This window comes from Daldinia loculata (assembly GCF_022478755.1).
Source record: "Daldinia loculata strain CBS 113971 unplaced genomic scaffold F4817scaffold_15, whole genome shotgun sequence".
NCBI classification, from domain to species: Eukaryota; Fungi; Ascomycota; class Sordariomycetes; order Xylariales; family Hypoxylaceae; genus Daldinia; species Daldinia loculata.
Window position 1 is genome coordinate 111,539 of NW_026054869.1, and position 128,943 is coordinate 240,481.

The 128,943-nt window shown below is 44.2% G+C and overlaps 43 protein-coding genes across 43 annotated transcripts in view; 17 read left to right on the top strand and 26 right to left on the bottom strand.

Annotated features, from left to right (window-relative positions):
• The first annotated feature begins 1,059 nt into the window (after positions 1-1,059).
• Positions 1,060-2,355, top strand: F4817DRAFT_332862 (V-type ATPase). The gene is made up of 6 exons (XM_049302699.1): positions 1,060-1,316; positions 1,396-1,426; positions 1,491-1,573; positions 1,657-1,769; positions 1,834-2,004; positions 2,057-2,355. The coding sequence occupies exons 1-6, from the start codon at positions 1,269-1,271 to the stop codon at positions 2,097-2,099; spliced, it is 489 nt and encodes a 162-aa protein (XP_049160493.1). The 5' UTR covers positions 1,060-1,268; the 3' UTR covers positions 2,100-2,355.
• Positions 2,356-2,644: 289 nt separating this feature from the next.
• Positions 2,645-3,937, bottom strand: F4817DRAFT_54088 (uncharacterized protein). Its single transcript, XM_049307608.1, has 3 exons — positions 3,592-3,937; positions 2,913-3,524; positions 2,645-2,852 (listed from the first exon to the last, which is right to left on the bottom strand). The coding sequence occupies exons 1-3, from the start codon at positions 3,692-3,694 to the stop codon at positions 2,755-2,757; spliced, it is 813 nt and encodes a 270-aa protein (XP_049160494.1). The 5' UTR covers positions 3,695-3,937; the 3' UTR covers positions 2,645-2,754.
• Positions 3,938-5,755: 1,818 nt separating this feature from the next.
• On the bottom strand, positions 5,756-7,098 carry F4817DRAFT_332868 (uncharacterized protein). The gene is made up of 2 exons (XM_049302700.1): positions 6,899-7,098; positions 5,756-6,810 (listed from the first exon to the last, which is right to left on the bottom strand). Exons 1-2 carry the CDS (start codon positions 6,945-6,947, stop codon positions 6,338-6,340), a joined length of 522 nt encoding a protein of 173 aa, XP_049160495.1. The 5' UTR covers positions 6,948-7,098; the 3' UTR covers positions 5,756-6,337.
• A 545-nt stretch (positions 7,099-7,643) lies between these two features.
• On the bottom strand, positions 7,644-8,339 carry F4817DRAFT_332869 (uncharacterized protein). Its single transcript, XM_049302701.1, has 2 exons — positions 8,157-8,339; positions 7,644-8,081 (listed from the first exon to the last, which is right to left on the bottom strand). The coding sequence occupies exons 1-2, from the start codon at positions 8,218-8,220 to the stop codon at positions 7,873-7,875; spliced, it is 273 nt and encodes a 90-aa protein (XP_049160496.1). The 5' UTR covers positions 8,221-8,339; the 3' UTR covers positions 7,644-7,872.
• A 174-nt stretch (positions 8,340-8,513) lies between these two features.
• Positions 8,514-9,504, bottom strand: F4817DRAFT_332870 (uncharacterized protein). The gene is made up of 2 exons (XM_049302702.1): positions 9,307-9,504; positions 8,514-9,218 (listed from the first exon to the last, which is right to left on the bottom strand). The coding sequence occupies exon 2, from the start codon at positions 8,888-8,890 to the stop codon at positions 8,702-8,704; it is 189 nt and encodes a 62-aa protein (XP_049160497.1). The 5' UTR covers positions 8,891-9,218; positions 9,307-9,504; the 3' UTR covers positions 8,514-8,701.
• Positions 9,505-14,266: 4,762 nt separating this feature from the next.
• F4817DRAFT_54111 (PRP38-domain-containing protein) lies at positions 14,267-15,404 on the top strand. The gene has a single exon (XM_049307610.1). The coding sequence runs from the start codon at positions 14,427-14,429 to the stop codon at positions 15,267-15,269; it is 843 nt and encodes a 280-aa protein (XP_049160498.1). The 5' UTR covers positions 14,267-14,426; the 3' UTR covers positions 15,270-15,404.
• On the bottom strand, positions 15,405-17,187 carry F4817DRAFT_54110 (amidase signature enzyme). The gene has a single exon (XM_049307609.1). The coding sequence runs from the start codon at positions 17,100-17,102 to the stop codon at positions 15,540-15,542; it is 1,563 nt and encodes a 520-aa protein (XP_049160499.1). The 5' UTR covers positions 17,103-17,187; the 3' UTR covers positions 15,405-15,539.
• Positions 17,188-17,425: 238 nt separating this feature from the next.
• Positions 17,426-19,808, top strand: F4817DRAFT_54114 (ser/Thr protein phosphatase family). Its single transcript, XM_049307611.1, has 2 exons — positions 17,426-17,732; positions 17,791-19,808. The coding sequence occupies exons 1-2, from the start codon at positions 17,566-17,568 to the stop codon at positions 19,520-19,522; spliced, it is 1,899 nt and encodes a 632-aa protein (XP_049160500.1). The 5' UTR covers positions 17,426-17,565; the 3' UTR covers positions 19,523-19,808.
• Positions 19,809-20,425: 617 nt separating this feature from the next.
• On the bottom strand, positions 20,426-22,127 carry F4817DRAFT_54121 (uncharacterized protein). The gene is made up of 2 exons (XM_049307613.1): positions 21,605-22,127; positions 20,426-21,534 (listed from the first exon to the last, which is right to left on the bottom strand). Exons 1-2 carry the CDS (start codon positions 21,994-21,996, stop codon positions 20,475-20,477), a joined length of 1,452 nt encoding a protein of 483 aa, XP_049160501.1. The 5' UTR covers positions 21,997-22,127; the 3' UTR covers positions 20,426-20,474.
• F4817DRAFT_54120 (Isy1-like splicing factor) lies at positions 22,128-23,195 on the bottom strand. The gene is made up of 2 exons (XM_049307612.1): positions 23,065-23,195; positions 22,128-23,000 (listed from the first exon to the last, which is right to left on the bottom strand). Exons 1-2 carry the CDS (start codon positions 23,065-23,067, stop codon positions 22,260-22,262), a joined length of 744 nt encoding a protein of 247 aa, XP_049160502.1. The 5' UTR covers positions 23,068-23,195; the 3' UTR covers positions 22,128-22,259.
• Positions 23,196-25,991: 2,796 nt separating this feature from the next.
• On the bottom strand, positions 25,992-28,142 carry F4817DRAFT_332877 (Dolichyl-diphosphooligosaccharide-protein glycosyltransferase 48kDa subunit). Its single transcript, XM_049302703.1, has 4 exons — positions 27,786-28,142; positions 27,607-27,717; positions 26,831-27,543; positions 25,992-26,777 (listed from the first exon to the last, which is right to left on the bottom strand). Exons 1-4 carry the CDS (start codon positions 27,925-27,927, stop codon positions 26,358-26,360), a joined length of 1,386 nt encoding a protein of 461 aa, XP_049160503.1. The 5' UTR covers positions 27,928-28,142; the 3' UTR covers positions 25,992-26,357.
• A 174-nt stretch (positions 28,143-28,316) lies between these two features.
• F4817DRAFT_54189 (uncharacterized protein) lies at positions 28,317-30,737 on the top strand. Its single transcript, XM_049307615.1, has 3 exons — positions 28,317-28,512; positions 28,577-28,854; positions 28,909-30,737. The coding sequence occupies exons 1-3, from the start codon at positions 28,455-28,457 to the stop codon at positions 30,526-30,528; spliced, it is 1,956 nt and encodes a 651-aa protein (XP_049160504.1). The 5' UTR covers positions 28,317-28,454; the 3' UTR covers positions 30,529-30,737.
• F4817DRAFT_54179 (uncharacterized protein) lies at positions 30,599-31,880 on the bottom strand. The gene is made up of 3 exons (XM_049307614.1): positions 31,263-31,880; positions 31,012-31,204; positions 30,599-30,962 (listed from the first exon to the last, which is right to left on the bottom strand). The coding sequence occupies exons 1-3, from the start codon at positions 31,481-31,483 to the stop codon at positions 30,669-30,671; spliced, it is 708 nt and encodes a 235-aa protein (XP_049160505.1). The 5' UTR covers positions 31,484-31,880; the 3' UTR covers positions 30,599-30,668.
• A 232-nt stretch (positions 31,881-32,112) lies between these two features.
• F4817DRAFT_332882 (NADH-ubiquinone oxidoreductase 9.5 kDa subunit) lies at positions 32,113-33,010 on the top strand. Its single transcript, XM_049302704.1, has 3 exons — positions 32,113-32,224; positions 32,340-32,541; positions 32,683-33,010. Exons 2-3 carry the CDS (start codon positions 32,352-32,354, stop codon positions 32,724-32,726), a joined length of 234 nt encoding a protein of 77 aa, XP_049160506.1. The 5' UTR covers positions 32,113-32,224; positions 32,340-32,351; the 3' UTR covers positions 32,727-33,010.
• On the bottom strand, positions 33,011-41,657 carry F4817DRAFT_332885 (beach-domain-containing protein). Its single transcript, XM_049302705.1, has 4 exons — positions 38,658-41,657; positions 37,693-38,598; positions 33,339-37,645; positions 33,011-33,283 (listed from the first exon to the last, which is right to left on the bottom strand). The coding sequence occupies exons 1-4, from the start codon at positions 41,260-41,262 to the stop codon at positions 33,251-33,253; spliced, it is 7,851 nt and encodes a 2,616-aa protein (XP_049160507.1). The 5' UTR covers positions 41,263-41,657; the 3' UTR covers positions 33,011-33,250.
• Positions 41,658-41,902: 245 nt separating this feature from the next.
• Positions 41,903-43,285, bottom strand: F4817DRAFT_332886 (uncharacterized protein). The gene is made up of 2 exons (XM_049302706.1): positions 42,602-43,285; positions 41,903-42,552 (listed from the first exon to the last, which is right to left on the bottom strand). Exons 1-2 carry the CDS (start codon positions 43,115-43,117, stop codon positions 42,100-42,102), a joined length of 969 nt encoding a protein of 322 aa, XP_049160508.1. The 5' UTR covers positions 43,118-43,285; the 3' UTR covers positions 41,903-42,099.
• A 661-nt stretch (positions 43,286-43,946) lies between these two features.
• F4817DRAFT_54252 (uncharacterized protein) lies at positions 43,947-44,837 on the top strand. Its single transcript, XM_049307617.1, has 2 exons — positions 43,947-44,562; positions 44,624-44,837. Exons 1-2 carry the CDS (start codon positions 44,092-44,094, stop codon positions 44,789-44,791), a joined length of 639 nt encoding a protein of 212 aa, XP_049160509.1. The 5' UTR covers positions 43,947-44,091; the 3' UTR covers positions 44,792-44,837.
• On the bottom strand, positions 44,740-45,748 carry F4817DRAFT_54242 (uncharacterized protein). Its single transcript, XM_049307616.1, has one exon. The coding sequence runs from the start codon at positions 45,433-45,435 to the stop codon at positions 44,884-44,886; it is 552 nt and encodes a 183-aa protein (XP_049160510.1). The 5' UTR covers positions 45,436-45,748; the 3' UTR covers positions 44,740-44,883.
• Positions 45,749-47,523: 1,775 nt separating this feature from the next.
• Positions 47,524-49,769, top strand: F4817DRAFT_332897 (serine protease 2). The gene is made up of 2 exons (XM_049302707.1): positions 47,524-48,222; positions 48,291-49,769. Exons 1-2 carry the CDS (start codon positions 47,842-47,844, stop codon positions 49,494-49,496), a joined length of 1,587 nt encoding a protein of 528 aa, XP_049160511.1. The 5' UTR covers positions 47,524-47,841; the 3' UTR covers positions 49,497-49,769.
• A 242-nt stretch (positions 49,770-50,011) lies between these two features.
• F4817DRAFT_332898 (uncharacterized protein) lies at positions 50,012-53,901 on the top strand. Its single transcript, XM_049302708.1, has one exon. It carries the CDS (start codon positions 50,460-50,462, stop codon positions 53,649-53,651), a length of 3,192 nt encoding a protein of 1,063 aa, XP_049160512.1. The 5' UTR covers positions 50,012-50,459; the 3' UTR covers positions 53,652-53,901.
• Positions 53,902-55,173: 1,272 nt separating this feature from the next.
• Positions 55,174-56,505, top strand: F4817DRAFT_332900 (uncharacterized protein). Its single transcript, XM_049302709.1, has 3 exons — positions 55,174-55,676; positions 55,728-56,025; positions 56,185-56,505. Exons 1-3 carry the CDS (start codon positions 55,303-55,305, stop codon positions 56,389-56,391), a joined length of 879 nt encoding a protein of 292 aa, XP_049160513.1. The 5' UTR covers positions 55,174-55,302; the 3' UTR covers positions 56,392-56,505.
• A 191-nt stretch (positions 56,506-56,696) lies between these two features.
• Positions 56,697-57,470, bottom strand: F4817DRAFT_364170 (uncharacterized protein; the record flags this gene model as incomplete). The annotated part of the gene is made up of 2 exons (XM_049306720.1): positions 56,697-57,159; positions 57,228-57,470. The coding sequence occupies 2 exons, from the start codon at positions 57,468-57,470 to the stop codon at positions 56,893-56,895; spliced, it is 510 nt and encodes a 169-aa protein (XP_049160514.1). The 3' UTR covers positions 56,697-56,892.
• Positions 57,471-58,372: 902 nt separating this feature from the next.
• On the bottom strand, positions 58,373-60,524 carry F4817DRAFT_54355 (FAD-binding domain-containing protein). The gene is made up of 5 exons (XM_049307618.1): positions 60,013-60,524; positions 59,527-59,948; positions 58,862-59,471; positions 58,678-58,799; positions 58,373-58,622 (listed from the first exon to the last, which is right to left on the bottom strand). Exons 1-5 carry the CDS (start codon positions 60,449-60,451, stop codon positions 58,455-58,457), a joined length of 1,761 nt encoding a protein of 586 aa, XP_049160515.1. The 5' UTR covers positions 60,452-60,524; the 3' UTR covers positions 58,373-58,454.
• Positions 60,525-60,829: 305 nt separating this feature from the next.
• On the bottom strand, positions 60,830-62,828 carry F4817DRAFT_364174 (MFS general substrate transporter). Its single transcript, XM_049306721.1, has 3 exons — positions 62,539-62,828; positions 62,145-62,466; positions 60,830-62,078 (listed from the first exon to the last, which is right to left on the bottom strand). Exons 1-3 carry the CDS (start codon positions 62,808-62,810, stop codon positions 60,963-60,965), a joined length of 1,710 nt encoding a protein of 569 aa, XP_049160516.1. The 5' UTR covers positions 62,811-62,828; the 3' UTR covers positions 60,830-60,962.
• A 657-nt stretch (positions 62,829-63,485) lies between these two features.
• F4817DRAFT_54362 (uncharacterized protein) lies at positions 63,486-64,682 on the bottom strand. Its single transcript, XM_049307619.1, has one exon. The coding sequence runs from the start codon at positions 64,647-64,649 to the stop codon at positions 63,576-63,578; it is 1,074 nt and encodes a 357-aa protein (XP_049160517.1). The 5' UTR covers positions 64,650-64,682; the 3' UTR covers positions 63,486-63,575.
• A 277-nt stretch (positions 64,683-64,959) lies between these two features.
• F4817DRAFT_54363 (uncharacterized protein) lies at positions 64,960-66,088 on the bottom strand. Its single transcript, XM_049307620.1, has 3 exons — positions 65,582-66,088; positions 65,470-65,525; positions 64,960-65,406 (listed from the first exon to the last, which is right to left on the bottom strand). The coding sequence occupies exons 1-3, from the start codon at positions 66,022-66,024 to the stop codon at positions 65,096-65,098; spliced, it is 810 nt and encodes a 269-aa protein (XP_049160518.1). The 5' UTR covers positions 66,025-66,088; the 3' UTR covers positions 64,960-65,095.
• Positions 66,089-66,408: 320 nt separating this feature from the next.
• On the bottom strand, positions 66,409-66,931 carry F4817DRAFT_314418 (uncharacterized protein; the record flags this gene model as incomplete). The annotated part of the gene is made up of 2 exons (XM_049300396.1): positions 66,409-66,631; positions 66,702-66,931. 2 exons carry the CDS (start codon positions 66,929-66,931, stop codon positions 66,409-66,411), a joined length of 453 nt encoding a protein of 150 aa, XP_049160519.1.
• A 773-nt stretch (positions 66,932-67,704) lies between these two features.
• On the bottom strand, positions 67,705-69,750 carry F4817DRAFT_364177 (FAD/NAD(P)-binding domain-containing protein; the record flags this gene model as incomplete). Its single annotated transcript, XM_049306722.1, has 4 exons — positions 68,861-69,750; positions 68,564-68,813; positions 68,229-68,507; positions 67,705-68,181 (listed from the first exon to the last, which is right to left on the bottom strand). Exons 1-4 carry the CDS (start codon positions 69,106-69,108, stop codon positions 67,705-67,707), a joined length of 1,254 nt encoding a protein of 417 aa, XP_049160520.1. The 5' UTR covers positions 69,109-69,750.
• Positions 69,751-81,897: 12,147 nt separating this feature from the next.
• Positions 81,898-84,820, top strand: F4817DRAFT_332907 (Phosphodiest-domain-containing protein). The gene is made up of 3 exons (XM_049302710.1): positions 81,898-82,914; positions 82,970-83,939; positions 83,992-84,820. The coding sequence occupies exons 1-3, from the start codon at positions 82,021-82,023 to the stop codon at positions 84,411-84,413; spliced, it is 2,286 nt and encodes a 761-aa protein (XP_049160521.1). The 5' UTR covers positions 81,898-82,020; the 3' UTR covers positions 84,414-84,820.
• A 248-nt stretch (positions 84,821-85,068) lies between these two features.
• Positions 85,069-85,938, bottom strand: F4817DRAFT_314422 (uncharacterized protein; the record flags this gene model as incomplete). Its single annotated transcript, XM_049300397.1, has 2 exons — positions 85,069-85,648; positions 85,838-85,938. 2 exons carry the CDS (start codon positions 85,936-85,938, stop codon positions 85,069-85,071), a joined length of 681 nt encoding a protein of 226 aa, XP_049160522.1.
• An 819-nt stretch (positions 85,939-86,757) lies between these two features.
• F4817DRAFT_54553 (P-loop containing nucleoside triphosphate hydrolase protein) lies at positions 86,758-88,494 on the top strand. The gene has a single exon (XM_049307622.1). The coding sequence runs from the start codon at positions 87,110-87,112 to the stop codon at positions 88,232-88,234; it is 1,125 nt and encodes a 374-aa protein (XP_049160523.1). The 5' UTR covers positions 86,758-87,109; the 3' UTR covers positions 88,235-88,494.
• On the bottom strand, positions 88,495-91,020 carry F4817DRAFT_54398 (uncharacterized protein). Its single transcript, XM_049307621.1, has 5 exons — positions 90,286-91,020; positions 90,020-90,096; positions 89,803-89,968; positions 89,493-89,749; positions 88,495-89,441 (listed from the first exon to the last, which is right to left on the bottom strand). The coding sequence occupies exons 1-5, from the start codon at positions 90,885-90,887 to the stop codon at positions 88,756-88,758; spliced, it is 1,788 nt and encodes a 595-aa protein (XP_049160524.1). The 5' UTR covers positions 90,888-91,020; the 3' UTR covers positions 88,495-88,755.
• A 1,669-nt stretch (positions 91,021-92,689) lies between these two features.
• On the top strand, positions 92,690-95,942 carry F4817DRAFT_332923 (uncharacterized protein). Its single transcript, XM_049302711.1, has 3 exons — positions 92,690-93,055; positions 93,386-94,189; positions 94,352-95,942. The coding sequence occupies exons 1-3, from the start codon at positions 93,052-93,054 to the stop codon at positions 95,281-95,283; spliced, it is 1,740 nt and encodes a 579-aa protein (XP_049160525.1). The 5' UTR covers positions 92,690-93,051; the 3' UTR covers positions 95,284-95,942.
• Positions 95,943-97,289: 1,347 nt separating this feature from the next.
• Positions 97,290-102,395, top strand: F4817DRAFT_54671 (uncharacterized protein). The gene is made up of 2 exons (XM_049307623.1): position 97,290; positions 97,472-102,395. Exon 2 carries the CDS (start codon positions 97,633-97,635, stop codon positions 102,241-102,243), a length of 4,611 nt encoding a protein of 1,536 aa, XP_049160526.1. The 5' UTR covers position 97,290; positions 97,472-97,632; the 3' UTR covers positions 102,244-102,395.
• Positions 102,396-104,993: 2,598 nt separating this feature from the next.
• F4817DRAFT_314427 (NAD(P)-binding protein) lies at positions 104,994-106,447 on the top strand (the record flags this gene model as incomplete). Its single annotated transcript, XM_049300398.1, has 4 exons — positions 104,994-105,396; positions 105,626-106,004; positions 106,078-106,194; positions 106,267-106,447. 4 exons carry the CDS (start codon positions 104,994-104,996, stop codon positions 106,445-106,447), a joined length of 1,080 nt encoding a protein of 359 aa, XP_049160527.1.
• A 1,663-nt stretch (positions 106,448-108,110) lies between these two features.
• Positions 108,111-109,248, bottom strand: F4817DRAFT_54691 (uncharacterized protein). The gene has a single exon (XM_049307625.1). It carries the CDS (start codon positions 109,011-109,013, stop codon positions 108,123-108,125), a length of 891 nt encoding a protein of 296 aa, XP_049160528.1. The 5' UTR covers positions 109,014-109,248; the 3' UTR covers positions 108,111-108,122.
• Positions 109,248-110,470, bottom strand: F4817DRAFT_54681 (uncharacterized protein). Its single transcript, XM_049307624.1, has 2 exons — positions 110,048-110,470; positions 109,248-109,988 (listed from the first exon to the last, which is right to left on the bottom strand). Exons 1-2 carry the CDS (start codon positions 110,103-110,105, stop codon positions 109,483-109,485), a joined length of 564 nt encoding a protein of 187 aa, XP_049160529.1. The 5' UTR covers positions 110,106-110,470; the 3' UTR covers positions 109,248-109,482.
• Positions 110,471-113,622: 3,152 nt separating this feature from the next.
• Positions 113,623-117,997, top strand: F4817DRAFT_54749 (plasma-membrane proton-e). The gene is made up of 7 exons (XM_049307627.1): positions 113,623-114,394; positions 114,466-114,689; positions 114,828-115,505; positions 115,571-116,342; positions 116,398-116,543; positions 116,589-117,309; positions 117,362-117,997. The coding sequence occupies exons 1-7, from the start codon at positions 113,869-113,871 to the stop codon at positions 117,442-117,444; spliced, it is 3,150 nt and encodes a 1,049-aa protein (XP_049160530.1). The 5' UTR covers positions 113,623-113,868; the 3' UTR covers positions 117,445-117,997.
• F4817DRAFT_54727 (alpha/beta-hydrolase) lies at positions 117,687-120,665 on the bottom strand. The gene is made up of 6 exons (XM_049307626.1): positions 120,182-120,665; positions 120,038-120,117; positions 119,887-119,982; positions 119,535-119,830; positions 118,555-119,474; positions 117,687-118,477 (listed from the first exon to the last, which is right to left on the bottom strand). Exons 1-6 carry the CDS (start codon positions 120,211-120,213, stop codon positions 118,009-118,011), a joined length of 1,893 nt encoding a protein of 630 aa, XP_049160531.1. The 5' UTR covers positions 120,214-120,665; the 3' UTR covers positions 117,687-118,008.
• A 6-nt stretch (positions 120,666-120,671) lies between these two features.
• On the top strand, positions 120,672-122,049 carry F4817DRAFT_332941 (cytochrome c oxidase assembly protein PET191-domain-containing protein). The gene is made up of 2 exons (XM_049302712.1): positions 120,672-121,046; positions 121,124-122,049. Exons 1-2 carry the CDS (start codon positions 121,022-121,024, stop codon positions 121,489-121,491), a joined length of 393 nt encoding a protein of 130 aa, XP_049160532.1. The 5' UTR covers positions 120,672-121,021; the 3' UTR covers positions 121,492-122,049.
• A 4-nt stretch (positions 122,050-122,053) lies between these two features.
• On the top strand, positions 122,054-124,378 carry F4817DRAFT_332942 (Metallo-dependent phosphatase). Its single transcript, XM_049302713.1, has one exon. It carries the CDS (start codon positions 122,391-122,393, stop codon positions 123,651-123,653), a length of 1,263 nt encoding a protein of 420 aa, XP_049160533.1. The 5' UTR covers positions 122,054-122,390; the 3' UTR covers positions 123,654-124,378.
• On the bottom strand, positions 124,352-125,783 carry F4817DRAFT_314435 (transaldolase-like protein; the record flags this gene model as incomplete). The annotated part of the gene is made up of 6 exons (XM_049300399.1): positions 124,352-124,588; positions 124,646-125,029; positions 125,096-125,379; positions 125,483-125,494; positions 125,554-125,572; positions 125,745-125,783. 6 exons carry the CDS (start codon positions 125,781-125,783, stop codon positions 124,352-124,354), a joined length of 975 nt encoding a protein of 324 aa, XP_049160534.1.
• Positions 125,784-127,400: 1,617 nt separating this feature from the next.
• F4817DRAFT_314436 (uncharacterized protein) overlaps positions 127,401-128,943 on the bottom strand; it is a gene marked incomplete at both ends in the record, with an annotated part of 2,649 nt that continues 1,106 nt past the window's right edge. The window contains one exon of the mRNA XM_049300400.1: positions 127,401-128,943. This exon is cut by the window's right edge and continues 1,106 nt beyond it. Coding sequence (XP_049160535.1) covers positions 127,401-128,943 — 1,543 coding nt within the window.

Here is a 128,943-nt window from a genome sequence, read left to right on the forward strand (position 1 = left end):
GGTTCCCGCTAAGTTAATAATTGGATGCAAATCGCTAGTGGAACGGGATAACAAGTGATTTGGAGGGGAGCGATGAGCAAGACGTCGGCATCGAATCGAATAGGTGGGTTTTAGGGACAGGAAGGGAGAGGTCGGGTTAGGTAGGTAGGTAGGTAGGTAGGATTTGAATGGGCGCTGTACGGTAATCTGTACAATCTGTACACTGATTGATATGATCAAGGATCAGAAGAGCAAGGACAATTGGTGTCTGCTTCAAACTGCTAAGAACTGGACCCCGGCATCTGGGCAGGACTAACAATAGGCCCGGGTTATCATCGGCTCGGAATTTGTTAGGTAAGGAGTTACAAACTACCTAGGTACATATCATCTTACCTCATAAGGTCGGTCGGTCGGTCACAAGCGTTACTTGCAGCCGTCAATTAAGATAGGTGGGTAGGTAGCAATTACCTTTTCTATAGGAGCGTTGAACATCGCCATATAAAAAATATCTTACGTGTTCGCGACTATAGAAGGTGCGATAGCGTGTACGTCTTTAGGTTTGATCGAATTATAGTTCAACGGGAATAGAAAAATCAAATCAATTGGCTACGAACTGTATTACAGTATGTACTAGCGGAAAGTGAATCTACCAGCCTGCATATCAACATATGCACTGGTGCAGCCAGATGACGACTTCAACATTTTGCTGCAACAGAAGGGACGCCACGGACCATCTTCAGACTTCCCCTGCGCATTCGAATGAACAAATACGACAGCCCCGTAAACCCGTCTAATATATTGACTCGAATCAAATCCTATTGTTAGCTAATTTGAGCCATTGAATCTGTTTCGGGACTCATCCATCAAAAACGAAAATTTAGGACCGTGATTACAGGTATCGTTAGTAGGTATCAAAGCTTATTTCTGGGCTGGAACATAAGATGGCTCATGCATAATTCACTGGATGATGCGTAACAAATCCGCGTATATAAATATTTGTGGGGTAGTCATCAGCGTGTGAGCATTCATTGGTTCATTTGGGTAACATATATAGAACCGTTAGCAGTACTGAACCGTTAGGTACCTAAATTAAACAATCACGTGGTCCCCGGTCAGTAAGGTTATTCGAAAGCCGCGTTTGGTTCAAAGGCAGTTCAGCCGGTTTAGCTTCATAATTCTATCGAGGCTCGACAGGTTCGGCAACGGCAACGACAACTCTCTATATCCCCCGAGCCCAATTATTTCTCTTCCCTCAAACAGTTTGTAGACATTTAAGAATCATATCCATCATGGCCGAATCAGAGATCGCGCCTAAGTTTGCCCCCTTCTTCGGCATGGTAAGCTCGAGATTCCATCAGTTCCGTCGACATTGAAGCTCCCTTAACTACCATACTAACAGCATCCTCGACAATGTAGGCCGGTATTGCGTCTGCCATGATCTTCGGATGTACGATCCCCGAATAGCGCTTCGTCCCCTAATTATACCGCGTGCTAAGACAATAATAATATAGGCATTGGGGCAGCATACGGAACAGCAAAGTCAGGAATCGGTATCGCAGGCGTGGGTACCTTCAGGCCAGACTTGATCATGAAGGTTTGTCAAAGCCTAGTCCAGCTCATTTCGCGCTGGTTTCCTTTGCCGTAGCAACCAGCCTTCTAATATGATGACTGTTGTAGTGTCTGATTCCCGTTGTCATGTCCGGAATTATCGCAGTTTACTCGCTTGTCATCGCCGTCCTAATCGCCGGAGATATGGACCCACCGTCACGACAGAGCTACAGCTTATTTACGTATGTCCCGAATACCGTGTTTGAACGAATAGGAAAGCTCGGATGAAACTGATGTCTAAAATAGGGGCTTCATGCATCTAGGATGTGGACTCTCGGTCGGATTCACGGGCGTGGCTGCTGGATACTGCATCGGGATTGTTGGTGACATGGGGGTCCGCGCGTACATGGAGCAGTCGAGAATATTTGTTGGCATGGTTCTGATCCTCATTTTCGGTGAAGTCCTGGGACTCTATGGGTAAGTCCAGACCTCTACGGTATGACAAAATATCCCTACTCACCGCACATAGTCTCATCGTGGCCCTTATTCTCAACACCAAGAGCAAGGGCTAAGTTATTCGAACTCGAGCGGTACCATATCTCATAATGGTCACTAAGTGTTCACATAAAGAAGCATCAACAGTCTGTAAGGACAAAGTGTAATCAGTAGCTACATGGTCGATGGCGTTTTACGGGTATGTAAAACTAAGGGTAACCATTAGAATCGTTGACGGCTGGCAGGTTAATATTCGGTCAGATGTACGACCAAGGCCTCCATTGATGAATATGACATTTTGAACTACAAGCTAGAGATTCATCATAAACAAGGTTCTTCGAATTCGTGTTAAATTGATGCTAAATAGGAGTTGGCTAGCTACTGCAAAGCCCAAAGGAATGCGGAAAGAAATAGACAATCAATCTCCTCGCGACATATCTCATGGCCTCATCCATTCATCCGCATGGACATCCCGAATCTTGAAACCCAACCAGAAAAAGGATGTCCCCTGAACCTGTCTAGCATGCCTAATCGACGCCAAAACAGTAGCGCCGCCCAAATGCGTGTGATAAGAGACGAAACATAATAAAGCGCCAAAAGGAACGGAAAGAAGTGTAACGCGGCCATTACCAGTCCTAGCCACAGTTTCCTCTCTACGGGAGATGGAAAGCCCAAGATCGCAATAGAGATTGCGACGGAAATAATTCCCACGTGATAGGTCCAACAGGTTGTTCATCGACCGAAGCGGCGAGCGAGTCTCCCACGGCTCTCGATGTTAGTGCGGAAGCTGTTCCAACCTCGCTCACGTTCCTCTACATCTCTCGTCTGACCTAATAGTTTCAAAACGTTAGCACTCAGCCTCAATATCATGCTAACCAAGATATCCATACGCCTCGTCAGTCGAGGTTTCCAATATGTACGAAAATATATCATCACAAAGCTGAAAGTTTCGATAAACCTACCCAGAAACCAATCCCAGTGTCTGTCCTCGCGAATCAGAACATCATCTCCATTCTGTCTTGCTAGTCTCTCGCTTCTCGCCTTCGCAGCCGCTTCCTCTCCAACCAGGTACGGATCTTCGAGAGGTCGCACTTTATAGGGGTCAGCATCGTCGGCCGCAGCCACAGCGTTCATGCGTTGAACCGCCGACCGCAGGGCGCTTTCGACTCCTCCCCAGTGAGATCCATTAGCAGCGGATACGCGACGGTGGGCAACCCTCTGATAGTGGCGAGCTGTCGGGTTGCTGCTCATCGAGGACCAGCTCGGGACTTGGAAATGACCGAGGTGTGGTACCTCGCTACGGCGGCGCGGAGAGGGTATCCGTGGTAAGCCCGCTCCCGGCGCAAATGTTGAGGTCATGGGAGTTGGCGTTGGGGATGGGTTCAGCATGGACGTGTACCGCGGCGGCGATGCCAGCGGCGAGCCTCGCGGCTCCGGCGGTGTGTACTCGGGTACATTTTCGTTGGTAGGTATCGTTGAGTGATATGAAGGCGCTTCGGACACTAGAAAAAATCTCTTTGTTAGCTCTTCCTACCATAGCGTCTAATATCGGTGAAAGAAGTGCCTCACTATAAGAGGGGGCGGCTGAACGAATAGAGGCCGTCTCAAAATCCTCGGCGCTGAGAATTTCCAAACGGGATAGCCCGTTATGGATAACTGTTTCGGTTGCCATCGTATAGACTAGGAATTTAAGTCTCGCAAGTAAAGGTGGCGGAGTGGTGAGTGTTAAGGAGGTAGGTTCGGTGAGAGCACTTCGCACATCTGGTCGAAGAGCTCCCTTATTATTCAGGCCTAACACTCAGTGTGAGAGCCAAAATATTAAAATTAAATGAATCAGAAAATCGCAACCATGAAATTAAGCCAGATAACAACTTGAGACAAGATAGCTTTCTCTGGAGGGTTAGGTTAGGAATGACAGCTTGACTTAAACAAAATACCAATATAGGTAAGGGTTCACAATGACGAAGACTAGTCACGACGAAAGCGAGCACACCACCACTCAGGTTCCTTCTCCAGGTACGTATGTAGGCAGGTAGGATTCAAGCTAGAGAAAGCTTGAAGAGATAGATGAAGCGTGGTGTGAGGTGTGCTATGAGATGTGAGATGTATGTTGTGTATGCACACGTGAGAGTTGCAGAGAAGAACTGCTAAGATAGGGATGGTATGGAGGGACAAGAACGGGAACGGAGTAAGGCACACAGCCATCCACCACCCATCCCCCACCACGATGGATGGGGTTTACATATGCAAGATTCTACTGGCCCCGTTCCGTCTCACTCTTGGTCTCGCTGTCGTGCTACCTTCTATCCAGGGCCGAGCTGCGTCACGAATAGGCAACCCGTGGAACCTGCGAGCCCCGACTATGTTTCTCCGTACAGTAGTACTAAAAGAGGTAGTTCGTGGACTTTGTGGAGTTCGTGGAGAAGAGGATACGATCAATGGAGATATTTACCTAGGTAATTTGCCGATACCCGGGTGCTATCGAGGGAGAGGGGAATAAGTTAGGTGGGCTAGGTATGTACATGCCGCTGGGTACATGTATGGTGGAAGTTGGACAACGGAGAGGAGCAAGAGCCCGATATTACGACTACAGTACATAGGAATTACGACAGTTCAGCAGTCCCCACTAGTTATACCTATTTAAGTAGGCCACTATCCATCTGATTGGCTATACCTTATCTTATCATACCCATGCTACCCCGGTCACAAGTAATGATTGGGTGAGGGGTATCGTGACTGAAGCTAAACGGTCTTAATATCTTGACCGCAACGAGAGAAGTCTCCTTCCTGCCTTCCCAGGGCGAGACCAGCGGGGTCTATCCGGCGCAGATTGTCGCAATGTAGCGGGGTATTTGCCTAGGTAAGTACGGATTAGGGTTCTAAGACAGGGGTATAAACATTACTGTCACTTGGACAATAATACCGCATTTCTATTCAGGGCTGAGAATGGCCATATCGTACGGGTCTGTAAGAATAATAATATTATTTACTGAACGGTTACATCAATTGATCACCAATAAATTTTGTTATTTATTTATAACCGTACAGTATGTAGTATAAGGCTATGTATAATATTATCCACTTCTGAGGATTGACGACTCGGAGCTTTGGTGTTCCTGGCTAGATCTTCGCCTGCATGTTCTAGCAATGCACAACGGCCCGCCTAGAAAAAAACCTGCTCGGCCATGATTGGGAAGAGAACCGAGACAGCTCAGCAATTCGGGATTATCATTCTATACGAGATATCAGTACAAATCAACAGCAAAAGATTAAATAAGACACATATCTCTTCAGCTGTCTAATATTAAAACACGAGCCTTATTATACTTGGTTATATAACCTAGCCGTTTCATTATAGGCAAACCCGGGTTTATAGCCTACCGATGCAAAAGAAACAAGAAAGTAACCGGAATATATGGGCTTTGTGGCGAACCACGTCTTATAGCTATTACATCACTTAAAGCTAAAGTATCATCATTCTTATTATAAAATTACGTCGTTGTTATTCTTAGAATTGACACGACCCATAATGGATTTCCCATGTCTCCGGCAAAAGATTCTGTTGTCTTCGTTGCGAAGCCGAGTATGCCGTGGTAGTTTACTGTTTAACTATTTACTGTTTAACTAGCTATAGCATAGCCTCATAAGGTTAGTATTGCCATTAGGTTGGCGGGTCTAGACTGTTAGATCAAGACGAACCATACATCGTATGTCAGTTACATGGCGAGATTCCGTTTTTTCCACGTTCCTGAATACACGTACTTTAACAACTCCCTCGGCTCGGCAGTAACCTTAAGACCACCTACATGCATCTATCGGTGGTCGCCAATCTGCCCTAGATCCTACCCGGAGTCGATGTCCTTATCTGGCAATCAATCATCTGCAGCCCTCGCGTGAGACTTAATTCGCAACCCTTAGAGATTCGGGGTTCTTAATCGGGTGCAGATGACACTGCTTCACTGCAACCCTGAAAGACACGATTTATCAGACGAGTCGAAATAACACCAGCCTCAACACAATGTTTCTGTTATGTTATACCACTCAAGACTTTGCTTGTTCACAAGGCAAAAAGATCCGCCTGCGTTCTAACCCAGTAACCGTTAACCCTAACCGTTGTCCCATAAACTATTCGTACAGATCCCACGTCACCGCCCCTTTGTCATTATATGTCGTGCCTGAAATCCACCATATCTTATCCGAAAACCAGCCCCCAGGTTCCCTAAAAGCCCCGTTTCCACCAATCCCAATGCGTGCCTATATGAACAGTACCAAGTAGATAATAGCTTTTAGAGAATAGCAGAATAGTAAAGTAAAACTACCATAGTCGTCGTTGATAATATACTCGCTCTTGGCCTTCCGACAACCGTCGTATCTCCTCTTTGATCTTCTGCCTCCTCTCAGCTCTGCTGACTGGCTTCTCCTCCAGCTTCTTCTTGGGTGTAGGTTCCTCCACAGCGTTCGGCGTTCCCACAAATGCCCCAGCAGCGTCGTCTTCCTCCGGCGCAGCAGACTCTTCCCACTCTGGTTTCTCTAGCTCCTCCTCCGGTATACTAGGCCGCACAATGACAATATCTTCCTCCTCTGCGCCATGTTTCTTACGGCGGTGCCGCAGTCGCGATTCGTTTATCGTATCCTCGAGCTGGCCAGGCGAGTTATGGTGTTCTGGGAAGTAGACTTTGGGACTCGGTCGAGGTATTCGGTTGGGTTTGATGGCTGCTCGTAGGTCGCGTAGTGTTCGCTGCTGGATTGTATAGCCGCTGAGAAATAATGCTGCCGTGAACAAGACAACTAGAAGAAGAAAAAACGCAGATCATTGTCAGTTTGACCGTTGCACTATTTTAGGCTGTTTACCCGTTTTGGAGGGGCTCATCCATACCAATTCCTGACGAAATTATAACCGAGACCTGCGACGATGTCAAAAGCATTCTTGTTCGAAATTGTAAAAATCGATATATATAGGTAAATATGGAAATTCGGAAATACAGAGCTGGATGAAGATAGTAGCTTATGAAGCGATATACAATAAGTTGAACGCTTCCAAAGTGTTGACTAAGAACCACCTTTTGAGAACCGGTTTCCTGTTTTGTCTCGAATCTCGTGTTTCCCCGGCAACGCACATCAACCCTCTCGGCCGGGGTGCCGGCTTGGCGATCTGATCCCGATCCCGATCGCAGATCATACGGTAACACCCTTGCGACGAACTTTTTAAATACGCCGGGTATGTTAACGATTAGGTATTATTTATCAGGTAGGGTTTTGATAAATTGTATCTTATGACTATTTCATACCTCTTAATGCACCCTAGATACTACCATGCCAGCCCCTTTTTTCGCATACGAGTTTGACAACTACTCAACCGTAAGCATATGTACAGTCAGTCTCCTAAGAATTAAAATAAATCTATTCTGAATGGGGTACACCGATCCAAGTCAAGTCTTTACACCTCTTATTTTCCTTCGTATTGATTTTTGTACAAGAGGTCGTACCTAATACCGTCTGTCAAACTTCATCAAGACATTGGATTCGCCGAACTCATACTCTTCGCGTACTCCGTTAGACAACAACTCAGCCATGGCTGACCTACTACTTAGTATAGTGTCAAGTATAACTTTACATATGCCGACTATCCGATGTCCGGTATCATTCTATCATTAGACAGCCATCATTGGTAGGTACGCGGGAGAGATATGTGTGAATTGATGCTATCTAATCGGAACTGACAAGTCGCATCAGAGCCTCCTGAAGCCAGGACCCTTCGTTGCATAACTACATCTTCGGCTTTTATACTTTTCTTACTTGAGTGAATAGACTAGATTCTCCATGCTGATCGGCCGCATGTAATCTTCAGTCCTAGTACTCCCTACCCGATCGCTTACCACTGACCAGCAGTGAGCCAATCAGTTGAAATCTATCCGGAACAATTCTCTCGATACCGCCTAACATTATCCATATGGGATTCGGCTCGAGCATGACTTCACCCTTCTCAACGCTCGATCCTAAGTACTGGAAGAACTTGTCTGCTACCTTCCGCGCTCCCGGGCTTGCTGGTATTTTGAATCCTATATAATAGCATTGCTTAGCAAGGCAGCTCTGTGTAGGACAAGAACGGGGACGGGGGGGACGGGAATAATTACCAAAGAATTCAATATCAGCACCGAGACACTCCCATGAGGCACTGTAGAGTGTCTTAGCACGCATATTGCTCAAGTCTAAACTTCCTGTCTCTTCTGAGCGGAATATAGCAAGTCTACTACCCGTAGCGGCACGCAATTTCTCAGGCCAATTCGCATCCCGATAGTCAACAAGTAAGTCATATTTATATGGCTTTTGCTTCAGGAGAGCGTGTCTAGAGGCGCTAGCAGCACCGATTAGGCAGATAGGCTGCCTAGTCGTCCGCTCAACCAGATGAATCACCTGTGCCAGATATAAGCCAAGGGAAGTGCTCGAGCCATATATGAGGACGTTGACCGGGCCATCTTCTGGCTTGCGGCCGTCGACCGAAAATAGTCTGAGCTGCAGTTAGACCGTTTACAGTAATTGAAGAAGCCTGTTCAAGGCTTAGTTGGTCTGGTATCCTCCAGACTAGGTCGTATTCGTACTCGGCAAAAGCGCCAGGGCGGTCATTCGTAGAGCATGCTGTATATTACATAGCTCTCGTGTCAGTTTGGTCATTACCAAGTTAGCCTTTGAGAGCCTCTTGACACTCGCCTCCCTGGACGCATCCAGCAACACGGGTTCCAACCTTGGCTCTCTTATTCGTACTATTCTTCAGGGTCTCTCCGACGTCAACCGCTGTTCCTGCGAAATCCGAGCCTAGAACACGCCTCTCTTGCACTGCTGTGATTCGTTGGACGAATATGTAGTCCATTGGATTGAGCGCTGCTGCACCCACGCGAACCAGGACCTCCGTTGGGCTAGGGGCAGGCGTAGGAATATATTCGACTTTGACAGACCCATCTCGAGGATAGAGCACAAGAGCTTTCGTATTTCTTCTCAAGCAAAATTTCTTATAAGAATGGCACTATGGTTTCGTACTTAAGAACAGCAGCGAGATATATGGTAAGGAACAACAAAACATGGCAAACGATAGCCTTAAATGAGCGTGGTTTCGGAAAACCTGACAAATAATGGCCGAACTTGCCGTCTTCGTTATACCAGACAACGAATGCGTTAAAGATCTTAACGGCGATAATTTAGTGAGTTTACGCTTTGAAGGTATTGAACGTCCTTGGCGTTTCAGGGGGGCTACGCTTTATAGTATCGTGGCTTATACAAGACTAGCAGGGACCTTATACAGCATCATAAAGGTATTGCATGCTGATTAATGGACCATCGTAGGGAGTCTCATTCATGGGTAAACAGAAAGCTTCGAATGTAGGTGTCTATTGGACATTGGTAACAATCTTATAAAGGAGGAACCAACATCTTCCCAATCAAGGGCTCTTCCGGCGCTCTGATTGGTTCGGAAATATAAGAGTTCATGTACACAGAGTCCCTTGCATCGTCAACCTAGAGTAGTAAGCTATATGAGATCTCTGGAGCCAGACTTCATGTTTGCCAGTGCTCGGCAGCTCCGAAGCAGATGATTAATTGTAAGGATTGTTATCTTATTTGAGTCAATGTAGGTACATAGAAATTCGGAGATTGGCGTACTCCCAACGCCCCTGTGCAGATTCCAATTTATGACATTGCCAACACGCTGGATACAACCCCCTTTTAAATCCGACCAAAACCCAGTCAAACGGGGATACCTATTCCCACAATTATAATACATTTGAGATACATTCTAGTTTCCTTTTAGCTTCAGCCCCCAGTCATACAGCATCGTACTCGACATCTATTCGCGTATCCTTCACGATTATTAGTTTGCGGCTCGAGGAGTCATCAGAGTCGCTATTGTCGTCCCGCCACCCCGGGCGCGACTGGGGTCCCGCTTGGCAAGTTGTTACCAGCGAACCATCTCGATCTGCCCGCCTTGTGCTTCCGAGCCGTATGGGGTGGGCTGCGGCATCGGGGACTGCGGGAAGTGCTTGCTTGCCATTGAAAGCGTCGAAAGTAGAACCTCTATTAGCTTGAAGCTCGTAGGTCGGATTCTTGCTGTTTGAGCTGAGCCCGAAGCCGTATTTTGTGAGAAGCGGTCGTAGCGGCGGGAGAGAGCCCGCGATAATGCCAATGCCGCACTCAACAACGGACCAAACCATTATGAGGCACCCCCTATCTACACAGTTGTTAGTTGTTAATGTATAGGTATTGGGCGCGTAAAGATATTAGATGTAGCATACAGAGACCATCGAGAGGGCTTGCGCCAACGTGTACATACATGCGTACATATGGTACTCGAATGCAGGTGCATATACTGGCCCTGTAGTGTAAACCATGAGTTAGTCTGATTCTATGATGATGTAAGATAGCTCTCAGAGGATAGGACGACATACAAAGCCCCAAGAGATAGAACAAATATAAGCGATGCCTTGACTCTTGGCTTCATCTTCAAGTTCCACAGAATAAGTGCAGGAAAAATCGCACATAGCCAGTCAGTTACGACGGTGATCGCCGACATAGCGAGAGACATCTTGCCGACTATGTCAAGCCCGCTGCAGTCGCCAGATCCTCCCTCCCAGCTGACGCTAATGGGTTTGCATTGGCCTAACACGGCCCCAAAACCTATGGCCGACCCTATGACGCCAACAACTATAGTAAGCCATAAAGGGATAACGTAGCGCTTGTCTGAGGTGATTCGTAGGAGAGCGACGCAAATACTGGTCTTGATAAATGGAAGACACACCATATAGGCTGCCTCAGAGACAAATATCCCTAGAAGGTAGAATACTGGTCAGTTCCCAACAGCGAGGTTATGTTGTAATATAGCTGAAAGTATTAGGGACATACATCTCAGCCCGTTCTGCTTTATTTGACCCGTTAGGTCTACTTTAGAAATGACATCGTCTTTCGCGCCCCAACCTGACAAGCAGCCCATAATGGCCACAACGCAGGAGAAAATATAGATAATCTGTAGCAAAACAATTACACCGTTAGTCAGCGTTGAGAAAGGTTAATATCCCTAGCATTATACTTAGAGACGAGTTAGAAACTTACGAGACTTATCACCGTCAAGTAGTCGTCGCAGCCGATAGCCCCTTTCTTAGCTCTGGCCCAGATTCGCAGGGAGACGGTGATGCAAGAGACGACACCTAGGATTATGGTAGCGGCTAGCGTTCCAGCACCGAGTCCTTCCGATATATAGATCGAAACAGAGTTTTCCATGATGTCTTTAATTCCAAATCTAAGGCGTTGAAACTGGCGAAATCCACAACCCTAAGAGGCGGATTGGAAATACTCTATATAGAAATATTTCAATGCCTCAATCCCAACCAGATATTGTGAATGGACCTGTTATTACGCATATTTTTAGTTGATACAATTGTTCTTCTCTTGGAACATAGCAACCACGAATAGGTCGCCATGATAACCCTGCTTACATTCGGTTATGAATTTTTTTGCTTGCCGAAAAAGACCACACTTCAGTAGTCTTCTCGGCCTATAAGAAGCGAGGACAACGGTATCCAGAACCAGTTCTGCGGAAACGAGTGTAGTTCGTCACGTAAGCATAAAGGGTTTTTTTATCAAAAAATAGCGTTGAAGAAAACGCAATGACTTCAGAGACCCTCAAGTTTAAGCATGAGGTGGTAGACATATGTTACCATTGTAACAGCCGCATGGACTCGGATCTTAGTCCCCGGGCTTGGATATGCCAGTTTGTACAAATTGTCGTCGATACTGATTAGGGTTAACCGGCATGGGGCATGTTGGTTCGAGGATGCTCTACTATGGCCCTAGTGTCTATCTCTTGTTTGCGTATCCTAATGGGACACCGGACGGGGCATCCGGTCCCGGGACAGAGGATACGACAAGGTTCAGGTTGTTACCTGTGGTTAGCTCCCTCCGACGCGGAATCAAAGCACCGGTCTGCTGTCTACTATTTAGATATTAACCCCGCGATCAGATTCCAACGCGCTCAGGGGTATTACATGTCTAAGCCGGGGCAAGAATGATTCCCTAAGTTAGGTCGACAATACCTATATGATACGCACTGACCCGGATGCAAGGGAAGCGAGAGGAATGTGGAATATTGATTAAGCGAATTTAGTTTGGAAGATTAACTGTCATCTGAAATCTAAGTAGTCCTAGTTGGTACTGAATCTTATCCGATAAAGTGGTGAGTGGACGACGGATGTCGACCCGGATGAGGGTTATAGCCCTGTAGTTGGACTCTACTATATGAAGAACGACTAGATTAGCCCCGATGATTTCCTCTAGATATCATGGTAATCGCCAAGCGACAATAGCCGCTCTAATCGAAGTTGTTATGGAACGCTAGATACTCTATCCCATTCGCTTATATCTCGCGAGAGCGACATTCTTTAGAGTACAGGGATAGTACTAATATTTAGCCGCGATCAAGTCTAGGACCTATGTAACTTTGTTCCTTGTTGATATATGAAGGGGCCTTGACCAATGTTATCCTCCACAAATCAAGACGTTGATTTTATACAGATAACTAGACATAGAAGATATTAAAAATTCCAACGACCTATGTAACATCTAGAGGAGTTCGTAAGTACTTTCTTACATAAAAGTTTCTTTCTCTAAACAGACTATAGTCTACGCCACGGGTATGCAAAAACTCAAATGACCCTACTATGGAAGCAAGGCACAAGTCGATTTGCCATCCTGTGAAACCTCGAGCAATATAACGTGATCCGGTTCCCATTCTCGAAGCCTCTCCCGTGCCCCAACGACGAATTCTCATGCTGCCCTATTAGCGGAGCCCCTTGGCACGGGAATGAAAAAGATTTTTTTTTTTTTGAACATCGGTTCTGTGGATAAAGAGGGCTAGGATTGTTTGTGAGAGTTCCACACAGATGTTGTAACACAATGTTAAAGAGTATACGATAAACCTAGGCCCGAGCGCTCAACATGCCCATCTATGTAAAATACTAATCTGAGAGGCCATCAGACCTCGATCGATGAATACGTAATATTAGTCAAAGCGTTCGGTGGAGGGACTTTATATACTATGGGGTTATATTATGGATAATCTCCTTACCGGTACGTAGAGGATTTGGTAGGGAAAACTTGGAAATAGCTTGTGATAGAACTGAGCTAATTGGTTTCTAATACTTATTACCATATTAATATTAAAATGTATGATTCTATGACGACGTAAACAAGGTGGCGATGTAGGAGAGAAAAAGAATGAAACCAGGCTACGCCTAGCTGACCTGTCCTTGAAGTTTTCAAGTAGCACGATCCTTGCTACCTCAAAATTTCATATGAAGGTTGTATTTCAACTTTAATTATAAACAGTTATCTACCTAAATTATATTGTAAGCCTCTTGCCTAGCAAACTACGTGTTTGAGCTCGATAGAATGGTGAAATAGAGGAAATAATCTCTGGTATTGGACAGGTGATGATATGGGCCATTGAACTTCTTAAATCTGGCATAGGATAGGGAGAGATGATTTCGTGTTGCTGTCCCTTGACAAGTTTTAGTTTTCCTCTTTAAAATAGTCCCCTTCCCCCTTAACCCCCTTTTTATGAGAAAATACTCTTAGATAATACTACTTCGTCTTTGCGTTTTATAATATAGTATGAAAATTTTTATTAGCAAGACGCTTTAAGAAGCCTAGGTCCTACGAAGATTCGTGCAAGAAGGCTGACGTTGCCGTATAATGCCTACAAATTCAACTTGTCTGCTTGGTTGTCTATCATTTCTAAAGGCCAACAAGCTTACAAGAGTACCTACCTCCTAAAGTAGTAGGGATATCTAGAACCACAAAATTACGTTCATTAGGTGACCCAGTATCAGAAATCTCCTCGATATACTCATTAGTTACTCGCTGAATTGTTTCTCTGATCATCTAGGAGAGTATGAAGAACACTAGGAGGAGTCCTAGTTTCCTGTATTTGGTGAGAGGTGACTAATGTATACTAATATTCCCTAAGAGCGGCCAATCTTTTTTCTCGGATCACTACCTTACCATGTAAGTTTATTAAACCCGAGACCAGAGAGACATCAATTAGTAATTTTAGTAAAGTATTCGTAGGGCTGAAAGCCGAGGTCCCTAAGGTTAGAAGTCTGGAAGTTTTATACTAGCCCCGTATTCCGTACATTAGGTATCTTATCGATAAAAGCTATAAGGTGTCTACCGTAGGTAACCGATAAGAGAATATTATCGATCAGAACAACAACAATTCAGCTTGTCCACCCAATTCTCGACTCTGGACCTACATTAGGTACCTACATCAATATTTTGCGAGCAGCCTTCCACCGATAAAACTAGATCATCCAACTCTACAACCTGCTCCCCTACCCCCTAGCCATCCCCTCCCGATAACAACCATGGGCTCCAACACCCACCGCGCCGACGAGCGGCGCTTCCTCGACGAGCGCGGCTCAAACGCCGCCCTCGCGCCCAACGGCCTCAATCCCGCCACCATCATGGAAAAAGCCGTGCGCGAGCGCATAGTCGATAGCTACTTCTGGAAAGAGCAATGCTTCGGCGTCAACGAAGCCGACATCATCGACCGCGTCGTCGACCACGTGTCCTTCATCGGCGGTACCTACGGCGGGAACCAGAAGCCGAGCCCCTTTCTATGCCTAGCCTTCAAACTACTACAATTGGCGCCCGACGATGCCGTTCTCGGAGAGTATTTACAGTACGGCGGGGACCGCTTTAAGTACCTGCGCGCTCTGGCTTGTTTCTACGTGCGGCTGACGCGACGCGCCGAGGCCGTGTATACGATTCTGGAGCCGTTCCTCGAGGACAAGCGGAAGTTACGGCGGAAGGGGCGCGCGGGCACGAGTTTGACGTATGTGGATCAGTTCGTCGACGACTTATTAACAAAGGACCGCGTCTGCGCTACGAGTTTGTGGCAGATGCCTAAGCGCGAGGTCCTCGAGGACTTGGAGTTACTGGAGCCGAGAACTAGCCCGCTTGGTGATATTGAGGATTTATTGGAGGACGAGGATGTGGATATGAACGGGGATACTAATGGAGACGCGAGGGCAGATAGTGATGAAGAGGGGTTAATCGAGGAGGGAGAGCAGCTTTCGGATAGGGGGCGTAGGAGATCGACTTCTGGGTCAAGCGGGAGAGGAGACTCGAGGTCCCGTGGTAGAGACCGATCGCGAAGTGGCATGGATGTTGATTCGAGTGGTGAATCTGGCAGGGATAACCGATGAGAGAATACGACTACGAGGAGTTACGCGATTTGCCCTAGAGACAGGGCCGTACAAATTACTGCGAAATTTCACGGTCACTTGGAATGCAAATTTGCTCTATATTCATAGTATGAGCAGATGGTAAGAGTTAGAAGAGATCTTGTTTCAAAGCCTATGGGGTATTATATCATATAAATCCTCTCTAACTCTATGCTCATCGGCACTCTCCAGGACTCCAAATCAGGGAGATGAGAGATATTATCCAGTCTCCAGCATTGGGCTGGTCGGAACTCAAAAGAGGGGTTGCTGCAATATACGGGGTGCTAGAACGTCGGCCACGGAGAGCAGTCGCGCATCATCCCAATACTGCCCAACGAGCTGCATGCCCCCGAAGTTTAGCAGTTTTTGCTCCTCCTTTGTTGGATCAACGGGGATATCCATGGGAATACTGATGGCGGGTAATCCTGCAAGACTAGCTGGAACCGTGAAAACATCGTTCATATAGGAATCCAGGGGCGTTTGCCTCATGACGTCCTCGAGTAAGGGTGGAGTCGTCGGCGCGGTGGGACACAGAAGAAAATCGACTTGGGCGGGGCCGAACTTGTTTTCTAGCTGTATTGTATCTTCCATTTCACTGAGGTCGAAAGGTTGTTGGTCCTCGAGCGGGTTTGATAGTTTGAAGATCCGATCGAAATCTCTTCTGACGAGCCGACGGACTTTCTGGGCTTGTATGAAATAGTTGTCTATAGCCTCTGAGCTGAGCGTGTATGACCCCAGCAGAATGCGACGCTTTACTTCGCTTCCAAAGCCGGTTTCTCTCGTTTTTGCATATAAGATGCCTTCGAAAGAGTCGCTAGCTTGTTTACTATTCCGTTGACCGTAGCGAATGCCATCGTACTTGGCAAGGTTAGATGCTGCCTCGGCTGGTGCTATCACGTAATAGGCAGAGAGTGCATTTTTCGTAGAGGGTAATGATACCGGAACGACACGGCCTCCTAATTCTTCGATCTTTTGGGCTGCCATCAACCAGCCTTGTCGTATGCGTGGGTCGAGCTCCTCAATGTTGTATTCTATCGGAATACCGAAGGTCAAGCCCTGTATTGTGCCATCTCGGGCTGGATTCCACGAGTCGTAGCCTCTTCGCTCTGCGGTGCATCTTTGGCGCACGTGAGAAGGCAGAGACGTTGGGTCATTAGGATCATGTTCTAGGTAGAGCTTTTGCTCTACGATGGCCGCGCCTATAGGGCCCACGGTTCTAGCAAGTAGTCCAACCGTATCTAGGGAGTTTGCGTAGGGCACGACGCCCCAACGGGACAACATGCCATACGACGGTTTGAACCCCACGGTGCCGGTATATGCGGCCGGCATGCGAACAGATCCTCCCGTGTCGGTGCCGAGAGCTAATTCGGCTTCTCCTTTCCTTATGGCGACAGCACTTCCTCCAGAGCTGCCTCCAGCTGAGTACTTTTCTAGGCCGCAAACATTGTGGATATCCTCAAATGCGGATGTCGTAGAGTGTGTGCCCATGCCAAATTCATCCATACCGGCTTTGGCCGTCACAGCTGCGCCTCTCTGCCTTAATTGTCTAACTATGGTGGCGTCGAAGGGAATCTTGTTCCCAGAAAGAATGTTGGACGCACATGTTGTCGAGAAACCTAGTGCAGAAATATTATCCTTGACTGCGAGGCGGACTGTCTGCCCGTTGCCTTCAATGGGTGGTTCGTTCCTAATCGAGGGGTCCGTATTTGCAGCGGCTTGCTGGAGGCAGCGGCGCTGTATAATGCCGGCTCTCCATTGCGAAGAGATCACCCTACGGGCGGCTCTGATTTGGGAATGCCTGACATATGTAGACATGTGGTCCCAGCGATATTCGGCATTCTAAGCTGGTGTTAGTTTATATCGTTTGGCGGGTTTGAATTGCGTTTCTTGTACGGTGTTTGTTATCGATAAGGCAGTATACAATGCGGGCAGACAGGCGGGTTACAGGTACCGAATCCGCTATCTTCAACGCTAAAGCAGTGGATCCGCATCTGTAGCTCTAGCTGTTACCAGTGACGCATCTTAAAGCTTGGCAGGTACCCGGACGGTCAACAGTCTCTTGACCTATCAGCTTGGGAGCTCTTCCGTCCCATGTAGGCTGCGTTCCTAGGCTGACAACTCACATGTACTACCACTAAACACATCCATCTTCATACATCAATATATGTACACGGGCACCTACATAAGCTAAGGTTGTCTTTTGCCTTTTACATATGTCTATATCATATCCCTGAGTCTTGACGGCTATGGGCATAAGTTGTATCACTAAATAATCAAAATGATCCCAAGGATTATCCTCGCCGCGTCCCTGGCGACAGTCGCTAGATCCTCTCAGCCTGGAGCTCCTGCGCCGGTCGCTGCTCCGATGAGAGATCTCGAATGGGGACAAATCAATTTCATCCATACTACAGATATACACGGCTGGCTTGGTGGTCATTTACAAGAGTGAGATACATACGTAAATATTAGTTGGCTGACTATTGCTAACATTGTTTACCGTCAGACCGCAATACTCAGCCGACTGGGGTGACTACATCTCATTTACGAGCCATATGAAAAAGAAGGCCGATGAGAAGGGCGTAGATTTACTAGTCATCGATACGGGTGATAGGATCGAAGGGAATGGCTTATACGATGCCTCCAGTCCGAAAGGCAAATACTCGTACGACATCTTCGGCGAGCAAACTGTCGATGTCCTCTGCACTGGGAACCATGAGCTATACCAAGAAGATTCGGTCGCACGAGAGCACAACACAACCGTTCCGAAATTCAAGCACTCCTACATTGCCTCTAACCTCGATTACATCGAGCCCGAGACCGGCAACCAGATCCCCCAGGCCCAGCGTTACATCAAGTTCACCACCAAGAACCTCGGCTACAATGTCGTCGCTTTGGGGTTCCTGTTCAACTTCGATCGTAATGCGAACAACAGCGTCGTGCAACCCGTCGAAGAGACTATGAAGGAGGAATGGTTCCAGAGCGCTATAAGAGAAAAGCCCGATCTATTCCTCGTTGTCGGCCACGTCGGTCTTCGCATGAAGGAATTCGAGCAGATCTTCAAGGTCATTAGAGACCAGAACTGGTACACTCCCATCGCATTCCTTGGTGGTCACGCACACGTACGGGATGCGAGGAAGTTTGATGACAAGGCATACGCACTCGCCAGCGGTCGATATTTCGAAACCATCGGATTCTTGTCTATCGACGGCATCAAGAAGAAGAGCGGAAGCGGACCTTCGACCGAAGCAGCAACCGTCACCTTCAAGAGGCGCTACATCGACAACAACCTGTTCGGTCTGCACTACCACACTGGCCTAAACGAAACCACCTTCCCCACCGAACACGGCCGCAACGTCTCCAGACTCATCGCTGAAGGTCGCAAAACCCTCAATCTCGACGACCCATTCGGTTGCGCACCGCAAGACCTCTGGATGAGCCGCTCCCCTTACCCCAGCGACTCCAGCATATTTAGCTGGCTCGAGACACAAGTCATCCCCGACACAATCATCAACGAAGAGAGGAAGGACGTCCCACGCCTGGCTATTTTGAACACGGGGGCTATTCGCTTCGACATCTTCAAGGGCGCGTTCACCAAGGATTCAACGTACCTTATCTCGCCCTTCATCAGCAGGTTCAACTACATCCCCGACGTGCCCTACGCCATCGCCAGCAAGGTCCTCGAGCTACTTAATAGCGGCGGCCAGGTATTCAGCGGCGCCCTCGACACCCGGTACCTAACGATCCCCGAGCAAGCGGCTCCGCACAGTCCGTTCTTCGAGATGGCGTCCGCAGCGGCCGACAACGAAAACAAACTCCCGTTATTCATAGAGGAAGACGCCCCGCAGAAACCGCTATCAGGTGTCAACCGCTTGTCTAAGCAGGATGAGGGCAAAGGCGAAGGCGATGACCCCGAGTTGGTAGGCGGCTACACAACGCGTGACGACCTAGGCGACGATGGCGACGACGCTGTACACTCGCCCATCAAGTTCTACGCCGTGCCCAACTGCATCCAATCCAAGATCTCGTTCCCCACCCCCGGCAACGACACAACACCCGCCCCGGACCCCGAAACCGTAGACCTGGTCTTCATCGACTACGTCCAGCCGTGGGTCATCACCGCGCTTAAATTCAGCGGCGGCGATTATAGCACCGGCGACGTCAAGGTGTACTCCAATAACACGCTTACGGACCTTATTGCGGGCTGGGTGAAGGAACATTGGAAGAAGAATTGTTAGAGTGATGTTAGAATGATATGATACGATACAATATGGTTTTGGTTTTCACTTTGGATTTCAGATTGCGTAGAAGGTACTTGCTACTTATTTACTTATTTAGCTAGACAGGGCTGGGTTTCGGTTCTGGGTTTGGATAGTTCGCTACATAGCTGCGACTTTTAACGGAAGTAAATACAATAAATGAATAATAAATATCAAAGGACTCAAGAACGAACCTGGATTGCTCGTATGGCAGAACACAAGTAGAGTAATTGGTTTAATCTACCCTAAATAGTAGTCTTACACGACAAGTACCTAGGTAGGTAATTCACTACTAAACAAGGTACTGTATAACGACCTTAAAGTCTACTCTAACGCTGGCCATGACATGATATTCCTCTAAAAACAAAAACCGCTTTTTGCAAAATCTAGTAATCCCCAAACCCAATAGCACATGACTCTAGAGGTATCTCACCACCATTACAATTCCTCCACCGTCCCGCAGCAGTCCATACAAGGCAACCAGCCTGAGGAAGGAAGTAGAGCTATGGCTGTTTAGTTGGTTAAGAAAAAATCATGATCAAACGCTGCGGATGACAAGCCAGAGAAGTATGGGCACAGTCACGATAAGCGTAGGGATGGCGAGGAGTCCAATCCTCTCGCTGAGGGACATGGCGAAGAACCATCTCCTGCAACCTCTCCTCTGCATTTCCAACCACGCCCGGGTGGATAGCCTACGGGGCGCTATTACTGCGCCCTGCTCGACATCAGGGAGCGCTGGTATACCACCTTGCTCGACATTAGGGGGCTGGTTTACATTAGGGGCCGGCGGCTGGTCTGCGGCACCTCCCTGTATCGGCAGGAGTTCTATCTAGGGCCCCGGCTGGTACACTGGCGGGAGGTCAGGCCCAGGTCGTGGTTGCAGTCCCGGCGGCTGGTTTGCGGTACCTCCCTGTATCGGCAGGAGTTCTATCTAGGGCCCCGGCTGGTACTCCGGCGGTGCCTCCAGCTGGTACGCCGGCGGTAGCTCAGGCCCAGGTCGTGGTTGCAGTCCCGGCACCATAGCAAGATCTAATTCCCGCTCGAAAGGAGTCATCTCATGGAAAACATGTGTCCAGTCCGCAGGTAGTACTCTGTTATCAGTTACGCCCTCGCTTTGCGGTTGCTGTTCAAGCGTAGATGTATCGGTACCAGTTGAGGATTCTTCCTCGTGCAAACTAGAGGTGTGAGCTTCGCCGCAGCGGTCGGCAGATGCCTCGTTAACTAAAGTCTCGGCAGACCCTAGTGAGGGGCCGTTGGGTGGTCGATGTTGATTATTCGTAACCGGATTTGGAGAGGATGCATAAGCCCCCAATGCAGGGTTAGTAGCGGATTCTCCAGTAGGACTAGAGACTCTAGTATGAACTGGGGTTCTCGTAGGACTTGTATCAACTGCGTCATTAAGGGATGCCGGAGGTGATGACGCTTCCGTAACGACCACATTCGGTGTCGATACATGTCCATTCACCGTGCCCAAATGATTGGGGACGCTCAAGGCAAGGCATGCAACAGGAATGTTTCCCTTTCCGTTATTGTTACTGCCTTGACGAACGGCGGTGGGGTTTTCAGTCATAGAACGTGTGGTTTCGATATCAGACCATCGGATATGACCACTAGGTGCTTGAGTAGAAATACCAACACTTTCTCCCACGCCCTCTCCAACAGCTAAAACAGTACCGCTAGTGCGGCCATTTATATTAGCTTGAATACCATCAATAGACACATTGGGGTCACTGATGATATAGGTGCCATTGCTATTGGATGGGGTGGTCTGAGTCGCAGCGTCAGTGGTGGTGATAAAGAGTGCATAAGCTTTACGAATAACCGTCTTCATCAATTCGTAGAACGAGATATCCCTTGATTGCCCGCGCGCATTATTTATCCACCGACCCAGACTGTTTACAGGCCTATTATCTTCCGCATGAATAGTATATATTGACGCTCCGTCGGTAAACACGACCGTCTCTACAGACGAAAGCGAGTCTGATCTATCACTGCCGTGGCGCGATTCACTGTTAGCTTAGGGGACGACTACGATGACTTTGGGGACGGGACAGGACGAACAGCGAGGGTGAGGGCGAATCGATAAATTCAAAGCGGTTTCGCCGTTCGCTGTATCGGTATGGAGATGCCTCTGGCCCATGATATTCGCTTGGTTCGTGTTCTCTTGCATACTTGCTCAAAAATCCCATCACCCCAAGGGGAATTTGTCCAGCTAGCAGCTTACGAAGTTGTGACCAAACCAGCGCTGGGCTTAGTGGGTGTCGTGTAGTAGTCGATTGACCCCAGAGTTGTTCATGATGCCAATTCTGCTGCTCAACCGTAGCTGAAGTTCCGACCCCTGAGATCATATTTTGACGGTTGCGAAGATGCCGAGCCCATCGCTCTTCCATAGATAGACCATTGAAAGCATTGTGGGGAGGGGGTGGAGGAGTGGGTGGCGGCGAGAAAGACATCGTGCGTCCAATTTGCCCTCGAGTACGCTAATGGCTATGCTATTTTACTTGCGATATAATACCTTGACTGATTGGGTGTATAAAAGGGTATTTGATATATTAACGAATGAAATGCTGGAAGCCGTAACGAAAGACCCAAGAAAGATGCCAAAATGTGGTTGAGGATGCTCTCACCGATGCCTCTTCAATCTGAAGAGGGAGAAGTTGTTCGAACAAATATAGCAAGAAGAAATGGGTAAGAGGTGCCTAGGTAGGTACCTAACCTATTGGATCTGGTCGAGCAGCTTTCGCCTTCTCCTTTCTATGAGCTCTTGTTGCACCTCCTCTAGCGTGGGCAACTCCCACCCTTTACCATCTCCCACATCACCAGGTAGCGGCTCCCATCCTGGAGGAGGTTCTGCCTTCCCTCGCTTCAATAGCTCCTCAAACGCCTCACGTTCCTTCTCGGCCTCATATTCGAGTAATGCATCGTCTTCCTCGTCGGGTGCATACCCGTAATATTTGGCGTCGACTGCTTTCCTTAGATCCTCGCGAGACTCTAATGGTTTCTCCGAGTCTTGTAACTTCTTCTGCGCAGCAGCCTCGAGCAGTTCTTTCACACCAGGTAATTCCTTCGCTCGCCCGAAATACCTATACCCTTTGCCCCCCCCCGGTATCTCCCTACCCATTTCATCGTAGACTTTGCCGCCGCCACGCATATAATTAGGGCCTCCTAAGTTCCGTATTTGTACCTCCCACATGTGTTTCTCTCGCATGAGCTTATTTATTTCGTCGTTGAGATCTCGGATCTGGTAGTCGCTAAGAGATGTCTCCTGGATTCGGGACATTTTCCGGCTGATTTCCTTGAGTGTTTGGCCTCTCCATTTCTCGCACGCGGGAATCGAATCTACTTCTGTAATCACCTTGGGTCGCCGTGCTCGTCCCGCATCGATGATACCTAAATCCGCAGCTTGCGCCTCGCGGAAGCGAAAGAGCATCGACTGGGCTTTCTCTGAATTACGCGCCTGTTTAAGGGTTAAATTCTGGACTTCATCAACGAGTAAGATATACAAAATCGCGTTTACTTACCATTTTGACTATTATATCCTATGCAATTAGATCTTGGTATAGTCGGCCTGTAGAAAAATTGCTGGCTGCTGAGAAAAGGTTGGATATACTGATGTATTTATTGGGCACAGATGACGGGAGTACAGTGAAATTTCTCAGCCTCGTTTCCATTGAGGCTGAGGATCCACAACTAAGTGGGGATATCACAGCTAGTGCTAGTCCGATTAGCCAATCATAGGGCTATAAAACGCGACGCGACCTTTAACAGCTCGGACAGTGCACTCTTTCTATTAATTAAAAGTACCTAGGTATCACTGCGTATATGTATCTTTTCGCTTTCAGCGTGAACGCTCTTACTTTTAACCATTTCATCTTTTTCCTGATTGACATAAAAATATTCTTATTTCTGTCGCCTGAATCTATCGCTACATCCAAGTTGTTGATGGATATAGTTGCATTATCGGATCTTTAACTATTATCTTACTAAGGCAATCATTTACATGCAGACTTAGAACAGCCTCTCGCAAGTTGAGCGTGCAGATGGTCAGCCGTACTTCATAACGGCAATCCAGTCTCGCACATTTCATATTTACCACTTCATCGATCTCATATTTGATATTTTCGCCATTTTCTCTTTCGAAAGCGCGTGGTTTTCTCAGTCCTCTTAATGACTTGATTCTTCTACGAAGTTTACAGGTCGACTTAAGCGGACAAGTGTCCAGCTTCGACCTACAAACAATTCCCAACGATATCTTTACATGAATTTAGTTCATAGCCTAGCAGTGAAGAAACTCGTCACGAAGACTGTTGGAGCCGTAGGACCTTCTCTTAGGCCTACGGCGAATGACAATACTCAAGAACAGAAATCTGAGCTAGGAGATACACGCCTTTAGCACGGCATCGGCTTCCCATCTCTAGGACCACTCGGTATTTTCAGACATTCAAGCGCGGGGGCAATGACGACAAATAGCACATGGTGAGAATGACGTACATTCGATGAAGTCCCTCATAGTTTTCAATCGGAGCCTTGCTGGGTGTCTGCAGGACTGCTTAATCTGACGATGATGGGTTAGTCTATGATCGTCGATGTTAATAGGTTCTCCTTTTTCTTTTTCTTAGCTGCAATTAGCAGCGATACAACTTAAGAATGCCCGGTGATGACCAATTCCAAAAAGCCAAATTTGCAGGCAGCCTGAACAAACCCTGCTTTCGTCATCGTGCGGAAACAGGGCGAGGGAATGGTTGTCTATGAGAACTTGAGAGCTAATCTGAGGGTATATATATGTTGAACACTATCATTTCACCGCGCGTCTCAGCATACTCGATTATTCCAATATATTCCAAACGCTGAAACTAGGAAGTCCTAGTTACCCATGGGAGGAGACGGTGGTGTTGAGCACAGGATATAGGCGAAGGATCGTTGTTGGGAATTAACAAGAAAAAGGATATGGAATAACTACCAGAAGGCCCATTTCTCTCCAACCTTGATATCCGCTACGAGGCAAAGTACCTAAGTAGGGGAGCACGCCTAACAAAGTGTATACTAGCGGATATTTCTCCAAGTTTTCTCTATGATCATCGTTGATTATTATTCCGGACCACTCATCCGTTAACCCCCGGCAGAGGTTGCTAGATGTTTAACTTAATACATGACGCTTTTACCATAGAGTTGGCCTACCACGTTAACGCCCACCTCGGTATACGATTTACCTCCTCTTGTGCAGACGAATAAACTGCCCCATGAAGACTTCGATCCATCTGTCTGGTTTCTGCATTTCTTTTACTTTCACTCTGCCTCGACCTGTTCGGTCTGCTGTACCATGTCATACCCCTAGTATAAGGGACCCAGTGCTAGGTATCTATGACGACGAATAGGGCACACCCAGAAACGGTACTCCGGGGGGCTATATAAGAAGTCTTCTCCATTCCTGCCGGTGGGACTAAAGATTCTTAGTATGGCCGTGTTAGCAATGTTGGTTCTAAGAAGTCTTGAGAAATTGGAGGCTTCACGCAAGGCTGGACAATCCATAGGGGCAATAGATTGACTATTCGGACTTTGCCCGAGATAACGCGTCGGGCAGAGCCATCCTTCGTGGTTGTAGCCCCCACGTACCGGGTCCTCGGCGCCAGGTTCAACTACTACGCAAGCTTCTGCGGATCGACCGGTTACTATGCAGTCCCAACAGGTATAGATGAGGGTATACGACCAGCACATTGTCTCGTTTGTTCGGCTCTCGTTGGCCTAGTCCAAAGATGATGGTTATTACAGTTGAAGGGAGCAAAATGGATGGCTGCTTGGTCGAGGAGTTGGTTTATAAATTGCCGATTATTGATGCTTAGGGCTGTGCCACTATGTGACTTTGCAGGTCGGCTAAGGTGAATTGTCATGGTATGACTTGGGACTGCCAAGGGTACAATATTAATATACTTATGATTCAAGTAACGGTCCCATCTTACGGTCTAGTAACTACATTAATAGGCACTATTCAGATATCATGTCCAAAAGAGATGAGGAAGGTGTTGTCTCTTTCCTCACCTCACAATGAATATATGATAGCCAATGTAAGTTGTAGCCTTGACTCTCCCATATTGCCTGTACCGTAACTATTTACTTGCCTACTACGAGTTAGATTTGGTCATTACAAAAAGCAAACCAGATAGTGCCATATCCCTGGATAGTGACATCGGCAATGATGCCAGCTAATAGAACTGGTGACACAGGATTACCTCTGTAGCGCTGTGTCTACGTCAAGACACGGCTTGGGGAAGATAAATAATCCAATGGGTTTATAATACCCAGACAATAGGTGATTCATATTATGTATGTATATGACAGCTTGAAATTAACTATCTGGTAGTTCATATGATAATGAATTCGATACCGTCTTCTGGATTATATTGCTTACCTTTGATACTCGCCATATATCTCACCAGTAAAGTTCCATATACGTTGGAAAATCAATATTGTATATCTTTCATGAATGAATTTTTATTAGCCGTTCATTACTGACAGCTTCTGACTAGCTAGATCAACCCATCCTCTCTCAGACGAAGAGGAGTCGCTCTATATGAGAACCCCTTTTATTGTGTCATGGTCATACATCCACCATCTCCCTCCTCATAACTCCTCCACGCCCCTGGGTAATCATATGGCCCAAAGCGCCATCACATATCGTTCCGTGCCACTCATTCCACAAGTACATAATTACATATGTAGTCAGTCACAAGCCCCGTAATCACATCAATTGGTTTCATTCGTATCTGCCTTAGTGCCTATATATTTAAGACACTTACATCCCATCACATCGTAACATTTACTGCCTCTTCTTCTCCGAGGTAGCCGCAGGTTTGCTATACAGCCAGAGAGCGCAGAAGCCCAGCCATCCAGTAACAGTGACACCGATACCCGCGATCCAGGGCCAGGCGCCGCTGATGACGTAACTGCGGGGCCACTCATCGTGAGCAAAGTGCCGGACCGAGACCGTGTTCTTCTCCTCGACGTTGCTATAGAACGGGCGCTTGTAGTTGACCATGAAGTTGAAGATGCCGTGCTGGTCCGGCAGCTTGAATGATACTGAATATGTTGTGCTGTCCTCGGATGAGATAGTGGGGTTTAGCTGGAGACGGTGGAAGGGGGACAGCATGCTGAATTCCAGCTGCAGGTCGTCGTTATCCGGGACGGTGAAGGGGGTGTATTTGTCCCAGGAGTACTCGGAGAGGGAGATAGAGTATGTCTTGTTAATGTTAGTAAGGGGAAGCCACCTTGGAGGTCTAGAAGGAAACGTACCACGTCGTTCTTAATACGGTAGATTTTAGGGTTGCTGGCGTTGCTCTGGCCAACCTCGTTCAGGTGGTGCTCAATCCAGTTCACTCTCAGGACGCCAATCTCCTTGAAGGTCCAGCCCGCTACTCGCTTAGCGAATTCGCGGTTAACAGTGCTGACCTCCTTCTCCTCGCCCACCTTCTTCACCTTAGCATCGAACCACTTGTCGCTCAACATCTCGGCGGAACCAATGACTGTGAACCGAGCCGAGTTGCGAGCTTGGAAGGTGCTCACAAGGGAGAGCTGGGAGCCGCTTGCGAAGAGCTCGTCGATGACTTCGGCTTGCTCTTTCGGATTGTAACTGTAAGATGTGGAGGGAGCGCGCAGGATCGGCGTAAGGAGGGCACCTGAGCCGAGGGTCTGGGCTGTGCCTCTTGGGAAGGCGATAACCCCTCCGTCTGCAGAGACTGGGCTGAAGAAATCCTTAATATCTGGACGAAGAGGTCCCGTGGGCGGAAGCAAGAGCACGTCGTGCTTCTCTGGGGCAGACAACACATCGTAGTTGAAATGGTCGACAACGAGACCCTGTCGATCGGAAGGTAGGTGAATATCTAATTCGAGAAGTAGAGAGACGATGGATGTCGGGGCTGGTTGAGAAGCTGAGAGAGCTAGGAGGATGTTGCCATTTGCATTGATGAAATCGAGGAGGATCTTAGGTGTTAAGTTTGGGCCGAGTCCTTTCGCTCTGTCAGTCATATTACTTAAAACTCCATAGCGTGGTTGCTATGCGACAAGTATACCTTTTGACTTGGTTGGGAGGAATAGAACATGGTCGTAAGACCTCTCGCCCAGGTGGAATAAGCTTAGACCTTCGCTCTTGGGAGTTTCGTAGTTGATCTGAAATCCTCGACCTGTTATAATATTGTGTTAGTATGAACGATGCGATGAAGTATTCGTTTTAGGTATTAGCTTTGCTCACCCTCTAAATCACCTAGGAACGTAGAGTAGCCCTCCTTCTCAGCAACATCCTCGAGGAGGACCAGCAACCTATTCCCGCTAGAGCTGATCGCATGGGCGAGGGCGACAAAGAAGAGGACGACGAAGGATATTAACGACTTCATCTCGGCGGTATCTCAGTGATCAATTGGCTTCAAGGAGAACAGGAGAGGAAGAAAAGGAGTGCGACAGCAGAAATATCGCCGCGCATGGGACCTATATCCGTTAAATGTCTGGTTTTACGTTTAGAAGTTTTGGATCGGACCAGCTGTCTCCAAATCTTTGTACTTCGCTGCTGCCGGGATTTTTGGAGGTCTGGTATACGTAGCCCGTACCTGCCAAGCTCCAAACATAGTGTACCTACCTAAACATGGGTGCACGATTACGTCGTCCTATGTCGTCCTATCAGTGCACTCCATAGCACCGGCAGAGCACACTCCGATTTTCCGAGTCACGTCTTTATTAAATCTAGTAGGTACCGATGTATATGTACATATGTACCTCATAGGTAAGCGTCTAAGGTAATGTTCTTATTGCTCTTGCCCAGGTTCGCGTTATTGGCAATTCCCAAAATCCTAACAATCAACTTCACTTCGTGACTAAATTTCTATTCTAAAAATAATATGTAGAAGTGTAGATACGTTTTCTTAAAATGGAGGCCGGCCCCTCCCGCAAACGCTTACGGCGGAGTACACGAAGTTGCTATCAATGTACGCATAACCGCCTTTGAATTATATCTGACCCTCATAATAATAAGTTGACATATCATACCAGGTAGAAAGCGTAAAGTAAAGTGTCAGCTCATTGATGAGAAGGTTGACAAATGTGCCGAATGCGTCAAGAGCGGGACGCAGTGTACTATTCAACCGCCTGAGGCAGAGTTGAGCAGCGAAGGCTCTCCTATTTACGTTGATAAGGAGGGACAAGAAGCAAGACTAGAACGCATCGAATCTCTCTTGAAAAGTTTGGTCGAGGCGCAAGAACAATCTCGGCCAGCTGAATCTTCATTCGAATGCGAATCTATAGTTCCAGCCTCTCTTTGGAACGATTTTGTAAGTTCTATCTGGCACTTTCAGTTGAAAGACCAAATCCTTAGACAATATTAGTTGCTTCAATCAACGACCGACGGAACTTTCCCTCTCGTCAACGACAATAGCCATCCTATCCATCAGTCAGAAAACACGTCAGATGAGAAACAGCTACTTGTAGCCCTTCTACCATCTGCACAGGATGCAGTTACTATAGCTACAAACAGTACTGCTTGGCTGTGGGGAGCAGAAACGCCCCTCGGGAGTGTGCTCAGACCAAACGATACACTTCAGCTCTTAGACATAGCTGCTATTTCGAGCGGTAGCGCTATGCATGTTGCTAAAATATTGCTCTTATTCGCACTATATATGCAACAACTCCCGTCACGTTTCGACGTGCAGTTCTTAGGATCCGAAAATATCGAAAAGACTATTGGATTGATTACAGACCGGGTCAAGCTATTCGTCGTATCTCACGAAGACGAAGCTTCTTCGTTGGACGGTATAGAATGTCTCACTCTACTAAGCTCAATTTATCTTAACGATGGCGCAATTCGAAAAGCGTGGATGATCTTTAGAAGAGTTCTCGATATTGCCAGATTAAAGGGGTTTCAAAATAGCTTCTCCCTTTCTGCTCGCAGCTCATCTTGTAGCGATATAGCCCTTCGACGGCGCCTATGGCTCTCGACCGTCTGCGGCGATTGCTACTGCAGTCTTCTCCTCGGGCTTGAGCCTGGACTTGGTATTGCACCCTTTGGTCCTGACGACGATACCTGGGTAGATCCGCTTGCTGATGAAGACGCTAATGTCCAACGCCGTATTTGCCTAATTGTGTCGCGTATTGCGCAGAGGAATGCCGTTGGTCTTGGTGGAGACCGTAGTATCCTTCGGGAAATAGACGAGGCACTGAACAGATTACAAGACTCGATGCCTGCTTCTTGGTGGAGAGCCCCGTCGTTCCGTCAAGATCGATCTCTTGACTCAGCCAAGGAGCCAAACCGCCTTATATGTCAGCTGTGGTTTTATCAAGCGCGAATATTTGCGCACTTACCCATCGCGTTTGGAAAAGCTATAAATGACTCACTGGATAGCCTCGAAAGCTGTATAGAGGCATCTAGGTTTACAATTCATCGATACCTTGGATTGCAGCACGTCAAAGATCAATTGTCTCGTTGTAGAACCGTCGAGCAGTCTGCCTTTTTTGCCGCCGTGGTTCTTCTCCTCGCTAAAGTACAGCTCCAATATCTTGAAAAGCGTTCGACAACTTCTAGATACGATTCAGATCGGGCTCTGATTGAGCAAGTCATTGGCTCTTTCGAAGTCTCTGGAGAAACGAGAAGTAGAGAGTACGTAGCAAGGCAAAGCTACGAGATCCTCTCCACCATGCTAGATATCATTACTAGCTCAGAGAATACCTTCTTCATGACGAGTCACTCCGGTCCCAACACTCCCTCGACACTTGGATCGTCTTTCGATCCTAACATCGTTGGGAATACTGAGGATACTTCCAATGCGACTAAGTCTGGAATGGAAGATATAATTGCGTCTTCGATCCAACCAGCGCTTGACGTAGAAAGCCCAGCTTCGCACCTAATGAAACTATTATTTACAAAGTCTGACATGGCAAAACCCCCTCAACAATCACCACATGTAGCGCTTACCGTTGGTGGTTTAATAGATCCGACTATCCTTCAATGAGACACTTCATAGAAATTACAGCATTGACAGTCATTTTTCCATAGAGCAGGTAAACTTACTCTTTGTTTATGGCGCCATCATAAAGGTATAAGACTAAAGATACAACAAGCATACAGGCCTTTAAATGCCATCTACATCTATTAATGTGTGGTGTTATTTTTCCGCAATTCCAAAACTTCTAATAACTCCCTCCCTTTTCTCGCTATACGCATATTTTCAATGCTGGAGTCTTCCCCCTGACCATCGATAGCAAGATACGTCATAAATGCAGCCAACACTTCAACTCGGACACTCAAATTCTCGCCTAACACCGCAGCTATCACGCCAGGAACCATCATTCCTTTAGTTACAACTGCGCCTGGCCTAACCATGAAAGTTTTCCATATGGTAGTGTGGTTCTCTGCGAATGCGAGGGTTTTAGTCTCGAGCCGGCCCTAAAAAAGTCAGACATGGAAAAGGCTTGATAGGTTGGACTATGCATACTTTCATTTTGCGCGCTTCTTCCAGGAAGCATAATTGCTCTTCTTGGTTCTGACGGACGAATTTACCGCTTAGATGGACGTATTTAAAAGGGGGTCTATCGGGTTTCGTTTCCAGCATTCGTCCCATGCTTTCTACGAAGGCCAGGGGATACTCCAAGTCAGGGAGTATGTTCCCAGTATTGGTTCCCATGTTCCTGTATGAATCGTATAAGTAAATAACTCCTGCGTTCTCACTCTTTACGCCAAACTTACCAAAGCATACCTACAGCATCCGAGTGCGCCTGTAATATGTCTTCTGGCCATTTCGAGAAGTCTTTGATTATAACAGATTCAAGCTTTGGATGGCTTGATACGTCGGCAGGTAGATCCCGACGTACGAATGCGATCACGCTTGAGATGTCTGGGTGAGCGAGGCAGTGAAGGAGGACTTCACCTCCAATGGACCCGCTCGCGCCGACAATGAGGATCTTCATAATAGCGAAATGGCTAAAGTTGATAATGGAGAGTAGGGAAACTAGAAGGTGGAAGTATGTGTCTGAATAGTGAGACTTGGAGATTTACGAATACATATTGCGAGGATATATATGATGATAGCTGTCGCCCGAGTCGCCCGAGTCGGCCGAGAAGGATGAGACCATCGTCATTTACCAACACTGGAGCTAGCGAAACTTGAAAATGAACTAGAATGACTTGCTATGGTTTTATAATAGAAAACAACAATAGGCTGCTCTCGATTCGTCTTATTACGACATTCAGTAGGTTATGTTGGCTGTACATCGAATCGAGTTGGACACTACATGTACTTAAACATCTTATTTACGAAGTATAGGTATACGGCTTTAGATCGTTAGGGATTTATATGACGATAACACTAATTTATGATACAAAAGTTGAAGTTAAAATGAATTAAGAGATTTATATTTTAGAAATATTTAATAATGGCAATAAATACTGAGATTTATGATGCTACCTGTGTAGACAGTCTTATACTTGAATGTACGAAGTACGTCTGTACATGTATCTGACTTAAAGAGGTACTTAAATACTTACATATGCACAGACCACCCGTATCATCCCGCAGGTCCAATTGCATCGGAGCTCACAACCTCACGTACCTAAGGTAACCTTCAAAACCAGCATCGCCGGCCACTCTCAAGATCCTCCGTCCCTCTTCACCCGAAACTAGAGGTCAATTGAACCACCACCCACACCACGTACGTTCACCTGCCCACCTACCCACCAAATACCTCCCACTCCCAATTCCCAACTCCACTGCCGATATAATATACCCTTCAAACCCTCTCCCTCGCTAACACTAGTTACCACTAGACCAAAAGAACCATGTCGGCCTCAACACCAGCCTTCTTCGCCAGCCCCCTCCGGTACTGCCGCTGGGCCGCCCGCGAGCGCCCCGCATACTTCTGGTCCGTCGTCATCGGCGCCACCGGCCCCCTAATGCTAGCCACCGTCCCGCCCGCCATGAGGCGCCTGGGTTACGAGCGCACCCCGCCGATTCCGTTGACGTATCCTGGTACGTACTACCTGCCACTCACTCGAATACCTTAGGTACCTACCTATGAGAACAGAGATGGAGAAGGGTAGAAGGGGAAGGGGGGGGGGGGGGGGGGTATAGATATCGAAGAAGAAAAAAATGCTAACGAACACTTCGTAGTTCCTACCGGCCCGCGAAAGACGTTAACCGGCTACGACGACTGAGCGCTATACGTATCAAGTATCTCTGGAACATACCTAGGAATAGGGCATAGGAGCAGGACCGTGGATCGATAGGCGGATCTACATGTATATATCAAAATTAAAACCACTCCAAGCGCCTCAAGTCGTCAGACCTCGGAGCAAAGTATGAAGACGGGGCTAGGCGGAATACCCTCAAGGGGAACGTATCAAATGCTACCGCATGCAAGAAGAGTGTCCCTTCAAGCCTCACTAGGATCAATCAAGTCAAAAACTATCATCCAGTTCAATTCATTTCATTTTCGCACCACCAGCGCCATGTAGTCATCTATTCGTTAACTCATTGGTTATCTGTGTCTAACACCCGTCTGATCTAAGCGAGCTATCCATATCATCTATCCTGGAGTCCGGGCTAACTAACAGAACGACCCTCCGCGCGCCGTATATCAAGAGTGCTAAAATCTCAAGCAAACGCCCGTCTATGCACCAATGCTTTGCGACCGCATCTTCCAGCGCACCACGGATGACCGTTTTCTTTGGGTCAGACTCTATCTTTCCCTTTGGATGAGATTCCATTCGTACTAGGTCATGTGTCAGCTCTGATTGTGTTTCTATGCGGGATATATATCGACTTACAACTCGTCCATCGTCGTCTCCAGTATACACCAGCTGCGGCATCGGGGTGATGCAAGTGATCGCCGCCTCCGTATTTGTCCCCGTCTCGCTGCGCGTATCTATGTGGTCCAGCCGTCTTACCAACTCCAACCCCCACTTGCCACCCTTGATGATCCGTTTCCAGATATTTACCCTGCCTCTCCTGTGTCCCGTAAAGATGAGGTAATTCTCTAGCCACTCGTTCCCTGACCCTTCGTAGAAGGAGCAAGAGTATACGTAGTCATCGGGCTCGGAACATACGTTCTGGTCGAGTATCAAGTCGCCATTGATCGTGTATAATGTCACGTTCGGACCTGAGCATAGCATTATTTCTCCAGATACGTCGTTGATGCGAGCACACTCGACAGCTCGAGCGCTCGACAGCTTTCGCACAAACTCGAGACGATTCATATCCCAGAGGAATGCGTGTCCGTCTCCGGAAACCGTGACCAGCGTGCTAAAAGCCTTTGATACCGCAATCGTCGTGACCGGAGTCTTGTGCCCGAATAGTGAAGAACGATGCATGAGCTCCACGGGCTTACCTGTGGTGGTCTGCATAGTGAACACAGACACGACGCAATCCTCACCGGCAGTGATCAACGTCTTCGAATCGGCGACGACGATGCATGATATTTGGCCTGTGTGCAAGTTTTCGCTGACGCCCGCACTCTTCCGATTCTCAGTGTGATAGAAACGCACACTATTATCCGCAAATCCCCACTCGAGGTATTTGTCAAAGAAAGGGGGAAGATTGAGGCGGAAGGGGGACGAGCATAGGAGCCGATCTAGTTTGGGCGAATATACTAGGGAGGCAACCCGCTCGCGACTTTCGAGAAGCGGGTGAGGTATCCTGGCAAGAGAATGGCTGGCCGTATCCAGTCTCTTCACTGGAAATGAGACGTTCTCCCGCGGCGGATGGGGCTTGGTGAAGACTTGATGTGGTGTTTGTCCGAAATTGTGGATGATACTTGTTGTAGCATGTCGTTCGTTTGAGTCCGTAATGTTATCAAGATCTTTGGCACCGTAATACGAAAGATAATGGAACACGTTCAAGTTTTCTACAGCTGCTTCGCCACGTTGCTTATGACCGAATACCAGGTCGATCCACAGATGAAGGTTTTGGCTCACGTAAGGACTCTCTAATGCCTCACGATGTTTCGCAACGAATATCTTCGGATCACCTTTGGCCCATGGAGGTAACTCAACGTGGTTGACTCGGCCACCAGAACCTTGACGGTCGCCAAAGTTATATCCATTCACGTTCGTTAAAAAGTCTGGGAGGTAGAAGAACTCTGGTATTAGCTCTCGGACGTCGGATCCGTTATCCTGCGATGCGGATTTCCACGACCCTTCGATCGAGAAGAAAAGTCGATCTGCGTGGTCAAACGAGCCACCTTGAAGAAGGATGAAGGATTGCACAAACGGAGGCAAACGAATTAAATACGATGCAACAATCATGGCGGACGAGTAGTGCGTGCCGTAGTGAAAAGGCGTCTCGCCAATCTCAGCCAGGCTGGTGTATCTGGTCTGATAGTCAAGCTGACGTCGTGCGGTCTGCGCACCCATAGGCTTCGACAGATCTCGGAACGTGGCGGGATTGTTCAAGTCTAATTCTTCGCTCGTGTAGTCTGCTAGGACCCAGGGGAAAACCGGATATTGGGTTAAGTCATTAAATGTCCGGCCTGCCATTGTATTCACGAGCATTAGGTAATGGAAGTTAGATATTTCGCCTCGTTGCCATCGTCGCATAAGAGGATTCCAGGGGGAAGAGTTGAAGATGCTGCCGAATTTTGATCCAAACGATTGAGGGGACTCTTCGAAGACTTTGAGCGACTCTAGACGCCAGGCATCCTCTGGGTTGGGCAATGAGTTCGCTCCTGCGGTGTGCGGAGTTTTGTTAGCGAGCTTAGAAAATATCTCGTCTCTCATGGCCGGATTCATCGCAGTCAAAAGATAACTACGGCCGTCGGTAAAGAAGACTTCAATGGCCACATCTCGGAACAAGAACCGGCGCTTCGATATACTTATAACATCGTGCCACTTCCAACTGCGGGAGTCTTGAGAGGCGCGGCTTATGGCCTGACGGTTTTCGTTAGACTTCGCACCAGTTATAATCTGAGAGAAAGGGTCACGCTCTTCTACGGGTGCTTCCCAAACGTTTACTATCTCTCCATCCGCACACTGGAAGAAACTGTCCATCAAATAAAGGGCGTTCTTTCCAACTAAAAGAATACCCTCAAATGCTTCAAGACCAATGACACGGGAGACATTGTAAACTTGTTGAACCGTGTCGCCCTGTTGCAGACGTCTCATCACTCTCCTATTCTTGTCTTCGAACCCGTCATCAGCATCGTTAGGATCGTTCGGGTCGTCAATCATCTCGAAGTCATCCTCGGGGATAGCTGTCTGCCCAGGTTTTGCTCCAGCCTGAGTACCAGCCGGGGCGTCATCAGCGTCATCTTCAGCGACCTCATCCTGGCTGCTTATCTGCCCTTGGGGTATGGATGGAGGTGCAGGCTTTCTTGACACAGGAGTCGCGGCAGGAGGATCAACCGACTCTCCTTTGGAAGTGGAAGTTGCCGGTTGATCTATCGTTTTACGTTTGGGTTGGTACTGGTCGTGGTCGGTAGAAAGGTCTGGTAGAAGCCGGAGGCGCATACGATTCCGGCCTTCTGTCCTATCAAGTTTCCACTTAATAGGCTTAGGATCGTATAATACAGCTCCTGGTCGGTTAAGGTCCTTTTGCATACGGGAAAACGAGGACGAAAAGAAAATGACATCATCCTGTTGGTCCTGCATAAGACGTTGATGCTTGAAATGCTCAGACGCGTAGATAGACTTCATCCAGGCGGAATTGGCCATGTCATGGCGTAGTAGGATATTTTCCCGTTCGACCATCTCCGAATGCCATCGTTTCAGAGTCTCTTTCCGTTTTGTCAATCGTGATTTAGCTGTCTCTGCCGTGCGCTGGTTTTCCGTATTGACGAATTCTTCCCAGGCCCGCGAGAGACCCCCCAGAAATAACGCATCGAGTGAAGGCCGATGTTCATCAACCCAGTCGATGAATGCGTCCGTATCAAGTTCGGTAAGTTTCTGGAAATCTGCTGCAAGCTGGGACTGGTCTGAGGCGGATGTCATGGATAATCGAAACAGCGACGTGCATTCGTTGGGTTTCTGTACAAGCATGATGCGCCAGAGATTGACAGCAGCAAGTCGTACGGCTCGCCTCGTATCCACTAACTTAGTATAGAGCTGATACCAGAAGAACTTCATATAGTCATCATCGGGCGATAAAGACTCCAATACAACCATTTGCCAGTAAAGTATCTTTTCCATTGAAAAATTTGCCTCCATCTCGGTGGTTTGTGGATCGTCCATTTCCGAGAGTCTAAGTAAGACTAGTTTAAGAAACGAGCCTCGAATAGTCGTCACTGCTTGACTGCATAGTCTTACGGTTTTCATTTTTGCGACGTCTGGCTTCTGGAGATATTCCAATAAGAGTCCCGCGAAGTTCAACATCGATTCGGTACCGTTCATAAACCACCCTTCGAATATTGCTTCAACCATGTGAAGACTGAACCTAGCCATGTTGGTGAGCACTTTCGGTTCGCTTAAAGCTTTCCAATTAAGCTTAATCGCTGTTGATATATGAACGATTGTGCTTTTCAATACGTAGGACTCGAAGTACGCTTGGTGCTCTTGGAATCCAGGGGGTACCTTAAGGAATAAGCCGAATCCCGGAAATTCCTTTCGTACTAATAGTTGGTCTACGAAGACGTTGATAACAAGCTCGAGGAGGCCCTCGACTAAGCCATGGCCGATGTTTTGATCGGCAACTTTCTTCTTCGGGGACATGACATGAACGAGGCGAGCTGGACTGGATTGGGTGGACTTCTGGGATGTGAGAAGTATGAAAGATGAGGCCTTCCGTAATTGACTTCCCCGATGAGTATGAGTTATTCTACTAGCAGGTAGCGACGTATCGGTCGCGCTAGACGTTCTAATTACGGGTGCAGCACTTGTTGTCCCACCGATCGGACGAATGATGACATCGCCGCCCTCGAAAGTGAGTGTTGAGTCTCTGGAGTTAAGTTCTGTCTCGGGATTTACCGGATCCGTGCTTACGATAGCCGGGTAGAGGGCAGACAGGAGCAGCCTCACGTAGTCCGAGGATAGTGCAAAATCTCGGAAATCTGCCGATCGAGTATGTAGGTCTGCCATGAACCGAATGACAGTCTGGAGTACCGCAGCGTTCCCGGCGTTACGTTCGGCTCGCGGTTCAATTGTTTCTTAAAGGGCACTTAGTTTACATCTACAGCAATGGAAAGACACTCACCTCGTGATTCCAGCTCCTTTTGAAGTGACATCGATCGTGCTCGTAGTCTTGTCCCCAAACTTTCATGCTTAGTTACGGCCATGTTTAAATCAGGTGGAGGCGAAGCTGGATCCTCCTGGGCTTTAAGAATATCTTTCAGTGCATGCTGGATCATGGCCGTGATGATTGACAACGCATCTGGATTGGCGATTTTGCATTTCCCAAACGTTTCTAATAAACTGAAAAAATCGAAATTCTTCTCGAAGTCTATTTCTGCGACGTCGTATCCAAAGAGGATGCTGAAGCAAATGGGCCAGAGAGTTGCAATATCCCACCACCGCTTAAGACGGTGAGCCATAATGCAGAAGCCCCCAGTCTTCCCCGAAAACTTGTTAATATAGGCCGTCCCATGGGTGACTAAAAGCCTAGCAAGTATCTTGCAGCCGTACGTTACGATTTCCGGGTCGTTTTCTGTGAGAAGATACAAAAGCCACTGGACCATCATCAGCTTGGAATTTTTTCGCAGTGGCCGTGCGTCAAGTACCTTGTTTGTCACTGTCTTAGCGAACTTCCGAATAATTGCTAAGTTCCCCTTTTCGCATAGCAATTGGCTATACATATCTAGGAGACGTATGCCGACCTCTCTCTTCGTGAGCAACCGTACGTCATTCCCGCCCGCTCCGTTTACATGGACCAGTGGTCGTAATGGAATATTATGAGAGGGTCGACGATTTGCTGTTTTTGGAGTACGCGGAAGAGATCTCGACGTGGGATGAAAAGCATAAGTAATGAATAGAGCGAGTGATTGATGGACCTCAGTGTTATAGTTGCATTTGACGAGGCTTTTGATAGCGCTTATGAAATAGGGGAGTACAGCCTCCAGCAGAGGCTCCGATTTAATGGCATCGAGGAGCCTTTTCACAATTCCTAAAGCACGATAATGTTAGTGTAAATTGGGGCGCTTACTTAGATCCCAAGTAACTCACGCATTCGAAGTAGCCTGCGGTTGTTGTATTGATGATACTTGCTCATCACGGCGAAACTCACGAACTGTTTATAATACAGCTCTTGAACGAGAGGTCCGCATTTTCTCCAACCATCAAAATCGACTAGGAGAATGCGATAGGCTAAGGGATTTATGATCACCGATTCAAGAGGATCTCGGTGTTTATAACCGACAAATTCCAGCACAAGGCTGAGGATCTGGACGCATAATTTGTCCTTTTCGATATTCGAAATCGCAAGCTTCTCAGTCAGCCCCTCGCTTCCAGGTCCGCTAAAACCGAGCTTGGCTTTTAATAGTATTCCTAAGATCGCATATCCCCCGTCCTTCTCCATAGCTTCGCTATTTCGCCAACTCGAATTGATACACAAGAAGACCATCTCAATAGCACGTACGAGCGTTTCGGCTGAAGAAGCCCGCTCGATTAACTTTAACGCAAGTGGCGTGAAGCCCGCCAGTTGCCAGAGGGCATCGTCAAAGAACTGGGGAGTTGCAACAATGGGATTTCCAGTTAATACTGCTACGCCATTCGAGCGAAGAAGCGCATCGTTAATCGAAGGCAACGCCGTGTTAATAGCTATACCCGTGCCATTTTTAAGTACCATTTGTACTAGAGTATGGGCAGGTCCGCGAGACAAAGAACGATATAGCTGTGACTCGCCAAAGTGTTCCTTTTCCCGAAAGATCGAAGAGGGCAGTACGCTGAGAACAATTTTATGCTCTGGGACCACATGGCTAGCTTTATCCCTAATAACTTTCATGATATCAGAGTCATCTTTCCCTGTACTAACAAGATCATTACGGAGGCCCAGGGCAGCGGATGCCGTGTAAGTTTGGAATCCGCCAAGGCAGTCCTGGAAGTTCCCCTGGTAATGAACTCCTAGCCGACTGGGAACCGATAGAAAATCATCACTCAATACGTCATCGAAAAGATGGGCTGTACCAAGAGACCATCTTGAATGTATTAATCCTGTACCCAGGTGAGAAGAAAGCTCACGCGGGGTCCCTAAAAATGCCTGGACTGGCATGACCTTGTTACTCGAAGAAGTAAACGATGCAAAACTCTCCGTGCTGCCGTTCGATAACGGCGGCTGAGCAGGATAAGAGGCTCGTATCTGCTCGACAAATTCACCATTCACATATAAGGAAGCCTTGCTAGGTGTCATTGTTTTAGGTCGTCGGTGGGCCACCACGATATGATACCATCTCCCTTGCTTGAACGTGAAGGTTCTAAACCTGACACTCGGCCGCTGTGAAGTAACTGAAGTTTGTAAAATGAAGTTATGGGTATCTTTTTCGAGATATGCGAGAACAAAACAGGTCTGGGTTGAGTCAAATGCTCCAAAAAGTGTGGTATGTGATTTCGGATCAAACTGATCGATCCGCACCCACGCAGCAAATGTATATCCAGCAGAAGACTGAGGGGGGAATGGACGCCCTAAACTTGGCAGTTCAATGGAAGAGTGCCCATTTTGGGACAAGTCGAATTGTATGTATGGAGGGCCACCATATTTATGCATTACCTCTAAGCAGAAATCTGATGAGTCTAGAGAGGGATTGAGTAGAAGTTCCTGTGCATCCACCAGCCGGTTCACACCGAAAGGCATCAGAGATCGACAAATAGATAGAACTGTCTCACGCTCGATATTGTTAAGAGGAGAATTTCCGTCGAAAGCAAATTTTAAGAATCGAGACAAAACGCCTGTCTCGTGAACTAGGCACAAGTTGATGTTGGAAACGTCTAAAATCGAGGATAAGACCTTAAGTACCAGCAAGGATGCTGTGTTTTCTGGGACTTGCTTATCGCGTGGTAGAGATTCCCAGAAGTCCACGATAGTACGAATGACCTCGGGGTTTTGTAGAGTTGACTTGGGGCCAACAGTCTTTTGGATCGCCGCCTCAATCGATGCCATATGGTCACCTAAGCGAGCAACATCGTGAACCTCGCTCCTTGTGCCATCTTCTCCAGTACCGAGCTCATCCGGCGCCACCAGCACCCAGGGCGCAGCATCATCTAACGTGGCAGAGCAACATAGTTGATCCAGCGCCGCATCATTTACAGCCAAGGAAAAGAGCTTCCCAAATAACTGGCAGCTTGTCCACAGATCTGAATCGCTACCTCCAAGGCCAATGCTCGCTATAATTTGCTCCAAAGCATCCCAGCCGCCACCCTCGACCCGCGTACGGAAATACCGTCGGTTACCAGGATGCGCACGGAAGGCGGCAGCGAGAGCACTAAATACAACATCGAGGAGCTTAAAGAAGCTTCTCTTCTCATCATCATCTCGTTTTTGGAGGTTATAGAAGCCGGAGAAGGACCGCAGTACGTCGAGTAGGTGGTGAAAGCCACGAAGATGTCTAAAGTCGTCTTGGATGGAGCTTGGTGGGGCAGTTGCGGATAGATATTGTTGAATTTGTCGTATCTGGGCTATTAAGGGCTCGAATTTCGGGTAGCCGTTGTTTAAAGAAGCGGATATGATAGAGGATACGGCATCGAGGAGAGACTGGAGGACTTCGGAAGCTTTGGATGTAGCTAGCGGTGTCGATGCGGAGGTGGACGATCGATAACGACCCGGGCGTGTGGACATGATAACGGTAACAGAACGACTAAAGTTTGGTGAGGGATGATGATTATTTGTTTCTTCATATTATAGAAACTGAACCTGCTACTGCTAGTACCCTATTGGGGTCTAGGCTGCCGTTTACGCCAGAGAGCATCGAAGAATTGGAGGGGAAGTTCTCGCGACGAGGTTTTGAATACGCAATGCGGCAGGTTTGACTTTGTGTAAGAATTTAGGTCTACTTGATCAGTTGTCGGCGTTGAGTAAAGGATCTGGGGTCGCTTTGATAAACCCCAAAGATCCGCGCCAGTGTGTTGAAGTTAATTTGTTCTATGAATTCAAAGCTCTACAGCTAAGTTCAACTGTAGTTAGAAGTCGCTAGGCTGTCAGACGTCTACTATGTACCTCATTCAGAAAGCAGGGAGCCTTAGAGGTACATGTAGCTTAGATACAAGGTACGTGAGGCAGTATGTGTGTCAATATGTGTGGCGCTCGTACAATTGAATGCTTGGCTGAATGCTTGGCATTAAACAGCTTGAATGCTGACATAATCATTTAGGTACAAAGGTACAAAGATACCTGCTAGTATTGAATGGGCACTGACGAAATAGGGGTAATGTCACGGTTTGAATTGAATGCACGAGTAGGGACAAATGAGGCAGCAAAGTTGAAAACACTTAAGCGTTAGTTTTTATATAAGTGACTATGATAAAAAGCTAAGATAGAGAAGTTACTTAGTAGGAGAGCCGATCCCCTAAGCGCTGAGCCTTGAAGTGGCACAATATCTACCTCCTCTCTGAATTGTAGGTTAATCATTGATATAAGCAACGATTTTTGTATTAATGTATTCTTACTTGAGTAGATCTAGAAGCCCAAAGAGCCAGTAATGAATTCCCAAGCTGCTTGGTAGTTTTTGTCTGCCGGCGTCATGATCCGCAATAGCCAGGCCGTATCCCGACCCCCTTCCCAAAAAGGCTCGCACCTCGATTCCGCTTTGAGCCATTCCCAATCGCTCGGGTACCATCCTGATTGGTGCCAGTCAATAATGGCGGCGACGCGAGGTGGAGATTCTCCATCCCTCGGAAAGATGAGTATGTTACTCTTATCTAGATCGCTATGCGTAAATACCACCGGTCTGTCATCCGTCAAGCCGGCCAACTCGGGAAAGTCACGCCGCGGATTCCAGTCCGGGTGCTGGCGGCAAGAGTAACGCGCAAAGAAATCATGAAATTGCGTTATGCCTTCGAACGGGCCGGCCTGCGGGTCACCTGCATCACTGAAGATAATGTCGCCTACTCCTTGACGTCCGATATGGCCTTAAGCTGTCAGTATCCTAGATTATTTACGATATATCCATGAGCTTACCGACATAGTATGGTTCCGTCTCCTGACGGAGACTGCGCCATGCCTCCACGGACGTATGGAGCTGATCGCAAATTATGTTTTGATCTTCTTGATTAAGTGATGGCCACACGTCTTCTAGTGTGTCGGCATTGACAAACTCCATATAGATGAATGTCTCGCCGTCATCATGGCACCACCCGTACAATTCCGGCGTAGGCACTGCATCTTTCATGTATTTGTTGAAATACCACAGGCACTGTGCTTCGGCTATTGTGATCTCCGAGCCATATTTGACGACAAGTCCCAGTTCTTCGAACAGGATCGGTGGAGGCCTTGGTGATCGTGCGCGAAAGCTATTGATTTCGATATCCTTTTCTCGAATCTCCTTCGGCGACGGAAGGTCATGCCCATTTTTCTTAAAAAATAAAGAATCGCGAAATACCATATTTTCTGCGCTGGGTAGTTCTGCCACGTGTATTGTCCTGGGCGCTGCAGTCATGTTTGAGGAGCTGAGTAGCAGGTATCCAGAATCAACCATTACCGCTCATCCCTCCCGTGTTTTGCAAGAGCGCATCAGCCTGATGTTAATCTTGACTACCAGTAGTATGGAATCATGCCTACGATGCTTTTTACACTTGTATGATGGAATGGATACCCGCTAACAGATGAAACTTATGTTGGTGAATACATAGTAACTGTGCTCATGGATACGCGCGCATCGACAATTCATGACTTGCCTAAAAGGCATTAGCCACATCACTTCGCCACAAACACTCACACTACCTACCTAACAAAGCAAGGGATCAATGGAGATACATCGACAAGGCTACGCGTAAAAACCAACAAAATTAGGTGCGATAGGTAGTTAGGTAAAATCTAATTAGTGCTATGTATGTTGGACGCTGTAATTTGGTGGCTGACCGTAGCGGCTAACATCATGATGTAAAGGCGTATCTAGCCAACACCACAGCAGTAGAATGGCAAAAGCTTCCATCGGCCAAGTTATAAAAGAGAAATAATAGCCACGGCGCTAAACAATCGTAAATCTATTTGAGTGACGAATCCCATGAAGCCGGTTCGGGTCTGTCATAAAACGGCCTTAGGACCGGGCTCATGGGAGCTTATATCCTGGCTAACACGAAGCCTCTTGGATGACAGTCCTCCCAGAGTATCTGATCTTGTTTTATTATTAGAATAAAACCAACATCTTCTTGAATCAACCAATCGAAATGGCAGCGTCTCGCTGTCATCGCCAGACATTCCCAACACCTTGTTTAGAGCGAAGGTCTGCCTTTTGGATTTCAAAGCATTGTAACCAACAACGATGGTACTATAGCTCGATGACGGATACTTAAGTAGCTCTTCGAATATCTCTTTAGGTGTTAAGGAACCAGTCTGATCTCATACTCAATTCATCTTATCAACGCCGCTTTTAAAATATATACATATTTATTTTCGCTTGTGTCATAAATCTTCCACCAATCCACCAAATTCGCCTTTCTTTCTCTTGCCATGGGTCTTTTCAGTAAGAAAGGAGGAGAGAAGGCAAATGCATCTGAGGGGTCTTCAGGGAAAGCGGTTATCCAGCAGACTCAATCTACGGTGCCGGCAGTAGTAGCACCGGGAGAACAGTATCGACCCGTCTTCCTCCTGTGTTATCCAAGCGCAACGTTCAAGTCACATTGGGCCCTCTTTGCTCCTCAGGTCCACGATAAAAAATGCAGAGCAGGGCGTAAGATTCATGTCACTGGGAATGTCCAACAGGGGTTCAAGCATGAAATCATACGAAACTACGACTTAACCCAAACGCGTACTAAACCACTCACACCCCTCGAGATTGGTCTGGTTTCTACGCAACATTTGGTTGAAATTGCCGAGGACTTGCGCTTTGCTGAAGACACTGCGGCTCGAGATGCATTTGAGCAGCTGGTTCTGTCGATCCCGGCGCCTAGTCAGAGTCTTAATAGGGTTTCTGACGATCCAGTGAGTACTGATGCACATACCAAATTCAACTGACTTGAGCCCAATTTCTGATATTTTTAAGGCGACACGATCTGGCCCACCACGTAGAGTCACTCTATCAGATTGCCAATGGTGGATTATGCGTGTTGTTGAGAAGCTGGTAGAGCAGGGTTATATATTGCCCCCAGCTCGTGGTCTCAACAAGGGCAAAAGCCCGCTTGAAATATTAGCGAGCGCTCCAAGACATTAAGTTATGAGCTGGTATTGTAATCGATCCCAGCATTGTATGTATATGTAGTTATTAGGAGTAATCATGGTCGTGTATGTGTATGTTCAGTTTTATCAGTGTCGTGGCAGATTGTCCACCCTTAAGATCGGAGCCTCTCCCTCATGTCCTTCGTTTAGTGGCAGTAGAATTCCCATTTGGAATAAGTGCGAAGTAGCTTCTTTAATCCACCACTGGCAATCTTTAACTTCCGTCCTCTTAAGAGGGATTCCAGCAGTCCTACTAGCATCTCTGTTCACTTTATTGAGGCTAGGTCCCGGTGCTGGCACCTCCCTGCAAGCCGCGTCAAATGCATTGAAAACGATATTCTCTGCGTCTCTCTGATCCTCCTCTTCGCTTGAGGTAACAGTTCCGTCCTTGTTTGCTAGACTCAAATGTGTCTCCGACACCAACCCGAGAGGGAAGGCATTAGGGTTCCTGTCGTCTTCGCAAACATTATAGTTGCGGATATATTCATACTGAAACCCGTTGAGACGGTCGCCTGTTACATGAATGCGGTCACCAATGTTTGATTGCTGATTGTCAGTGTCGACATAAGGTAGCCAGAATGACCAATGCGCAGCGAATAAACGAGAAGGGTATACTAAAACGTAAATAGTTCGGGGCATGGCGTTTGTATCGTAGCAGACGCTATATAATAGTAGGTGATTGAGATGAGTTTAAGAGGATAATGATCATTGAAGTTATGAGAGAAACGGCAGTACCAGCCACTTGTAATTTTGATTGGTTGAAATATGGTAACTGCATGCCAGCCCCTTGAAAGAGCTATACCATTACATAATCTTCGAGTAACTGACAGATCCTAGAATCAGTTGAAATGATGACATTTCGAATAAAAGAGTGTCATGTTAACGTGCAGCCATCTTATTGTATTTCCAGTTCTTGATTTACTTACACGGTTATGATAAAGGCATACTTCTAAGCTCTAATCTCTCGCCTGAGATATTGATGAAGCTGCTATGACTGAGATAAGCCTTTTTCTTATTGTCATATTTAAACCATACTTAAGATATATATCTATACCAATGTAAGCCTAATAGATAGTTTGGTGAATACCTATTTATACTATGATTTCTAGCTTAGAGTAAACTCTAACTAGTATCTTTAAACTCTAAGTCATTACACTTTGGAAGCATCAATAGACTTTTGCTACTTCAAACTCATTGGCGTTGGGCTTTGCTAATAGATATCTGCACGTACCTAGGTCACGGCTAGCAGATACATGTGCACTGTGCTATGCCATCATACTGAATTTGTCTAGTAAATTTGCATTGATAATCATGGTGTCCCGATAGATAATACGGTGGGTGCGATAACAAGCGGTATCCGAGTCATTCGAGTCAAGTGAGCGTAGATGATGGAGGGAACGGATAGTTAGTATGCATGTAACTTGGGTCATTTTCGCGAGTCGGTAGGGGAGAATGTTCCCCGGATGGGTAACACTAGGTGGATAAGGTTTCACATGTAAGAAGCTCGGGATACCTTCTACATAATGTGGCATATCCTAATTTCTAATAATGCGGTCTGCACTTCAATAAATCCAACTTCAGCATGATGTGTAGTCTTAATGCTCCAGTCCCTAGAAAGGGGAAAAGGTTGTTGAGTAGAGCAGGAGAGCACGTGTCGCTTCGCCAAGAATCTGTTTTGAGTCAAGTACACCGCAGCTGATCCAGGGTGGCAGGCTGGTAAATTGAAGCTGCAGGGCTGGTGGGTTGAGTGGTCAGTAAGAGCCAGTAGAGCTCGGACGCTGAAAACAGATTCCAAGCCAATCAAGCTTGTACCTTACTACCCCTAGCTCGATTGTGTCATACCATCGTTATCTGAGGTGAATCTTACGAGTCAAGTCCCCAAGCTATGTACATGTAACAGATGCAACTAACTAACTGTTACAAACAAAGTGCGTTCCAGGAGTCCGTCGTAAAATCGATTGGATGATATAGCTAAAGAAGAAGATAAATTGATCGCTTTTGCCTGGTATCGCCGTCCTCGTGAGCCTTTGCACCTGTGGCAAATCTGTAGCACTTTCAGGGTCCAAAAGCTGCATAAAGGTAGGGAATCCACGTATGCATGCTGATACCTACATGTATCCTACCTAGCTCGGTCGATAAGATACATAGGGGAGAGAGCATTGAAGATGGTCATTCCTTATCACTGACCAATTGCCACGGGAACTCAACAGATTCAATTTGCCTATACCTGTTTAGGTACTCATCGGCAACCGCGTGAGCCGGAACCGATTGGGAATGGATCCTCTCCATTGCTGAATTGTATGTACATATGTACCTATGTACGTAGGTACTTCTTAATTCCGATTCCGGCAGTTACCTATTTTCTCTATGGCTAGGTACCAGGGACTCGAAGTGTTCCCAATGAGAGTGTTTGATAGAAATCACTTGCATCTTGAGCAAGTCGGAATTCAGCATCGAAGCAGGGGAAACACAAACTCTCGGTAGATGACGATTGAAGGATTGCTAGTATCCTCTAAGGTACGATGTACCCAAGACTCGGGGATTTCCACCAACAAGGGGGCCTAAACTGATTTAGGGTTAGTGTTAAGGTCAGCCTGCGCCGCTAGCCCCAGTGCGAGCTAGCATTTCCGCTCTTATCTGGTTGGCCCGGCGGCTGTGTGCGTCACCTGCACCACTCCAGGCTGGGGAAAGCAGCCATAGTGTAGGTTGGTACACGGTCGCAAGGTCGGTACCTTGTCACCGTAAGCTCGTGCTTTGGCTTGTGGCAGCCACCTTTATCTTTCCCGCTTTCGCTCGTCAAGAGCTTTCTTCTTCTCTTCCTTCTTTTCCTCCATCTCCTAATCATCTCATCTTCCTATCATCAACACAAAGTCGTCTTATCTTTGTGTGAATACTACACCTACCGAGCACCATTGGCTTGGCCTCTCGGATTTCTCCTGGTATTTCTTTTACCCTTCAAGTCGCAGGCAGACTTATCATTCACTGGTGCATTGTTATCGGTCCGCAAATATCCATCATCCATCATCCATCAATAAATCAATCAATATGAGGGGCTTCATCGCTCTCTCTCTTGCCTGCGCTGCAGCTGCAGCGCCCTCGTTCAGCTACGAGACTATCCACGATGGAGCAGCTCCCATCCTGTCTTCCGCTACCTCCGAAGAGGTTCCCAACTCATACATCATCAAGTTCAAGAGTCACGTTTCCGATTCATCGGCCGCTGATCACCACTCGTGGGTTCAGAAGATCCACAGTGACAAAGAGGATGAGCGATTAGAGCTCCGCAAGCGTGGTCAAATCCCGCTAGTCGGTGATGTCGTTGATAGCTTCAAGGGTTTGAAGCACACCTTGAAGATTGGCTCCGAGTTCCTTGGATACTCTGGCCACTTTGATGACTCAACTATCGAAGAGGTCCGAAGGCATCCCGATGTAAGTATCAATCTAGCATTCCAATGTATGAGTCATTCCGAGTAGTTGTGCTAACTTAGGAATCATAGGTCGAATTTATCGAGAAAGACTCGGTCGTCTATGCTCTCGTGGACGACGAGCCGGTCCTAGAGAAGAACGCGCCATGGGGTTTGGCACGAATCTCGCACCGTAAACAACTTTCCTTCGGTACATACAACAAGTACCTCTATGCTGCTGATGGCGGTGAGGGTGTGGACGTCTATGTTATTGACACCGGTATCAACACTGAGCACGTTGACTTTGAAGGTCGTGCCTCTTGGGGCAAGACTATTCCTAGCGGTGATGAAGATGTTGATGGCAACGGTCACGGTACCCACTGCTCCGGCACTGTCGCTGGTAAGAAGTATGGTGTTGCTAAGAAGGCCAATGTGTACGCCGTCAAGGTCCTCCGATCTAACGGATCTGGTACTATGTCTGATGTCATGAAGGGCGTTGAGTGGGCTGCTGAAGCACACTTAGAGCAAGTTGCTAAGGCTAAGAAGGGCTCTCGCAAGGGCTTCAAGGGATCCACCGCCAACATGTCTCTGGGTGGAGGTAAATCTCCATCCTTGGACCAGGCTGTAAATGCTGCTGTTTCCGCTGGTCTCCACTTCGCCGTCGCTGCAGGCAATGACAACGCCGACGCTTGCAAGTACTCCCCTGCTGCTGCTGATAAGGCCGTTACTGTCGGTGCCAGCGCTCTCGATGACAGCCGTGCGTACTTCTCCAACTGGGGCAAGTGTGTCGACATCTTCGGACCTGGTCTCAGCATTCAGTCGACTTGGATTGGTAGCAAGACTGCTATCAACACTATCTCTGGCACGTCCATGGCTTCTCCTCACATTGCTGGTCTCCTTGCCTACTTCCTCTCTCTGCAGCCTGCCAAGGACTCCGAGTACGGCCTCGCCGACATTACTCCTGAGAAGTTGAAGTCCAACATTGTCACCATCGCCACTAAGGATGTTCTCTCCGATATCCCCAGTGACACTCCTAACCTACTCGCCTGGAACGGTGGTGGCTACTCCAACTACAGCGATATCGTCAAGCAGGGTGGCTACACTGCCGAGACCCCCGCTGACAAGGCCATCAGCATTGAGGATCTCGAGAAGGCTATCGAGCACGACTTCAACGTTGTTTCCGGCACCGTTGTCAAGGGTGTCTCCTCTTTCTCCGGTAAGGCCGAGGAACTTTCTCACAAGATCCATCAGGTCGTTGAGGAGGAGCTTAAGGAGTTTTTCCAGGAGCTCCGTGTATAAAGTAATGTAGCATCGTTGTCCTTAGCTAGTAGAGCTTGCACGTGCTGAATATTGGGCATCGGCAAGTATGGCATAGATCATTGAGGAGTAGTGTTTTTTTGGGCATTCGGTCAAATCGGCCTATTTATATTTGTACACGCAGAAATGGTCTCGGTAGTATGGGTTTACGTCTTATTAGGCTTGTCTCGTTATGGCCGGAATAGCAAATTTGTCATTGCCATTCGCAATTTGACTAGCATATGTTTTCGTAGTTAATGTGATGAAGTAATCCAGGTTTCCTCGACATTCGTAGAATATCTATCTCATATCTGGTAGGTACCTAAGGTATGCGTCCAAAATGGTCCCTTACAGCTTTGTACTTATTTAATATTCGGCTGTCTTGTCTAGATGCATGTGAGCTACATACCTATGTACCTACCTACCTAGGTATATTGGTAGCAATCTACTCGTGATACAGGCCAACAGGTACCTACTTACATTTAGTACCTTAGGTAAATACCTAGGATGTAGTAACCAAAGAGTAGAAGGTATAAGGCACTTGCATGTATGCATGTAGGTACACTGCCGTACATATAAGTGCGGCTCCTATGTTGAAGCAACATCCATCGTATAGGGAAGGGTGGACTTTCCTCGATGTCCTCGAGGTTATTGCCCTCCTCCTTTGTAGAGTCGAATGCGAAATGACCTTTACCGATTCTACCACATTTTATCTTCACATATTCCCATCTTAGCACATACATTCATCGAACTTCAGCACTATCATCTCCAATCGAGATCTTCCATGTTGAAAACGGTGACTTTTTGGTTAGTTTACATTTCAAACGGGCTTCTAAATTAGTCCAACTTCGCTGTTGGATTGACCGATTTTTTTTGGTTTCTGCATGTGGACGCCATTAACTACCGTCTTTGGATCCTGTCCTCTGCCCTTATTATATCTAGATACTTTATTCTACCCGGGCCAGAATGCACCGTCGGAATAGCACAAAGTTCCATCACCTTGACCGTCGAAAATCGGCTTCCTCTGCGAAAAGCGTTCATCTAGAGCATATCCATCCTGAGACGGCTAAGCGCGATGCTCAGGCTGCTGCTTCTCAAGCATTTGCGAGGGCTAGAGAACGCTCTACTACGGACACAACTTTATGGCCACCACCACGGAACAGCGATCCGACCAGGGCCTCTGGCTCTAGCAGTATACACGATAGACGCAACAGTGACTCTCCCATCAAGCGCCAACAAAGTGTCCGTTTTGTACGAGAGAACACCACACGTGGTACACGAAGTAATACCGTAGTCGAAAGTATGACGCCAACCTTCACAACCAATACATCCCAAGGTAGGACTGATGGAAACAATATTGAACCTCGACTGGCAAGCAGTGCCTCGGCGGCGGGAATGGTCTCTGCAGCCAAAGGCGCAGCAGGTGACTACATTAATGCACTCCTTACAGGCGAGGAGTATTATACGCCTGAAGACGACATTGCCTCCGTTCCTTCATCCTATCGGAAAATCCGAAAATCTAGGTCGATGTTCACCTGCTCTGAAGCCAGTATAGCTTCACGAGGCGACGATCAAAGCCCATCCTCTATAACAATAAATCAGCTCCCAACGATGTCTGCAGGTTCCTTGAATAGGGGTATTGGCGAAAGTACGCCTGGGACAAAACTTAAAGCACCCAAGTCCATGTCTTTCTTAAGGGGTCGCTATGATCAGTCGATGTTGTTCTCCAAGCGCCGTGGAAGTGTTCCTATGGGGCTATCTAGTAATGAAAGCTCTAAAACTCGGACCAATACGGAGGTTCCCACAAAGTCACAACCATCAGTCTTCTCTCGTTCAAAGTCTATCAACGCCGACAAGGTTCTCAGGAAGAGCATGAGAGATGGGAGTAATGATACCCTACTAATAGATGGGAAAATTCCCAAAGATGGCAGTCTAAGAAACCGCGCTCGGAAGGTCTCGAACAGCTTTAAGCATAAATTAAAAAGCTTCTTTAATTTGGTCAAAGGAGATACCGATGAAGCCGAGTTTCCCCCTCAACAAATTGAAGCTTCAAAATCCCATATCATGGACCCTAGCTCTTTGGGTTATACAGGATATGACGAATTTCAGTTCGAGCCGACAAGTGACGAAGCGGCTATATCACGCGTTCCTTCAGGAGTTCCGTCATTACATGCCGTCCCGTCATACCAGCAACTTCGTTCACGGCAAGGCAGCGTCGAGAGCCTAAGAAGCGAAAGAAGAGCCTCGGATGAAAGGTCTCGAGTAACAAGTTGGTCGAACTCAGACACCAACACACTTAACACGTTAAGCAGCCAGAAAAATGAATGGGACCGACAGCGTCTGTCAGTTATAAAAGAAAATGGGATGCATGTCTCTTCATCATCAGCAAGACCTTATGCCAATGCCTACGGCGTCAGTCCAGACACTAGTGTTCGTTCTGTTCAACCACCAATGCCACCACAGCCAGCGAGCATTGACAGTCAAAGAATCTACTCCGCGCTTATGAAAAGGCTTAACGATACGAATAAGCATTCGCGAAGAAGCGAACCTCAAAGGCAAGAAAGTGCCGATGGCTTCATTGATACGGATGCTATACCTTTGAGAGGTAGCTCTCGGGACCATGACAAACGATTGTCTATCTCGCGAGCAACCATTCGCCACGTTATTTCTGACGAGTTCTCCGACCTATCTTCGGCGAGAGCAACCGGAGAGAACCCAATTTCAAGTGGTCTCGGGCTTGACGCGAAACTGGACGAATCCCCTTTGCATTCCACCAGTGAATTAAACACCAAGAGACAGGAGCTTTCATCCTTTACATCAATAACCAGGGCAAATGAAGCCAGCGGGCTCACCAATGGAGATCTTCCACCAACCTCTGTCCCACACGTCGATAAACTCTCACCTCAGGCGAGAACATTGTCGACTCGTAGCTCGGCTTTCTTTGCCAGCCCTACGTGTCATCTATTCCGCACTCGAAGCCCATACAGACGTGCACTCCAAGATTATATGAAAGCCGAACCCCAGAATACACGAACCAGGTCCCCAGAGTTTAATCCTTGGATGCGTTCACTGACGAACCTACCCATCAGATGCCCGAGCACATGCGAGTCTGAAGTGGATAAGAAAATGTATTACGCGGAAAGTGTGTACTCTTGTACAACAGAGGAGCCATCTACTGGACCATTGAACAACAATGTATCTCATACTGTAGATGATTTGCCAAGGCATTCAACTACGCATGGAGATGCCACAATATTTGTTAGTCCTCCTGTCTACCGGCCTACTCCGCCGCCGCCACCTAAACAGAGAGTCACATCTTCAGCAAGTTCTGTGGAATGGAAAACGTGGCTATCTGCTAATGTTTCAAAACTCGAGGGCACGTCTGGTCGTGCGGACACAAATGTCATGGAATATGCCGTACCATCGACTCGTCCATCAGGTCATATTCGCGAAGAAGCCCAGATAAACGACGAGGACGAACATCTTCCATTAGAAGTATATAAGCCTACAAGACCGGACAGTGCTCTCGCAGCAATCGAGAACAATGCGAGAGCCTCCCCGCAGACCCCACGACATGTTCCAAAGGGTTCATCGCCAGTTTATGACTGCGGAAAAGAAAATGAGGTTCCGGAGCGACCTGCGGTTCTTTCTAAAAGTATATTACGTACTACACCATCATTAGCAAGCATGAAATCGGGTACCCAAGAAGCAAATACGTCTACAAAGAAAGGTGTGTTCGATTCCAACCGCCGGAAGTCTCTCGCACACACGCCCTCGCTCAACACCCTTGCGGGTAATTCTACTCCAACTTCAACTAGGAAGTTGGTAAGAAGACAGCTAGGACATAAGATTCATGCTACGCCCGCGGCGAGCCCAGGACTTGGATTAATAGTGGATAAAAGCTCGGGAAAGAACAGTGGCTCGACTAATTCAATGCGCATATTTGGCACAACGGTATTAAAGAAAACGGAAAACGTTAGCCCAAAAAGCATCGTCGATGCTGATGTTGACCCATACGGTGTCCAAGGGTCCGGTATCCTTGGCCCAGGGGCTGACCTGAATCCAGAGTCGATAGGAAGCAAGAAGATAGTTGATCTCTTCCTTAGTAGCAGGCGTAAGCGCATAGCGAGCGGCGAAGATGGTGGTGTATTTTCATAATAGACGTGTATAAGAGTTATCAGTTGGGTAATCTTGAGTTGGTTGTGAAAGGCGGACAGGAAACTAGCTTGAAGCACAGCACTTACGTAGCTGCGGCTTTTTCGAGCACCTCAGGTATTAGGAAAAGGAACTCACAGCATTATACGATACGGCTATAAAGACGGACGTATCGATAGAAGGAGTGTATAAAACGCTATACGACCATCGCTTAGTATGAATGAAGAAATGGCTACTTACGTCAAGACTTCCCGCTAGAGTAGCCATACGATTGTAATAGAAGCAAATTGATTCTGGACACTGTTCTGGGCAAGCTTAGTTATGCTGAATTATTTGAAATTGGAAATATTTACATGTTCGTATAAAGGTGTTTTCACGTCCTCATAATCCCTCGGGGAGCGCGTAGAGATGTTACATCAGCAGCCCCTGACCATTCGACTTGAACACAACCAATATGTACATATTTTCAAAGCTTCTTACCGGACAGGCCCTGATTCGAATAAGCAACTAATAATGTTAATAAGTGGTTGCTACAAATATGTGATTACTTCGATTAAGAAAAGACTTCTAGGCGGTGCCTAGTTCCGGAGTTGAGAATCAATCTCCTTAAAAGAAGTACTGGGCTCAAACATCAAAACCATGACAATTTCTTGGCCATAAGTAAAACCCCTAGACTGTACAATAACTGCCAAGAGTAGTGGGATCGCCTTCGAACGAAGATTGTTCCAGCGTTATATTCTACATCGATCGCTATTGACTTGGCGAAACCGCTCCTCTACCTTGACGCCAGAAGAAGAATAATTGCACACAATGGCTGGGTACCTAGGTTGGTGCGGTCTTATAGGTAACGTCGAAGGAGCGTGTGCGCCGATACGTTGCATTGCGGCTCCTTTGCGCAGCACCGCCGGCCAATCACAACCGTTCTCGGGCTCTGACGTGCGTTGCGCACTTACCGCGGGTTTCAGAAGCTGCTGGAGGCCAGTGTAGTTGTGTATCACGGGAGGGGCTGTGATCCTCCGACGTGAGGCATGTTATGGCTTGTGGCGTCGCTTGGGAAAGCTTGTTAGGTTGCATTGGTAGCGAGCTTATTCCCGTCTGAAGAAAGGGGGATGGATCGCCGAGATCTTCGGTCTGGATCAAGATTTCGTGATGAAACAAAAGATATGCCCTGTCATGGAAGGTGTACATATATATAGAACTAGGCATCCAATTGATGTATATCACTCTGAACATTATTTATCACATAGACATGGACGTATATAGTATACATATCTGTATGGCCTCGGCTGCAGCTTGTCAACGTCGTGTTGCCGTTTCTGTGGCGGCTTACCAGATAGGAGTTATAATAGCTATTTTCGGCCCCCTGTCTCAAACTAGAACAATATATTGAGTTGAGAAACAAGTGGCGGCCGTATAAGCCAAGGATACTTTCCGCGACGGGGGATACCGTGTCTCTCTTTTATGAAGGAGGTGTGACTTAGATACATAGCAAGTAAGCATATAATAAGTATACATACAGTCTGATCCTAGTTCTCTACGAGATGAATTTTAAAAGTTTACTTGAATTTCGTCTGTCTTCCCACGTGGGACCATGGATGTTGTCGACATAATTCTAGTATCATATGATTACGAAGTACCCCAGTCGTGAGCCTCCATGGAGGATAATCATCGTTACCGCGTCGACTATAGCGAGAATGTCGCGCCGAAGTATCCAGCGGGGAACCACGACGGAATTGAGGTAGTTCCTAGCGACTCTCCTTTCTATCCTCATCCTATATATACCGCCCCTCCGGCGAACAGAGGCGAAGAGTGGCCCTCGGTGCCGAAGAGTTGGGCCGATGCGCCGGTGTCAGCGGTAACAGCACCGGAGGAACATAATAAAGAAGAAAAGCGGCGGGTGTTGGGACTCACTATCCCGCTATTCTGGACAGTCGTCGTCATTATAGTTGTCGTTCTTGCAGCGGCTATTGGAGGGGGGATAGGCGGAGGCTTAACGGCGCAACAGAAATCCAACACCAGTGCATCAAGGTTCGTAACACCCGAATTATATCGTACTCCCTTGCTAAATGAGTTTAAAAGTGATACGGAAAACGCGCCCCAAGCATCCTCAACATCGGCCTCGCCGGCTTCTGCAACAACGACAGCACCGGCCAACGGCCCTCTTCCCTCAGACGGCGGGTGCCCCCTAATCAACGGACAAAGGTATACGCCGTATGCTGTAGATGGTAAACCCATCCCACTCGCGCAAGGCCTTGAGGGGCAACAGTTCCGACAACAATGTTACACGAACTATGTCTCGTCGGGAACATCACAGACGCACGATATCCTGCGCATATTCATGCCGACTCTCGAGAACTGTATGATGGCCTGTGCTGAGGCAAGTTACCCTTTTCCTCTCTGGCGACCGACACGGGCGTGTCTCGGGGTTCAAGGAAAAAAAAGAAATTCTAGCTAAGTCTCACTAAGTTAGAATATTCCCCGAGACATTCCGCGCCCCTTTAATTTTCTCGATTTGGTGCTGACTGATTCATTGTAGTACAACTCGGCGTACTACGCCAACTTGGGGAACGGGACCGGTGTCGGAGGCGGTTTCTGCGTTGCTGTGACGATAGTTAAAGTCGATGCTGGATTTTGCTACTTGAAAAATGGTACTAGTACGAATGATACTCTGGGCCATCCGGATACTTATTCGAGTGCTGTGTTGCTTACCAAGATCGATATACCGGATTCTCAAGGGGTTTAGGGGGTATCGCGACGGCTGTCTTATGAAGTGATATCAATTATAGAGAAAGGCAGATTAATTTACAGCTCTGCATTAAAATAACTATGTAGGTAAATATAATGTACTTATAAGATATGGATGCGTGCATGAGGTCTTTGGTTCCCTAGGTATCACACTGTAATTAGACAGTGGTACTTCGCCGCGAATTAGCCCATAAGCTGACTACCTAGAGGCTCAATAAAGGGGGAATTCGCGTACAATAGATAGTTAACGCAGTGTATTACCTATTATTTAAGTTTTGTTTATATTGTCTAGTAGAAGATGTGCCGCGAAGCTGGTGATATAGGTCATAAGTTCATAGCGCGTACTTTCGACCTGCCCTTTTCCAAGCCAGTCGTCCAAACATTCAGAATCCGTAAATTCCGACCACGTACCATTCCAAACACGCCCTATCTTACATCCCACAAGCCGTAACAGATTAACTGCTAGGCTACCACATCCATATCTTACATATTCCTAAGCTTAAGATCTACTCTTACCCAGTTCGCTCTGCGCCGTAGCAGTAGGGCCGCCTTTAACCCGCTGGCCCCCAGTGACCTGCTTTTCTCCCTCGGTAATGTCGTGGAGATTCTGGCTGTTGATGGGTTCATTGGCGTGACTCTGGGCCTGCGCCGTGGGTCCCCCCTTTACGGGCTGGTCTTGGCCCGTCAGTTCTTTCTCCGCGCTGTGGATTGTGGATATTGTGTGTGAGTCTAGCTTTCCGGTGTGTTGCGGGACGGGGTTGGCTGTCTATAACAGGGAAAGTTAGTTACGGGCGAGTTGTACTTATACGGTTTGAGGTTCGGGCAAGAACTTACGGAGGAGGCGATGCTCTGTGCTAGGGCTGCGGGGCCGCTTGATACAGGAACATCGCGACCTGTTACTTTCTTCTCTCCTTGCGCGACATCGGAAACTACGTCGGAGGAGACGGGCTGGTTGGCGTGTTTTTGCGCTTGGGCTGTTGGACCACCCGCTACAGGTCGGTCTTGACCTGTGAGTTCCTTCTCTTTGGCTGTGATTTCGGAGATGGACTGCGAGTTGAGAGTTCTGTTACTGGCCATGATGAATGTCTTCGGGACAGCTGGTCTAGGACTCGCGATGAGTGAGCTGATATTAGGTAGTCTAAAGAAGTTGGTAAGTACGGATCGAGACATGATTTCGAGATGAGTTTGTATAAGTAATTGTTGTGTAAGCGGGGGAAACGTTTCCTGGTAAAGGTTTAATATCTCTCTTTAACAATTGTTATAGCGACGTCTTTAATAATCTATTAGAAGGCTAAATTAGAGCTATATATATTTTCTTTTACATCTATGATGATTTGAACGTCATATAATACCAAATAACCCCGTATCTGACCTCATGGGTTGATCCTGTCCGTTTGTACCTACAGTAGCGCCATCGAGCAAGCCGGACACATCTCCGGTTCTGCTTTGACAACTACAAGCACCTTTAGTTATTCAACGGCATAGATTTTCCATGTATGTGCAATTTAATATCAGAGAAAATTTCTCTTGTAGTTGATTGTATGTTGCTCTACTACATAAATGGGGAGTTAGAAATATTAGCTCTAATAGATGACGTCAAACGCTGTAGGACTTATCGCCGAGACATTCTGGTGTAATCATTGCCTCCCGTCAATATCCACCCTGACGACATCAAGCCCGGCGAGACGGGGACAGGGACGCTAGACCTTGAACTTGGTGCTATATCGCGTAGTGATAAAGACGGTAGCTTGACGCTCTGGCCAGCGAAGTATAAGCTAGTGCTTGATATTGACGACCGCACGGCGTGGGACTTTGAGATCACAGGGGACCAAGTGGTGTTGGAGAAATTACCGCCGAAGAGGTTGTGAAGAAGAAAAAGGGGGAAAAGGGATGGGGTAGGAGGAGCGGAGAATGCCACCTGTGAAATATATAGTAAATAAGATCGCAATTTAGGTAAATATTTGCGAAAAAGTTGCACATGTGTTGCACATATGTATTAATATTAGTGATAAATCGAGCTAAGTATACAATCTACGAAACGAATGAATCTAATTCTCCGAGTTAATCGACACGGCACAGTTGGTATCCGACCTCCTCCCAGCGATCGTTGCCTACGCAAGGGTGGCACCAGAAGACATCATCTGGGTCTACGGCGCGCTTGATCTGGAGTAGGCGGTCGTAGTTGTCTCCCCAAAAACTTTGTTGCCAGTTTGGCTCTCCGGGGTTGTTCTATAACTCTTATTAGCCACTAGTTATGTTACTCATAAGGAGGTAAGTGAAATACCTCGTTCAAGTAAGATCCCATTTCAGGTGCTAATTTTCTGAGTGGTTCTACTTTAGCATTGATTTCGGCAAGGGCCTCCTCCTTGGCGGTCTGATTTAATGGTTGGAATTCCACACCGGTGACTTGAGGTGAGATAGAGTGTTAGTCTTTGGCCAAGAAGGATTGGGATATGAGTTTAGCTCACCAGCATGGATGATAGTCTTCCTCCACGACGGATTCACAGAGTCGCTGCCTCCCCTCGGCTTGGCATTCTTGGTACCCTGACCGGCTACAAGGAAAACTTCGCCGTTAAAGGCCTTAAAGGCCTCGCCTACAGCGGTTGCGTTCTTCGTCAAAGCTTCAGCGTCTAAGAGGTGAGAGCCGAGCCAGAGATCGGTACCCGCGCTGCCTTGATCATAATGGGTATTAAACCAGTCCTGTAGCTGGGCATAAGTCTGGGGTATTACTACCGGGGTTATTCCTGGCCAGGTCTTGTTCACATGCTCTATGATCGGTTTCCATACGTCAAGCATGTCATTTACATCTTGCGTATCCAGTAAGAGGAAGAAGCCGCCCATACCGGCCCCAGTTGTTGGGACGCCGGGGTACGAGAAGTTGCTCGAAACAATGCTGTAACCCGATATACCCTTGGAGTCTAGGTAAGGGTATTGCGAGAGTAAATACCCCGCCATCTCCGCAAAGTACGGCGCATCGACCTCAGGACTCAAGATGCTTACTGTGGCTGCCACAACTTTTGGCGAGGGATATGTGATAAGTGTAACCGAAGTCATAACTCCGAAGGTTGAACCACCTCCCTAAATTAGGCGATATTAATTAGTAGGCTTCATATGATCGGTAGGGGTAACATACACCTCGCATAGCCCAGAACAAGTCCTGGTTCTGGCACTCGTTCGCCACAACGATGTCTCCCGCGGATGTCACGACTTCCATTTCCAGGATTTGGTCCGCACCAAGTCCATATCGGGGAGCGAGGATAGAGTGTCCACCGCCGGTCAGATATCCACCAACGCTGACAGATTTGGCGTTACCACCAACTATGATCTGGCCTATCTTGCCGAGCTCCTCGTAAATACTTGAAAGTTGAGACCCGGGTCCTACCGTTGCAGCCGTGCTATTGAGAATGAAGTCGCACCCTTGTGGCTGGAATGACGTGTGCGTCTCCAGGGCTTGCATATGGTGCGTCCAGATCGAGAGGGCTCCCGGAGCTTGTGATCTGCCCTGGTAATCATGACCAGTACTTTTCACTACGATTCTAATGTTATATGTGCGTGCTATAATGCGTTATTAGACGGTCGAGTTCGTAACTGTGGCTCGCTTGGCTTGCGGGGAACTTACCAAAATCTATACTCAACTTGATATCCTGAGCGGTTGTCGCGTTCACGACGTATGCAGGGTATCCGTCAGGACTACACGGGGAATTTGCGTCGGGAAGGCAGGTGTCATTGTTGTACTGATTCCACATGCTTGAGATTGGATCATTCTGGGAGAAGTCGTAGGTAAGCCATTCTTGAGCGATAGCTGTGCACTGTTCGGCATCGTAGGTGGGTTGTTTAGGATGGCAGACAGCTCCTGGGGGGACCGCTCGAAGAAGCTTTCCTCCGGTAGATTGGTTGAACTGGGCCCATGTATCGGCGGACGGCCACTCGGGAGAACCGGGGGCGGCCTTGCAAGCTACTGCCGGGTGTTGTCCGCCGGTTGTTCTTGGCTGTCCTGAGAAGGCATCGCTATAAGCGAAGACGGAGGTGAGAGCAAGAAGTCTCAGCGAAGCTGCCATAGCGCTGTTAGTGAAACCTACGACTAATTGAGAGGTGATAGCCTATAGGTAGTAAACTCACACAGCAGTTAATATGAACGGATGTGACGAGCTTCATATATCAATTTGCAACTCCATTTTCAGCTCACCAACTCCGGCTTCAGCTTACGTATGTTGTGGATAGGTGACCAATAGCTACGCTGCGCCGCATACCCGATGATCACTGGTAGATGTTATAATGCGATAATAATACGTCGTTGACTAATCCTATTCTGCAATGAGGGTTGTTATTGGAGCTATGATATTTTTATGAGTTGTGGCTATGTAGACCCCTTGTATGTTGTATTGGAAAAAGCCGAGGCGCTGACCCCTTATACCACCTACACACTATATTATCTCCATCGTAATTAAACCCAGCTAACTCCGCGTCATAAATCTATCTCGATTTAAGTAAACAGTTTGGAATATATCTCAGCACCGTTTTCCCGTTTCAATTTCGGAGTTAGCAATCATCTATAACGAGTCGTTATTCTCACGCAGGCCGATTCACGACGGTAGTATCAGAACTGCCTTCTAAGCCGTTGCCCTTTTTCTTTTCCTCCAGGCCAAATTCTGTTTCTAGGTGTGTCCGTAACATTATCTCCTTCTCGAGAAAGCAGAGCAGGAATCCCACTAGCGCGAAAGCCAGAGAGACCTGCCATATCAACTGCAAGCTACGCGTGTAAACATCAATGACATGACCTCTCTGAGGTTCTGGGAAGCTTTGTATGAAGTCAGCATTAGCATATTCGTATGCATTCCCACTAGATAGCCGGGCCTCTATCTGTGAGTCGTCAATGCGCCAGGACTCGGTTACGAACTTGGCATTGAAGATGGCCGCGGGGATCGAAACACCCCAGATCGAACCATAAGCGCGCACGAACGCAAACGCGGCAGTAGCGGCAGCTGTATCGGACTCTGGAAGATCAGCTTGCACAGCCGGGAGGTTGGTAGACATCATAATACCAAGGCCGAAAGCCGCAATGATTTGAATAATAACCCATTCGGCGGTAGAAGTGTTTCGACTGAACCGTGAGAAGAGGCCAAAGCCTAAGGTTATCAGCACAAAGGCGATGATGTGCAGCGGTCGGTATCTCCCGGTTTTAGTCAAGACAACACCAGAGATAGCCCCAGTAACCACTGACAGAAGAGCAGTAGGCAGTAGTGCGAGACCAGATATAGTTGGCGACATCCTGAGGACGGCTTGGAAGTAGATAGGTAAAAAGTACAAGACCCAAAACAAACAGATGAAGTTAATGAAGGCGATTATCAAAGCCGCAGCGGGTGTGCGACGTTTGAAGACTCGTTCCGGTAGTGTTGGATAATCCCTGACCCACGGTGCCCCTTCATATATGTGGAAAAGAACTAAGCCAAAGACACCCAGGAAAAGAGGCACGAGTATTTGGTAAGATTTCCATTCGTATCGTGTTCCTCCCCACGACAGAGCAATTAGGACAGAGACGACGCTCCCGATGAGGATAGCATTTCCCACGTAATCAATTTTCTTGAGCCTTTCGACGATAGAAGTCTCTTTATCGTAATTTACTCGGAGGAAAAGCAGGTGTAATATTAAGGCCGTTCCGGAGACTGGGAGGTTGATGTAAAACACCTGAATATTGAAGACCGGTTAGTAATGCTAGTTGGACTACCAAAGAGACTCAAGATTAACACTCACCCATCGCCACGTGGTGCCATCAACAATGGCACCACCCACCAGAGGTCCAACGGCGGTTCCTAGGGAGAAGACACCAAACACGATACCCATATATGCACCGCGCTGGCGCAGAGGAATAAGGTCGGACACAATCAATTCGATGAGGAGATTAACACCACCGCCCCCTATTCCCTGTACCGCGCGCCCAGCGATCATCATAGCAGCATTATTCGCTCCGCCAGCGATGCCGCTACCGAGGGCAAAGAGGCTAACGACTGCTATCATCATCCATCGGCGGCCGAAGAGATCGCACATTTGGCCGATAAGGGGTAAGAACGCAGTACTGTAAGATAAAGGAGGTCTAAGTTAGTAAAAGACTGTAAAATTCTCGAGGATATGAATAGGGGTGACTTACCTTGTCAGGAAATACGCATTGACAAACCAAACGTATAGGTCTCCGGCGTCGAGTTCACGGGCGATAAATGGGAGAGCCGTTGAGACCACGGTAGACTCGACGGCTGCTAGTAGGGTAGTGAAGCAGATAGCTGAGAACACTGCCCAGAACCGCCAACCTTTCGGCAGAGTAGTCGATGGGGTACCATTATCATGGTTAACCGAAAGTTGACCTTCAGGTGAAGAATCCGGTTGGCCCTGCAAGGGCCTGTCTCCTAGGCTTTCGCTTGCCATATTCTAAAATAACTCGATATATACAGAATCCCGTATATGAAAGTTTGTAGATAGGGTTAGTGGGAGTAGGAGGTTCTCTAGAGTCCGAAGCAGACTTTGTATGATATTATCAACACCAGCTAGGGGCAGTCTTTGAAGCCCCATAAGAAGATTTCTAAGAATTCTAACTTCCCCATGGCATTACTTGCCAATATTTTCCCTGCAATAGGGGAAATAAGTTCTAAGATGTTATGAAGGTTACTAATACAGCCGTTTTGAGGCTTGCCAGGGACTTCCTAATAAGGCAAGTCGCCGACTGTGGGACTTTCGGTGCGCCGGCCGGCGATCCACACCCAACATACTGTCACACAGCAAGTAGGTATGTTAGGAAAGGAGAACATTGACTATTTTGAGAAACGCTGTGTAACTAGAGATATCACTATCATCTAAGTCGAAACGATGCCAGGAACATTGTATTCGATATTAAAGTATCTTAAAATAAAAAAGGTGCAGTCCAAATGATAATGTCCAACATATGACTATACCCTGGACTCAAATTGTAAGTATATTGCAGATAGTACGAAGGCGAGGAGTCATAATTTAACCGGAGCAATAGGCGACGAATTTACGCTCAGAGCTATGATATAATTACATGTATTCTATAAAAGTACCACTCGTAATCTAAGATGGATTTAAGTGTCCTTATTTTATGCCAAAAGTGCTTATCCCTAAAAGGGTAAATTCGCATTATGTCGTACCTTACGTTCCTGTAAATCATTATTATCATCAATTAAGGTGCACAATAAGCTTCTTGAGATCATCAAGCAAGTCAAACAACGCGTTCTCTCGAGTTCGAATTACATTCCGCGCTAGATCCGGCACAATAACCAAGGACGTGCCACCAAATGACTGAAAATCGCCCCTATACCCAGGAGTCTGCTTAGGGAACGTTACTTCTGCGACTAGTTCCTTCGCCCGCGCCATCATCGCGTCCATAGAATTGATGAGGAAAATAGATTGGGTCTCCGGTTTCGAGGGTAAGGAGAACGAGCCCACGGTAAAGTCAGGCATCTGAAACGGATATTGGATAGTACGGTTAGGCGCTCTGTGCGTGATAGAAGCTTTTATGAGTCGGAGGATCCTGTCGTAAGTTTCGATCAAGCGGAGGTAGCATGAGTACATGAGCAATTCCGAGGAGGCGTCTAAAGAAAATGATGGGAGCTTATTTTCGGTCGTGCTCTCGGTGACGCTGTTCTGAGGAGGTGGTAATCTTGAACAAATATGACTTATAACATCTATGAATAATTGCGATATGTGGAAAGTTTCCTCTATACTAAATTGTTTGGCCCCTGGTTGCGACGGGGCATTAGTAGTATTGGCTTCCGGGACCGTGTTTAAGTGGCGCATTAAGCGAATATTGAGGTTCGATAACCTTTCAAGTAAAGATATAAGATCTGAATTAGGCCCTCTTGTATTTGATAGACCCTCTATCAAGTCTAGTCGGCCGAGATCCAGCCTCACGGCTGCCGACGACGACGATTCAGGGGTATGATTTGGCAAGGTTAAAGAGTTTATAGTGAGATGTTGATTATTAACCACGCCATTCGAATCAGATACATCTATATCCATCTGAGATGGTTCAGTGTCAATTGATAATGTTTGATCGCTGGCCTGAGTAGGCGAAATCTGAGTCCGACGTCGTGATGTTGCCGGAGGGCTAGAAATACATTCGGCGTTAGCGCGGATACAGCGCTGACACGGCTCATCGTCGTTATCCCTTAGGCATTTTGATTTAGATCGGTGGCATCGGTCACAAGCCCGTCGTAGCTGGTTCTGGCGTATAGGTTGAAAATGAATCATAGTGCCGCCTGCTAAATATTAATTAATGTCTTTAAAATAGTGAGTTAATTATTGATGCATCCTTCATATTATGGCGTTGGTCTGGATTTATTTAACAGTATAGTATTATGCATATATCAAGATTAGTTATGCAGTTATCAATCATAATTATTTATAACAACAACGCCAGGGGTCTTCCTCAGAGTGTCGTATACCAATTCTTAACTAAATCTTCAACGGTTAGAAGATTGCTATGTAGTTGATTAATATTTCATAAGATATAATCCGTGAATTTTCATGATTATCAACACATCATTCAGAGTCTTGATAGTTAGTGTTTCTTCAACCCTTATTCGTTACACCTATACAATAACATTTTAAGGTACGGATATAATATACTCCTATTCCCAACAACCATTAGACACTAAACTAACTTCAGATAGAGTTGAATGCATGTCCAAGTCACTTTAATCTTTAAACTCTTTCTCTTTCCCATCCAACCTCAGCTTTGTCAATGCGACAGCGAGTCTGCACATTTGTTCCGGGTCCTCGGACACTTTTGTCCACAAGGTGTGCACGTCATCCCCAATTCCAATCGCCTTCGCCGTCTTCAAGCTTCGTGGGTCTATAAAAGGCGCCAGGCAGGTCCAGATATGCTGTGCTGTATCAAAGAATATATTGATACCGACATCGCCTAAACCCTTGATGTTCTTGAGTTCTGCCCTGATCTTTGTCGGGTCCTCGGAAGTGAGTTTGAGGATCGTGTTCAGATCGCCCTCTAAAGATGCGCATTGTTAATTATGATATGATAACCTCTAAATCTAACTTCTATGTAACTTACCGTACTTATCTTCGACGAGTTGAGCAAGGTCTCCCATCATAGTTGCTGTCTTTTCTCTGTGTAATTATTAGTTAGCGATTGCCTTCATCGCGCAATAGAATTAAAACCCTACCTATAGTGTGTATAACCGCCTTCAGTCAGGACCTCAGTTCTTTCCTCCCAACTACTTTTCTTCAAGACATCAAGCTTGTGATATCCAACCTTGATCACTAGATCGACAGTCTTAGCAGCTAATGCATGAGAGATTCTCGACGAGGACAGAATTGCATTTAGTAGCAATGCGAGGACAGTATCTGGGGTCGGTTTATCCGGATCAGATAAATCCGTCTGGCTAAGTGGTAGCTCTCCATACTGAGAGATCAACTGGCGAATCTTGGAATTTGACACACTCTCGTCGCCTTCATTTCCATTTGCCTCGGTGCTATTATGAGATTCGGTTTTCTTCTGCTTTGTCTCTGGCTCTTGTGCTTGCGTAGTTGTTGTGGCTTCGCTATGGGACCGCTTTTCGCCAGAGTTTGGCTCGTGGGTCTTGTTCTGCGAGCGAGTTGTCACCATTGTCACTTGGACTCTACCTAATTATAAGGCTATTTTACTATATAAAATGCTGGATATTGAAATATATAAGTTTATATTTAACTTCAATAATGATGTCATAAATTACTACATACATTAAGCACGTGGAGGGATTCAAGGATTTGGTAATTTATATCACATCACTATGATGGTATCAAATCCAAAGAGGACAAGTGGGGCGGAGGCTACCCCTATTATCACATTATATAAATATATAAATGTTTACAATATTTTCATCATGTCCAATAGTGGCAGCATAAAGCAGCTTTCAGGATTGGCTATCATCTGTGCAGTATTACTATAAAAGTGTCGACAAATAAGGTCTTATACTTAAAGCTACGCATCCTGTAGAATATATCAATCGGTTTAATGAACCTTTCCGCATTCGGGGTAATAGTCGATCGTCGTAGCACATCCGTCACCCCAGTACTTTTTTCCGCAGTGGTGGCAGCCGCTCTTTCGAATATCCTGGTAATCCCACCACATATCGTTGCCAGACCTAACACAACCCGGGTTTCCTGTGATGAGGATTCCGCAACCGAAGTCGGTACCTATACCGTGACAAACTCCCAGATGTGGCATTCCGCTTCTGCAGGAACGGGTTAGCTAACGTTGTTTTGAATGTTGGAAAACTTGGTCATGGGTAAAAGGTAACTTACCCAACAGCTCCATAGTTGATATCGTCATTCCTGATAAGTTTGTAATTGACAGCTTCATCGCAGTCTTGTACCTTTAGAGTAGCGCACATGATACTTCCCCAGCAATCGCATTTCGGCTTATCCGTCTTTTCCAGGGTCCGGTTCTCGTAAGCGAAGCTAAAGCCGTTGGGGATTGCAGAGGCATTGAGCGCGGCTACAAAGGCCGTCGAAACTAAGATGCTAAAACGCATATTTGTGGTGATAAGACTTGATCTCTTTTCATGTGGTTTCTGGTTTGAAAATATTCGTCGGGATTGAATACGCTGCCGAGAAGATGTAGGAATCAGAGGATGGGAGCTTCGAGGCCTATTTATATGTCCTTTCCTTCATTGGTACCTATAGGGTTAAAGTTATGACATACCCTCACTAGATATACCTACCTAGGCATTTATAAGGTTCTTAGAGATGCTATCCCTACGGAAGTTTGATACTGGGTCTTAAAGTAGATAGGTGTGTAGGTGTTATCTAAGATTCGCGGGCTCCTCCTGATGGCTTGGTCCCTTTCCACCACCAAGGAACTCAGAAGGGGGCTGGCACTGACTTCAATATAATATTGAAGCTAAAATTTAACTCGTAAGGAACTCTTCCCAAATCTTAAACGAGGAGATAGTATGTATACCTACGCATAGACCTCGACATGTTTGTGATCTTTGTCAATGTAGGCTTCTAATAGGTACTTCGAATTAGGATAAACTCGAACGACTTCTAAATAATCCAACTACGATCATTTTCTTGGCCCCAACCACAGTAGCATAAAACAAGTATCTGATGGGACTTTTTATTTCAATTTAGGGGAGATGATTTTATGTTCTTCTATACATATCTATAGTTTAGGTGCCTACGTGCATATAAGCCCCTTCCTGTATACCTTGGACACATACCTAGGTATATTCAAAAGTAGACAACGGTGATTAAGGTTCCTTTGGATGTATTATATTGATTCTGCAGCTAGGTCACAGTCAGGTTACGAAGCTTCTTCAAGTTTATTAACCCACTCCTTCCAGACCGCACCGATGTCATTCTTATAAATCCATGACATGTCCTTCCCACCATCCGTAATAATCTTGTTCTTAACGCGCTCATCAAACGCCGGGTTCCCTAGCACCTTCAATTTTGCAGCACGTTTGTCGGCCTCGGAAGAAAGGTGCGCGTACATCCGTGAGTAGTATGGCAACCTAATAGCGTCGAAGAGCGGTAGAGCTTTACTAGTATCATTCTTCCAGTATGCCAGAGCCTGCGCTAAAATCCAACCATCCTCCATCGCAAACCCTGCCCCAGATCCGAACGCGCCGGACAAAGCGTGCGACGAGTCCCCAACAAGTACGACTTTGTTGCCCCACGCTGTGAGTTGAGCAAGCTCGGGACCAGCGAAAGCAGCAAACTCTCGCCAGCCGCCAGGAGGAACGCGCGCGAGCGCTTCTCTTATTTCGGGCAGATACTCCTGCATTGTGTTAGCGAGATTAGGCATAGTTAGAGGACGGATAATACCGTAAAATGCGACTCAACATGAGCATTCTCAACTGGAACACCCCAGCTTTTCTTATTTGCGCTATGGATTGCTGGATCTTGCCATGCCCTAGAAGCTATCTCCCATAGGCCTTCCCCAACAGGAGAAAAATAGACATGTGTAGTCGGCGTATGCCACCACCCGGTAATCTCGAAGCGAGGGTCTAAGTCTTTCACGTCGTCCCAGGGTAGAAGAGTCCTCCATATTGTCGTTCCTGTGAACTTGATTTCGTAATTCGGCCAAGCCGTATCTCGCACCACCTATTTGTCTCCTATAAGAGACTCTCTTTTAGACTGGATAGTGAAGAATGTCTTACAGATCTAATGCCGTCGGCACCGACTACTAGATCGGCTGTTACAACACTGCCGTCTTCGAAATGTAGCTCAACACCCTCGTGACCTTTATCAATTATACGTGTCAATCTCTTGGAGAGATGTATTACGCCAGGTTTCACGTGCGCTAAGAGAGCTGATTGAAGCTTCGTCCGCTGGGTTCGAACCGGAGGTCTCTGATCAAAATTCCTCGGCTTCTCACGGCGGTCAAGCTCCTCCCCAGAGCGTCCATTCCTTCCAAGAGTTTAGTAATGAGTTTTAACGAGTATATCAGCACTTACATATTCAAAATTACCCATGTCGGGTGGCCGCTGGTTAATGTATCGGCGACGCCAAGGAGCTCCAGCACGTTCCACGTATTCGAACCAATACTTATACCAGCGCCTACTTCCCGCAATACTGTAGCCTGCTCATAGAGATTTACCGAGACATTTGGAATCTTAGAGAGGGCGATAGCAGTTGCGAGGCCACCGGGACCGCCACCGATAATGGCCACACGTAAGTGGCGACTAGAAGAGTTCACAGTCATCTTAAAAATAGACAACCAGGTATGTAGGTGAACGAACACCTATTACCAGAGTCTTGGATATTGGTATAGTCCTTTTACTATACAACTCCGCCTCTATAAGCGACTTATAGAGAATAATTACAAACTCTTACAAAGCAGTATAACGTCAATCATCACGTGAATGACGTGCGAACGACTTACTCCTCTCCTGGAAGTTACTGATAAGACCGAGTTCATCAAGTGGCCTTATGGACGTAGGACTCAGTGCATACCTAGCTAGTTGAGTTAAGAGCGAATGTTATACTGAGGTCTATCAAGGCCATTCGGTTTTCGCCGGTTTGTGTGGTAATCGCAATTACCCCTGTCTCAATATAAGCAACTCAGGCCGACCTTCAAATCCAATCCGAGCTGTACGAAGCTAAGATGATTGGTCTCGGAAAATATCGAAGTTTTCTTGGCTTATGTTAAATACAGTTACCTTGGCAAACCTCCAGAATAGTTTTGTCAACCACTGATAAATATCAAGTCCATTACATCGACATATATCATGTTAGTACAAAATCCTAGGAATACGCCTTGACTTACTTAATGTACGCAACACTACCTATATAATATAGACTAAATCTACCGGACCGGAAATATGCTGTTTTAACCTCTCACTATAATCTTAAAAGACATACCTAGGTCAATGATTACATGTATGTTAATGTTTTGTATAACCGTTTAGTCCTTTATATGGCATAAACCCATTTTGTGGGATAGGAATTAATATAATTTAAATAATAGGAATAATTTTAATAAATCATTATAATTGCAATATTAATTTAATTAATTTAAATTTATTTTTAATCGATTGCGTTAATTACGGGCATTTTTACGTGTTTTATTTTTTAAATTTTTTTCTTTTTTTAATGTAATATTATTTTTTATTAACGTTAGTTTTAATTTTTATTTAACTTACGTTAATTTAATCTTTAAAAAATTAATAAATATTTTATTTAATTTAAATAATATAAATTAACGTTTATTAAACATTAAATTATTTAATTGTAATTATAATTAATTAATATTAATTTATTAATGTTATATTTTAATTATTATTAAAAAAAATGCTTTATTATTTTTATTTATTAAATCGTAAATGTTATAATTAATAAACCTGTCGTTTTTTTTTAACTGTTTAAATTACGTAATAAAAATATATATATTTTTAAACGTTTTTTAAAAAGTTTTTAATGATTTATAAAATGGTATATAAATTTATATTAACGTTATTAATTAAATAAATAAAAGTTATATATTACCGATTATTTTATTAACATTTAACGGTTATAACTTTAAATTAAATTAATTTAAATAAATGTTACGTAATAAAAAGGTTTTTTTATTAACGTTTATGTATAATTATAATATTTGTTATTTGTAAATAAACGCAGTAATTTAATAACCACCGTAAGTTATATTTTTATAATAAAAGTATATTTTTAAAAACGAATAAACGTTTATATTAAAAAGTTGTATTTTATCGTTTAAATGCGTTAACAAATAAATAAAAATTAATTTAATTTTATATATTTTTAATATAAAATAAACGTTAATGTAAATTATATAATTATTTAATATTAATAATTTATAATTGTTATAATAACGTGGTTTTATTTTAAATAAAAATATGTTTTTTAATTATTTATAAACATATCATTACGTAAGGATTAATCACGTGTTAACACGTGATTAATTTTTACATAAAAAGTAATTTTTTTTAAATAATATTTATACATATAATTTATAATTAATATAATATTAATTAATTAATATAATAACAATTATCGCGATAATTTTATTTTATATTATTTTTTTTTTTTTTATTTGTTACGTTATTTTATTCGTTACATTATTTCTTTTTATTATTTAATCCATACGAATACTTTATTTTATTTATATTAATTAATGGTTAATTAAAAAACAAAACCATAAATTAATAAGGTTAAAAAAAATCATAAAAAACGTTAAACGTTTTTTTTTATTTTTTTTTAACAAAAAAAAATAATGGTATTAACGGTTATTATATTATTTTAAAATTTTAAAACTTTTAAATAAATTAAAAAATTTACATTTATCACGCATTTTTACATAACTTTATTATATTTACAATTATAACCATTTAACATAATTTTTTTACAATTTAATATAATTTTAATATAAAATAAATATATCGATAATAATCTTTTAAATATAAAATTTAACATCGGTTAATTAAACATATTTTAATTAAATAATGTTTTTAATTAAATAAAATAATAACGGAATAAATTAATACGTATTATATTAAAAGTTTTATATATTTTAAATATTATAATAATAAATATAACGAAAATACATAAAATAATTTTAAAAATTTTTTTATAAAATAATAAATAAAATACTTTTAAAAGGTAAACCGTTTATTATAATCATTAATAATAAATTATTTTTTATATTATAAAATATATTTTAACAAAAAAAAAACTTTTTTAAAAAAATTAAAAATAATAATTAATGTTAAAAAATTCACAAAATTTTTATTTAATAAAAATACATATTTATTAAAACATTACTTTAATGGTTTTATTTTAATAATTAACCCATATTACGTTAATAAATTTAACAAAAACATTATAACAATAATATAATTTAAACTGTAAAAAACACATGCCCGTGTAAAAATAACATCCGAACCACTTTAAATACAAACAATACAGTTAAATAAAAAATAACCAACGGTACCGGAAATAATACAATCAATCACAACTACACCAAAACCAACCTTATAAAACATACAATTGATTTTATAAACAATCACGTTAAAGTTTAATAAACTTATTACGTATATTTAACCGATAAAATTACCACAAAGTATTATTAACCATATTAAAATATATAATAATAACAAATATAAATATAAAAATAAAAAGTATAATTTAACAAATAACATATTAAATAAAAAAATTAAAATTGTTAAAAATTTTTATTATAAAATTAAAATTAAATAATTATATTAAATTTATTATAATATATAATTATTTTTAATTAATTTAAATTAATAATTTTTATAATTTAACCGAAAATAATTTTATTTTTAATTAAATAACTTTTATTTTAACTGTTTTAATTAATTAACTTTAATTAACTTTAATTAATTTTAATTAATATAATAAAAGATTTTACTATAAATTTATTTAAATTTATTATATATTATTATATTAAATTTAAAATTTATTAATAATTACGTTATAATATAAAAAAAACGGATTAAAAAAAAAAAATTTATTAATGTTAAATTAATTAAATTATATATAATTATATTTTAATAAATATATATGTATGGTAAAATAATAAATAAAGTAATTAAAATAATAATAATATTAAAATTAATATATTAATAATGTTTAAAAAAAAGAAATTATTTATGAAATTATACCGGAAATATAACTTATTTATATATGTATACCTTTTTTTTATTATAAAAAAAAAGCTTTTTTTTTAATTATTATATAACCATTATTTATTTTATTTTATTTTTATAATTAATTAATTATAAATTTTCTTATTGGTTAATTTACTTTATTACTTTATAATTTTTTTTTTTATTTATTTTTCCAGTTTTAAGTTAATTTAATTATTTTTTATTAATATTTGTATAATTTTATTTAATAAAGTTTTTATTATTATATTAATTAAATTATATTTGTTATAAATTTAACAAATATTATTAATTTTCCAATTTTTATATAATTATTATAAAGTTATAAAATTAATTATTAATCTTTTTTTATTAATATTATTTATTTAAACAAAATATTGGTATAATAAGAAAAAGTTGGTATATAAAATAAAAGAAATTTTAAGAAAATTTATTCGGTTAAAAATTATATTAATTATGTTATAAATAATGTAATTTACGTTAAACCTTTATATTATGCCATAAATTTTATTTATAAATACGTTATAAATAATTTGTTTATATTTAATAAATAATTAATAAATAATATTGTTTATAATATATATTTTATTATTATAATTTATAAGTTTTTTATTGTTAAATATAATAATATAATTAATTTAAAAATTTATATTTTAGTTATTAATAAATAATTTGTTTATAAAAACGTATAAGTGTAAATTTTATAAATTTAATTTAATAAAATTAAAGTTTTAATTTTTATATTTTATTTATTATTTAATTTATGTATTTAATATTTTTACTTTTTTTAAATCAAGTTTTATATATTATATTATTATAAAATAATTAAAGGTGATTTTAAATTAATAAATAAATATAATATAAACGTTTTTTATTTGTTATTTTATGTAATATTTTATTATGTTAAATATTTTTAAATTTAATGGTTTTAATTTTTTAACTTATTTTTTTTAAGTAATAATAATTATCTTTTTATAAATTATAATGTGTAATTTATTAAAATCTTTAATTATTTTTAATTTTAATATTTTTTATAATTTTATTTTAATATTTATTTTTATAAAAACCATATTTTTTTCGGTTAAAAATTTTATAATATTAACGTTTAATATATTATTTATTTAAAAGTTTATAATGTTAAATGGTTAATTAAAATTTATAATTAATAAATATAAGTTAAAGGTTAATAAAATTATATTTAACTTTTTTTAATAATATTTAAAATAAATTTTAAACTAATATATATTTAATTTTATTAATTTATATAAAAATTTAATTATTTATAATAATATTTTTTTAAAATATTTTTTTTTTAATTTTAAAAGGAAATATATGTATATTATTTTTTATATAAAGGTTTTAAATTATATATATATTATAATAATATTTTAAATTATTATTTTTATATTTTATTATTTTAAAGTAAATATTAATGTAAATATTAAATATTAATTAATGTATTAAATTATAAAAATATATATTATAATAAATTTTTTATTAAGATTTTTATATTTTTATATTATAAATTGGAATTTTTTGTATAGTATTAGCATATTTTTATTTTTAATTTTTTAAATTATATAAGATTTAAAAATGGTTATATTTTTATAAATCGTTTTATTATATATTTTAAACCGTAAAATATTATTGGTAAATAAAACATTTAATTTTTTTATATCGAAAGTTTTATACAATTTTTTTAAAATAATTATTTTTTTATTTAATTTTAGTTTTAAAGTAAAGATATAATTATTTTCTTTTTTTATATTAATATATATTACGTTTATAAAAAATATGTTTAAATTTTTATTAAAAATAATTTTATAATTGGTTAAATTAAATTATAATAGTGGTAATAATAATTTGACTTTAAAGTTTATTTTTAATTATATGTATAATTTAACGTGTATGTTATAAAATATAAAAGTATTTTTTAATGTATTTAAAGTAATTATTATATTTTTATTTATAATTATAATAATTTTATATAGTTTTTTTTATTCATTTTCTTTATAATAAATTAATATGTTGTTATTAATTGGTAATAATATAAATAATATCTTTAACGCGTTAAATTTGTTTTATATATTTAAAACGTTACGAATGGTTTTTTACGTTTTAATTTTTTTTATTTTAATTATAGTTTTTTATATTGTTTAAGTTTTTTATAATTGTAACGGCGTAAAAGGTAAATTTATATTAATTTTAAAATAAACGTTAAATATTAATAATGTAGGTACAAAATTATTAAAATTTATTATGTTATTAATAATTTTAATTGTTATTTAAAAATAAGTTTTTTTTAATTTTTATATTTTTTTGGAAATGATTTTATATATTTTTCGAATTAAATTATAATATTTTTTAATTTTATTAATGGATTAATATGTTTTAATTGAGATTTAATTATAAATAATGTTTATAAAATAAGTTTTATTATAAAATTTAATATTATTAAAATTAATACTTGTATAATAATTAACAATATTAAATAAATTAAAGTAAATATTAATTTAATATTATTTTAATATTTTTTAAATTTTTTTTATAAAAATATTACGTATAAATCGGGTTGTTTAGAATTTTATTATTGCATTAATTATATAAAAGATTGGTTTTTTATTTAAGTATATAATATTAATAATTATTTTATAATTAAAGTTTATATTAAGGTTTTTTAAGTTAAATTTAAAACGTTATAATATTTTATTTTTAATTTAATAATAATAATAAAATTTGTTAATTTTTTTAAGGTCTTTAAGATTTATTTTATATTTTATTTTATTAAGAAAATTATAAAGTTTATTAATGGATAAGTAATTAAAACGCATATATAAATGGTATAGTTTTATCTTTATAAAATAAATAATATTATCGAGTTAAAATTATAAATGTTTTTATTTTTGTATAATTTAAATTATTATACTATTTTTGTTAATTAATTAATTGCTAATATTGTTAAAATATATTTTTAAACGGTTTATATTTTTAATAAAAAGAAAAAATAAAATATTAATTTTTATTATATAAAAATTTATTTTATTAAATAAAGTATTAATAGTTATAGTTTTTAATAATTTAATAGGTAAATTATTTTTAAAATATATATTTATTTTGTTAATACAATTTATATTTAAATTATTATAATATTTTAAATTTTTATTAATAAAAATTTAATATTATTTTTTATTTATTATTAATATATAAATTATTTTTATATTTAATATAATTTTTTAAAATATATTTTTTATATATTAATTAAAAATAAAAATAATATTAATGTTAAATTTTTTACTATATTTTTTATTAAATAATAATTATAAATTAAATTAATATTAAAATAATTAATTATAAAAATAAATTACAATTATATATTATTTATTTAATTTTTTTTTTCCAATAAGTTTTTTAAATTTTTTTAAATTAAATTTATTAATACTTTTATAACCAATTAAAAATGTTAAATAATTTTCTTTTATTTAATTTTTTTTAATTTTTTATTATATTTTAATTTTTTTACGTTTTTTTTTTAAATATTTAATAAATTAATATTCTTTTTTTTTATATATTTAATAATAACGTTTTTAATATTTAATTAATTTTTAATAAAAAATATATTTATTTCTTTTATTATTATAATAATATTTATAATTAATATAATATTAATTAATATTATATTTATTATTATTATTATTTTTATTATTAATATTAATTATATATTAATACGTTTTTTTAAAATTTTTAAAAATATTAATTAATATTTAAAATTTATTTGTTAAATTTTTTAATTAATACAATAAAATAAATAAAATATATTACAATTATAAGATATTACAGTATATTTTATAAACGGTTATAATAAATTATTATTTTTTTTAAAAATTTAGTTTAAAAACGCATTAATATAACAATAATTTATTAAACATAATTTTTAATATTTTTAAATTTAATTTACTTTTATTTTTTTCTTCGGTTTTAATACCAAAAAAAGTAATAATTATTTAATTTTAATAATATTATATTTTATTTTATTTTATATTAAAATATTATTTTATAATTAAATATATATCCGTAAAATATTAATATTAAAATATATTATAAAAAAAATAAATTACTACTTTTTTTTTAAAAATAGTAAAAAATATGGCATAAAATTAAATTTATTAAATTTTTATTATATAATATATATTTAAAAAAAATCGGAATTTATTTTTTAAAATATTATATACTTTACCCGTATAATTATTTTTATTATTTTAAACTTTTTTAAAATAATTTACAATAATTAAAAAATATATTTTATTAAAAATTTATATTAAAAAAACGTTATAATAAATTTAATTACTTTAATTAATAATAAATATAAAAATTTATCTTAATAAATTATTTATTAATAAAAATAATAAAATTGTTTAAAAAAAAAAATTATAACTTTTTATTAATTAATTTTCTCCACTTAATTTAATATTTAATAAAACCATTAATATTATATATAAATTATCCAATAACGGTTTAAAAAGTTTATATATATTTTTTAAAATTGATTAATTAAATTATTTTTTTTGTATTAAACTATTATTATACTTAAAATTATATTTTAAATTATATCTTTATTAACTTACATTTAAAAAAATATAAAAATAAACGTTATTTAAAATAGTTTAAAAAAGTATAATTATTTTTTATAAAGTTAAAAAAAAAAAAAATTAATTAACATTTAAAAATTACTTTAATTATTTTATTAAAAAGAAAAAAAAAAAGTTTAATAAAATTCAAACATTTATTAAAAAAAAGGTTATATAACAAATCTTTATAATTAAATAAATAATAAAATATAAAATATTAATAATAAATTATTAAAAATAAAAAAAAAAAGTGGTATTATTTATAAAGTAAATAACGTATATTGTAAATAAAATGGTAATATTTCGGTAAAAGTAATAAATAAAAACGGGTTTTATTTTACGTATATTATTGTATACATTAACGTTTATAAGTTAAAAATTACCAATTATTATTGTTATAACGTAATATACGTATACGTAAATACTTATACATTAAAATAAATTAATTCCTTTTTAATATTATATATTAATATTTTCCATATTAACATATTAAACCATTTTTTTATAACAACTTTTAATTTATTAAAATTTTATATTAATAATTTATTTAATATTATAAAATTAACAAATATTTTTAAATAATTAACGTTATATTTTCCCATATAAATACCTTTTTACATTAACGTACTTTATAATATTAATTATAATTATTTTAACATAATTTTAAAATTATTTATTATAAAACTTTTAAAACGTTTTTAATACTTATCCATTACTTTTTTAATTATACAAATATGTAATTTATTTTTATTAATAATTTTAAAATTTATTAATATTATTAATACTTAAATTATTTTTTATTTAAAAATAATTATTTAAAAATTAATTAATTTTTATTTTATAACCATATAATTAAATTATTATATAAAAAACATATATTAATTAAAAATAAAAAATAATAAATCTTTTAATTTATTTATATTTTTTATTTTAATTAAATTAATTATTATAACATAAACTTATATTTACATTAAATTTTTTAATTATAATATTATAAAATATATAAATTATATAAAAAATAAAAATATAAAAAATAATAAATTTAAATTATAATATAATAATAAAAATTTAAAAAAGTTATATAATTATATAAAATAATAATTTATTATAAACAAAATAAAATATTTTAATAAAAAATTAAATATTATTATTATGTATATTATTACAATAAAGTTTTTTAAATTATTATAACAATGACTTTTTTAATTTTATTAATTTATATTATTATTATTTAACAATATTAATTAATATTAATAAATATATACATATAGTAAAATAATAAATAAAATAATTAAAATAATAATAATATTAAAATTAATATATTAATAATATTTAAAAAAGAAAAATTATTTATAAAGCTATATTAAAGATATAGTTTACTTATATACGTATGCTTTTTTTTTATTATAAAAAAAAGGTTTTTTTTTTAATTATTATATAACCATTATTACATTATATAAAAAAAAAAAAAAAAAAAAAGTTATTAATATAAATATATTATTACGTAAAAATTAATCACGTATTAACATATGATTAATCTTTATGTAAAAGGTAATTTTTTTTAAATAACATTTACACATATAATTTGTAATTAATATAACATTAATCAATTAATATAATAATAATTATTGTAATAACTTTATTTCGTATTATTTTTTTTTCTTTTTTTTATTTATTACGTTATTTTATTTATTACATTATTCCTTTTTATTATTTAATCCGTACGGATATTTTATTTTACTTATATTATTTATTTATTATTATTATATTAATTTAATTTTTATTAATAATTATATATTTTTATTTAAAAATAATACGGTTAAACCATTAAATTTAAAGTTATTATTTATTATATATAACCATTAACATGTTATGTTAACTTTATATGTTAATATATAACCATTAATATGTTATATTAATTTTATATGTTAATATATTTAATTATAATTATTTAAAACGTGGTTATTATTTTTATTAAACTTATATAATGTTTTTTTAAAATTGTAAATATTATAACTTTTTAAAATTTATTTTTTTAAAAGTTTATTTTATTTATATTATATTTGTTTTTAAATTTAATTTTATAATAATTTTATACATTAATAAAAAAAAATAAAAAATTTATATAATTTTATTATTTTTTTTATATATATAATTAACATTTATAAAATATTTTATAATTGTTATAATAATTAAATTATAAATTATAAAACGTTTAATTTAATGTACGTTAATTAATTTAATAATATTTTTAACTTGTAATATATTTTTCGTAAATAAAATTATAAAAGTTTTTATTAACGATTTTTTATAATAATTTTTAAAATTTATTTAATTAATAATTTTTTATTTTTATTTTAAACGTAATAATTAAAAATTTATAACGTTTATATAATAATTTTTTGTTTTTTTAAATCGTTAAAATAACGTAAACGAAAAAATATTATATAAAATTATTATATAACGTAATATAACGTTATTATATACTTTAATTATAATTTAATAAATGTAATTTTTTTAATTTTTAATATAAATAATTATTTTTATTAATTAAATACGATTTAATGTTATAATTGTTAAAAGTTTAAAAAAAGTATGTTAATGATTAATTTAATTTAATATTTTATAAAATGGGTTTATGCCATATAAAAAATTAAACGGTTAAATGATAAATTATAATTAATTACGTTATTTGTTTGCGTATTATTTTAATGAATTTAAACCAATGACGCGAATTTTATTATACCTTTTTTACCACACTTTTTTTTAACCAATCACATTTTTAACTTATTTTTCCCACAAATTTCGCATTTTTGGTTTAAAGTAATTCGGGCGATTTTTACCATAATTAATTGTTTAATATTAAAAATAATATTAAAAATAATATTAAAAATAATAATATTAATATATTTAAAATAAGTTTTAATTAATTTAAAACATTTATTAATTTTATTATTAATAAATATACGCGTTTTAAACATTTAAATATACGCGTTTTAAACGTTTTAAAGCCGTAATACCGGTTGTAATACCAGTTATAACACTAGTTATAACGTTTTTAAAAATATATTACGTTAAAGTTTATAATATTATAACGTAATGTTATATAAATATGTAAAATAATTAAAAGGTTTAAATAATTAAATTAAAAGTTTTAAATTATAAAAATAAAAGGTATTTTAAACGTGGTTATAAGTGTAAACACGTGGTTATAAATGTAAACGCGTAAATGTAAATGTTAATATAACATTTTTAATGTTATTACGTGTTTTTAAACGTTAAAATTTGCAATATTATAACGTAATGTCATATAAATATATAAAAAAAATAAAAAAGTAAAAAAAGCAAAATATTAACTTTAAGTTATAAAAATAAAAGTTATTTTATACGTTATTATTAAATATTAAATTATCGTAAATATAAAGTTTAATTTTTAAAAAAACTTTTTAAATTATAATTAAATACGTTAAATATGTTTTAAATTAAAATTCGTTAAAATTTAAACTTATAATTTATAAATATAATAACACGGGTTAAACGTTTATGTGGCGTTTATGGCGTAATTAAACGTAAATTTAATTTTTTAACAAATTTTAATTTAAATTTATTAAAATAATTTACGTAAACGTTTATAAAAAATGTTTAATTTTAAAAATGTTTTTTTACGTTATATATAAATTTAGCTTTTTTAATTGGTTAATTACACTTTAACACATGTTCGATAAATTTTTTATAAAATTAATTAATTTATTTTATTATTATATAAAAAATTTAATAATTAATATCGTTAAATAAAACTTGTTTTACATGATTTTTTTATTTTATTTACATGTGTTTTAAACTTTATACGATAAAATGGCAAAAAAAAAAGTCGTTAATTACGGGGCGATTTTAAAGATCTGATTGGCTGGAAAAATTGTGGCAATATTAATAAAATATAAAAAAGTTGATAAAAGTTAATGAATAAAAAAGCAAAGTAAAAATAAAACCCTGATGGTCATCATGATTGATGGCTTGGCTGTCGCATGTACGGAATACAAGCCAGCTGATATCTCCGAATTGTGGATACACTATCACGCTCTTGTAACAAGAGGCAACCCCGCTGGATTGCACAATAGCCCTGAGTTTACGACCATTACGCCACATAACTAGCCACATAGCCACATAGCCACATAGCCACATATTACACCACACATTAATCGCCAGGTCTACGATTCGATTCCTCGACCTCGCATCCCATCCCTTTTTTAACGCATTACTCCGCAGGCAAAAGTGCGGCGCTTCGCGCCGCACTTTTGCCTGCTACGTAAGCGGGTCGGTCTCCGCGTTTCGGCTTCGCCGAAACGCTTCGCCGACCCGGTGTTCCATGGGCGGCCTTCGGCCGCACAAGCCACACACATTCCAGGACCCTCATCCAGGACCCTCGTGGCTGTGGCCGTGGCTTGGCTCAAAAATCGACCAAAACCCCACTTTCTCCAAAATGCACCCAATCAACATCTACCAAATCGACCAGGATCCTTCCTATTCCGGTAATTTTCAAATCCCAAATAGGCAATTTCCATTTCCTAATCCGGACGAGCTTCCATAGAAAAAAAATTCGACACAATAACCCTTCGTAAACTCAGGGCATTTGATTGGCCCGATCTAATTACCGGACCAAATCGATAGTGACTTGATCCCCTGTAACCGCTGTACGTAAGTTGCTGCTGCGGCTGCTGCAACCTCAGATTCTGTATTCTGTATTCTGTAATCATCCTTAGAATAATTCGGCAGCTTCGCAACAACTTGTCCACTGGCCATGAACGCGTTGAAACAGTTTTATATGCGCGCAAGTATTCGCCCAAAATGACTCTCAAACCTTTAAACGTTACCGATGTTGAGAGGGATGGATCTTTCCTTTCCCCCAGCCGCTACGACGATGATGCCTCATCGCTACACAGTCGAAGCGACCAGGATACTGATAGCGAGGATGACGAAATACTAGCTGCTGCACGAAATAGCAAGGAGTTACGCGCACGCGATCGCATGGTATTGATGGAGGAGGAAGAATTAGATAAGCTAATAATCGATTCGAGGGCCCGAAAGGAACGGGAAAGGAGAGGGAGCAGTCTTCAGAGACGGGGCAGTAATATTGCGCTACCGAACCCAATACGCTTACTGAGAAGTTATAACAATACGCGATCGGCGAGTGCGATAGATGATAACGAGAGTTCGGTTGAAGATTTACACGACGAGAAAAGGAAGAACAGACGAACACGAAGGAAGGAAAAGAAGCATCGCTTGCTCAAGGAAGCGCGCAATGGCGAGGATGGACAACTCATGTATGAGATGGAGCAAGGGGGACTTAAGGATGGGAGCTCTACCGGCGATAGTAGTGAGCGAGAGGATAGCGACGAACTCGATCGCAAGCGCTTAATAGGAGGATCTGACGCCAAGGCTGCAAAGACGAGGAAGTGGAAGAAATGGCTACTCATACATGCTACTATCATAGTTGGTGTCGCGTTTCTGACCCTCGTTATTTGGAAGCTTTCTATGGGCAAGAAAGGAGCTACTCCTCCTCCTCCTCAGTTGGTCAGCAATGGTACAGCTTTGTTCTTACCGACTACCCTCATTATCAGCTTGGATGGGTTTAGGGCAGATTTTCTAACTCGGGGTCTGACGCCAAGGTTGAATGCTTTTATCAAAGAAGGCGTGTCGCCACTCTATATGACCCCGTCGTTCCCGTCTGTGACATTCCCTGTAAGTCGCCCTAGTCAAGCCTTGGTCATTGACTAATCGACTAATACGCTCACAGAATCATTACACCCTTGCGACTGGCTTATACCCAGAATCCCATGGTGTAGTCGGCAACACATTCTGGGATCCGGCCTTGGAATCCGAGTTCTATTATACAGACCCTGATAGGAGTCTTGACGCCAAATGGTGGGGCGGCGAACCCTTTTGGGTGACTGCTGAGGAACAGGGTGTTCGCACCGCCGTGCATATGTGGCCGGGAAGTGAAGCTCACGTCCTAGGCAAGGATCCGAGCTTTTTGGACAAGTACAATGGTAAAGAGAAACTACCTAAAAAGGTCGACCGAATCCTCGAGTTTCTCGATAAGCCGGGCGTGGAGAATCCAGATGCGGATCCCACGGACATAAGGCCGCAAATCATAGCCGCGTATGTTCCTAACGTTGATGCCGATGGTCATCGCTTTGGCCCGAACAGTACTGAGATACGGTCGACTATCAACGAAGTTGATACAATGCTTGATCAGCTCTTCCATGGGCTGGAGGCAAGAAATCTTACTGACATCGTGAATGTCATTATCGTCTCCGACCATGGTATGGCTACCACGGATATTAGCCGGATGATACAAATTGAGGATCTAGTGGACCTAGATAAAGTCGAGCACCTCGACGGATGGCCCCTAGTTGGCATTAGGCCCAAGAATCTAGACGACCTGCAGCTGCTGTACGAACAAGCTGCCGAAAAGGCCAAATCCAACCCTAACTTCGATGTGTACCTGAGAGATAAGAACATGCCGGAGCGGTATCACTTTAGCAACAACGACCGCATTGCACCGCTGTGGATCGTCCCAAAGACCGGGTGGGCGATCGTTAAGCGGGAGGAATTTGACATTAAGGAAGCAAAAGCGAAGAATCTTGTTTACCACCCCAAAGGTCTACACGGTTACGACCATGAGCATCCTCTGATGAGAGCCATTTTCGTCGCCCGTGGGCCTGCTTTCCCACATCAACCCCACAGCAAGGTGGAGGTGTTCCGTACGTCACCCCTTTCCTTATTTTAGTTTAATTGGATACTAATTACGTGCAGAAAATATTAACGTGTACAATATCCTCTGCGACTCCATCGGTATGCAGGCCATGCCGAATAACGGGACACTGCATCTACCCCTGAAGATCGTCGGTCTTCATGACCCGGAGACGGTCCTCGAGGAGCCAGCTGATCCTGTTAAGCCCGAGACGGCTTCTACTGCCGAGACAACTTCTACCGTAGATGTCGCGACGGAGGCAATGTCTATTCTCCCTGTAGAAACTAGCTCCGAGGTTGCTCAGCCCTCTGCGACGGTCGGTGTGGATCCCATACCCGAACCCGTTGGTGATAAACCGCAGGAGCAAAATCCTCCAGATAACAAGGACGAGGGTGACGACTCCGCCTGGTGGGAGAATGCCTGGGACTGGGTGAAGGATAAGTTTGACGGACTAGTCGATGCGGTTAAGGGAATCGGTGAATAGTTCTGATCTTTCTCGAAGCTGTATACAAGTTTTGGGCCTTCTTAGTCTTTTGTTTGAGCGCGTCTGCAATTTAGCGATGGACACATCCTATGCGCATGGGAGGTATTCACTTGGAAGGGCATTGGCGCTGGTGGCGTTTTATACCTGGTTTAACACAGTGCGGGAGGATCTCCTCGGCTTGGATTTTTGTTGGGTTTCTTGATAGAAGTGTTGTCTAGAACTGTATTCACACAGAAACACTGTTATTGATTTTTAATTCGAAATAGAAAAATGTGTGAGATGATGTAATATGTAGTAATGTTGTCTGTAGTTGGCTGATAGGGGGCACACATTAATTCCGCTGATTTGGGCATTAAGATCAAACTATGCTTTATTTAATCCCGATGATCTATATTTCAAGCTTGAGCATACATATAATATTGGCCTAGTTATTAGATTCCGATTGAAATAGAGGTAGTTATCATCGATATTTATCAAACTAATGGCATTTACTAGTCTCATTGGGGATTCAGGGGCACTTCCTTGGACCTTGATATACCTAATGCCCAGTCCCCGCGCCTGACCACTTCTATGGCACTGGTTAATGTCAATTAATAGTCTAAGCAGGTTAGTTTCTTAGCTATAGCTGATGTAGATGTTAGATAGAGTGCCACTATCAATCCTCAGGACTCTCTAACTTCCCAACAGACGCACAAAAGCTACACACTGCAAAAAGCCTCTTCCATCTGATTATGGTCCTTGTCCAATAGATTTCCTGATCATCTGAATCCAACCGTGTGCAGAAGTAGCAATCCGTAGGTGGTTGAGCAGACCAGAAAGGCTGAGTCGCAACCTCGACGAACCGATCAGCAAGAGTGTAGTAGAACTCCGGTGTTTCCATGCACATGGATCTGAAGGTGTCGTCGCAGAAGATCCAAAATCGCGTCTTGGCTACGAAGTCGACGAAGACGGATTTAGCCCAGGCGTTGTCTAAGTCATACGCTATTGCGACGCCTTTCATGAAGTGGCTGAACTGCATGCGGGTTATATTAGGACTTCTAGTGTGCTCCTTGCCTAAGATTAGGTACCGGATTGTGTATTCGAGTTTCTCTTGCAGGGCTTGCTGGATACGGTTCTTGATTTGTGCTTGTAGGTCGTCCGGGCAGAAGTAATTGGCTACGCGGAAGAGGTTCGTGGCGTCGTTGATTACAGCTGGGATATAGAGGACTGCCTTGATATCTGGTGGTGATAGTTGGCTTTTACGTTAATGTTATGTTTATGGCAATTAGCCATACCTTGCCTATAGATCCAGGTAATGACCCCATTCACATAGGAAGGAATTTGTTCGTGAGTAGTTACTACGTTACTCTTTGCTTCCTATCCATGAAAACAAGTATATTATATACCGATCTAATAGGGGCTATAGCCTGTATGAAATCACTTACGGAAAATTTGCCATAGAAGGCTTTCTTGAAGCATTCAGAGCGACTAGCGAAGATTTGCTTCTAGACCTTCCAGGTACGGTCGCCGCATATAATAGTAGCATCTTTCGTAGAGTCGTCTTCGAGATGCCTGCTTACGAATCTATATTAATGGAGAAGTATATCTCTTTTCTTATGAGTCTTACTTCTCATGCTCCGTGGTCGTTACTGAAACTATTATATTTGTTGTAGTAAACGAGGAGAGTCGTGAAATGTGTAAGTTCTCTTCGTGTTAACAATAGATTTTTGAATAAAATAAAAATTCCAAGCTTCTATAAACTTCATATCAGCTTGTAAGCTAGATTTGGCAGATGTCTGCCGGTAATTCAACGTCCTGGTTTAGTTCGGATCCTAGTTACTTACTTGTTAGACTAAACTGGCAAGACTTGTCAACAGCACGGATAGAAATCCGTATAGGCTCCAATATTATAGACTGGGGCGACCACAGGCACTTACGAAAAATAACTTAGCCTATGTATATACTAAGAAGGATTTTTATTGGTTGATCATCAATACATCTATGTCTTATTATAGGAAGAGGGGCTGCTTACCCAGGGAGAGAGAAGATGGAGACCGTTCTCTGGATTGACCAATGTAGGAACGTCTACTGCCTTTAAGCTACGATGTGGGTTAGATAGACCCATCATAGCTATTCTGGCTTACTGTATTCTACTCGTTTCTGCTGGAAGGAGGTCTCGTGACCGCTGGGTTTCAAAGTCTCTTGGATGATATAAAATTGGTATTAAATATACCTCGAGGAGTGAGTTCGTAAGAGCCGATAACTACCTCCTATGTATTGTACTTTAGTAGAAAGGTGTTGTTGCGGTCAGGAGGTGATGCACTTATGCAATCCATGGTGCAGATCAAGTGGGCCTTCAGCCGCAAAGCGCCACAGCTCTGCATCATTGGTCGTCTCCACCTCCTCCGAGGACCCTCAATTCAACCTAGGTACCTTATTTACGTCATGGCCCCTCCGGTCCCTGGACCTCGTAGCCCCACTACGAGGCTGACAGAGTTTTTCCCATATCATATCGCGATAAAACTTAATCGGCTTAATTCATCTCTAAACCCAAATTTCTCCAATATTCAACCGTCGCGGACGGCAAACTCAATGGCGCATAACTACTCCGCATAATCCTGGCACACGCCGATAGGCGCGATCGCACGATGAGAATTGGGTTTGGGGTATATTCATCTCTTAAGCCGCCGTAAATTACCTAGGTACATACCTCCATAATGGCAGCGCCCCTGAAAGCCGTCGGTGGATTCGTCCCGCGCGCCGTTTTCGAGGTCTCGCCCTCTATTACGCGCTCGTATTTCCTAGGCCACCACGCCGGCGCGCTTACCTCCATGCGCAAGGTTCTCTCCAACATCAACCTGATCCTAGAGTGCCGCGACAGCCGCGTGCCCCTCACCTCGACGAACCCGCTCCTCGAGTCCGCGCTCGCCGGCCGCGACCGCATTGTCGTGTACACCAAGGCTGATTTGTGCGCGCCTGCTTCCGCGAACCGCTGGATCGACAAGCAGAAAGAATTACTGACGAAATTCCACTCCGGCTCGCTTGGGATCGTCGCGGAAGAAGGAGAGGGCGGATATGGAGGGACGGAGGTAGTGTTCACAGATGCGGGCAGCCCGCGATCGATTAAAAAGTTGATAGACGCGGTTAAAGAGCGCGCCGTGGCGTCAGACTCCCTGACGGGCTTGCGCGCGCTCGTCGTCGGCATGCCGAACGCGGGCAAGTCTTCGCTGCTCAACGCGCTGCGCGCTGAAGGTATGCAGCTCCCGAAAGCGGCGCGAACAGGCGCGCAACCCGGCATCACGCGCAAGCTCAGCACACCCGTCCGTGTGATTGCCGAGGACACCGCCGCGGGGCTAGAAGGCGGCGTCTTTGTGGTCGATACCCCGGGTGTCTTTGTCCCCTACGTCACCGACGTCGAGGCCATGCTCAAGCTATCGCTAGTCGGCTGCGTCAAGGACGGCCTAGTCCCTGCCGAGACTGTCGCCGATTACCTGCTGTTCCGGCTGAACCTGCGGGACCCGGAAATGTACGGCGAGCTCAGCGCGCCGACTAACGATATCCGCGAGTTTCTTGACAATATCGCCGTGCGCACGGGTAAGCTGCTGAAGGGCGGCGTGCCGAGTCAAGAACAAGCTGCGGACTGGATCGTACAGCAGTGGCGCAAGGGTAATCTGGGCCGCTTTGGGCTCGACGACGTTAGCGAGGAGACCTTGGCTGCTTTGAGGGCGAAGGCGCTGGCTGGTGGTGAGCAGCATTTGAGTATGAACCAGGCTAGGAAGAGGGAAAAGGAGGCGCGGAAGGTGAGGAATACCGCCAAGAGGCAAGCTGCGGAGGGAAGTTGACGATTCGGATGAGACATGAACTATATATATATACCTATTTGAAGGCAAATTATAAAACACATGTATTAGTCGAAGACGACATATGGAGCCTAGGCGTCTACGCCAGTATATTGGTAATCCGTATCGTCATTGTACATAATGTACCTAAAGTTCTACAGTAAGGAAACGCTATTGAAATATAGCAAGGTATCAGAGGGGGTATATTGTAGATACAACACCGCGCCTGTAAAATAGCAAAAAAAGCCTCTCCACGAACAGGTGCTCCGTGTCCTGAGACCTTGTCCCAAGTTCCTCAGAGCCCCCGACTCTCCCGATCAACCCATTTGAAGTTTTGATAGTACAGCTAGAAAAGTAGAAGTAGAACACCATTGATAAACCTCCTTTTAACCCTCTGAAAAGAACGCCTTGGTTTCCCATTTGCGCAAAACAACGCCGAGCAATGCAGATATAAGCCTACCTAATGTACCTGGAAGCTAACCCTTGAACGCCAAGTTGACTGTTAAATGAAGCCGTCAATAACTTTAGGGCGTAAACTCTTGCTGCCACTTGACCAAATCCCGTGTCAATATGTCCATCATCTCGATACAAGACATATCCTTGAATTCCTTTAGCGAGGAGAGACCATGGTTGACTCCATTGGCTACCGACCCGTTCGTAGTTATACCGACATTTTCGTGTTTTCTGCTGTCGCCGTTCACCTTAATTGAAGGTATTGTGGTGACGGATCCGTTGCTCGCACTGTTCTGTTGTGTACCAGCTCCCGAGTCTGATAACGGCTCGCTTGCGAGCTCGACCTGCGTTCTTGTGATGTATTCTAAAATGTTATTGGCGCGCCTCTTCATATCTGTCATAGTAATCCTCGAATTCATGCCCCCCTTTGATTTGCCCTGCTTGCCGGCAGGCTCGTGATTCGATTTTGTATGTGATGTGCCGTTCTCGTCGGCATTTCTTGTAATATCGCGCGACACCGACCTCGCCGGTGATTCGTCATGATCACGATTATCGCGGTCTTTAGTATATTGATTCCTGCCTTTCTTTTTCTGGTTGGTTGCCTTTTTCTTATGGGAATTTGTGGGAACCGGGACCGCAGGAGGCGTATCGGGAGGGGGCTGTGATGAAATCGGAGGATCTGGAGGTTGCGCGGATTCTGTTGCCCTATTTACTGCTGCGCGAACTGCCAGAGGCATTTCTTCCGAGGGGTCGGAGTCTAGGTTTGGGTTAGCTAGTCACGCCTTTAATACTGCCGTTGGAATGTTACCATCAGCTCGCCGACGTTCAGCTCGGCCTTTTCGCTTATTGGCGGCCTCGACTCGTCTCCGCTCTTGCTCTTCACGGCGTTCGTCTCTTTCGGCCTTTTCGCGCTGATTCCTTGCTGCGTTCCGAGACTTTTTTGACGAACCGTTTCGGATTGCTAGTTCATCCTCCGACTCTTCAGGGGGGGCGGATTGAAGCCTTTCAATTTTTGGGGAAGGAGATTTGGAAGTTGTTCGCTGTCGTTTAATACCCTCGACCTTCCTATGGACTTGTTAGCCGAAGCACCAAGCCTTGTTAATATTTCAGGGACGTACTCTTCACTATCATCTCTACTTCGCTTGGGACGTCTTGACGGAGGTTCTGTGGTTTCGGGAATCGCATCTTCCTTGCTTGCTTCAATTGCTCGGCGTAGTTGCTCCTCTTCATCGTAAGCAGCATCTCGACTGTTCATAGTAGAACGCCGCTTCGATGTATGCGCAGCTGCTGAGGAGCGTGAGTTTTTGGTTGGATTGCTTTTAGGGGAAAGCGCACCATCTTTAGCTGTGGAGGTGGCTCGTGAAACAGCTCGTGAGGGTCGGTGGATGGGAAGAAATATCGAGTATTTTTGCCTAGGTGCCATAATGTTAATATGACGATTGTAATGGATTGGTGACAGGGAAGTCAATCTTGGAAGGGGAAAAGGGAGTTGGAGAGACCAAGATCGGCAGAGGCGCGACCGTCAGCACTCCGCCGCAGCTGAAGGGTCACCCAATGCGACTGTCCTCAATTTGCTTCCAGGATTTGATGATGAGACTCACCCATTGCTTGCTGTAAATATCTTATGTAAATCTTTTCGGCATCTTTCGCAAAAGTACTGGACATCTTCGAGATTGGACTCTTCGGCAAAACCGACACAAGCACCATGCTGCCATGTATTGCAGAACTCGCATTGTACATAAAAGCCAGCCATGTCGTCCGTAACTTCGATAGCGAAAATGCGGTCATGGTCAATTGTGTCTCTTGGATCATGCTTCGAGTTCTCGTCGAAGGGCGGTGGCCCTGGGTATTCATCATGACCGCAGATGCAACGTACGGCCTCGTCATCCTCTTGAACCTCGTCGCCAGCAGATGCCATATCGGATAATTCTATCTTGGATTGCTTTTCTCGGTCGTCTTCTTTCCCGCGCGTACTCCGCCGACGGAGGATGGGGTCGTCGTTCGTTATAATTGTTGAATCCTCGGGGGGTTCTGAAGATAAAGATCCACTACCAGTCGACTTTTGGGGTGAACCAGTTTTAGTGAAGGCTCTCGTGCTTCGCTCGACACGGCCAGATGCACTGGACGCACTCGAGCTATTATGTGATTGTGATTGGGTTGTTCGCGCACGAGAAGAGCGTCTAGTCGGAGAAGTACCGGCCATAGCTTGTGGGCGTGGAGTGTGGGCGACTGGGCGACAGGTCGGATTGAGATCGGGGGGCTTAATGTGGGAAATGGGTTAAACGCGACGGCGATCTAAGTAGAGAATGGAATTGGGAAGTATTCTCTTTAGGTCTGAGCAAGGAATAAGTGAGATTATAGGTGATTGGGTCGCGACAAAGACTGGATGTGGTTGGAAGAAGGTGAGGAGACAAGAGTTGCTCCAGGGCGACCGCGAAGGAGCTCTTGAAGGAATTCTGGCTACGCGAAGTCAGAGGAAACAGGATAAGGACCTTGCAAATATACCGTCAGGTCTATCATGACTAAATTCGATATTCGTAAAAAACTGCGTCAGTTTGCAAAGGTAAGAGTAATAGAGGGGGAGGAATGTGTGTTGGTTAAGGCGAACAAGAGGGTCACTTTTTTGGAGGAGGTAGGTAGTAGGTAGTAGGTAGAGCAACATTGTATTAGGTATTGTTCCTAGCTGGCCCTCGCTCGGGCGCGGGCAGACTCGCGCGACCAAGCGACTTAGCGACTTAGCGACCATCCAGCAGGGGACCCGGCAGCTCCTCAGGTGCTGTGGATGGTAAGGTTTTTTCTTTCTTTTTTTTCTTTTTCGGGTTAAGTTCTTAGCTTGGATCCCCAATTGATCCGGGCCCTCTTTCTCGTCGGCCTTCCATCGGTCCGTCCAATTCATTGGTGGTAACTGTACAGGTGAGCGCGGGGCACCGTACTCACATGTTACTGTTCACACCGTATTTTGCCCGATTAGCATTAGATATGCATGCATGTGTCGATATTCCCATACGCCCATACGCATACACGAAGGTGGGAGATTTACCTCATCTCATACGCCGGAGGAAGATAAGTTACCTACCTATGTTAGCTGGTTACCTAGGTACGTTTTGGTCGTGGCGATGCATTGTTCACATTGGTGCGCTCTGTGCCTACTGAAATATGAGATAGGTTGTAAGATACGTATGCATACCTATATCTAATATTGGTATTGGGAGATACCTCGATAAGTTTATGTTGGATGCATTTTGGCTTTTGGGTTTCGATGCTAGAAGAATGCGATTAGGTAGCGTTGATTGGAGATGGGGAAAACGATAGGAGGGGGATAATGGACGTCACTTTACCTGATGTTCCTGGTGTAGCGGGCTGTCTTGCCTGTACCTATCGGGACGGGATGGAACACAGTATATGAATTTAGCAATTGCAAAGTACCTACCATTCATTATGTACCTTAAGTACCTGTGTTCCGACCAATCTGACTTCCAATACCTACCCAACCGCACTTCAGTTCGAACTCATTTACATAAAGTTCACTAAGATTACTAATGGGGTAATTTCAGGGTTGATTGGCCCTTGTACCTACGTATTTCGTGTATTTCGTACAGTACATCGATCCCTAAACCCTTTCGTGTGACAGTGTGGGCAGCCATCGCTCAGTCAATTACATATCGCCAGCACAACTGATCTCCTTACCTTGTAGGTACCTGCCACCTTACTCAACGTTGCCGAAACTTATTAGGAACTCCCACCTGATTCTTCCTCATACCAAAATCCCAACAACGAACAAACATCTTTTTGCTCTTGCTTCTGCAACGTCTTTGCATACCATTGTCACGGCATCGAGATTTCTACTTAGCTTGTACGAATCGGTCCTTATCGTAAATCCATTCTATCAATCTTCCCCGCCAAAAGGGGGACCTTCTTGAATACGGAACACCACGGAGACTCGTCTTAGGTTGTATTGGTCATCTAAGCCCACCACCTCGACCAGCTTCCGCGGACTGTCATTTCTGTATGTACAAAAAAGCCCATCCGGGATCTTCTGCTTTCCAAAAGCAGCGGGACGCTTGCTAGAGGCTCAGTGGCACTTTCTGGCTAGGGTCTAGCAGCTGGCTCCGATAGAATTGCCTACCATTTACTTAGAGGTCCGGTATTAATCTTACCATAAATATATAGAAAAAGGAGAAGGTCGCTGCAACGAACGCAACCACGAAATTGTGTATCCGCCGTCTTTGAACCTGTCTCGATCGCTGTACGATAGCTTACCGCGCGAACCCTCTTCTCTTGCTCTAAGTGGACGAGTTGAGCAGAGTAGGAATATATTGGAGGAGACAGCTGGGCTGTCGGTGCTACAATTGTAATAGCGGGATGTAATGGGTACGTCGTTTCCCCGGTGAGGGACATCCGCCATAGAAAGGAGATGATTGCTAGAGCCGACACGCTTGTCCGCCTGAAAACTGGCTGGGCATGTTGATATGGTCTCGAAAATTGCCACCTGCTCTTCCGCGTCACACTTCTGCGTCGCTGTCGGGGGAATGGCTAGAGACCCATATCTCAGCGAACCGAGCCTCTAACAAACTCCGCGTCGCATTCAACATATGACCGTCAAGGACGACTCTTAAGTTTCTTTTACTACCATGTGTTTCTGCGTTGTATCCCCGTTGAAGGCCGTTTGGCTAACACTCTCGCGATTTGCTCGCGGAGCAGGGCCTTCAGAGAATATGTCTCCCGAGTCTTCCTCACTATTTCCTGACCGGCCTATTCGACCTCTTCCGAAACGTCGACTACGTGAACGACTTTCTCCAGATGTCGCTGATAGCATTCAATACCCCCCCGCGCCTCAAACTTCAGCGCCCCTGTTTGTCTATCCATATAATGCCAAGGAAGATTTGGCGTCGTTAGGCGCCGAGCCTCTAAGTGTAGCACATCGAGAGAATGCAGCTGAATTAGGGCAAGAAGCTGGTCTCCGTAGAAACGGCCTAGGTAACGAAAACGACGGTCATTCACTAATTGGACAAGCTCGGAGAGCTTTCGTATCACGACCCCTCCACGATTCGCCAGGACATGCGACTCGTGCCCCTCTACGACAGGGTCAATCTCGACAACCAAATCCGCAGCCACCGCCTTCTACTGCGTCCTCCGCAGACGGTTACGATTCCTTTGAGAATACTAACAATAAGAAGAAGAGGAAAATTCCAACTGCTGGTGAGACGATTTTGAATGGGACGCACGTGTTGAATGATCTTGGAGCGCTAGGAGTATCATCGCCCGTAGCAACAGGCAACGAAGGATCTTTAGATATTTCTGGATCAGCTTCTGCAGCTTATTATCAATCTGGTGGTCTTGCAACGGGCGGGCAAGGAATTTCCGGCCCCGGCAGAGGTAGGTACGGCCGGGTACGCAATGGTAGGAGCCCATTAAGAACCCTGTCAGACCCGAATGGCAACTGGGGAAACCGGACCCCTAATAAACTCAGACCAGGTGGTGTACAATATTCATCGCCGCCTGCAGGTAAGCCTCGTTTCGTTGAATTTCTTCACCTTTGATTATCTCCCTCTAGCGAAACGTCCACATCCTTTTTCTTTTTCTTTTTCTTTTTGGCAGCAATCTCTAGGCAACAACATGATACTATTCAAAAGCAATTAATCACTAACATATCTTGCTTCGTTATAGGCGAGAATTCCGGGATTATCTCCAGTGCTATCGCCAGTGCAGAGAAGCTTCAGGTACCCCAAGGCCAAGAAAATATCAGTCTTTTACACCAAGAAACATCTACGAAGTCTAGTCCAACCTCATCAGCACAGTTTACCTTCACGTTTGATTCCCAAAACCCTGTTTCTTGGCCTGGCTCTGATCCGGCGCCGTCAAATATGGGGCCCTCAAACCATATGAACCAGTCTCATTCGGACTCTCGAGACTCGTACAATGGTCTTGGTGCTAGATCTCAAAATGGATCAGGCCCGCCCCCGAACAGGCCAGGAAGCATGCAGGGAGGAATCAACGCAGCAACCAACGAAGCAGGCAAAGGAGCAGCCCAGGGTAATGTGCCACCGAAGAAATCGAAGCGTCGCGGCAACTCCCTCTTGCAGGCGGCCAAACAACGCCGTAAAGAAACAGAATTCCAGAATTTCCACCACCCACCGGCTCCAGAGGATATTTGGATATGCGAATTCTGCGAGTACGAACGGATCTTTGGCCGTCCACCTGAAGCCTTGATTCGGCAATACGAGATCAAAGACCGCCGACGACGCCGTGAAGAAGCAGAGCGGCGTAGGTTATTGGAGAAGGCGAAAATGAAGTCGCGCAAAGGCAAGAAGGCAGGCAAAACGCCAGCGAAGAATAACTCCAATGCCCCTGATCGCAACCTCGCGTCTACGGCTGGACACGCTCCTCCTCCTCGACCTCATCTAAATGATCATGATGAAGATCGGGGTCTGCACCAAGGTCAAATCCACGAAGAAGATCAAGAAAACGGTTATGATTTTGAGGATCACTACGAAGAAGAGGGACTGGAAGTAGATATGCCTAGTCATCCACGAGCACGCGGTAATAAGGGTGGTGGAGGAGTGGATAGTAGTCTTCAAGGCTTCTACGTGAGCCAGTGACAAGTGTCCGACTCTTGTCTTCGATTGGTTGGACTATTCGGTATCCCAGCATTGATAGCGTGTGTCACGGTCGCCTTCTCAACTCCTATCGCATTTTCGAAACACTTCTTTCGCATCAGTTCTCTAGGAGCACCAGCCTAGATACGTCATCTGCCCGGAGTTTGAATCCCAAGTGTCGTTTCTCGCCTTAATATTGTTCGACTCGTATGTTTCTCGCAACCCAAGGCCATCTATCAACCGTGAAGTCTCGTCGTAGCGCTTCAATTCACCTTTTCCAACCCCGGAAGAATAGTAGCCACGCAGCGGAGGGTAAATCATTCTTATGAGCTAGACCAAGCGAGCATCCACGAGGGTGGCGTCTACAGCCGAGAATCATTGTCAATATCTCTAGATCATCAAAAATGCACGTATCGTGCTATGATTAGTACCCCTTTTAAGCGCTGTCATTAGAAATGCCTCGGGGCGTATAGACCAGATAGATCATAAGAGACTATCGATCACATGCATTGGCTTATTTTTAGTTCACTCTGTGCTCTTGCTTCATGGGCATATGCAATATGCTTGGCTTCTGTAGTTCCAATGCCATAGATCTTTTGTCTACCCATTAATATTAAACAAACTTGGGTAATAGTCTACCTAAAGGGCAAGATGAATTAAAGGGGGCCAAACGTAGTGGAGCACGTGTGCGATGCTCCCATTTCACATCTATTGGGCTCTATCACTAGGTACTATATCTGTCTGACGCTTGGTAACGTCACCTGTGTGACATGGCTCTGTACCTACATAAATATACGTATAGTCCGATCTATTGATGTCTACTCTTAACTGTGGCATCTTTTAGTAGTAAATCAATTCAACGAATATTTAAATATAAAGAATGTAGCCCCCCCATTGAGAAGGCAACGCTAAACCATGGCTAATAACCTTAAGCATTTCTAAAATGCCTACATCAATATTCCGTATGGGTATTAGTAGTATATGTATGTACCTAGGGTACGTCTGCGTTAGTTAGTCAAATGACGTCATTTAAAGTCGGATTAAAAGACTAGGACCCGCCATCCACATTTGTACTTGCGGTAACGCGCATTGAAAAAGTACCTAAGTTTACTGTAGTTAACTAACTACATAGTAATAACTTGAACGTTGAGGAATATAGAAGCCTAGAAAGGTACTTAGATATACATGTATATCGTGTACCTGCAGAGATTTCTATTGGACTATTTTATGCCAATTAATATAAAAGTTACCCAGGTATATAATTTGAGAATTGTTCACGTAGAACCAGTAGTGTCAAAAAAGACGTGGCCCCATGTTTAAAATAAAGTTTTGATTCGCTGGCTGTTGAGGCCAATGGTAAGATGGGTATTAAGTTGAGTCTTTTTTTAAGGGGTCTTGAGGGCTCCAGTATTAGCCACGAGTCCGGTTGTATGTATGCATCCAGATCCTCTCTATTAAAGTGTTATTGCCGCAATACATATATAGCTACATGTAGGTTAAGGTAATCTGGCAGTCTAGATACATGTATGTAAGTGCCAGAGTGGAGTTTGATGCGTGGGAAGCAGCAGTAACCCCACGTAGATATTAGAATGACGGTACTGTACCTATTCCGTCTTAAGTTGAACCAGCTAAGTGGATAGCGCATAGTGTCCACTACTTAGGTAGTTTGTTAGTGTGGCTTAGGGTGCCCTTTCCCTTTGTGTCATCATCATACCTCGACTTCCTAGGATTCCCGTTCCTGAGAGCTTCCCAAAGTCTTTTTTGTTCCAACGCGCCGGGAAAATCCATTTCAAGTTTCGCTTACTTCCCGCGTTTCTTTCAACACAAAGCCGGTTTGAGATTTTGAAATTTATGATCGCGGCCTCACACAGATCAGATCTATCTACGCATTAGTTAATAATTGTATTCCCATGCAGCCTTTATTATAGTCGATTCAGACCAGGCCTCGAGCCTGCGGGTCGCTCAGTCAAGATGTTCGGCTCGTCGCGAAGGCATCGGCCGCCAAACCCTGTAAGTACCTCATCGGCCTGTCTCTAGTTCATCTCGAGTCGTCGCATTCCATTGTCTTAGGGCGCCAAATATCAATTACAATATTGCACGACCCGTGCTTCTTTATCCCCTGAGGGCGCTAGTGTAGATGTCTCTCGGGTCGCTTCGTGGTTGGTTGATATGAAGGGGGTTTCCCCATTAGGTTGGATGGGACGATTCACTCATCATGACGACGACATATCATCGTTTTTTATTTCCACTTGATTATACATCGCATATGCTAATAGCTATTCCGAAATTCCACAGCCTGTGAACTCCAGAACCGCGGACCCAAACGCAGCATCAGCCGCCGCATCCGCCTTCATGTCTGCCTCAAACCACAAACCCAGCAGGTCGCTCTCGTCGGCTGCTGCGGCTGCCGCGCTCCGAGCACGTCCTCATACGCCTACAAACGTAGGTGAAGTTCAAACAAAAAGGACGATACGTCGAAGTACCTCGATATCTTCAGCAGGAAGTGCCGCCGCAGCTGTCCATGGTTCGCGCCCAGCGGAGCTTAAAAGAACGAGTAGCTCAAGCAGTATGGCAGAGCGTACATTTCGAAGTCCTTCGCCGCATCGAGCTGGCTCGATACAAACGACCGACGAACGCCCACCGGTGCCTCAAATACCCCCAGATCATAAAAAGGTGTTACGCCAAGCTTCCACAAGTGTGGGAATGCAGAATTTTAAGACCGCATCGCAAAAAATGAAGCCAGGACAGTCTTCATGGTATACCGAACCATCAGGCGACCCAAGTAACGTAAGGACATCTGATCTGCCGATGAAGACACGCAAACCCGAACCGTTAAAACCTCAGAATATCCCTACTTCATCGCAGAGACCAGATAGCAGGAGTTCTTCAGTAAACTTTTCATACCCGACTGTTTTTCGAGCCCAGTCACCACCTGCATCTCCTACCTACACGCAGGTGCCACAATTTGCAAATCCACTACCTCGCAGGCCCGCTTCGCCACCTAGGTCGAATAGAGCTTCTATATCCTCGATTACAAGCGGGAAGTCCGATCTACCGATGGTATACGACCCAAATTCTAGGAGAATGATTCCAAGGCCCACGATAGATAATGACTCCTACATCAAGGAAACGGGAGAGAAGCAGTCGAAAAAGAAGAAATATAACGGGACTCAGAGAGAAAGCAACTACCTCGAGAAAGCGACAGGCATAAGGACAAGAGGAACTGCCATTGACATAGACGCGAGTGAACGCGATCCGCCAAAGCGAGAGGCACCAATCGTCGAGACACCGCCAAAAGCAGAGGAGTCGCGGACATTGGGGGATCCCACAATCAAGGCTATTGCTACAACACCAGGACCGGTACGGCATCAGGAGGGGCTAGATAACAATAACCAGTCATCAAGATTACAAGGTGCACACGTGCCGAGGATCGAGAGCCCGTCTCTCCTCCAGACAGCATCTAACTATCCGGGTCGAATCTCACCAAATTTAGTGACAAAACCAGATGTTCCAGATGAGCCCGAGGATGTCTCTGACGAAGACGATGCTACGAATCAGCCATCTCGAAAGGTACTCGAAGCGCTAGACGCAGTACCGACGAGACAGTCGATTTTTGAGAGACCTCAAGGCCCACCGCTTTCAAGTGAATCAGCTCGAGTAATTGTTAGACAAAGTCAAAATGACAGATTTATAGAACAAGCCGACTCCCCTATCGATGGTGCGCCAGAAAATAAGTCTCTATCCGCGAAAAACAAACCAGTTGTAGAGCTTTCTAGTAAAGAAAGTTATGCACGACGATCGAACTCAAACAGCCCAGCTCGACAAGCTCATTTCTCAATAACTCCATCAGATAATCTCGCAGTACGGCACATCCCTTTGCCAAGATCGGCGTCGCCTATTAAGTCAGCTCTCAAACGTACTAGTTCAACGTCGAGAGAAGTGTCTCCATCGGAAAAAGGCTCAGAAATTTCAAGATCTCGCGACGTGTCTCCACTACAAGAGGAGACTACAACACCTCGTAAAAAGTCGGTCCGCGTTAGTTTTGATGACCGAACTATGGCTACAGTGGTTGGTGAATCTGCAGGAGATACAGACGAGTCGGGCCCACCAAGTCCACAGCAAACTAAGCGGCCTTGGTACAGTAATATCGGGCGAAGTAAGAGGAAAGACTTTGCTCTCGAGGACGACGAAATTATGAAACCTCGGCCTGCGTTGCCAAGCTTTGGAAGTATTAGGGAAAGAAAGCCAAGGGAACCCGAAGAACGACCTCTTGTACGCCCACAAGAGTTGGCCCATTCATCTGATTTGCGCTCATCCGCCCCAAACGCGCCTAGTAACTCTGGGACTCCTGATGAGCTGCCGTTAGGGCAGTCAAGCGATCAGGTTATAGGTTCAATTTTTGTTCGAGAACAAACCCCACGAAACGCACCAAATATCTCAAGGTTTAGGGAACCATTGCCACCCGTTGTGACCTCGGTGGAAGGAAGTGGTTATATCTCAGACAGCATCAAGAGCTCCGATTCCGACGATGAACTCCTCAATAGCATCGGAGGGGCGAGTGATACAGAGGATTTTCCTAACACACAGATTACCCAACCAGATACCCAAGATAATTCTCAAAACAACTCAACCATTCTTGAGAAAAAGTTTGTCAAATCAGAGGCAGTTGTACCAAATGCAATTCAACTTCCGCCGCATGATATTCCCGAAATTGCTATAATACAACCCAGTCCAAAAGTTCCGGAGCGAGGTACATCCGCCGCAAGCGTTCTAGAAGAACCCTTCTTCGACGTCCCAGGCGGGTTCCCAGATGATGGATCAGACAAAACACGTGATATTCAGCCTTCGTCGCAGAGTATTAATAGCAATGCCAATGGCGATGCTTCCCCCTCCCCTATCTTCGAGCCAAAAACAATGGTACACTCTATCCAACCTGGAGTACTCCCTCAAACTACACTCGCTACAACAGCTCTATTAGACGTAGTGGATAATGAGTCTACAGACGACTCTGCAAGTATATACAGTGATGCATACGAAGATCCCTGGAATGCCGAGGGAGATGGTTTCTTGTCTTTGAATGCTGTTGTCGAGAAGCCTATCGACAGAATCGCCCCATCCCAATTGTCAGAGTTACCCGGTGATGCTCCACAAGGGCCTCATGAGAAATATCAACTCCCAACCGATAAGCAGCTTGGAGCCGCTGCCAATATCTTGGAACCGGTACGACATCAAGATGATTGGGAACAGGCAAAAGCCTTTTGGCGTAGTTTAACAGCCGAGAAGAGGCTTCAGCTTGAGCGGGAGGCTATGGAAGAGGCCGGAGCTGAAGGGGACGAGGACGAGGTTGAACGCCCTATTCGAAAGAATAGTGTTCAGAAGGCAACTACTCAACAGCGAACAGCAACTGAAGCGCGGCTTAGAACGTCGACACAGCCTGAAGATGTCTTATCTACCAACTCCGCAAAAGTTTCTGCAGTCAAGTCTAAGTCCAAAGCTACCCAAGAACCCCCTCATCAACCAGCGACATCATCGCGGATGCGCATGTCCCTGCGTAGAGAAAAGCCCGGACAGGCTTCAGATGGCATGCGAAAAACAATGAGGTCTCATACTGGGGGAGGACAAGCCAACCAACCTTCTCGCCAGGCCATGCAGAATGGGGAATCCACTCCCGTCTCTACAAAGCCAATTCAACAACAGGCACAACAACCTACTCAAAAATTACCTACTAAAAGAGCAAGCAGCTCTTTTCCTAGTGATAAACCTCATTTACAACGCCGCGGGTCTGATGCTAGCGACAGCAGCTTTAAGCGTAACCGCGCCGCCCGTAACAGCGGATTCAGCCTCCGCAGTTCCATGCGCCCATCATCTGCCAATCCAACTCAAGACATAACTAGAAGCTCCGGACGGTTCAGCCTACGATCGCTCTCGCCAACCGGCTCTTCATTCCGGCAAAGTTTAGCTACTAATGCTACGAGTGGAGCACCAGCCCCTACGATGCGGCGCACCCTACGATCTAGTAGTGTGTCAAGTCAAGAAAGGATCCTCCCATCTATCCATTTCCCCTCGTTTGGTCGGTCGAATAAGAATCCTACAACAAAGCGTTCCAAGAGATCCAGTCGCCTCGGCGACTCAAGCGACGAAGACGAAGGTGAAATTGCCGGCTTCCGCAGCCGCTTTGACGATTCTAGTGACGAAGAAAGTGTTCGTCCCAGTACTTCAGCACAGGCAGGGCCTCTATCAAGGGGAACTCTTAGAGGATCTGCTACTGGCGCAGCTGGCTTTCGGAAATCCACGCCTGTGCCAGAAGTAGACGAGGATTCACCGGCGTTACCCGACAGTGATGATGAGATGCCCAGTCCTATGCAGAGCCTGCGAAGGAAAGCCCCCATCGGCGGTGCAGGTTTAGCCCGTTCAAATTCCGAAGCTCTGGGGACTGCGATACTGACGCGATCACGATCCGGTCGTGGCGGGTTTGATACTTCCGTATCGACCCCTACTACACCAAATAGGGAAAGGCGAAGCTCCCTGATGGGGATATTGAGACGCAACAAGAGAGCCGATCCCGCAGGTAAAATTCAACGCTCCGGGCTTGTGGAGAGCGCAGCTAGGCGTGATACTAGGTTGGAGCGAAGTAGTGAGCAATTAAGAGACCTTCGAAGCGACAACTCTTCCGGTCTAAGGCTCCAGAAGCGATCTTCCGTGAAAAGAAACGACAGCTGGCCCTTAGGCGAGCCATCTGGGAACGAGGGTATAAAACGACCAAGCTCGGCCGGCAATCTACTCGGTGGAAGTGGCACGGGGGGCGCCGGTCAGAGGCCCGAACTGAATGACAGACGAAGCACGAGCCTAGGACTTCCCACAGTATATCAGAACGAACGAGATGAGGTGATTGTTGACGGTGTAGAACATAAGAAGAAAAAGAAGTTCGGTGCACTGCGCCGGATGTTCGGTCTAAACGATTAGAAAGCGTTTACTACCGAGAAGAAGCAACGTAGGGTGTTAGTGAAAGGAGGACGCCGAACCGCGTCGTTACGGTGCGCCGGCTATCATTACGAATCGCGACTTTCTATTTGTTCACCAAGACCGCGGGAGTTTAGGAAAAGGGCAAAGGGCTCGGGAGCACATTGAGACGGCATAAATAATTTCCAAGTTGATACCCGTTACCCGTGCGATTGGCATAAGCTTGCAGGTAGACCTACCCAGCCCACGATACTAATAGGGCGAATGATTTTGTTTCTTTTGTATAAGATAGGGGGCGTACACGCATATGCGGAGTCTCTTCGGAAATCACGCGTTTCTAGTGGGGGCGATACTCTTCGCGGGATTTTTTATCATTTTTCAAAGTCGAGTATGTGATACTGGCATCCACTGGGAACTACTTGCAGAAATGCGCAGTCAGGCTAGAGAACGCGAAACGCGCAATGAAAACGAAGGGGGGTGGGAATCAATATATGTCTTATCAAATAATGTAATGCAAGACTCGTTTAACATACATGGTTAGCCCTCTATCCCCGCAGGGGAATAAAGAGAAAAGAGAAATGAAACGTAATAATTTATTTGGCGCAATCTGTTTGCGGGCACTGGGGAAATTTGGAAGCTATCGTGAGACCAAGCTTACCTTAGGCCGGGGTAGGCCTCAACCCCCGCGCTAGATTTGTATGCGTGGGTGGTACATGATGTACTAACAATAAGAGAAAAAAGACCCATTGCTGGGCGTGGGGCTATGGGGCTATGGGAACAATATTTGCAACCATCGTGACCTCGGAACATCGGAGACGGAGGAGTGCGGCTCTATGTACTATGAACCGAAAATACCACTGGGATGGGCTGAGTAATATAATCCGAGTCAGGGTGACATTACTCAACAAAGAACAAATTCAAAATGACACGCGACGAATGAATCAGTACATAAGGTCAAAGAAAACCGTGTTATCATTGTGCATTTTGGATGCGCTGTTAGAAGTTCGGGAGGCTCAGAAACTAAACTCGAACAAGACTCGGATCTACAATCGATAAGGGTAAAAAAGCCTGTTGCGGTGATAATGGCAAGACTGACGAGACGGAGACTTCCCACAATCATAAGGTAAGGAAAAGAAAGAAAAAATTGAAAGGAGAGGTCATAGGGTAGGATAAGTGTAAAGGTAAAGAAAGTAGCGAGTAGCGAGTGGCGAGTAGCGAGTTAGCGACAGCAAATCCCACGAACATGGACATGGTTCCGGCTTCCGATGGGGAGGATGTCGTGCAATGATAGCGTACAATTAGAAAAAGCGGCTGCAGGTGCATTTCGATATCGCTCACCGGAAGTCGGTACTCGAATTATCCCCTTTTAGCTCCATGTCTTCTTTTTTTTTTTTCGCTACGTGTTCGGCGTAGGCGGGTATTCCTGTTGGCTACCCATTCCCGGGGGCGTCCTCCCACTGATGTGGGTTGCAATTTAGTGTACTGCTTTAGCTTTGCTCGCTTGGCTTCGAGTTCTGGGTATTTGCGGGGCCGCACTTCTGCGGTATCCTAGCAAGAGCTTAAGTACTCGTCGTTGTTTCCGATTGTTTGGAGTTTTCTTTCGTGCTTCGGTATACGCAGTACTTGTCTAGGTACCTACATGGATGTACCTATGGATACCTAATGTTTGGATGGACATAATAGGTATGTACATAACACTAGGTACATTACCATTTTACGCACATACATTAGGTACAGTACACATGATGCGGGATGTACGTAGCCCTCTGCATAATACGAATGGGCAGACAACCTTTCAGCAGCTCATATCACCAGATAACCAGATAGAGCTATGAAGGAACGTGGAAGGACCTGGTCTAGGCTCTAGCCAGACTAACTCGTCAGTCTTGACAAGTCTAGAATGGGCCTTACAGAGGCTAGTCTCCACCTAAACCACCTGAAAGTCACCTAAGCTTAATCGTACTACCCCTCCAACCCTCCATTAGGGGGAACCGAGGGGGGGGAAAGAGAGGGGTGCTAGGGGGAAGCTTGGACCTATATATGTACATACCTAGCTGCTAGGTACACAGTTGCATTAGGTAGTACCTACATATAGCGTGTACCCTATAGAATATAAGAGGTACGTAGTACTACGCTATAAGATAGGTACCGCATGTGCTAATAGCCAGTGGGGTATAGATCGTCAAAGGCTGGAGAAGACGAAGAAGCCCAAGAAAAAAAAATAAAAAAATTGTTAGTGAGCGTCCAAGGAAGATCGTGAGTTTTCTGGTCCCCTGACCTCCTGAGCGGTGGTTTAGTTTTTCCCACTCTCGTGTGTTCCCAGGCTCTTTACCAATATTTTTCCTGTCGGTCTGAACTTCTCCCTCCTTTTATCTCTCACATCCTCCTCTTAAAAACCCAAGGCGATTCCCAATTGCAAAGTGAATTGCTTCCAAAACATTGATTCTCCTTACACCCAAAAGCGGTATAGAGCTCCATTTGGCAGTAGAAACCCACATACGTCATTTTCCCGACACAGTCTAATCCATTCGTCAACCCGTGCAAACTGAAGCTCAGTTTTACTCCCCAGGCAACTCAATTCACATCCACGCCTAATAACGTCGACGCATAAACAACATTCTCTTATTCTCTCTCATTCTCCCCCCTACTTTGTATCCATACATCCTGCTATCATATCGACAAGCTTATTTTTTTTGTCGACCCCATAAATATCTCTTTATCCATCCACCTAAACATCTCACACATCACACACAATGTTGTCACGAAACCTTCTCCGCGCGTCGGCACGAGCTGTCGGTGCTTCTGCCAGAGCTGCTGCTCCTCGATCAACCCTTCCTGCTGGCGCAGCTTACATCCACAACAACAACAATCCTCTCAACAACGCAAACAACAAGGACAAGAAGGGTTCTACGCCTACTCCCGGTGCATTCGCCCGTACAGACGACAGCATCACCGTCGAGTACCCAGAGGAAGATGCTCTCCCCTCCTCTACCCCCGTCCAAGGCCGTGGCGGTTTCCACATGAAGCGAACCCTCGCCTCCTTCTCGCTCGAGGGTAAGGTCGGTGTAGTTACTGGTGGCGCTCGTGGCCTCGGACTTGTCATGGGTCAAGGCATGGTTATTAGCGGTGCTAACTTGGCAATCGTCGATATGAACAGTGAGTTTGCTCCTTTTACTATTCCTTTCACGCTCTTCAGCCATTCTCAAACCCCCCAATTCACATTTTCGTTTCGACTCTGCTTTGTTTTGCCTTCCCATCGCCCCCCTGACTCGTGCTCTGCGCTCTGCGCTCCACTTCCTTCTCCGATTCCCACATACCTCTGCAGATCTGCGGTGAGCTGTAACGGAGCGAAATGATTGCTGACAATTCATCCCCAACTAAACAGAGGAAGAAGCCGAACGCCAAGCTATCGAGCTGGTTGACGTGTTCCGCAAGGAGAACCCTGGCGCCACCAGAGTGCCCAAGGTCACCGCTCATTACGCCGATGTATCGGATGCAGACTCGGTTCAGAAGTGTATTGACGAGGTCATCAAGGAGCACGGAAAGATCGACCACCTTGTCACCAGCGCCGGTTTCACCGAGAACTACAACGCTGTCGACTACCCTATTGACCGCATGCGCAAGCTGTGGAGCGTCAACGTAGATGGCACATATCTCTTCGCTATCACCGTTGCCAAGCACCTGATGGAGCGCAAGAGCCCGGGAAGCATGGTTTTCATCGGAAGCATGTCCGGTGCCATCGTGAACGTGCCGCAGCCCCAGGCGTAAGTTACTCCGCTATCCAATCGTTGCATTGGTTTAACGGTCGAGACTAACCGAGTTTGATTTTTTTTTTAGTCCGTACAACAGCGCCAAGGCCGCCGTCCGGCATTTGGCCGCTTCACTTGCCGTCGAGTGGGCCCACGCCGGCATCCGTGTAAACTGTATTTCCCCCGGTTATATGCTGACTGCTCTGTAAGTAACGCCGTCCATCATTTGATTCTTGCAAATCGCGCATAACAGCGGCTAACAAAAACCCGCAAATAGTACCGAGAAGATCCTTGACGACAAGCCAGACCTCAAGAAGCAATGGACCTCTCTTATCCCTCAGGGTAAGATGGGCCAACCCGTCGATCTTATGGGCCCCGTCGCATTCCTGCTGTCGGATGCCAGCGCATACGTGACCGGCGCCGACGTCCGCGTCGACGGCGGTTACACTCTTACTTAAAGAGGTGAAACCACGCTCAAAATTCATCTTCCAGCGGGATTTTAGAGGGTATATTCGGGACAAAAGGACATAGACAGTGAACTTTTTTTTTTCCCAGGGAGTTGGGCGGGGATTTTGTTCTTCCAATAATAGAGGCACCCTTTCAATCCCACGAAGATAAAAATCGGATCAGAGGGGTAACTCGTCCTACAGAAGCCATAGTTGGTTTGTCCTCGCAGGATAGGATTGATGATGATGATGATTTGCGTGTCAAATGTATCAAGTAAGGGTAGACGAAGGCATGGAATCGCGCACGACGATTATTATTTTCGCGCTTCGTCGGTCAAATCAGTACGGGAAAAATATATTGTGTGACGATCAATCAAAAAAAAATTCTTCTACGCGTTCGGTTTTGTTCAACGTTGATATATTTGACGTACGAAAAGCGTAACGATTCGGTCCATTCTGTGTAATGGTAATGGTGAAAGAAGAAAAAGGGAAAAGATTTGACAAGTTTAATTAAGTCGAGAGGAACAATTGAATAGGGGAGATGGAGTTGTCGTTGGGCTCCTCTTTCCGACCAGTGAAAAGTGTTCCGGCGCATTTTCGTGCGGCTCAGGCTTCTCCCCGTTTTTGAGGCTCCCTTCGCTTAGCGATTCCCTTCGTAGGAGGTATTGTACCTATCCTATCTTTAGGCTGTTGTTTATTTTAGGGCATTTCCCGCCCGTCGAAATCAAATTGGAACATAGCTATACGCTTAATATATGCCATGCCGGCACTTGGGGATAGATGAAATAGTTACCCATACATATGTGCGATGGGGGTGGTGTGGTGGTGTGGTGGTGGTGATGATGGATGGGGTAGGGTTTGGTTACGTGGGGGTGAGGAAATAGGTACGGAATACGTTGGTATGGACTCGGGAGGTGGGGGCCCACTATCGCGGGGTGTTGTGCCGAGGCTGTTTATAGGTGAAGATGCGAATGTTTACTCGAAGGTACAAGTATATATCACATCTACTCGAGAGACACAACATTACCTAGCAAGTTGACTGAATATTTTAAGCTCTTTCGCTTATAATATCTGAAATAATACTATTTCTATTTAAGATATGCAAGTTTATAAGGGCTTCATAAAGGAAATGACCGCACTTATTACTAAGAAGGTCAGTGACATCTTACTCTTCATATAGGTAGGTCAAGTACCTAACGTAGCTAGCTATGAGTGTTAAAACTTTTTAAATGCTCGTTTTTTACATTTCTTTTCAAAGCTATGTTTACCTAAAATATTGCGGTGGGATAAGGGCAAGCCATTGTCAAACGAGTAGGTAGGTAATCTTAAATTTCCAAGAATAATCGGAATCATTTTACTAGAAAGCTTTCTAAGGTTACACAATCAGGATGGCTGTGCCACTACCTAGAGTTAACTATTCGACTATACGCCGTATCTGCGTCCGTTTAATTATAGTACCCCGTTAATTGATTATGCATATCGAAGATAGGTACCTAAAGTATTAAAGCATGTTGTTTATAACCTTTCCTCTTTGGAGAAGCGATACGGGAAGTATCTAAATTACATATTTGATCGTATAAGATATCGATTAATATCAGGAACCTATCACCCTTTCCCAGTCCAAATTTTCCCAAGAGTGATGCACAAGTCCCCAAATAACTAATAAATAATCATACACAGTATTCGCTCAAGCCGCGGCAGCAGAATTAGCAGTAGTAGTCTGTAGGAACTCGAGGTACCAGATCTTCAAGCCGCTGATGAGTGCGGCGAGCGCGAACGTGTCGCCGAGCACCCCCGTGGCGCCGCTCTCTAGGAACTGGAACTTGCAGAACTTATTCATGCTCATTTTGCCATTGAGCGTCCACACCGCGACGATCTCCTTGCCGTCGCTTGTTGAAGCCCGCCCAGGCGCCGTCCCGCTTAGCCGCACTAGTTTCCATCCGTTCCCCCACTTGTCCAGCTCCTTGACCTCTTCCCCGCGCGTGCGCCGCCACTCAAAGTCTTCTTGTCGCAGGTCTTTTCCTATACCTACTTCGATAGATAGTTCCTGCCATAGACGGGTCCAGGAGTGCTTTTGTATCATGTTGATGGTTTTCGCGGTCACCGCGGAGCCGGGCCCGGAGCTCGATTCGCCCGCCGATGTTGAGGGGTCGGCGGAGTCGGTGGCGGGGTCGGGGTCGGGGAATATCTGGATTATAGTACGCTTGCCGCTACTCCACCGGCTCTCGTGGCCCGCCGTCGCGATGATTGGATCCGATTCATTCGGCCCCGAATGCATTTCTAATAGCGGCTTCGACGTCCAGCCGCTGTGCATGGTTACCGCGTAGAGCGGGGTGTCGGCATGCTCTCCTAGGTGGAACGCACTTGATGTGAACTTCTTCTCGAAGTATGCATTAATACGCTGCGGGAATCTATTGTTTACGCCTGCGATGGCGCCCGCACCTGAGCTGCTGCCTCCGGGTACGGCTACGTAGGACGGCGCTTGGCCATCGTGCGATGGGGGGTGCGCGACGGTGTCGACTGCAGTGTAAGGCGGTGGCGCCACATCTTCTTCTCCGGCTTCTTTTAGGTTACCCATATTGGCGGTGATCTTATTTTTCCTAGGTGTAATAAAGAGCTTCTAATGACGAAAGGGTTATTAAGTTCGCAAAAACATGAGAAACCCCGTTTTCAGAGGAAGGATTATAAGCTGATCGTCCATCTGCTTAACTGCATATAAGATGATCGACTTAGACGCGGGATAAATAACACTAATGAAGCTGAATTCAGCTGAAACTACAAAAGCATGGCGCAATGAGTGGCTACGTAAAACTAAGAGTTACATAGCCATTCTATTCTTGGTTGATCTTCTCATTTTATTTACTACAATAACTTGGATACACGTAGTATTTGTTATAATACATTTCGTTGGTGACATATGCGCAAGACTCAAATTGTCGCGTAAGAGCTGAGTTCTTAAGACAACTAGTTATACGAATCATGCATTCCACTCAACATCTAGCTAACCTAATGAAGTAACAGAGTATTGTGCAGGGATATCTCCTCACTTAGAAGTTGTGCTCGGCATTTCCGCAGACATTTTGGCTTTGGGCGTTCTCGCTCCAGTTGTCACCCGACTCGGGAATAATGTCAAAGTTGATCCTCCATTGCGATCCGAATTGCGCCGCGGCAATGTAGTTAGCCCAATCTTTATGGTCGGTCATCCTACTGGCCCAGTCCTTGCCGATGGCGTCTGCAACTGCCTTGATGCCATTCTCGTTTGGCTGGGTGCTCATGTCATACTTGTATGCCTTGTACGAGACCAAGAAGTCGTACCCAGAACCTCGTCGCTCCAGTGTGCCATCCGCCGACCGGGAAGGGACTGAGAGTCGAGCTACACCTGTCACGTCGGAACGCATGTGCAACTCGTGATCGGCTACGTCCCCGTTTTCATGGCGCAAACCGAGGACTTGGAGCTTAGTCGCCGACGGCTCGCTGGTTTCGTCTCGGGAAGCTATGGGCATAACGTTCACGGCTTCGAAGTCCCGCCCATGCAAGAGGAGTCTATCTTCAACTGCAACAACGTGAGTAACGACCGTTCGGGAAGAATGTTAGGCTACTCAAACTTCATACAGCTTCGTTGGAATAGATCACGGCTTTTGAGCTCATCCTTTAGCTTTCTCGTTTCCATAAAGGGGCAAGTCCTTGCGGTGTGCAACCCCTTCTGCGATCACAGTAACGACGTCGGCAACAAGGTAGGCGAACCGCGAGCAGTCGTTGTTGCCGGGAAGATGCGTGCAGACGTCGTACGCTGTGAGGCCGCTGAGACCATACGCTGCGCCGGCGAACAAGATCTCGGCCTTGTACTCTGGAGCGGCTTGCATCACGGTTAACCTGGTGCTCAGCATGATGCACCATCTCGGAGTGTCCAACCGCTTGTCTAGCGGAAGGTAAAAGTTCACATCTCCGGCAGCGCGCTGTGAGAGTTCTGTCGTTTGGTATGGTCGCGCTACTGCTTTCTCTCCTAGAAGGGCAAGGACAGGCAACAGGCTGGATAACTTCATGGTGGTGATTTTGAATTAGAAGAAAAGGGGCGATCTGAGAATTGTTATGAGATGGGTTTTAAGTGAAATGAGAGTCTTGATATTTGATATTGTCACCTAGAAACACGTAGAGGCGTCAGCTATATAGTCGCACCACCGAAAAGATCTTCGGAATCACTGTTAGTAACCAAAATACCAATTCTTTTTCTTGCCATTTCTCTCAATCAATAACCAACATCTCATCTTTACCAGTTTAGTAGTAAAAGCATAAGGCTGTTGGAAGTATTATAGTCAGCTACGCTGTGTAAACAGCCTGATCAACTAGATTTTCTATTCTTAAACTGCGTTAACCATAGTAATTGGATTATCGCAGATCTCTTAAACTGAAGTTTTCTGTATGCTAAGACTTTGAAGATCGGTAGCCCAGATATATATGCGATTTACAAAGAATTTGCCGGTATGGGATGCATTAAATCCTATTATATCGCTAAGACCAATATGCCCGAGTTTACGAGGGGTTATTGTGTCGAATTTTTTCCATGGCCCAAATAGGAAAGTAACTCAATGGGCAGTATCTGGCACATGCGCAATTATGTAAACTCGGGCATATTGTGCAGCCCGCAGGGCTGCCTCCAGTTTTTACAACCAACACCAACTTCTCCAAACACGTACACCATTCACTATTCTTAGTTTTCTTCTGACGTCGTCGTTAGTATATTTTAACCTATCAAGAATCAATCACATTGGAGCAGCGATCTTGATATCTTGTTCGTGGCATAAAAGATCTATGTAACGCTGTTGGGAGGCCATGCAGAATTCAGGACCACATTGGATCAGGTAGAAAACGCAGGCATGTTGTAATCTCTCCATCCAACCAGCACAGCGGGTTTATGACTCAATAACCCCTGAAGAATAAATAACGTGGAAACGAGAGTATACCAAAATCAATTAGGTTACTTCCCATGCCTTTGAAAACCTATAGTCCTTAACTACACTAAGCTGCGTATTACTCCGTTCCTATATTTTAGTCTCTCATGAATCCGCAAATACGATCACCACTACGTTCTAACTACGTCTCGGCACAGTTCAACTTACACCCCTCCACAAAACTACACAATGTCAGTAACTGGGAAAGAGCTCTTATTCGAATCAGTCGCAGCGGGAGCGTCGACTTCCTTACTCCTAGGTAACGACCGTCATGACGTACATGATATTAGTTCGCTTTGTGAACGGGACACCTTATCCTTATGACTGGTCCAACCTCGGCCGACTTGAAGTAATGTTGGAAGAAGCCTTGTGAGGAGAAGATGGTTAATAAAATACTCTCTTAATAGAACGATAGCTGGTTGACATCATTTACATCAAGGTCAATAGATTTCACAGCTGTCTACCAGTTCAAGTCTCAAAAACACCCATCGCATTCCGGTTTTAACAGGCACTACTACCTCGTATTCCGATTTAATATTTCATTCCTCTATCTAGTTCTAACTAAAAATGAGGTTTCGACTTTTTAATTTGTGTTTTGTATAAAAACCAGCGCTTTAAAATTGAGTTTAAAGGGAGATGCTTATATGATACTTGGATAAATTCGAAACAGCCGCAAACCTAAGTGAATAACTACGTAAAAGTATAAGAGGTAAGTATGTTTCGAAGGTATATATATGACTTACCTTCGTGGGTTCCCGACTGGAGTGACCATCGACCGTTCAAGTCCTGGCGTTTGTATTGTCTCAGCGAACGGCAATCACTTACGAAACTGTTCAATACTTGCCACCAGAACTCCCAGACTTGCCCTAAATTCCCATCCCAAGTGTCCTTATGCCTACAGGGGGTTTTCTGCGATCAAATTGCACAACTTAGTCCAGCTACGATTTTCAAATCTAATTTTGTACAGTCAGGTGTGTTCCAGAATTGGCGCAAAATGCTCAACATAGATAAGGAGCCAGAACAACCTTATATATCCGAGTCAACTATTTTCGATGCATACTGGAGAACTCTTTGTATTAATACTGATCCTATCACAAGCTATACTGCCCTGCCTAAGAAAGCGGATGGAAACACGAGAGCCCTTCATGATTCTTGGTGGTGGCAAGTCTTGTTGCAGGAAAAGTATAGACGTGTTCCTGTCCAGACAAGAAAACATGACGAGCCCCTCATTAAAGTATTCAGGTCTAGTATCGGTGTTATTGAATATAGGGGCAATTCTACATCCTTCTGAATCCAACATCCTCTTCTCGTTGAATTATCTACTTTAACTTCACAAATGAGGCTAATTCTATATTGATCCTAGGTAGTAACGGGGTCTTTCGTATATAGAGTCTCATTCGGGAGACCTAGCCAATCAGAAAGTCACAAGGCATATATGTAGGTAGCCGGATAGGTGTATGTGCGCCCGACGATATAAGGAACTCGAACCGTTAGAAATTGAAACTCAAATCGGCTTCACCGGAGACATGCAACAACGTCACTGAGTAAGAACCAAGGACTCGTGATGCCAATTATGTCGAACCATCATCGGGCGGTTAGTAAGGTACAGTTATTCCCACCGACATACCCTTAGAATAGGCATGCATGCATTATGCGACGTGCGATCGATCGACCTCGAGTTACCGACCACAACCATACTTTGCCGTCTTACATATTTCGGTAAAGGTATTTATTCTTATGTATGAGCCTACTAGTTCCTAGGGCATATGCTTACCTAGGTAGAGATGATAGGATTGGCAAGGAACTGAGGGGAAGACACAGGGTTTACTCGACTAGGATAGCCCGGATATCGCAATGGTTGCGTCGTCTCGACTTTAAGACGGCCCGTTGTCAATAAACCCTAATGTAGCCTCCGACGTAATAACGTGTAAACCCCTCTGGATGTCTCGGATCCTCCCTTAACCAATGATAGATCAGTCTATAGCACTACTGTCGGCTTTCGCGAATCTGACGTCGTTGCCCGCCGTGTATGTTGGATCCTTTCTCTGTCCTCTGTCCCGAGCAAGACGGGTTTGTTATCTCGTTGCAAAACAAAACGATGCCTCTATACTTAGTGACCTAGTGCTTCAGCTTCGTATACAATTCCTAGCAGAGCTGCTACGTTAAACGATCAGAACTGTTATACTTAGCTACCTAGGTATCTGCTTGTCCTGAAAGTCTATCTTCGTTTGCCAAGTAGCTAGTTGGGAGCTTGACTTACATTACAGTTGGATCTGTTGAATCTTGCGGCTCTAGCTGATGGTGTGGGCGTGAAACGGTGAACAACTCGGTGTATTTTTGCTGCGGGATTTTCCTCGGCCGCTGATATACGGGATAACCTAGTTGTCCCTGTTCCTGACTTGAGATATCTGTCAGGCACAACCTGCTGAAAAGGAGGTAGAGGAGCACACGCGGTTCTCGAGGAAAGTGTTTAGATCGCGAGCTATGGACTACATGAATCAGCAGAGACAACCTGGCGAGCCTGCCGATGACGATGTCGAGGCTCAGGGAGCTAGTCACTCAAATGGAGCCAATTATACAAGTGGACAGCAAGATGGGGAGCGTTCCGTTCCGGCTACGCCTACTGGCGAGCGCGTCAAGTTCGGGGATGCTCGCCTGAATGTCCCGGCTAAAAGCTCGGACTTAAACGAATATGAGGCGCTTGATCGGTTCATCACGAACTTCGATGCGGAGCGCCGGGCCAGCCTCGCGAGTGCGATGGGCGGGCGGCGCAAGAAGCCAAAATGGTGGCAGTTCTGGAAATCTAGAAAGGGAGAACCAGAGGCAGGGCCCCAGCCTACTGACATTGGCAAACCGCCGGATTCATGGCTCGACACAGACATCCATACCGGTCTCACCAGCGCCCAGGTGGAGGAGCGCCGGAGACGATACGGCTGGAACGAGCTGGCGGCTGAAAAGGAAAACATGTTCGGCAAGGTGCTCAGTTACTTCCAAGGACCTATCCTTTATGGTGAGCAAGCTCGTCGCCTGTGCCGCCGTTCTTACGGATATTCTGGAATGTGAACTTAACAGTTGCTCTAGTTATGGAACTTGCGGCGTTACTGGCCGTGGGCCTTGGCGACTGGATTGACTTTGGTGTCATCATTGGCATCCTCTGCCTTAACGCTTTCGTTGGCTTTTATCAGGAAAAACAAGCGGCTGACGTGGTGGCGAGCTTGAAGGGTGACATTGCCATGAAAGCGACTGTTGTACGTGACGGCAAGGAACAGCAAATCTTAGCGAGAGAATTGGTTCCAGGTGATATTGTAAGTGTGTCCCTGACTCCCTGATCCCTTTAGCTGAGAGATTATAATTCCTCATTTCCTCATAATTCATCCGTTGTATACCGACGGTAAACAATAAACGAAGAACTATAGGCTTACATACCATGCAACCTAAAATAGATAATCATACAAGAAGGACAAACCGTCCCAGGAGATGCCCGGTTAATTTGCGACTACTCCAGACCTCAAGACTTCGAGCAGTATAAACAACTGAGAAACGAAGATAAGTTTAGCGAGGAGGAAGAAGCCAAGAATAACAAGAACAAAGGCCAAAATGCCAAGGATCAAGAGAAGGATGACGAAGAACATGATGAACAGTCTTTTCACTACGGCGAGCCCCTCGTCGCCTGCGACCAGTCAGCCATTACCGGTGAATCCCTCGCCGTGGACAAATACATGGGCGATATTCTGTACTATACAACCGGCTGCAAGCGAGGAAAAGCATATGCTATCATGACCACGTCTGCCAAGTATTCTTTTGTTGGACGGACCGCAGCTCTAGTCCAAGGTGCCAAAGACCAAGGCCATTTCAAAGCTGTCATGGACAGCATTGGAACGTCGCTATTGGTGCTTGTTATGTTTTGGATTCTCGTCGCCTGGATCGGGGGCTTCTACCACCACCTACGAATTGCTACACCCGATGTCCAAAATCTATTGCATTACGCCTTGGTGCTGCTCATTATTGGAGTTCCCGTCGGTCTTCCGGTGGTCACGACGACAACACTTGCAGTGGGCGCGGCCTTTCTAGCGAAGCAAAAAGCCATCGTTCAGAAGCTAACGGCGATCGAATCTTTAGCAGTATGCTACTCTTGAGTCTTAGATATCGTATCTGAGATAGACAGTTTACTAAAATATGATATTAGGGCGTAAACGTGCTTTGCTCAGACAAGACCGGCACCTTGACAGCTAATAAGCTCAGCATTCGCGAGCCATTCGTCGCCGAAGGACAAGATGTAAACTGGATGATGGCTGTCGCAGCACTAGCGAGCTCGCACAACATCGCCTCGCTTGACCCCATAGACAAGGTAACAATCACGACGCTTAAACGCTATCCCAAAGCCCGCGAGATCCTGCGCCAAGGCTGGGTAACAGACAAATTCACGCCCTTCGACCCGGTCTCCAAGCGCATCACTACCGAGTGCCACCTAGGAAAAGACAAATTCATCTGTGCAAAAGGTGCGCCACGCGCCATCATCAACCTCACCAACGTCAGCGACGAGGTGCGCGCCGTGTACAACCAGAAAGTGCGAGAATTCGCCATGCGCGGGTTCAGATCGCTAGGCGTAGCGTACAAGAAGAACGACGAGCCCTGGGTCCTCCTCGGACTCCTATCCATGTTCGACCCGCCGCGCGAAGATACAGCACAGACGATTGTCGAAGCGGCGCATTTGGGCGTGCCGGTCAAGATGTTGACGGGCGATGCTCTTGCTATTGCCAAGGAAACGTGTAAGATGCTGGGGCTGGGCACCAAGGTGTATAATTCCGAGAAGCTTATGCATAGCGGCTTGACGGGGACTGTTCAGCATGATCTTGTGCAGCGCGCCGATGGGTTTGCGGAGGTTTTCCCGGAGCATAAGTATCAGGTTGTGGAGATGTTGCAGCAGCGTGGCTCGCTGACGGCGATGACGGGTGATGGTAAGTTTTGTTCGTGTTGCCCCTTTTCCGGGCACTAATACTAAACCTATCGTAGGTGTGAACGACGCACCATCCTTGAAGAAGGCTGATTGTGGAATTGCCGTCGAGGGATCATCTGAGGCTGCTCAGGCGGCAGCTGATATCGTCTTCCTAGCTCCGGGTCTCAGTACTATCATCCTGTCGATCAAGACTGCTCGCCAGGTACGTGCCTAGGTACCTTCAAAAGCGCCGTGCTAACTCATACAGATCTTCCAAAGGATGAAAGCATACGTTCAATACCGTATCGCACTATGTCTCCACCTCGAGATATACCTCACGACGTCAATGGTAATCATCAACGAGACCATCCGTCCAGATCTCATCGTCTTCATTGCGCTCTTCGCCGACCTGGCCACCGTCGCCGTCGCATACGACAACGCGCACGTGGAGCCGCGCCCCGTAGAATGGCAGCTGAAGAAGATCTGGGTGATCAGCGTGATCCTGGGAAGCCTGTTGGCCGTTGGCACTTGGATTATTCGGGGCGCTATGTTCCTGTCCAACGGAGGCGTGGTGCAGAACTTCGGCTCGATACAGGAGGTTCTGTTCCTGGAAGTCGCACTGACCGAGAACTGGCTCATCTTCGTGACTCGCGGCGGCCAGACCTGGCCATCATGGCAGCTCGTTGGCGCTATTCTAGGTGTCGATGCCCTTGCCACTATATTCGCCCTGTTCGGCTGGCTATCTGGTAGCGGTGGCGGCGTCATGGAGACCACACCGCCTACCTCGTTTGTCAACTCGTATAACGGCTGGACTGACATCGTGACCGTTGTCGTCATCTGGGCATACTCCATCGGCGTGCTTATATTCATCGCGATCGTGTACCTCGCGCTCAACAGCTTCTCGTGGATCAACAACCTCGGGCGCAAGGACCGCAACAAGAAGGACACGCAGATCGAGAACATTATCGGGCATATCAATAAGCTTGCCAGTAAGTTGGAGCGTGTCCTTTGCTGCAGATTATGGCTAACCGAACCCCTTAGTTGAACACGAGCCAGACCCAAAGACTGGTCACGACAAGTACTTCATCGTGGAGAAGTCAGCTGCTGAAGAAGAAGATATATGATCACAGTTAAGCGATAATAATGAAAATGGGCTTAATTCTGCGTTGTTCCGTTCCTATACGCGCATTATATAAGGATATCTTTAATCCTCTCTATATATGACTGAGAGAGAAACGAGACGTTTAAGATGACATATATCATTCCTGTGTGTATATCGTTATTTTCTAAATAGGAATTGAAGGGTCTTGTATTTAAAGCTGTACTTATCATGGCCAGATAATACGCCTCTGTTGGGGATAATATAGGGCTTAAACTTGCGTGCAGATAAAAAGGGAGTTTAGTATCTCTAAAGAGAAAACGGCGCTACAAATAATGATGCGTAGTTAAATGAAGATATAAAGTATGTATGTATGTATCCATAGCTATACACAAACCCCCAACCCTTGGAGACTCGTCGCACAAGTCCCCGTGTCTGCAAACCCCCTGACAAATGCAATAGCCAAAACTTAGGAGGTACCTAGGTAAAATATGCTAAAATGGGTACCCTTTTCCCTTTTATGAAAACGCCGATCTATCCGCGCGCCCAAGTCATGTACACCGAGGTCTAACCACCTATATATAGTTTATCAACTATCTAATCGAGAAAACCTCCGTCCCTCATCGCTGCTGCTACCTATAATGGGTTTTGCAGCGCCAATTTTGATGCCGCGCCCCCCTTTCATTGAACCCTCCAAGCTGAGATTGCTGGCAGCACTATTGCGTCGGCGATTCCGCTTGTTGTTCTGAGCTGATGGACTAGGCGTTGCGGGGGGAGGTAGATCTCCCACACCGTCGTAACCGCCGGCCGAGTAAGGCCTATCGGGTGAAGTCAAGGGCGGCGTATTTTCATCGATCGTGGCGATAGGGTTAGGATGAATGTGAAGACTAGCCGTTGCAGCGTTGATAGGTTCTGCCGCTTCGAGAGTGAAATAGGAATTATTCACGGCATCTTCACGCGCCTCGTGCTGTACACTCAATAGAGGCTCTCCATTGACCTGATATCCATTAGACGCAGAAGCCCCGTCGGATTCGAATGCGTCGCTGCTACGATGTGTACTAATAACACCATTTAGTTTTCCATTTCTAGTAGTGATAAGAACAAGAAATGAACATCAACACCACAGGAAACTCACTGGTTAAAAGAATTAGAGACTGTCAGACTGACGCTGCGCGCGCGTCGATAGCTTTCAAACTCTTCTAGCGAATGCTCTGCGCCCTTGAAATTCTCCAGGGCGTCAAATACGTGCTGAAAGACTTGAATGTCAACGTCGCGAGCCCAGAGAAAGTCAAGGTGTTCATAGTGAGGAACTTCAGTTGCTACAGTCCTATTAGGTAACTCTCGCATCATCACCTCGATGTCAATTAGGGAGTCGCTCCCTCCATAGATCAAGACAATGGGAGTCTTAATATTGCGGGTTGGATACTTGGCGACTTTCGTGTACTTGCTCGACGTGTTGATAGATAGAGGTGTTTGCACATCATCATCGTACATTTGGAACGATCGATTGCGAATGATCTGGAACCAATGAACGACCGACTTCGTGCTAGTAAACGAATACAGGTGTGGATAAGCCGCGAGCTTCTGGCTAACTGAAATGTTTTTGGTCTTCCAGCCGAACAGAAAAGACAAGCCCATATCAATGAGTTTCATAAACAGAGGTGGGTACAGTATAGACTGCCACATCGTAGCAGATGAGAGAATAGAACGTCGGCCAAAGAGAAGGAAGAGGACCTGAGGCGAGGCTTTGATGAGAGCATCGACGATGCCATTATTCAAACCAGCCGGTGCCATAGCCGGTGCCAATGCTATGAATACATTGACCTGCTCATTCAATTTAGGGTGCACCGCTAAGCTAGCAAACGCTTGCGCAGTACCCTGGGAGAAGCCAATATAGGATAAGGACTGCTGCTTTGTGTTCTCTAGGATGTAGTTGATCGAGTCTGGGATATCGTGAAAAGCGAACTCGTCGATTGAAAAGTTCCAAAACTCGGGCGTAGTAGGGGGGTAGTTGATCGACTTTTTGGAGTACTTGTTCCCACGGTTGTTACCCAGCTAATATCCCACAGTTAGTATGTACAATCCTGTTGTATGGAGATATATCACTGAACGTACCCAAACGTCGAAACCTCTTTCCACCAACACAAAGGGTAGAGACCTCTGAGCGTCGGTGAGGCAAACCCAAACTTCGCTATTCATGAGGAGACCATGGTGAAGATAAACGACGCGCTTCTTCAGACTAGCGGGCCCGTCGTTGACTTTCATGTCTTCTTCGCCTTTCCTCCATGCAAGACGATGTATTCCAAGCAGGTATCCATCTTTTGTTTGTAGCACATGTTCCTCGGCCGTGTAGCCGTACATGGCACAGAGGTCAACGAAATCGGAGGCATTTCGAACCGACGTCGAGATGGCTGAATGCAACGTGTTAGTGTGGAAGAATGGTAGGGGGGGTAGAAGCAAGTCGTACATTTCCTTCTCTGTTCGGCTCTTTTCTGCGCCGGCGAAGTTAGCCTGTTAAACAGCCGTCGCGAGGCTCGGTAGAGAAGATTCAACAATGAGGATGCTGTATTTAGGATATTAGTATAGGGGAAGCAATAGACAGAATGGTATTTACATACGTAACGCTAGCGTTAACACTCGGATAAGGGCCTCGAGCCCGACGAGAAAGAAGGAGCCCACGAGGGCAAAATATTCGGCGCTATTACGCGTATTAATATCAACAAAGATACTTGCCTTCTTACTTATATAGAGATACTACTAACATGTCCAATCGACCAAGAAACGGTAAGGGCATTTTGGGTTTGATATGTTCGGTATAACAGCACTTAGCTCAAGTAGGGATAGAAGACGTTCGATGCCAGTTTAGCGCTACGCTATCGCAATAAGCTGTTCATTTTCCTTCTGTCTAGCTAAGTTTCCATCCAGAGTATTACCTCTAAGAGTGAGGAGTTACGATTCTCGAGGGAGATTGGACGATGTTATGGAAAGAAATAGCTGTCGCGGTGTAGGTAGGTCTTGGTGATGTCACATGCGAATAGGATTGCAGCAAGCTAAGCTCAAGAAAGACAGACAATCGGCGTTCCAATATCCATGACCGTTAGTATCTAGTTATAAGGAGAAATAAATAGTAAATTAAAGTCAGGATTGCGATTCTTAAATAAATATTAGAATTCTTAGATTTTTAAACTTCGAGAAGGCATAATATCGAAATCATAGGTAATTTCAGACCGTGGCAATGGAGCTCCTTCCCCTACGGTGTACTAGGTACATCACATATGTAGATTCCCTTAGTCTCCCCACTAATGATAACTTAAATTGGTTGGATGGTTGACCTGGATAGCGGAAAAGGAAAGAATGAACTCTACCAACAACATGCCAGCAAAGCTACCCCTGCATTAAAGTTGCATATGCTAGGTACATAACTCCCGACTTGTCCGCCGAGTTATCCACCAATTGGTTTTTGTTGCATTTCTGTAAGCTCGGACCAACTAACTTTTCGCAACTTTCGCGATAGAAACCATCTGATCCGATCTGATGTGACCTGGTAGAAATTGATTCCTCTACATACAGCTTCGCTCGCAGATCCCCCACATCTGGTCAATATGCCAAGCTCATGTAAAGAAATAAGTATGCGTGGACCTACTCATAGCGCCACTATGCCTCTCAGCCTGTGTGGACTTCTGCTGACGGCCCACTGACTACAGGAGCCGCACTGGCGGAATGCCTGCAAGAGTCGGATTGCGTGATGGTACAGCGGCATACCGCAGCCGAATGTCTGCGCTCACCGCTGTCCGAGACCCTCCCGATGAAGTGCCAACAGCTGAAGAAGGGCTTTGGCGAGTGTAGGAGGGGCATGATCGATATGCGCAAGCGGTTCCGCGGGAACCAACCCATCACCTTCAAGAGCCTCGAAACGACCGAGCAGTCGGGAGAAGGATACCAACTTTATGCCGGAAGATCCGCTTTCGCCGGCTCCGTCCGTAAAACCGACGGGAACGAGCCTGAGCCCAAGGACTGGCGAGAATTAGAGAATGAAAAGTACCGAAAAGAACAGGAATCGCAAAAGAAATAAAATGAGATATACCATACAAAAGATTGGGCGGGATATATCACAGCAAGCATTTGACGGCGTTGGGGTTGGATTAGCATATCTGAGTGTGTCAAAACCGGTTGTTTATATCTTCAGGTACGGCTTGCAATGGGTCAACTCTGCTCAGACGGTAAAAAATCATATGGCATGACGCTGTCTCTCAGCCTTATTCCCTACGATCTGAATCAAACCCTAAGTCTATCTTCAGTCTCTGGGTATACTGGTTCTACTGACATAGGCAAATACTCAGTTAGCGTCTTGAGCTCGGGTTTTTTTACGTCTGACAGGTATTCACACGGACACTATAACCTGCTCTATATATCAAACAGATATACCCGATCCTCTTGGGGAGGTCCGAAAGCTGCTAGTCATAAGACCGAGATGACTTAGTTAGTCAGCCGTACGCTTCTAATGGTATCAAGCGACGATCAAAATCGCTTAAAATCATCACATGTGTAATTGTAATTACCTAAGCGTCACGCCCCCTTTGTAATGAGACAAGGATCTACTAGATCGGCCTTGGCAAAAACTCAAGACTCCATAACGAAATTTCATCTCCATGCTCCCTCCCGAGGTCATTTCGCCCATTCACGCCGCGTAACGTCGTACATTGTATGATAATTGTATGACGATACGTGTAAAAACTTCCATGGCCCGTTAGCTATGGTGGTTATATAAGCCTTATCTATCAGTAGACGTAGACTCATTTTGAAGCCGTCTATGTAGAATTGAATGTCTAACAGGTTATTTGCTACGTACCCGTATTAGGCTTCCTATGCGGATGGACGTGAATTATACATTCGTGAACCTTACTTAGGCGGCTATTCAACGACGTCATACGCGTCCCGATCTACTTACGTAGTACGGTACTAAACCCTCAGATGGGTCGACTAGAGCCGCCACCGTCCCGGCCGCAGCGTCGACGTATAACTACCGCGAGCACCATCTTTACGATACTGCTTATAGCGCTACTATGCTACACGCGTTATAGCGAACAACTATTGCCCATTGTGCCAACAATAATGACGCAAGACGACCAATCCCAATCTCATGTCTCCCTGACGAAACCAACCCTCCTCGCCTCCTTACCTCCCTCCGCCCTACCTAGACCCCACGGTGGCCCCCACTCGCCTCGCCTGATCATGATCGGTGATGTACACGGGCAGCTCGACGCGCTGGACGCGCTGCTTGCCAAAGTTGGATACTCGAGCGCGCGAGGCGATACGGTTATTTTCACGGGGGATATGGTGAACAAGGGCCCAAACAGCGGGGGTGTAGTAGACCGCGCCGTGGAGATAGGCGCATACAGCGTGCGCGGTAACCACGAAGACCGCGTGCTGCGAGCGTGGGCTGAAATGCAGGCCGATGCAAATACAGATACAGATACGGACACAGAAATAGATGAAGAAGCGGAAGGGGACGCAGAGGCAGAAGGGAAGAAGAAGAAGAAGAAACACGGGCATAAGCACAAGCATAAAGGTAAGAAAGGAGACCGCAAAACGGCAAAGAGCCTCACATCAGCCCAGCGCTCCTGGCTTGCCGCGCGGCCCGTCATCCTGCACGTCGGTACTATATCTCCGTATTACGGGGACGTGGTGGTTGTACACGGGGGTCTAGTCCCCGGCATAGCGCTCGAGAAGCAAGACCCGCAAGTAGTCATGAACATACGGACTATTATTATGCCCTCCTCTTTCTCCCCCGAGTCCTTCCTCGATTCCCTAGATTCATCTATCGACTCCTCTTCACACCCACACCTAAAGCCGAGCGAGGGCCGCGAAGGACACCCTTGGTCCAAGGTATGGAACACATTGGAGAAGGCGAAACGGAAGAAAGGGCGCCACGGAACGCCAACAACAACGACAACGACAACCGTAGTCTACGGCCACGACGCCAAGACCGGTCTCAGCATACGGCGGTACGCCTTCGGACTAGATAGTAACTGTGCGCGAGGCGGGGAGTTGACAGCGCTTATATTCGAGCCGACTTCACCTTCCACCACCGTCTCCAACCCTCCAAACGACAACAGCGACAGCAATAGCAACGACGTAGACGAAGATGCAGAAATAACAGCATCCGAAAAGCTCGAGCAGGCCAAACACGGCATAACGCATCGACTCGTCAGCGTCGCCTGTCGACCTCACTAGCAAACTTATGTAAATAATACACCGGGACGAGAACCGGGGCGAGGAGGGCGAGGAAGAAGCCCAGGATAAGCAAGATAAGGAGGAGTAGGCCGACAATGGTGAAGAGGAAGGTGAATAGAGAGACCCAGAAGGCTACGGATAGAAAACCCATTGTGTTTGTGGTTGGCTGGATTTGGATTGGATCCTTAGATCGGTAGAGTTTATTTGTCGGGGCTATTTGGCCAGAAAGATAACGATGGTAGTGTTGCAGTGGGCAGTGGTATGATCTTGTTGGGAGATCATATCTAACCCGACGTATCTGCATATTCATAATGCATGGCGGTGGCGTTTCTGCGTTTGTGTACCAGTAGGTATACCAATTTGCATACATTATACCTAAGGCAAGGTATCCAATACCAACACAATACCTAATAAAAAGATATTTCGACTGGTCACATTTTCCGTAGTATTCCATACGACATCATAGGTTAATTAAAAAGCATCGGTTAAACCCTCTAAATTTTGGGTTTCGACTATGGACTTCATAGTAGAAATCTGCCGGTCCTATATTCGCCAAGCAGATCCCTTACAACTGAACTTGTTGTTACCCCGGAAGCGAAAGAGGCCAAATTCACTATGCATTCTAGAAACTCCTAAACAACCGATTTCTCAATGCACAATTGCCCTGTGCCCCTTTTTTGCCTATCGGCGTCGTTGATTTACGCCGAGATCTTCTTCTTGAGGATGTCCTTGAGGGTGTCGGCGTCGGCGGCGAACTTGCTGATACCCTCACGTAGCTTCTCGACAGCCATTTGCTCCTCGTTGAAGTCAAATCGGAAGAGCGGTTCATCGTTGATGTAGGTCTTCTTAGTGATGTCGAGTGACGCGGCGCCAGAGGCGTCGAGCTTCTTGGGGACGGGAATGGTCGAGTTGAGGAGCTCCTCGAGCAGGGTAGGCTATAGAGGTGTTAGAGTTATCATACTTAGGTGTATGATCAAAAAGTAGTCACTTACAGAGATGGTCAGGTAGTCACAGCCAGCGAGCTCGATGATCTCGCCAATATTTCGGAAAGAGGCACCCATAACAATGGTCTTGTAGCCGAACTTTTTGTAGTAGTTGTAGATAGCCTGGACAGACTTGACACCGGGGTCCTCCTCCTTGGAGTACTCCTTCTTCGTCGCGGCCTTGTACCAGTCAAGGATACGGCCGACGAAGGGGGAGATCAGGAAAGCACCGGCCTCAGCGGCGGCAATAGCCTGGACGAGCGAGAACATGAGGGTCAGGTTGCAGTTAATGCCGTGGTCGCGCTGTAGGATCTCGGCAGCCTTGATACCCTCCCATGTCGACGCAACCTTGATCAGAACGCGGTCCTTGGAGATACCTTGCTCCTTGTATAGCTATATAATACGTGTTAGTATAATTATCTAATAGACATTGTTTGTTAGCGTATACTGAAGACATACGTCGATAATGTGCAAGGCCTTCTCAACCGAAGCCTTGGTGTCGAAGGAGAAGCGGGCGTCGACCTCAGTCGAGACCTTGCCGGGGATGATCTTCAGGATTTCCCTGCCGAACTCAACCAGGAGTCGGTCAACAGCAGCATCGACTTGGCTGTCGATATCACCACCCTGTCCCTTAGCATATTCTACAGCAGCGTCGATCAATTTGGCGTATTCGGCCTTCTTAGACGCGGCGAGGAGGAGAGAAGGATTAGTGGTAGCATCTTGCGGCTTGTACTTTCCGATGGCTAAAAAGATGTTGTTAGTATTGCTATGAGAAGGATGAGGTTATACCGATTTGACCCGCTCGCTATTGTCGCGAGTTGGGTTTAGGATGCGGGATATACTAACTTGCAAAGTCACCTAATACGTCAGTTAGTGCCACCGTGTCTTTGTTTAGGGGTAGAATTGGTGTAGCTTACCAGAGTCGCAGACGACGACCTAATTGACGAAAACATTTGCAAGTTAGCCAATTGCTAGCTATGAGGCGAGAAAAGACGAGATTTTTTGTTCCGCGCTCACGGAGGCAGTACTGCAGATGAGCTCCTCCATCTCGAACAATAAAAACTCACGATGGAGGGGTAAAGTTGATTGAGGGGTAAACTGCACTTACCGTGCCGGTGCTCTTCAACTGTTCGAGGGAGTTAGACATTTTGTATTAGTGTTGCTAGAAACTCCGAATTGATATGTATGGGACGAAGCGATCGTATTGTGAGCAACGTAAGACGAGCTGGTTGCAGATGTAGTTGTAGTTGTTTGAAGATGGGACAATAGGCTCAACTATTGTTGGGGGCAGTCGGGATATCCCTAATACTTTATGTACCATTATTATTATTATTTGCCCGCGATGGCGATGGTGGGGCATTATCAACGGGACAAGCGTCATATGTCCACAGTATGTACTATGCACTACCTACGACGTAAGCTACATCTACACTAGGTTGCATGTAGCCTTCCGTACCCAGAAAATTATCAAAGCACCTGATTTTTTTTTCTATCGTAGATTTTTCTTTCCTCTTCGACAGTTTCGACCCAAGCTCTTTCCTACTTCCGCTCCATTTCGGCCGATTCATCCAATAGGTCGCGCTCGCCTTACCGTCAGCCACCAACCCACTTATACCTATGTACATGTACGTCCTAAGACAACAAGGTGGCGTTGCGTTGTACATGGTTTATCCATGCTGGTATTGTACCTAAATTATAATTAAATCTACTTCAGAGGAAGTTGCCTGCGTAGTAGAATTTACAGTTATTAGAATGGATTGTTAAGCAAATATTGGATAACCGAAGTCTTCCTGACAAAGCAACCGCCTTCAGTCGCTTGCCAATGATAATATTTGGTCCTTGGTACTTGGTCCTTCGCTAATAATAATAGTACCAACCTACAATAAGTCTAGTTACCCGCATACGGAACGTCTAAGTTACGTATGTATTACTATAAGCCTCAGATAGCCAACCATATGGACATATCGACGTCGTCGCCTCCTCCACGTGGGGTCTTGATCCGCTATTGGAATTTCCCACTTCCTCAGCGTTTTGCTTCTCTCCGCCAAGACAGACTTCACGACAAATAGCGCTTCATATACGTTAGAGGTCTCTTTAGCCTTTAACCTCAAGTGCTGTCTATCTTATTGATTCTATGGTAATTTTTCTCTTATTGCCAGTGCCGTTATTCCATACCAACCCAATCAACAATACGTTGTATATCTTCACTTATTATATAATGATGGGGGCAGTTTCTTAAAGCTGTTGTCTTATAAATTGACGGATGTACTGCTAGGTCCTTGGCAAGGGGATTATTTTTTCCCGTTCACTTTATAAGATGACCGATTTTCGGCGCTCACCGTTTTCTATATGCCTCATGCATAAAGAAATACTCAAATAAGAAGCAAAAAATTTCTAAGCAATAGCAAATGATTACGAAAAATGTCGCGTAGCAAAAGTACTTAACCGTCGGATCTATTAAATGTCTAGGCGAGCATAGAACCAGCTCAATCCAAGACCTAATACTTGTAGGAGGAACAAAGTATCTAAAAGACAATTCGCATTCATTATTCCTAAGCATAGGACGTAATTTTGAAGGACCTTCTATCTACACGCTCGTGTGATGCTTTTACTTGGCTATAGACTACACGTTCTATTTTGCTTCATATTCTACGATGTAGCTTTTTTTGTCTTCCCCATGCCATGCAAATATGCTGAAGAGACCCGATACTGACTAAAGAAAACCAGCCCAACCCAAGACGGAAATGGGGCAAGGTGGTATTATTTAGTCCTCGGTAATATCACCATACTCCCACATACCCAAGCGGTCCGCCTTAGCCTGGGACTCAACCTCGCGTAGTTTCTTCAGTACTTCCTCGGAAGCGCGTCCGCGCTCCCATGCCTTCAGCTTCTTGGGTACAAGCGCGTGACCGTTTGCCACGACGTCCTTGTTAATGGAGTCTGTAAAGGTGCTGCTCGGCTTCTTCTCGTCGAACAGAGTGATATAACTCAAGCCTTCCTTCTGATCCACGAAGTCGAAGCTGGCCACTAATTTTCGTCCATCAGTGACCTCGGCAATGTAGTTTAGCGCGTCATTGAAGTAGTCTGGGGCAGTAGGTAGCTGGATGAACGAGAGTGCGGCGTCGGTAGCTTGTGCCTTGAGTTTCTGCGTCGAGAACTGTGGCTGGTCCAGTGCTCTGAGGCTAGACCAGGGGATCTTTTCGCTGTTGCCATAATCTATATAGACGACTTCGGCAACCTTAGCAGTCCTGTCATTCGACCGCACTCGTGCACGGTACCATTGACCATCAGCTGTGAACTTAGCCGCCACGAGTTCGCCGGTCTTGGGGGGGTTGGCAAGGGGCTTATTGTTCTTGGAGTCAATGTGGAACTTTTTGAAATCGTTCATTAGAATTTCTAGAGCGGAAGTTCCCTTTCCAACTTCCTGAATCTTGATTCTCCCGTTTGCATCAATGTTGGTGACGACTATCTCCCGGTAATCGGAAGCTTGCTTATCCGTGGGCACAGCGTCATTTGAAGTTTCTACGTTAGTAGTCTCTTCTTCAACATCTTCGTCTTGTGACGGATCCCAGTCCTGCCAGATGCCTTTACGGCCTTCCTTTGCACGCTTCTCGGCAGCTAGAAGCTCAGTGACATTGCCAGCTTTCTCCGCTGAATATTGATGGACAGACGCAAGGCCCTCCTCTACCAATACCTTGGCAAAACTCTCGCGGTTAAGGTAGAGGTCGCCAATGAACCCACCAACTTTGTCAATGTCGTGAATATCGATTTCGCAGTCACGCTGGTTACACCGACGGTTGGCAAGATCTAATGCTTCCTGCCCAAAGGGCTCACCCTTCTCTTGAGGTAAACGAGGTGCTCGAGGAGCACGAACGCCAGCGAGCACCATGGTGAGCTTGACTCCTTCTCGAGGAATGATGATGGTGAACCTTGAGCCAGCTTTGCAGAAATCGACCACCGCGGGTACCTTCTTTTGACGTTGAAGAGTTGAAAGCTGAATTTTGGCCTTCTGGACAGACTCTGAAACATCGACGTACGTCTTAGCTTTTGATGCCTTTCCAGACCACATACCCTTCTTCTCTTCCTTCGCCTTTTCTTGGGCCGCAAGTAACTCATCGTAGTTCGGGGCTCTATCGGTGTCATCCTTACGGTGACGAATCACGGAACACCAGCCATCTTGAACTAGTTGAAGGTTGATATTCTTGCCTTTCTCGGTGACAGTAGCTACATCACGTGCCTCGAAGTCGTCGCTAGCAGGCCGGTGTCCGTCGATAGATACTTTTACGTGTTTACCAATCAATTTCTTT

Bases quoted from the DNA above. Each gene is read 5' to 3' on its own strand.
- F4817DRAFT_332907 (XM_049302710.1), top strand. From the start codon at position 82,021: ATGACTCTCAAACCTTTAAACGTTACCGATGTTGAGAGGGATGGATCT. The intron at 82,915-82,969 runs GTAAGTCGCCCT...ATACGCTCACAG, and splicing joins TCCCGTCTGTGACATTCCCT to AATCATTACACCCTTGCGAC. The intron at 83,940-83,991 runs GTACGTCACCCC...AATTACGTGCAG, and splicing joins CAGCAAGGTGGAGGTGTTCC to AAAATATTAACGTGTACAAT.
- F4817DRAFT_332882 (XM_049302704.1), top strand. From the start codon at position 32,352: ATGTCGGCCTCAACACCAGCCTTCTTCGCCAGCCCCCTCCGGTACTGC. The intron at 32,542-32,682 runs GTACGTACTACC...AACACTTCGTAG, and splicing joins GATTCCGTTGACGTATCCTG to TTCCTACCGGCCCGCGAAAG.
- F4817DRAFT_54727 (XM_049307626.1), bottom strand. From the start codon at position 120,213: ATGCCCTTACCGTTTCTTGGTCGATTGGACAT. The intron at 119,983-120,037 runs GTATGTAAATAC...TCCTAAATACAG, and splicing joins AGTGTTAACGCTAGCGTTAC to CATCCTCATTGTTGAATCTT. The intron at 119,831-119,886 runs GTACGACTTGCT...CGTTGCATTCAG, and splicing joins AGCCGAACAGAGAAGGAAAT to CCATCTCGACGTCGGTTCGA.
- F4817DRAFT_54553 (XM_049307622.1), top strand. From the start codon at position 87,110: ATGGCAGCGCCCCTGAAAGCCGTCGGTGGATTCGTCCCGCGCGCCGTT.
- F4817DRAFT_54179 (XM_049307614.1), bottom strand. From the start codon at position 31,483: ATGAAGATCCTCATTGTCGGCGCGAGCGGGTCCATTGGAGGTGAAGTC. The intron at 31,205-31,262 runs GTAAGTTTGGCG...CGATTCATACAG, and splicing joins GATGCTGTAGGTATGCTTTG to GAACATGGGAACCAATACTG. The intron at 30,963-31,011 runs GTATGCATAGTC...TGACTTTTTTAG, and splicing joins AAGAAGCGCGCAAAATGAAA to GGCCGGCTCGAGACTAAAAC.
- F4817DRAFT_54242 (XM_049307616.1), bottom strand. From the start codon at position 45,435: ATGCCCCGAACTATTTACGTTTTAGTATACCCTTCTCGTTTATTCGCT.
- F4817DRAFT_332941 (XM_049302712.1), top strand. From the start codon at position 121,022: ATGCCAAGCTCATGTAAAGAAATAA. The intron at 121,047-121,123 runs GTATGCGTGGAC...CACTGACTACAG, and splicing joins AAGCTCATGTAAAGAAATAA to GAGCCGCACTGGCGGAATGC.
- F4817DRAFT_332869 (XM_049302701.1), bottom strand. From the start codon at position 8,220: ATGCGTGCTAAGACACTCTACAGTGCCTCATGGGAGTGTCTCGGTGCT. The intron at 8,082-8,156 runs GTAATTATTCCC...GCTATTATATAG, and splicing joins TGCTGATATTGAATTCTTTG to GATTCAAAATACCAGCAAGC.
- F4817DRAFT_54355 (XM_049307618.1), bottom strand. From the start codon at position 60,451: ATGGCAGCTTCGCTGAGACTTCTTGCTCTCACCTCCGTCTTCGCTTAT. The intron at 59,472-59,526 runs GTATGTTACCCC...CGCCTAATTTAG, and splicing joins TGTTCTGGGCTATGCGAGGT to GGAGGTGGTTCAACCTTCGG. The intron at 58,800-58,861 runs GTGAGCTAAACT...TCTCACCTCAAG, and splicing joins GAAGACTATCATCCATGCTG to TCACCGGTGTGGAATTCCAA.
- F4817DRAFT_54189 (XM_049307615.1), top strand. From the start codon at position 28,455: ATGGAGGCCGGCCCCTCCCGCAAACGCTTACGGCGGAGTACACGAAGT. The intron at 28,513-28,576 runs GTACGCATAACC...ATATCATACCAG, and splicing joins TACACGAAGTTGCTATCAAT to GTAGAAAGCGTAAAGTAAAG. The intron at 28,855-28,908 runs GTAAGTTCTATC...AGACAATATTAG, and splicing joins CCTCTCTTTGGAACGATTTT to TTGCTTCAATCAACGACCGA.
- F4817DRAFT_54110 (XM_049307609.1), bottom strand. From the start codon at position 17,102: ATGTCTACATATGTCAGGCATTCCCAAATCAGAGCCGCCCGTAGGGTG.
- F4817DRAFT_54363 (XM_049307620.1), bottom strand. From the start codon at position 66,024: ATGGTGACAACTCGCTCGCAGAACAAGACCCACGAGCCAAACTCTGGC. The intron at 65,526-65,581 runs GTAGGGTTTTAA...ATAATTACACAG, and splicing joins GGCGGTTATACACACTATAG to AGAAAAGACAGCAACTATGA. The intron at 65,407-65,469 runs GTAAGTTACATA...GCGCATCTTTAG, and splicing joins ACTCGTCGAAGATAAGTACG to AGGGCGATCTGAACACGATC.
- F4817DRAFT_332900 (XM_049302709.1), top strand. From the start codon at position 55,303: ATGGAGGATAATCATCGTTACCGCGTCGACTATAGCGAGAATGTCGCG. The intron at 55,677-55,727 runs GTTCGTAACACC...TGAGTTTAAAAG, and splicing joins TCCAACACCAGTGCATCAAG to TGATACGGAAAACGCGCCCC. The intron at 56,026-56,184 runs GCAAGTTACCCT...GATTCATTGTAG, and splicing joins GTATGATGGCCTGTGCTGAG to TACAACTCGGCGTACTACGC.
- F4817DRAFT_332923 (XM_049302711.1), top strand. The intron at 94,190-94,351 runs GTAAGCCTCGTT...GCTTCGTTATAG, and splicing joins ATATTCATCGCCGCCTGCAG to GCGAGAATTCCGGGATTATC.
- F4817DRAFT_54691 (XM_049307625.1), bottom strand. From the start codon at position 109,013: ATGGGTAACCTAAAAGAAGCCGGAGAAGAAGATGTGGCGCCACCGCCT.
- F4817DRAFT_54749 (XM_049307627.1), top strand. From the start codon at position 113,869: ATGGACTACATGAATCAGCAGAGACAACCTGGCGAGCCTGCCGATGAC. The intron at 114,395-114,465 runs GTGAGCAAGCTC...CAGTTGCTCTAG, and splicing joins CCAAGGACCTATCCTTTATG to TTATGGAACTTGCGGCGTTA. The intron at 116,544-116,588 runs GTACGTGCCTAG...TAACTCATACAG, and splicing joins CGATCAAGACTGCTCGCCAG to ATCTTCCAAAGGATGAAAGC.
- F4817DRAFT_54398 (XM_049307621.1), bottom strand. From the start codon at position 90,887: ATGGCCGGTACTTCTCCGACTAGACGCTCTTCTCGTGCGCGAACAACC. The intron at 89,969-90,019 runs GTGCGCTTTCCC...GCTCCTCAGCAG, and splicing joins CACCTCCACAGCTAAAGATG to CTGCGCATACATCGAAGCGG. The intron at 89,750-89,802 runs GTACGTCCCTGA...ACAAGTCCATAG, and splicing joins AGTAGAGATGATAGTGAAGA to GAAGGTCGAGGGTATTAAAC.
- F4817DRAFT_54681 (XM_049307624.1), bottom strand. From the start codon at position 110,105: ATGGAAACGAGAAAGCTAAAGGATGAGCTCAAAAGCCGTGATCTATTC. The intron at 109,989-110,047 runs GTATGAAGTTTG...ACGTTGTTGCAG, and splicing joins TGATCTATTCCAACGAAGCT to TTGAAGATAGACTCCTCTTG.
- F4817DRAFT_332862 (XM_049302699.1), top strand. From the start codon at position 1,269: ATGGCCGAATCAGAGATCGCGCCTAAGTTTGCCCCCTTCTTCGGCATG. The intron at 1,317-1,395 runs GTAAGCTCGAGA...TCGACAATGTAG, and splicing joins TTGCCCCCTTCTTCGGCATG to GCCGGTATTGCGTCTGCCAT. The intron at 2,005-2,056 runs GTAAGTCCAGAC...CACCGCACATAG, and splicing joins GAAGTCCTGGGACTCTATGG to TCTCATCGTGGCCCTTATTC.
- F4817DRAFT_332870 (XM_049302702.1), bottom strand. From the start codon at position 8,890: ATGGACTACATATTCGTCCAACGAATCACAGCAGTGCAAGAGAGGCGT.
- F4817DRAFT_54362 (XM_049307619.1), bottom strand. From the start codon at position 64,649: ATGATTCATTTTCAACCTATACGCCAGAACCAGCTACGACGGGCTTGT.
- F4817DRAFT_332942 (XM_049302713.1), top strand. From the start codon at position 122,391: ATGGGTCGACTAGAGCCGCCACCGTCCCGGCCGCAGCGTCGACGTATA.
- F4817DRAFT_54111 (XM_049307610.1), top strand. From the start codon at position 14,427: ATGGGCTCCAACACCCACCGCGCCGACGAGCGGCGCTTCCTCGACGAG.
- F4817DRAFT_332886 (XM_049302706.1), bottom strand. From the start codon at position 43,117: ATGGTTGATTCTGGATACCTGCTACTCAGCTCCTCAAACATGACTGCA. The intron at 42,553-42,601 runs GGTAAGCTCATG...CTGACAGCTTAA, and splicing joins AGACGGAACCATACTATGTC to GGCCATATCGGACGTCAAGG.
- F4817DRAFT_364174 (XM_049306721.1), bottom strand. From the start codon at position 62,810: ATGGCAAGCGAAAGCCTAGGAGACAGGCCCTTGCAGGGCCAACCGGAT. The intron at 62,467-62,538 runs GTAAGTCACCCC...TTTATCTTACAG, and splicing joins AATGCGTATTTCCTGACAAG to TACTGCGTTCTTACCCCTTA. The intron at 62,079-62,144 runs GTGAGTGTTAAT...TTCAATATTCAG, and splicing joins ATGGCACCACGTGGCGATGG to GTGTTTTACATCAACCTCCC.
- F4817DRAFT_332897 (XM_049302707.1), top strand. From the start codon at position 47,842: ATGAGGGGCTTCATCGCTCTCTCTCTTGCCTGCGCTGCAGCTGCAGCG. The intron at 48,223-48,290 runs GTAAGTATCAAT...TAGGAATCATAG, and splicing joins AGGTCCGAAGGCATCCCGAT to GTCGAATTTATCGAGAAAGA.
- F4817DRAFT_332898 (XM_049302708.1), top strand. From the start codon at position 50,460: ATGCACCGTCGGAATAGCACAAAGTTCCATCACCTTGACCGTCGAAAA.
- F4817DRAFT_332885 (XM_049302705.1), bottom strand. From the start codon at position 41,262: ATGTCCACACGCCCGGGTCGTTATCGATCGTCCACCTCCGCATCGACA. The intron at 38,599-38,657 runs GTGAGTTACTTG...ATCGTGCTTTAG, and splicing joins CCGCAGGCTACTTCGAATGC to GAATTGTGAAAAGGCTCCTC. The intron at 37,646-37,692 runs GTGAGTGTCTTT...GTGCCCTTTAAG, and splicing joins AAAGGAGCTGGAATCACGAG to AAACAATTGAACCGCGAGCC.
- F4817DRAFT_54671 (XM_049307623.1), top strand. From the start codon at position 97,633: ATGTCTGCCTCAAACCACAAACCCAGCAGGTCGCTCTCGTCGGCTGCT.
- F4817DRAFT_54121 (XM_049307613.1), bottom strand. From the start codon at position 21,996: ATGTCTTTCTCGCCGCCACCCACTCCTCCACCCCCTCCCCACAATGCT. The intron at 21,535-21,604 runs GTTCGTCCTGTC...GCGCCACGGCAG, and splicing joins GATTCGCCCTCACCCTCGCT to TGATAGATCAGACTCGCTTT.
- F4817DRAFT_54088 (XM_049307608.1), bottom strand. From the start codon at position 3,694: ATGGCAACCGAAACAGTTATCCATAACGGGCTATCCCGTTTGGAAATT. The intron at 3,525-3,591 runs GTGAGGCACTTC...GATTTTTTCTAG, and splicing joins TTCAGCCGCCCCCTCTTATA to TGTCCGAAGCGCCTTCATAT. The intron at 2,853-2,912 runs GTATGGATATCT...TGAAACTATTAG, and splicing joins GAAACCTCGACTGACGAGGC to GTCAGACGAGAGATGTAGAG.
- F4817DRAFT_332877 (XM_049302703.1), bottom strand. From the start codon at position 27,927: ATGAAGTCGTTAATATCCTTCGTCGTCCTCTTCTTTGTCGCCCTCGCC. The intron at 27,718-27,785 runs GTGAGCAAAGCT...ATATTATAACAG, and splicing joins GTTCCTAGGTGATTTAGAGG to GTCGAGGATTTCAGATCAAC. The intron at 27,544-27,606 runs GTATACTTGTCG...ACAGAGCGAAAG, and splicing joins CCTCCCAACCAAGTCAAAAG to GACTCGGCCCAAACTTAACA.
- F4817DRAFT_332868 (XM_049302700.1), bottom strand. From the start codon at position 6,947: ATGCTTTTGACATCGTCGCAGGTCTCGGTTATAATTTCGTCAGGAATT. The intron at 6,811-6,898 runs GTATGGATGAGC...TTCTTCTTCTAG, and splicing joins TATAATTTCGTCAGGAATTG to TTGTCTTGTTCACGGCAGCA.
- F4817DRAFT_54252 (XM_049307617.1), top strand. From the start codon at position 44,092: ATGGGTCTTTTCAGTAAGAAAGGAGGAGAGAAGGCAAATGCATCTGAG. The intron at 44,563-44,623 runs GTGAGTACTGAT...GATATTTTTAAG, and splicing joins ATAGGGTTTCTGACGATCCA to GCGACACGATCTGGCCCACC.
- F4817DRAFT_54114 (XM_049307611.1), top strand. From the start codon at position 17,566: ATGATCCCAAGGATTATCCTCGCCGCGTCCCTGGCGACAGTCGCTAGA. The intron at 17,733-17,790 runs GTGAGATACATA...GTTTACCGTCAG, and splicing joins CTTGGTGGTCATTTACAAGA to ACCGCAATACTCAGCCGACT.